The sequence below is a fragment of the Mixophyes fleayi genome, chromosome 5 (assembly GCF_038048845.1).
Source record: "Mixophyes fleayi isolate aMixFle1 chromosome 5, aMixFle1.hap1, whole genome shotgun sequence".
In the NCBI taxonomy this organism is placed as follows: Eukaryota; Metazoa; Chordata; class Amphibia; order Anura; family Limnodynastidae; genus Mixophyes; species Mixophyes fleayi.
This window is the reverse complement of record NC_134406.1, coordinates 235,307,271-235,451,449: the sequence shown is the minus strand read 5'-3', so window position 1 is coordinate 235,451,449 and position 144,179 is coordinate 235,307,271. Positions and strand designations below refer to the sequence as shown.

At 39.9% G+C, this 144,179-nt stretch overlaps 1 protein-coding gene across 3 annotated transcripts; it reads right to left on the bottom strand.

Annotated features, from left to right (window-relative positions):
- Window positions 1–77,348: 77,348 nt before the first annotated feature.
- Window positions 77,349–137,239, bottom strand: CRISPLD1 (cysteine rich secretory protein LCCL domain containing 1). Of its 3 annotated transcripts, XM_075213677.1 has the most exons (15): window positions 137,103–137,239; window positions 136,269–136,598; window positions 105,148–105,266; window positions 104,924–105,056; window positions 101,747–101,862; window positions 101,383–101,483; window positions 98,052–98,231; window positions 97,134–97,194; window positions 95,973–96,039; window positions 95,274–95,404; window positions 94,301–94,344; window positions 93,908–93,980; window positions 85,935–86,010; window positions 80,842–80,975; window positions 77,349–78,570 (listed from the first exon to the last, which is right to left on the bottom strand). In XM_075213677.1, the coding sequence occupies exons 2-15, from the start codon at window positions 136,524–136,526 to the stop codon at window positions 78,519–78,521; spliced, it is 1,545 nt and encodes a 514-aa protein (XP_075069778.1). In that variant the 5' UTR covers window positions 136,527–136,598; window positions 137,103–137,239; the 3' UTR covers window positions 77,349–78,518. The 3 variants fall into 3 exon arrangements, with proteins under 3 accessions (XP_075069778.1, XP_075069780.1, XP_075069779.1); XM_075213679.1 differs by lacking the exons at window positions 136,269–136,598; window positions 137,103–137,239 and adding an exon at window positions 124,509–124,576; XM_075213678.1 differs by lacking the exons at window positions 77,349–78,570; window positions 80,842–80,975 and adding an exon at window positions 83,422–83,500.
- Window positions 137,240–144,179: the final 6,940 nt, after the last annotated feature.

Below are 144,179 nucleotides of genomic sequence, written 5' to 3'. Positions count from 1 at the left end.
CAGGACCAATGGAAACAAACAAATAAACACATTCAAGAGTAAGCAACACACAAGACATTCAAGCACTACACACAAGATTTATGTCCTCCACAACCACTCCACCAACCTCACACAAAGGTCCGATAAAGTGGCTGAGCAGATAAAGCACCATCCCAGCAAATCAACAGTCCTGGGCCCAAGCCCCAGAAAAACAAAAACAAATCCCAGGTCCCCAACTAGATACCTAACCCCCATAAACATCAGGGATCAAATACAACACATCCAATGACCCTATCTACAGGAGACTAGCCACCACATTGCACAAACAGCCACAATCCAAATCTGTGCATTTCACCTAAACCATCTGGCTCCAATGCATTCAAACGATGGATCCAACAAGTTCCACGAAGACAAAGGCGCCAAAGTTTGCACCCCCCCAATGGCAGGAGGGACAGACTCCAAGCCAAACACTCTCAAAGTTTGCATTATTTATTTTAATTAATGTTTAAAACATTTTTGTTTTCATATTAAAATTCTTTCACTTTGGGAATGTGCAAGTGATTACTTTGCCACCGATACACAAATACAATCTGGTTCCATGGGACACACCCAGTGGGGGGGCCAGGACATACCCGGTGGGTGGGGCAGGACACACCCAGTGGGTTGGGCAGGACACACCCAGTGTCTTTGTGATGTCATCGATGTTCTGCATTATAATGTCATACCTGCCAGGCTATAAATTGCTGTCTCCTTGCCCAGGGTTACTATTACCTGGGACAACCACATAAGGAAATGGCTGGCATTTTCACAGAGAAATGGGAAAACAGACAATATTATTATGGAGATATATTTGGCGAGGAGACATCGGAAGAGCTTGGTGGCCCCATTTCAAGATGAGAAGAAGACAGCAGACTGGAAAAACTGATAAAGAAATGCTCAGCATTATATTGTTAGAAAATATATTTTTTATTATATTATATTATTTTTTTATTTTATTTATATTATATTTATTTTTTACATTTACATTTTATTTATATATTTTTAGAAAGTATATTTTTTATTATATTATTTTTTTATTTTATATTAAATTTATTTTATATTACATTTATTTTTTACATTTATATATTTTAAGTATATTTTTTATTATATTATATTTATTTATTTTTTTATTAAATTATTTTTTTATTTTATTTATATTATATTTATTTTTTACATTTATATTATATTTATATATTTTAACAAAGTATATTTTGTCTATTTAACTCTGCATAGCCTCTTAGTGTCCAGAGGGAAGGGCAGTCCTCGCAGCCATGGTTCCCCAGAGGTTTCCTCCACAGGGGGTTTTTCCTCTCCTGAGTGCTGAAGGACGACTCTTTGTGAGTCCATAGGCTTCCACTTATAGGTCAAGTTTCTGAGAGCCACAGGGCAGTTTTATAATGCAGAGTACACAAAAATTATATTTTATTATTATATTATTTATATTACTATATTTTTCTAATAAAAAACCAAAACTAAAACATTGGGTGTCCTCAAGTTTTTGAAATTGTATTTAACTGTGTGTTTAGATTATACAGTAAATGTGCTGTATACAGTATATATTGAGATGTGACATATAGCAGGTGATAGGATCATGGTAAAGGATCATGACTACATTGTTACCAGCTATGTTCAGGGCCTGACTGAGGGTTCTGGATGCCCGTAGAGTGCCCCCATCCCCCACAACAAATGTATAGGCATATAGGAATACACCTAAATATTAATATGCAGGAGTATTCTCCAGTATTCAAATTTAGAAAATATATACGAGAAGGGGTATAACTAGATGCGGGTACACCTGTTAGTGCATCGGCAAAGTTAATACTCCAAGCTTATACCCTAATGGCGCTACTGATTGGAATAAATAAATAAATAACCACAACCTGCAGTCACAAAGGGCAGTGGGAATGCCCAATTAAGAAGGAAAAAACAATGAGAAATAGGTGTCTGCGCCAAAAGCCACCACAACAAATGTAAAGAGATTAAAAAAAAGTCGCACTCCCATGTGTAGAATATACAACTGCATCCAACACTCCAAAACACAGACGCACAAACACTCAATGCAAAAACATCACAACAGTACAAAAGAACATATATAGAAATGAAAACAAAAGTATAACTAATAAAAGATATACAAATATCCAATAGCATCAAACAATATGTTGTCATCTAGAAGAAAGTTCAGACGTGCACACTTGCCAACAGAGTCCCGTTGCAGAACCTGCAAGTACAGAGCAGATGGAACAAGACACTACCTCCAACCATAGAGTTCAGCTGTCTACAGAAAAAGAGCACTCACCATAGTTGCACGCAGCCGGCCACTCACAGCCACCGACGACTGGCAAAGCGCAGATGATCCGCGCCGATGCACCGAAGCGCAGATGGATCACCTGAGCAACCGGACAGAAGGGCCCCACAGACACGACGGCCGACCGAGCAGCCCTCCACCGAAACAAAGTCTGCAGATGCCCGCAACCGCCGCGACGTAAAGCAACGCAAAGATGCACAAGACCACACATCCAGAATCAGATAAACAAGCAGGCAAAAACATACTAATAGGTTAATTGGCTGCTATCAAATTGACCCTAGTCTTTCGCTGTCTCTCTGTCTGTCTGTGTGTGTGTATATGTTAGGGAATTTAGACTGTAAGCTCCAATGGGGCAGGGACTGATGTGAATGAGTTCTCTGTACAGCGCTGCGGAATTTGTGGCGCTATATAAATAAATGGTGGTGATGATGATGATGAAAAACCCCACTGGCATCCGGCTCACAAGCAACCCCTGACCTGGATCGCCAAGAACTGCATCCCCGTCCGCAGAGCACCCAGCACCCAGCCCACAAGCAATCCTCAACCAGGGTCACCAGAGGTGGCACGACGACAACAAAGAAGACAGTTCGAAACACAGGCAATCCTCATCATCATCAACATTTATTTATATAGCGCCAGCAAATTCCGTAGCGCTTTACAATTGGGAACAAACACTGATAAGACAATACTGGGTAATACATACAGACAGAGAGGTAAGAGAACCCTGCTCGCAAGCTTACAATCTATAGGACAATGGGAGTTAGAAACACAAGGGCATGTGCTACATCATATTGCACAATGGACCAGCTAGAACGCAAAGGTAAAAGTATTGAGTGGGGGGTGTGTGTTGCAGTGTTGGTCAGAGGGTTGTTGTCTTGTGTTAGCTGTGTAGAGGATGGTAATAGGGTAATCTAGGGAAATTAAGATGGTGGCTGAGGAATATCATAACCTTGTCTGAAGAGGTGGGTTTTCAGTGAACGCTTGAAGGTTTGAAGACTAGAGGAAAGTCTTATTGTGCGTGGGAGGGAATTCCACAAATTGGGGGCAATCACAGACACCTCAATATTCTGCAAGTAGAAACCGTATGTGCTGAGAAACCCCAACGTGCCTCCGTGCCACAGAGCACCCCCACCAGAAGGGACATCTGGTCTGGTGAACCAGAGAACGATCCACCCAAATTGAAACCAATCGGAAGCTGATCAAACAATCAAAACATCATATGTATAATAGAACACCCACATCGCACCAAACAACCAGAGAATGAGACTACAAAAAATTACAACAATACAACAGTCTGTAAACAGGACCAATGGAAACAAACAAATAAACACATTCAAGAGTAAGCAACACACAAGACATTCAAGCACTACACACAAGATTTACGTCCTCCACAACCACTCCACCAACCTCACACAAAGGTCCGATAAAGTGGCTGAGCAGATAAAGCACCATCCCAGCAAATCAACAGTCCTGGGCCCAAGCCCCAGAAAAACAAAAACAAATCCCAGGTCCCCAACTAGATACCTAACCCCCATAAACATCAGGGATCAAATACAACACATCCAATGACCCTATCTACAGGAGACTAGCCACCACATTGCACAAACAGCCACAATCCAAATCTGTGCATTTCACCTAAACCATCTGGCTCCAATGCATTCAAACGATGGATCCAACAAGTTCCACGAAGACAAAGGCGCCAAAGTTTGCACCCCCCCAATGGCAGGAGGGACAGACTCCAAGCCAAACACTCTCAAAGTTTGCATTATTTATTTTAATTAATGTTTAAAACATTTTTGTTTTCATATTAAAATTCTTTCACTTTGGGAATGTGCAAGTGATTACTTTGCCACCGATACACAAATACAATCTGGTTCCATGGGACACACCCAGTGGGGGGGCCAGGACATACCCGGTGGGTGGGGCAGGACACACCCAGTGGGTTGGGCAGGACACACCCAGTGTCTTTGTGATGTCATCGATGTTCTGCATTATAATGTCATACCTGCCAGGCTATAAATTGCTGTCTCCTTGCCCAGGGTTACTATTACCTGGGACAACCACATAAGGAAATGGCTGGCATTTTCACAGAGAAATGGGAAAACAGACAATATTATTATGGAGATATATTTGGCGAGGAGACATCGGAAGAGCTTGGTGGCCCCATTTCAAGATGAGAAGAAGACAGCAGACTGGAAAAACTGATAAAGAAATGCTCAGCATTATATTGTTAGAAAATATATTTTTTATTATATTATATTATTTTTTTATTTTATTTATATTATATTTATTTTTTACATTTACATTTTATTTATATATTTTTAGAAAGTATATTTTTTATTATATTATTTTTTTATTTTATATTAAATTTATTTTATATTACATTTATTTTTTACATTTATATATTTTAAGTATATTTTTTATTATATTATATTTATTTATTTTTTTATTAAATTATTTTTTTATTTTATTTATATTATATTTATTTTTTACATTTATATTATATTTATATATTTTAACAAAGTATATTTTGTCTATTTAACTCTGCATAGCCTCTTAGTGTCCAGAGGGAAGGGCAGTCCTCGCAGCCATGGTTCCCCAGAGGTTTCCTCCACAGGGGGTTTTTCCTCTCCTGAGTGCTGAAGGACGACTCTTTGTGAGTCCATAGGCTTCCACTTATAGGTCAAGTTTCTGAGAGCCACAGGGCAGTTTTATAATGCAGAGTACACAAAAATTATATTTTATTATTATATTATTTATATTACTATATTTTTCTAATAAAAAACCAAAACTAAAACATTGGGTGTCCTCAAGTTTTTGAAATTGTATTTAACTGTGTGTTTAGATTATACAGTAAATGTGCTGTATACAGTATATATTGAGATGTGACATATAGCAGGTGATAGGATCATGGTAAAGGATCATGACTACATTGTTACCAGCTATGTTCAGGGCCTGACTGAGGGTTCTGGATGCCCGTAGAGTGCCCCCATCCCCCACAACAAATGTATAGGCATATAGGAATACACCTAAATATTAATATGCAGGAGTATTCTCCAGTATTCAAATTTAGAAAATATATACGAGAAGGGGTATAACTAGATGCGGGTACACCTGTTAGTGCATCGGCAAAGTTAATACTCCAAGCTTATACCCTAATGGCGCTACTGATTGGAATAAATAAATAAATAACCACAACCTGCAGTCACAAAGGGCAGTGGGAATGCCCAATTAAGAAGGAAAAAACAATGAGAAATAGGTGTCTGCGCCAAAAGCCACCACAACAAATGTAAAGAGATTAAAAAAAAGTCGCACTCCCATGTGTAGAATATACAACTGCATCCAACACTCCAAAACACAGACGCACAAACACTCAATGCAAAAACATCACAACAGTACAAAAGAACATATATAGAAATGAAAACAAAAGTATAACTAATAAAAGATATACAAATATCCAATAGCATCAAACAATATGTTGTCATCTAGAAGAAAGTTCAGACGTGCACACTTGCCAACAGAGTCCCGTTGCAGAACCTGCAAGTACAGAGCAGATGGAACAAGACACTACCTCCAACCATAGAGTTCAGCTGTCTACAGAAAAAGAGCACTCACCATAGTTGCACGCAGCCGGCCACTCACAGCCACCGACGACTGGCAAAGCGCAGATGATCCGCGCCGATGCACCGAAGCGCAGATGGATCACCTGAGCAACCGGACAGAAGGGCCCCACAGACACGACGGCCGACCGAGCAGCCCTCCACCGAAACAAAGTCTGCAGATGCCCGCAACCGCCGCGACGTAAAGCAACGCAAAGATGCACAAGACCACACATCCAGAATCAGATAAACAAGCAGGCAAAAACATACTAATAGGTTAATTGGCTGCTATCAAATTGACCCTAGTCTTTCGCTGTCTCTCTGTCTGTCTGTGTGTGTGTATATGTTAGGGAATTTAGACTGTAAGCTCCAATGGGGCAGGGACTGATGTGAATGAGTTCTCTGTACAGCGCTGCGGAATTTGTGGCGCTATATAAATAAATGGTGGTGATGATGATGATGAAAAACCCCACTGGCATCCGGCTCACAAGCAACCCCTGACCTGGATCGCCAAGAACTGCATCCCCGTCCGCAGAGCACCCAGCACCCAGCCCACAAGCAATCCTCAACCAGGGTCACCAGAGGTGGCACGACGACAACAAAGAAGACAGTTCGAAACACAGGCAATCCTCATCATCATCAACATTTATTTATATAGCGCCAGCAAATTCCGTAGCGCTTTACAATTGGGAACAAACACTGATAAGACAATACTGGGTAATACATACAGACAGAGAGGTAAGAGAACCCTGCTCGCAAGCTTACAATCTATAGGACAATGGGAGTTAGAAACACAAGGGCATGTGCTACATCATATTGCACAATGGACCAGCTAGAACGCAAAGGTAAAAGTATTGAGTGGGGGGTGTGTGTTGCAGTGTTGGTCAGAGGGTTGTTGTCTTGTGTTAGCTGTGTAGAGGATGGTAATAGGGTAATCTAGGGAAATTAAGATGGTGGCTGAGGAATATCATAACCTTGTCTGAAGAGGTGGGTTTTCAGTGAACGCTTGAAGGTTTGAAGACTAGAGGAAAGTCTTATTGTGCGTGGGAGGGAATTCCACAAATTGGGGGCAATCACAGACACCTCAATATTCTGCAAGTAGAAACCGTATGTGCTGAGAAACCCCAACGTGCCTCCGTGCCACAGAGCACCCCCACCAGAAGGGACATCTGGTCTGGTGAACCAGAGAACGATCCACCCAAATTGAAACCAATCGGAAGCTGATCAAACAATCAAAACATCATATGTATAATAGAACACCCACATCGCACCAAACAACCAGAGAATGAGACTACAAAAATTACAACAATACAACAGTCTGTAAACAGGACCAATGGAAACAAACAAATAAACACATTCAAGAGTAAGCAACACACAAGACATTCAAGCACTACACACAAGATTTATGTCCTCCACAACCACTCCACCAACCTCACACAAAGGTCCGATAAAGTGGCTGAGCAGATAAAGCACCATCCCAGCAAATCAACAGTCCTGGGCCCAAGCCCCAGAAAAACAAAAACAAATCCCAGGTCCCCAACTAGATACCTAACCCCCATAAACATCAGGGATCAAATACAACACATCCAATGACCCTATCTACAGGAGACTAGCCACCACATTGCACAAACAGCCACAATCCAAATCTGTGCATTTCACCTAAACCATCTGGCTCCAATGCATTCAAACGATGGATCCAACAAGTTCCACGAAGACAAAGGCGCCAAAGTTTGCACCCCCCCAATGGCAGGAGGGACAGACTCCAAGCCAAACACTCTCAAAGTTTGCATTATTTATTTTAATTAATGTTTAAAACATTTTTGTTTTCATATTAAAATTCTTTCACTTTGGGAATGTGCAAGTGATTACTTTGCCACCGATACACAAATACAATCTGGTTCCATGGGACACACCCAGTGGGGGGGCCAGGACATACCCGGTGGGTGGGGCAGGACACACCCAGTGGGTTGGGCAGGACACACCCAGTGTCTTTGTGATGTCATCGATGTTCTGCATTATAATGTCATACCTGCCAGGCTATAAATTGCTGTCTCCTTGCCCAGGGTTACTATTACCTGGGACAACCACATAAGGAAATGGCTGGCATTTTCACAGAGAAATGGGAAAACAGACAATATTATTATGGAGATATATTTGGCGAGGAGACATCGGAAGAGCTTGGTGGCCCCATTTCAAGATGAGAAGAAGACAGCAGACTGGAAAAACTGATAAAGAAATGCTCAGCATTATATTGTTAGAAAATATATTTTTTATTATATTATATTATTTTTTTATTTTATTTATATTATATTTATTTTTTACATTTACATTTTATTTATATATTTTTAGAAAGTATATTTTTTATTATATTATTTTTTTATTTTATATTAAATTTATTTTATATTACATTTATTTTTTACATTTATATATTTTAAGTATATTTTTTATTATATTATATTTATTTATTTTTTTATTAAATTATTTTTTTATTTTATTTATATTATATTTATTTTTTACATTTATATTATATTTATATATTTTAACAAAGTATATTTTGTCTATTTAACTCTGCATAGCCTCTTAGTGTCCAGAGGGAAGGGCAGTCCTCGCAGCCATGGTTCCCCAGAGGTTTCCTCCACAGGGGGTTTTTCCTCTCCTGAGTGCTGAAGGACGACTCTTTGTGAGTCCATAGGCTTCCACTTATAGGTCAAGTTTCTGAGAGCCACAGGGCAGTTTTATAATGCAGAGTACACAAAAATTATATTTTATTATTATATTATTTATATTACTATATTTTTCTAATAAAAAACCAAAACTAAAACATTGGGTGTCCTCAAGTTTTTGAAATTGTATTTAACTGTGTGTTTAGATTATACAGTAAATGTGCTGTATACAGTATATATTGAGATGTGACATATAGCAGGTGATAGGATCATGGTAAAGGATCATGACTACATTGTTACCAGCTATGTTCAGGGCCTGACTGAGGGTTCTGGATGCCCGTAGAGTGCCCCCATCCCCCACAACAAATGTATAGGCATATAGGAATACACCTAAATATTAATATGCAGGAGTATTCTCCAGTATTCAAATTTAGAAAATATATACGAGAAGGGGTATAACTAGATGCGGGTACACCTGTTAGTGCATCGGCAAAGTTAATACTCCAAGCTTATACCCTAATGGCGCTACTGATTGGAATAAATAAATAAATAACCACAACCTGCAGTCACAAAGGGCAGTGGGAATGCCCAATTAAGAAGGAAAAAACAATGAGAAATAGGTGTCTGCGCCAAAAGCCACCACAACAAATGTAAAGAGATTAAAAAAAAGTCGCACTCCCATGTGTAGAATATACAACTGCATCCAACACTCCAAAACACAGACGCACAAACACTCAATGCAAAAACATCACAACAGTACAAAAGAACATATATAGAAATGAAAACAAAAGTATAACTAATAAAAGATATACAAATATCCAATAGCATCAAACAATATGTTGTCATCTAGAAGAAAGTTCAGACGTGCACACTTGCCAACAGAGTCCCGTTGCAGAACCTGCAAGTACAGAGCAGATGGAACAAGACACTACCTCCAACCATAGAGTTCAGCTGTCTACAGAAAAAGAGCACTCACCATAGTTGCACGCAGCCGGCCACTCACAGCCACCGACGACTGGCAAAGCGCAGATGATCCGCGCCGATGCACCGAAGCGCAGATGGATCACCTGAGCAACCGGACAGAAGGGCCCCACAGACACGACGGCCGACCGAGCAGCCCTCCACCGAAACAAAGTCTGCAGATGCCCGCAACCGCCGCGACGTAAAGCAACGCAAAGATGCACAAGACCACACATCCAGAATCAGATAAACAAGCAGGCAAAAACATACTAATAGGTTAATTGGCTGCTATCAAATTGACCCTAGTCTTTCGCTGTCTCTCTGTCTGTCTGTGTGTGTGTATATGTTAGGGAATTTAGACTGTAAGCTCCAATGGGGCAGGGACTGATGTGAATGAGTTCTCTGTACAGCGCTGCGGAATTTGTGGCGCTATATAAATAAATGGTGGTGATGATGATGATGAAAAACCCCACTGGCATCCGGCTCACAAGCAACCCCTGACCTGGATCGCCAAGAACTGCATCCCCGTCCGCAGAGCACCCAGCACCCAGCCCACAAGCAATCCTCAACCAGGGTCACCAGAGGTGGCACGACGACAACAAAGAAGACAGTTCGAAACACAGGCAATCCTCATCATCATCAACATTTATTTATATAGCGCCAGCAAATTCCGTAGCGCTTTACAATTGGGAACAAACACTGATAAGACAATACTGGGTAATACATACAGACAGAGAGGTAAGAGAACCCTGCTCGCAAGCTTACAATCTATAGGACAATGGGAGTTAGAAACACAAGGGCATGTGCTACATCATATTGCACAATGGACCAGCTAGAACGCAAAGGTAAAAGTATTGAGTGGGGGGTGTGTGTTGCAGTGTTGGTCAGAGGGTTGTTGTCTTGTGTTAGCTGTGTAGAGGATGGTAATAGGGTAATCTAGGGAAATTAAGATGGTGGCTGAGGAATATCATAACCTTGTCTGAAGAGGTGGGTTTTCAGTGAACGCTTGAAGGTTTGAAGACTAGAGGAAAGTCTTATTGTGCGTGGGAGGGAATTCCACAAATTGGGGGCAATCACAGACACCTCAATATTCTGCAAGTAGAAACCGTATGTGCTGAGAAACCCCAACGTGCCTCCGTGCCACAGAGCACCCCCACCAGAAGGGACATCTGGTCTGGTGAACCAGAGAACGATCCACCCAAATTGAAACCAATCGGAAGCTGATCAAACAATCAAAACATCATATGTATAATAGAACACCCACATCGCACCAAACAACCAGAGAATGAGACTACAAAAAATTACAACAATACAACAGTCTGTAAACAGGACCAATGGAAACAAACAAATAAACACATTCAAGAGTAAGCAACACACAAGACATTCAAGCACTACACACAAGATTTACGTCCTCCACAACCACTCCACCAACCTCACACAAAGGTCCGATAAAGTGGCTGAGCAGATAAAGCACCATCCCAGCAAATCAACAGTCCTGGGCCCAAGCCCCAGAAAAACAAAAACAAATCCCAGGTCCCCAACTAGATACCTAACCCCCATAAACATCAGGGATCAAATACAACACATCCAATGACCCTATCTACAGGAGACTAGCCACCACATTGCACAAACAGCCACAATCCAAATCTGTGCATTTCACCTAAACCATCTGGCTCCAATGCATTCAAACGATGGATCCAACAAGTTCCACGAAGACAAAGGCGCCAAAGTTTGCACCCCCCCAATGGCAGGAGGGACAGACTCCAAGCCAAACACTCTCAAAGTTTGCATTATTTATTTTAATTAATGTTTAAAACATTTTTGTTTTCATATTAAAATTCTTTCACTTTGGGAATGTGCAAGTGATTACTTTGCCACCGATACACAAATACAATCTGGTTCCATGGGACACACCCAGTGGGGGGGCCAGGACATACCCGGTGGGTGGGGCAGGACACACCCAGTGGGTTGGGCAGGACACACCCAGTGTCTTTGTGATGTCATCGATGTTCTGCATTATAATGTCATACCTGCCAGGCTATAAATTGCTGTCTCCTTGCCCAGGGTTACTATTACCTGGGACAACCACATAAGGAAATGGCTGGCATTTTCACAGAGAAATGGGAAAACAGACAATATTATTATGGAGATATATTTGGCGAGGAGACATCGGAAGAGCTTGGTGGCCCCATTTCAAGATGAGAAGAAGACAGCAGACTGGAAAAACTGATAAAGAAATGCTCAGCATTATATTGTTAGAAAATATATTTTTTATTATATTATATTATTTTTTTATTTTATTTATATTATATTTATTTTTTACATTTACATTTTATTTATATATTTTTAGAAAGTATATTTTTTATTATATTATTTTTTTATTTTATATTAAATTTATTTTATATTACATTTATTTTTTACATTTATATATTTTAAGTATATTTTTTATTATATTATATTTATTTATTTTTTTATTAAATTATTTTTTTATTTTATTTATATTATATTTATTTTTTACATTTATATTATATTTATATATTTTAACAAAGTATATTTTGTCTATTTAACTCTGCATAGCCTCTTAGTGTCCAGAGGGAAGGGCAGTCCTCGCAGCCATGGTTCCCCAGAGGTTTCCTCCACAGGGGGTTTTTCCTCTCCTGAGTGCTGAAGGACGACTCTTTGTGAGTCCATAGGCTTCCACTTATAGGTCAAGTTTCTGAGAGCCACAGGGCAGTTTTATAATGCAGAGTACACAAAAATTATATTTTATTATTATATTATTTATATTACTATATTTTTCTAATAAAAAACCAAAACTAAAACATTGGGTGTCCTCAAGTTTTTGAAATTGTATTTAACTGTGTGTTTAGATTATACAGTAAATGTGCTGTATACAGTATATATTGAGATGTGACATATAGCAGGTGATAGGATCATGGTAAAGGATCATGACTACATTGTTACCAGCTATGTTCAGGGCCTGACTGAGGGTTCTGGATGCCCGTAGAGTGCCCCCATCCCCCACAACAAATGTATAGGCATATAGGAATACACCTAAATATTAATATGCAGGAGTATTCTCCAGTATTCAAATTTAGAAAATATATACGAGAAGGGGTATAACTAGATGCGGGTACACCTGTTAGTGCATCGGCAAAGTTAATACTCCAAGCTTATACCCTAATGGCGCTACTGATTGGAATAAATAAATAAATAACCACAACCTGCAGTCACAAAGGGCAGTGGGAATGCCCAATTAAGAAGGAAAAAACAATGAGAAATAGGTGTCTGCGCCAAAAGCCACCACAACAAATGTAAAGAGATTAAAAAAAAGTCGCACTCCCATGTGTAGAATATACAACTGCATCCAACACTCCAAAACACAGACGCACAAACACTCAATGCAAAAACATCACAACAGTACAAAAGAACATATATAGAAATGAAAACAAAAGTATAACTAATAAAAGATATACAAATATCCAATAGCATCAAACAATATGTTGTCATCTAGAAGAAAGTTCAGACGTGCACACTTGCCAACAGAGTCCCGTTGCAGAACCTGCAAGTACAGAGCAGATGGAACAAGACACTACCTCCAACCATAGAGTTCAGCTGTCTACAGAAAAAGAGCACTCACCATAGTTGCACGCAGCCGGCCACTCACAGCCACCGACGACTGGCAAAGCGCAGATGATCCGCGCCGATGCACCGAAGCGCAGATGGATCACCTGAGCAACCGGACAGAAGGGCCCCACAGACACGACGGCCGACCGAGCAGCCCTCCACCGAAACAAAGTCTGCAGATGCCCGCAACCGCCGCGACGTAAAGCAACGCAAAGATGCACAAGACCACACATCCAGAATCAGATAAACAAGCAGGCAAAAACATACTAATAGGTTAATTGGCTGCTATCAAATTGACCCTAGTCTTTCGCTGTCTCTCTGTCTGTCTGTGTGTGTGTATATGTTAGGGAATTTAGACTGTAAGCTCCAATGGGGCAGGGACTGATGTGAATGAGTTCTCTGTACAGCGCTGCGGAATTTGTGGCGCTATATAAATAAATGGTGGTGATGATGATGATGAAAAACCCCACTGGCATCCGGCTCACAAGCAACCCCTGACCTGGATCGCCAAGAACTGCATCCCCGTCCGCAGAGCACCCAGCACCCAGCCCACAAGCAATCCTCAACCAGGGTCACCAGAGGTGGCACGACGACAACAAAGAAGACAGTTCGAAACACAGGCAATCCTCATCATCATCAACATTTATTTATATAGCGCCAGCAAATTCCGTAGCGCTTTACAATTGGGAACAAACACTGATAAGACAATACTGGGTAATACATACAGACAGAGAGGTAAGAGAACCCTGCTCGCAAGCTTACAATCTATAGGACAATGGGAGTTAGAAACACAAGGGCATGTGCTACATCATATTGCACAATGGACCAGCTAGAACGCAAAGGTAAAAGTATTGAGTGGGGGGTGTGTGTTGCAGTGTTGGTCAGAGGGTTGTTGTCTTGTGTTAGCTGTGTAGAGGATGGTAATAGGGTAATCTAGGGAAATTAAGATGGTGGCTGAGGAATATCATAACCTTGTCTGAAGAGGTGGGTTTTCAGTGAACGCTTGAAGGTTTGAAGACTAGAGGAAAGTCTTATTGTGCGTGGGAGGGAATTCCACAAATTGGGGGCAATCACAGACACCTCAATATTCTGCAAGTAGAAACCGTATGTGCTGAGAAACCCCAACGTGCCTCCGTGCCACAGAGCACCCCCACCAGAAGGGACATCTGGTCTGGTGAACCAGAGAACGATCCACCCAAATTGAAACCAATCGGAAGCTGATCAAACAATCAAAACATCATATGTATAATAGAACACCCACATCGCACCAAACAACCAGAGAATGAGACTACAAAAAATTACAACAATACAACAGTCTGTAAACAGGACCAATGGAAACAAACAAATAAACACATTCAAGAGTAAGCAACACACAAGACATTCAAGCACTACACACAAGATTTACGTCCTCCACAACCACTCCACCAACCTCACACAAAGGTCCGATAAAGTGGCTGAGCAGATAAAGCACCATCCCAGCAAATCAACAGTCCTGGGCCCAAGCCCCAGAAAAACAAAAACAAATCCCAGGTCCCCAACTAGATACCTAACCCCCATAAACATCAGGGATCAAATACAACACATCCAATGACCCTATCTACAGGAGACTAGCCACCACATTGCACAAACAGCCACAATCCAAATCTGTGCATTTCACCTAAACCATCTGGCTCCAATGCATTCAAACGATGGATCCAACAAGTTCCACGAAGACAAAGGCGCCAAAGTTTGCACCCCCCCAATGGCAGGAGGGACAGACTCCAAGCCAAACACTCTCAAAGTTTGCATTATTTATTTTAATTAATGTTTAAAACATTTTTGTTTTCATATTAAAATTCTTTCACTTTGGGAATGTGCAAGTGATTACTTTGCCACCGATACACAAATACAATCTGGTTCCATGGGACACACCCAGTGGGGGGGCCAGGACATACCCAGTGGGTGGGGCAGGACACACCCAGTGGGTTGGGCAGGACACACCCAGTGTCTTTGTGATGTCATCGATGTTCTGCATTATAATGTCATACCTGCCAGGCTATAAATTGCTGTCTCCTTGCCCAGGGTTACTATTACCTGGGACAACCACATAAGGAAATGGCTGGCATTTTCACAGAGAAATGGGAAAACAGACAATATTATTATGGAGATATATTTGGCGAGGAGACATCGGAAGAGCTTGGTGGCCCCATTTCAAGATGAGAAGAAGACAGCAGACTGGAAAAACTGATAAAGAAATGCTCAGCATTATATTGTTAGAAAATATATTTTTTATTATATTATATTATTTTTTTATTTTATTTATATTATATTTATTTTTTACATTTACATTTTATTTATATATTTTTAGAAAGTATATTTTTTATTATATTATTTTTTTATTTTATATTAAATTTATTTTATATTACATTTATTTTTTACATTTATATATTTTAAGTATATTTTTTATTATATTATATTTATTTATTTTTTTATTAAATTATTTTTTTATTTTATTTATATTATATTTATTTTTTACATTTATATTATATTTATATATTTTAACAAAGTATATTTTGTCTATTTAACTCTGCATAGCCTCTTAGTGTCCAGAGGGAAGGGCAGTCCTCGCAGCCATGGTTCCCCAGAGGTTTCCTCCACAGGGGGTTTTTCCTCTCCTGAGTGCTGAAGGACGACTCTTTGTGAGTCCATAGGCTTCCACTTATAGGTCAAGTTTCTGAGAGCCACAGGGCAGTTTTATAATGCAGAGTACACAAAAATTATATTTTATTATTATATTATTTATATTACTATATTTTTCTAATAAAAAACCAAAACTAAAACATTGGGTGTCCTCAAGTTTTTGAAATTGTATTTAACTGTGTGTTTAGATTATACAGTAAATGTGCTGTATACAGTATATATTGAGATGTGACATATAGCAGGTGATAGGATCATGGTAAAGGATCATGACTACATTGTTACCAGCTATGTTCAGGGCCTGACTGAGGGTTCTGGATGCCCGTAGAGTGCCCCCATCCCCCACAACAAATGTATAGGCATATAGGAATACACCTAAATATTAATATGCAGGAGTATTCTCCAGTATTCAAATTTAGAAAATATATACGAGAAGGGGTATAACTAGATGCGGGTACACCTGTTAGTGCATCGGCAAAGTTAATACTCCAAGCTTATACCCTAATGGCGCTACTGATTGGAATAAATAAATAAATAACCACAACCTGCAGTCACAAAGGGCAGTGGGAATGCCCAATTAAGAAGGAAAAAACAATGAGAAATAGGTGTCTGCGCCAAAAGCCACCACAACAAATGTAAAGAGATTAAAAAAAAGTCGCACTCCCATGTGTAGAATATACAACTGCATCCAACACTCCAAAACACAGACGCACAAACACTCAATGCAAAAACATCACAACAGTACAAAAGAACATATATAGAAATGAAAACAAAAGTATAACTAATAAAAGATATACAAATATCCAATAGCATCAAACAATATGTTGTCATCTAGAAGAAAGTTCAGACGTGCACACTTGCCAACAGAGTCCCGTTGCAGAACCTGCAAGTACAGAGCAGATGGAACAAGACACTACCTCCAACCATAGAGTTCAGCTGTCTACAGAAAAAGAGCACTCACCATAGTTGCACGCAGCCGGCCACTCACAGCCACCGACGACTGGCAAAGCGCAGATGATCCGCGCCGATGCACCGAAGCGCAGATGGATCACCTGAGCAACCGGACAGAAGGGCCCCACAGACACGACGGCCGACCGAGCAGCCCTCCACCGAAACAAAGTCTGCAGATGCCCGCAACCGCCGCGACGTAAAGCAACGCAAAGATGCACAAGACCACACATCCAGAATCAGATAAACAAGCAGGCAAAAACATACTAATAGGAGAATTGGCTGCTATCAAATTGACCCTAGTCTTTCGCTGTCTCTCTGTCTGTCTGTGTGTGTGTATATGTTAGGGAATTTAGACTGTAAGCTCCAATGGGGCAGGGACTGATGTGAATGAGTTCTCTGTACAGCGCTGCGGAATTTGTGGCGCTATATAAATAAATGGTGGTGATGATGATGATGAAAAACCCCACTGGCATCCGGCTCACAAGCAACCCCTGACCTGGATCGCCAAGAACTGCATCCCCGTCCGCAGAGCACCCAGCACCCAGCCTACAAGCAATCCTCAACCAGGGTCACCAGAGGTGGCACGACGACAACAAAGAAGACAGTTCGAAACACAGGCAATCCTCATCATCATCAACATTTATTTATATAGCGCCAGCAAATTCCGTAGCGCTTTACAATTGGGAACAAACACTGATAAGACAATACTGGGTAATACATACAGACAGAGAGGTAAGAGAACCCTGCTCGCAAGCTTACAATCTATAGGACAATGGGAGTTAGAAACACAAGGGCATGTGCTACATCATATTGCACAATGGACCAGCTAGAACGCAAAGGTAAAAGTATTGAGTGGGGGGTGTGTGTTGCAGTGTTGGTCAGAGGGTTGTTGTCTTGTGTTAGCTGTGTAGAGGATGGTAATAGGGTAATCTAGGGAAATTAAGATGGTGGCTAAGGAATATCATAACCTTGTCTGAAGAGGTGGGTTTTCAGTGAACGCTTGAAGGTTTGAAGACTAGAGGAAAGTCTTATTGTGCGTGGGAGGGAATTCCACAAATTGGGGGCAATCACAGACACCTCAATATTCTGCAAGTAGAAACCGTATGTGCTGAGAAACCCCAACGTGCCTCCGTGCCACAGAGCACCCCCACCAGAAGGGACATCTGGTCTGGTGAACCAGAGAACGATCCACCCAAATTGAAACCAATCGGAAGCTGATCAAACAATCAAAACATCATATGTATAATAGAACACCCACATCGCACCAAACAACCAGAGAATGAGACTACAAAAAATTACAACAATACAACAGTCTGTAAACAGGACCAATGGAAACAAACAAATAAACACATTCAAGAGTAAGCAACACACAAGACATTCAAGCACTACACACAAGATTTACGTCCTCCACAACCACTCCACCAACCTCACACAAAGGTCCGATAAAGTGGCTGAGCAGATAAAGCACCATCCCAGCAAATCAACAGTCCTGGGCCCAAGCCCCAGAAAAACAAAAACAAATCCCAGGTCCCCAACTAGATACCTAACCCCCATAAACATCAGGGATCAAATACAACACATCCAATGACCCTATCTACAGGAGACTAGCCACCACATTGCACAAACAGCCACAATCCAAATCTGTGCATTTCACCTAAACCATCTGGCTCCAATGCATTCAAACGATGGATCCAACAAGTTCCACGAAGACAAAGGCGCCAAAGTTTGCACCCCCCCAATGGCAGGAGGGACAGACTCCAAGCCAAACACTCTCAAAGTTTGCATTATTTATTTTAATTAATGTTTAAAACATTTTTGTTTTCATATTAAAATTCTTTCACTTTGGGAATGTGCAAGTGATTACTTTGCCACCGATACACAAATACAATCTGGTTCCATGGGACACACCCAGTGGGGGGGCCAGGACATACCCGGTGGGTGGGGCAGGACACACCCAGTGGGTTGGGCAGGACACACCCAGTGTCTTTGTGATGTCATCGATGTTCTGCATTATAATGTCATACCTGCCAGGCTATAAATTGCTGTCTCCTTGCCCAGGGTTACTATTACCTGGGACAACCACATAAGGAAATGGCTGGCATTTTCACAGAGAAATGGGAAAACAGACAATATTATTATGGAGATATATTTGGCGAGGAGACATCGGAAGAGCTTGGTGGCCCCATTTCAAGATGAGAAGAAGACAGCAGACTGGAAAAACTGATAAAGAAATGCTCAGCATTATATTGTTAGAAAATATATTTTTTATTATATTATATTATTTTTTTATTTTATTTATATTATATTTATTTTTTACATTTACATTTTATTTATATATTTTTAGAAAGTATATTTTTTATTATATTATTTTTTTATTTTATATTAAATTTATTTTATATTACATTTATTTTTTACATTTATATATTTTAAGTATATTTTTTATTATATTATATTTATTTATTTTTTTATTAAATTATTTTTTTATTTTATTTATATTATATTTATTTTTTACATTTATATTATATTTATATATTTTAACAAAGTATATTTTGTCTATTTAACTCTGCATAGCCTCTTAGTGTCCAGAGGGAAGGGCAGTCCTCGCAGCCATGGTTCCCCAGAGGTTTCCTCCACAGGGGGTTTTTCCTCTCCTGAGTGCTGAAGGATGACTCTTTGTGAGTCCATAGGCTTCCACTTATAGGTCAAGTTTCTGAGAGCCACAGGGCAGTTTTATAATGCAGAGTACACAAAAATTATATTTTATTATTATATTATTTATATTACTATATTTTTCTAATAAAAAACCAAAACTAAAACATTGGGTGTCCTCAAGTTTTTGAAATTGTATTTAACTGTGTGTTTAGATTATACAGTAAATGTGCTGTATACAGTATATATTGAGATGTGACATATAGCAGGTGATAGGATCATGGTAAAGGATCATGACTACATTGTTACCAGCTATGTTCAGGGCCTGACTGAGGGTTCTGGATGCCCGTAGAGTGCCCCCATCCCCCACAACAAATGTATAGGCATATAGGAATACACCTAAATATTAATATGCAGGAGTATTCTCCAGTATTCAAATTTAGAAAATATATACGAGAAGGGGTATAACTAGATGCGGGTACACCTGTTAGTGCATCGGCAAAGTTAATACTCCAAGCTTATACCCTAATGGCGCTACTGATTGGAATAAATAAATAAATAACCACAACCTGCAGTCACAAAGGGCAGTGGGAATGCCCAATTAAGAAGGAAAAAACAATGAGAAATAGGTGTCTGCGCCAAAAGCCACCACAACAAATGTAAAGAGATTAAAAAAAAGTCGCACTCCCATGTGTAGAATATACAACTGCATCCAACACTCCAAAACACAGACGCACAAACACTCAATGCAAAAACATCACAACAGTACAAAAGAACATATATAGAAATGAAAACAAAAGTATAACTAATAAAAGATATACAAATATCCAATAGCATCAAACAATATGTTGTCATCTAGAAGAAAGTTCAGACGTGCACACTTGCCAACAGAGTCCCGTTGCAGAACCTGCAAGTACAGAGCAGATGGAACAAGACACTACCTCCAACCATAGAGTTCAGCTGTCTACAGAAAAAGAGCACTCACCATAGTTGCACGCAGCCGGCCACTCACAGCCACCGACGACTGGCAAAGCGCAGATGATCCGCGCCGATGCACCGAAGCGCAGATGGATCACCTGAGCAACCGGACAGAAGGGCCCCACAGACACGACGGCCGACCGAGCAGCCCTCCACCGAAACAAAGTCTGCAGATGCCCGCAACCGCCGCGACGTAAAGCAACGCAAAGATGCACAAGACCACACATCCAGAATCAGATAAACAAGCAGGCAAAAACATACTAATAGGAGAATTGGCTGCTATCAAATTGACCCTAGTCTTTCGCTGTCTCTCTGTCTGTCTGTGTGTGTGTATATGTTAGGGAATTTAGACTGTAAGCTCCAATGGGGCAGGGACTGATGTGAATGAGTTCTCTGTACAGCGCTGCGGAATTTGTGGCGCTATATAAATAAATGGTGGTGATGATGATGATGAAAAACCCCACTGGCATCCGGCTCACAAGCAACCCCTGACCTGGATCGCCAAGAACTGCATCCCCGTCCGCAGAGCACCCAGCACCCAGCCTACAAGCAATCCTCAACCAGGGTCACCAGAGGTGGCACGACGACAACAAAGAAGACAGTTCGAAACACAGGCAATCCTCATCATCATCAACATTTATTTATATAGCGCCAGCAAATTCCGTAGCGCTTTACAATTGGGAACAAACACTGATAAGACAATACTGGGTAATACATACAGACAGAGAGGTAAGAGAACCCTGCTCGCAAGCTTACAATCTATAGGACAATGGGAGTTAGAAACACAAGGGCATGTGCTACATCATATTGCACAATGGACCAGCTAGAACGCAAAGGTAAAAGTATTGAGTGGGGGGTGTGTGTTGCAGTGTTGGTCAGAGGGTTGTTGTCTTGTGTTAGCTGTGTAGAGGATGGTAATAGGGTAATCTAGGGAAATTAAGATGGTGGCTAAGGAATATCATAACCTTGTCTGAAGAGGTGGGTTTTCAGTGAACGCTTGAAGGTTTGAAGACTAGAGGAAAGTCTTATTGTGCGTGGGAGGGAATTCCACAAATTGGGGGCAATCACAGACACCTCAATATTCTGCAAGTAGAAACCGTATGTGCTGAGAAACCCCAACGTGCCTCCGTGCCACAGAGCACCCCCACCAGAAGGGACATCTGGTCTGGTGAACCAGAGAACGATCCACCCAAATTGAAACCAATCGGAAGCTGATCAAACAATCAAAACATCATATGTATAATAGAACACCCACATCGCACCAAACAACCAGAGAATGAGACTACAAAAAATTACAACAATACAACAGTCTGTAAACAGGACCAATGGAAACAAACAAATAAACACATTCAAGAGTAAGCAACACACAAGACATTCAAGCACTACACACAAGATTTACGTCCTCCACAACCACTCCACCAACCTCACACAAAGGTCCGATAAAGTGGCTGAGCAGATAAAGCACCATCCCAGCAAATCAACAGTCCTGGGCCCAAGCCCCAGAAAAACAAAAACAAATCCCAGGTCCCCAACTAGATACCTAACCCCCATAAACATCAGGGATCAAATACAACACATCCAATGACCCTATCTACAGGAGACTAGCCACCACATTGCACAAACAGCCACAATCCAAATCTGTGCATTTCACCTAAACCATCTGGCTCCAATGCATTCAAACGATGGATCCAACAAGTTCCACGAAGACAAAGGCGCCAAAGTTTGCACCCCCCCAATGGCAGGAGGGACAGACTCCAAGCCAAACACTCTCAAAGTTTGCATTATTTATTTTAATTAATGTTTAAAACATTTTTGTTTTCATATTAAAATTCTTTCACTTTGGGAATGTGCAAGTGATTACTTTGCCACCGATACACAAATACAATCTGGTTCCATGGGACACACCCAGTGGGGGGGCCAGGACATACCCGGTGGGTGGGGCAGGACACACCCAGTGGGTTGGGCAGGACACACCCAGTGTCTTTGTGATGTCATCGATGTTCTGCATTATAATGTCATACCTGCCAGGCTATAAATTGCTGTCTCCTTGCCCAGGGTTACTATTACCTGGGACAACCACATAAGGAAATGGCTGGCATTTTCACAGAGAAATGGGAAAACAGACAATATTATTATGGAGATATATTTGGCGAGGAGACATCGGAAGAGCTTGGTGGCCCCATTTCAAGATGAGAAGAAGACAGCAGACTGGAAAAACTGATAAAGAAATGCTCAGCATTATATTGTTAGAAAATATATTTTTTATTATATTATATTATTTTTTTATTTTATTTATATTATATTTATTTTTTACATTTACATTTTATTTATATATTTTTAGAAAGTATATTTTTTATTATATTATTTTTTTATTTTATATTAAATTTATTTTATATTACATTTATTTTTTACATTTATATATTTTAAGTATATTTTTTATTATATTATATTTTTTTTTTTTTTTATTAAATTATTTTTTTATTTTATTTATATTATATTTATTTTTTACATTTATATTATATTTATATATTTTAACAAAGTATATTTTGTCTATTTAACTCTGCATAGCCTCTTAGTGTCCAGAGGGAAGGGCAGTCCTCGCAGCCATGGTTCCCCAGAGGTTTCCTCCACAGGGGGTTTTTCCTCTCCTGAGTGCTGAAGGACGACTCTTTGTGAGTCCATAGGCTTCCACTTATAGGTCAAGTTTCTGAGAGCCACAGGGCAGTTTTATAATGCAGAGTACACAAAAATTATATTTTATTATTATATTATTTATATTACTATATTTTTCTAATAAAAAACCAAAACTAAAACATTGGGTGTCCTCAAGTTTTTGAAATTGTATTTAACTGTGTGTTTAGATTATACAGTAAATGTGCTGTATACAGTATATATTGAGATGTGACATATAGCAGGTGATAGGATCATGGTAAAGGATCATGACTACATTGTTACCAGCTATGTTCAGGGCCTGACTGAGGGTTCTGGATGCCCGTAGAGTGCCCCCATCCCCCACAACAAATGTATAGGCATATAGGAATACACCTAAATATTAATATGCAGGAGTATTCTCCAGTATTCAAATTTAGAAAATATATACGAGAAGGGGTATAACTAGATGCGGGTACACCTGTTAGTGCATCGGCAAAGTTAATACTCCAAGCTTATACCCTAATGGCGCTACTGATTGGAATAAATAAATAAATAACCACAACCTGCAGTCACAAAGGGCAGTGGGAATGCCCAATTAAGAAGGAAAAAACAATGAGAAATAGGTGTCTGCGCCAAAAGCCACCACAACAAATGTAAAGAGATTAAAAAAAAGTCGCACTCCCATGTGTAGAATATACAACTGCATCCAACACTCCAAAACACAGACGCACAAACACTCAATGCAAAAACATCACAACAGTACAAAAGAACATATATAGAAATGAAAACAAAAGTATAACTAATAAAAGATATACAAATATCCAATAGCATCAAACAATATGTTGTCATCTAGAAGAAAGTTCAGACGTGCACACTTGCCAACAGAGTCCCGTTGCAGAACCTGCAAGTACAGAGCAGATGGAACAAGACACTACCTCCAACCATAGAGTTCAGCTGTCTACAGAAAAAGAGCACTCACCATAGTTGCACGCAGCCGGCCACTCACAGCCACCGACGACTGGCAAAGCGCAGATGATCCGCGCCGATGCACCGAAGCGCAGATGGATCACCTGAGCAACCGGACAGAAGGGCCCCACAGACACGACGGCCGACCGAGCAGCCCTCCACCGAAACAAAGTCTGCAGATGCCCGCAACCGCCGCGACGTAAAGCAACGCAAAGATGCACAAGACCACACATCCAGAATCAGATAAACAAGCAGGCAAAAACATACTAATAGGAGAATTGGCTGCTATCAAATTGACCCTAGTCTTTCGCTGTCTCTCTGTCTGTCTGTGTGTGTGTATATGTTAGGGAATTTAGACTGTAAGCTCCAATGGGGCAGGGACTGATGTGAATGAGTTCTCTGTACAGCGCTGCGGAATTTGTGGCGCTATATAAATAAATGGTGGTGATGATGATGATGAAAAACCCCACTGGCATCCGGCTCACAAGCAACCCCTGACCTGGATCGCCAAGAACTGCATCCCCGTCCGCAGAGCACCCAGCACCCAGCCTACAAGCAATCCTCAACCAGGGTCACCAGAGGTGGCACGACGACAACAAAGAAGACAGTTCGAAACACAGGCAATCCTCATCATCATCAACAGTTATTTATATAGCGCCAGCAAATTCCGTAGCGCTTTACAATTGGGAACAAACACTGATAAGACAATACTGGGTAATACATACAGACAGAGAGGTAAGAGAACCCTGCTCGCAAGCTTACAATCTATAGGACAATGGGAGTTAGAAACACAAGGGCATGTGCTACATCATATTGCACAATGGACCAGCTAGAACGCAAAGGTAAAAGTATTGAGTGGGGGGTGTGTGTTGCAGTGTTGGTCAGAGGGTTGTTGTCTTGTGTTAGCTGTGTAGAGGATGGTAATAGGGTAATCTAGGGAAATTAAGATGGTGGCTGAGGAATATCATAACCTTGTCTGAAGAGGTGGGTTTTCAGTGAACGCTTGAAGGTTTGAAGACTAGAGGAAAGTCTTATTGTGCGTGGGAGGGAATTCCACAAATTGGGGGCAATCACAGACACCTCAATATTCTGCAAGTAGAAACCGTATGTGCTGAGAAACCCCAACGTGCCTCCGTGCCACAGAGCACCCCCACCAGAAGGGACATCTGGTCTGGTGAACCAGAGAACGATCCACCCAAATTGAAACCAAGCGGAAGCTGATCAAACAATCAAAACATCATATGTATAATAGAACACCCACATCGCACCAAACAACCAGAGAATGAGACTACAAAAAATTACAACAATACAACAGTCTGTAAACAGGACCAATGGAAACAAACAAATAAACACATTCAAGAGTAAGCAACACACAAGACATTCAAGCACTACACACAAGATTTACGTCCTCTACAACCACTCCACCAACCTCACACAAAGGTCCGATAAAGTGGCTGAGCAGATAAAGCACCATCCCAGCAAATCAACAGTCCTGGGCCCAAGCCCCAGAAAAACAAAAACAAATCCCAGGTCCCCAACTAGATACCTAACCCCCATAAACATCAGGGATCAAATACAACACATCCAATGACCCTATCTACAGGAGACTAGCCACCACATTGCACAAACAGCCACAATCCAAATCTGTGCATTTCACCTAAACCATCTGGCTCCAATGCATTCAAACGATGGATCCAACAAGTTCCACGAAGACAAAGGCGCCAAAGTTTGCACCCCCCCAATGGCAGGAGGGACAGACTCCAAGCCAAACACTCTCAAAGTTTGCATTATTTATTTTAATTAATGTTTAAAACATTTTTGTTTTCATATTAAAATTCTTTCACTTTGGGAATGTGCAAGTGATTACTTTGCCACCGATACACAAATACAATCTGGTTCCATGGGACACACCCAGTGGGGGGGCCAGGACATACCCGGTGGGTGGGGCAGGACACACCCAGTGGGTTGGGCAGGACACACCCAGTGTCTTTGTGATGTCATCGATGTTCTGCATTATAATGTCATACCTGCCAGGCTATAAATTGCTGTCTCCTTGCCCAGGGTTACTATTACCTGGGACAACCACATAAGGAAATGGCTGGCATTTTCACAGAGAAATGGGAAAACAGACAATATTATGGAGATATATTTGGCGAGGAGACATCGGAAGAGCTTGGTGGCCCCATTTCAAGATGAGAAGAAGACAGCAGACTGGAAAAACTGATAAAGAAATGCTCAGCATTATATTGTTAGAAAATATATTTTTTATTATATTATATTATTTTTTTATTTTATTTATATTATATTTATTTTTTACATTTACATTTTATTTATATATTTTTAGAAAGTATATTTTTTATTATATTATTTTTTTATTTTATATTAAATTTATTTTATATTACATTTATTTTTTACATTTATATATTTTAAGTATATTTTTTATTATATTATATTTATTTATTTTTTTATTAAATTATTTTTTTATTTTATTTATATTATATTTATTTTTTACATTGATATTATATTTATATATTTTAACAAAGTATATTTTGTCTATTTAACTCTGCATAACCTCTTAGTGTCCAGAGGGAAGGGCAGTCCTCGCAGCCATGGTTCCCCAGAGGTTTCCTCCACAGGGGGTTTTTCCTCTCCTGAGTGCTGAAGGACGACTCTTTGTGAGTCCATAGGCTTCCACTTATAGGTCAAGTTTCTGAGAGCCACAGGGCAGTTTTATAATGCAGAGTACACAAAAATTATATTTTATTATTATATTATTTATATTACTATATTTTTCTAATAAAAAACCAAAACTAAAACATTGGGTGTCCTCAAGTTTTTGAAATTGTATTTAACTGTGTGTTTAGATTATACAGTAAATGTGCTGTATACAGTATATATTGAGATGTGACATATAGCAGGTGATAGGATCATGGTAAAGGATCATGACTACATTGTTACCAGCTGTGTTCAGGTCCTGACTGAGGGTTCTGAAAGCCCGTAGAGTGCCCCCATCCCCCACAACAAATGTATAGGCATATAGGAATACACCTGAATATTAATATGCAGGAGTATTCTCCAGCATTCAAATTTAGAAAATATATACGAGAAGGGGTATAACAAGATGCGTGTACACCTGTTAGTGCATCGGCAAAGTTAATACTCCAAGCTTATACCCTAATGGCGCTACTGATTGGAATAAATAAATAAATAACCACAAGCTGCGGTCACAAAGGGCAGTGGGAATGCCCAATTAAGAAGGAAAAAACAATGAGAAATAGGTGTCTGCGCCAAAAGCCACCACAACAAATGTAAAGAGATTTAAAAAAAAGTCGCACTCCCATGTGTAGAATATACAACTGCATCCAACACTCCAAAACACAGACGCACAAACACTCAATGCAAAAACATCACAACAGTACAAAAGAACATATATAGAAATGAAAACAAAAGTATAACTAATAAAAGATATACAAATATCCAATAGCATCAAACAATATGTTGTCATCTAGAAGAAAGTTCAGACGTGCACACTTGCCAACAGAGTCCCGTTGCAGAACCTGCAAGTACAGAGCAGATGGAACAAGACACTACCTCCAACCATAGAGTTCAGCTGTCTACAGAAAAAGAGCACTCACCATAGTTGCACGCAGCCGGCCACTCACAGCCACCGACGACTGGCAAAGCGCAGATGATCCGCGCCGATGCACCGAAGCGCAGATGGATCACCTGAGCAACCGGACAGAAGGGCCCCACAGACACGACGGCCGACCGAGCAGCCCTCCACCGAAACAAAGTCTGCAGATGCCCGCAACCGCCGCGACGTAAAGCAACGCAAAGATGCACAAGACCACACATCCAGAATCAGATAAACAAGCAGGCAAAAACATACTAATAGGTTAATTGGCTGCTATCAAATTGACCCTAGTCTTTCGCTGTCTCTCTGTCTGTCTGTGTGTGTGTATATGTTAGGGAATTTAGACTGTAAGCTCCAATGGGGCAGGGACTGATGTGAATGAGTTCTCTGTACAGCGCTGCGGAATTTGTGGCGCTATATAAATAAATGGTGGTGATGATGATGATGAAAAACCCCACTGGCATCCGGCTCACAAGCAACCCCTGACCTGGATCGCCAAGAACTGCATCCCCGTCCGCAGAGCACCCAGCACCCAGCCCACAAGCAATCCTCAACCAGGGTCACCAGAGGTGGCACGACGACAACAAAGAAGACAGTTCGAAACACAGGCAATCCTCATCATCATCAACATTTATTTATATAGCGCCAGCAAATTCCGTAGCGCTTTACAATTGGGAACAAACACTGATAAGACAATACTGGGTAATACATACAGACAGAGAGGTAAGAGAACCCTGCTCGCAAGCTTACAATCTATAGGACAATGGGAGTTAGAAACACAAGGGCATGTGCTACATCATATTGCACAATGGACCAGCTAGAACGCAAAGGTAAAAGTATTGAGTGGGGGGTGTGTGTTGCAGTGTTGGTCAGAGGGTTGTTGTCTTGTGTTAGCTGTGTAGAGGATGGTAATAGGGTAATCTAGGGAAATTAAGATGGTGGCTGAGGAATATCATAACCTTGTCTGAAGAGGTGGGTTTTCAGTGAACGCTTGAAGGTTTGAAGACTAGAGGAAAGTCTTATTGTGCGTGGGAGGGAATTCCACAAATTGGGGGCAATCACAGACACCTCAATATTCTGCAAGTAGAAACCGTATGTGCTGAGAAACCCCAACGTGCCTCCGTGCCACAGAGCACCCCCACCAGAAGGGACATCTGGTCTGGTGAACCAGAGAACGATCCACCCAAATTGAAACCAATCGGAAGCTGATCAAACAATCAAAACATCATATGTATAATAGAACACCCACATCGCACCAAACAACCAGAGAATGAGACTACAAAAAATTACAACAATACAACAGTCTGTAAACAGGACCAATGGAAACAAACAAATAAACACATTCAAGAGTAAGCAACACACAAGACATTCAAGCACTACACACAAGATTTACGTCCTCCACAACCACTCCACCAACCTCACACAAAGGTCCGATAAAGTGGCTGAGCAGATAAAGCACCATCCCAGCAAATCAACAGTCCTGGGCCCAAGCCCCAGAAAAACAAAAACAAATCCCAGGTCCCCAACTAGATACCTAACCCCCATAAACATCAGGGATCAAATACAACACATCCAATGACCCTATCTACAGGAGACTAGCCACCACATTGCACAAACAGCCACAATCCAAATCTGTGCATTTCACCTAAACCATCTGGCTCCAATGCATTCAAACGATGGATCCAACAAGTTCCACGAAGACAAAGGCGCCAAAGTTTGCACCCCCCCCAATGGCAGGAGGGACAGACTCCAAGCCAAACACTCTCAAAGTTTGCATTATTTATTTTAATTAATGTTTAAAACATTTTTGTTTTCATATTAAAATTCTTTCACTTTGGGAATGTGCAAGTGATTACTTTGCCACCGATACACAAATACAATCTGGTTCCATGGGACACACCCAGTGGGGGGGCCAGGACATACCCGGTGGGTGGGGCAGGACACACCCAGTGGGTTGGGCAGGACACACCCAGTGTCTTTGTGATGTCATCGATGTTCTGCATTATAATGTCATACCTGCCAGGCTATAAATTGCTGTCTCCTTGCCCAGGGTTACTATTACCTGGGACAACCACATAAGGAAATGGCTGGCATTTTCACAGAGAAATGGGAAAACAGACAATATTATTATGGAGATATATTTGGCGAGGAGACATCGGAAGAGCTTGGTGGCCCCATTTCAAGATGAGAAGAAGACAGCAGACTGGAAAAACTGATAAAGAAATGCTCAGCATTATATTGTTAGAAAATATATTTTTTATTATATTATATTATTTTTTTATTTTATTTATATTATATTTATTTTTTACATTTACATTTTATTTATATATTTTTAGAAAGTATATTTTTTATTATATTATTTTTTTATTTTATATTAAATTTATTTTATATTACATTTATTTTTTACATTTATATATTTTAAGTATATTTTTTATTATATTATATTTATTTATTTTTTTATTAAATTATTTTTTTATTTTATTTATATTATATTTATTTTTTACATTTATATTATATTTATATATTTTAACAAAGTATATTTTGTCTATTTAACTCTGCATAGCCTCTTAGTGTCCAGAGGGAAGGGCAGTCCTCGCAGCCATGGTTCCCCAGAGGTTTCCTCCACAGGGGGTTTTTCCTCTCCTGAGTGCTGAAGGACGACTCTTTGTGAGTCCATAGGCTTCCACTTATAGGTCAAGTTTCTGAGAGCCACAGGGCAGTTTTATAATGCAGAGTACACAAAAATTATATTTTATTATTATATTATTTATATTACTATATTTTTCTAATAAAAAACCAAAACTAAAACATTGGGTGTCCTCAAGTTTTTGAAATTGTATTTAACTGTGTGTTTAGATTATACAGTAAATGTGCTGTATACAGTATATATTGAGATGTGACATATAGCAGGTGATAGGATCATGGTAAAGGATCATGACTACATTGTTACCAGCTATGTTCAGGGCCTGACTGAGGGTTCTGGATGCCTGTAGAGTGCCCCCATCCCCCACAACAAATGTATAGGCATATAGGAATACACCTAAATATTAATATGCAGGAGTATTCTCCAGTATTCAAATTTAGAAAATATATACGAGAAGGGGTATAACTAGATGCGGGTACACCTGTTAGTGCATCGGCAAAGTTAATACTCCAAGCTTATACCCTAATGGCGCTACTGATTGGAATAAATAAATAAATAACCACAACCTGCAGTCACAAAGGGCAGTGGGAATGCCCAATTAAGAAGGAAAAAACAATGAGAAATAGGTGTCTGCGCCAAAAGCCACCACAACAAATGTAAAGAGATTAAAAAAAAGTCGCACTCCCATGTGTAGAATATACAACTGCATCCAACACTCCAAAACACAGACGCACAAACACTCAATGCAAAAACATCACAACAGTACAAAAGAACATATATAGAAATGAAAACAAAAGTATAACTAATAAAAGATATACAAATATCCAATAGCATCAAACAATATGTTGTCATCTAGAAGAAAGTTCAGACGTGCACACTTGCCAACAGAGTCCCGTTGCAGAACCTGCAAGTACAGAGCAGATGGAACAAGACACTACCTCCAACCATAGAGTTCAGCTGTCTACAGAAAAAGAGCACTCACCATAGTTGCACGCAGCCGGCCACTCACAGCCACCGACGACTGGCAAAGCGCAGATGATCCGCGCCGATGCACCGAAGCGCAGATGGATCACCTGAGCAACCGGACAGAAGGGCCCCACAGACACGACGGCCGACCGAGCAGCCCTCCACCGAAACAAAGTCTGCAGATGCCCGCAACCGCCGCGACGTAAAGCAACGCAAAGATGCACAAGACCACACATCCAGAATCAGATAAACAAGCAGGCAAAAACATACTAATAGGTTAATTGGCTGCTATCAAATTGACCCTAGTCTTTCGCTGTCTCTCTGTCTGTCTGTGTGTGTGTATATGTTAGGGAATTTAGACTGTAAGCTCCAATGGGGCAGGGACTGATGTGAATGAGTTCTCTGTACAGCGCTGCGGAATTTGTGGCGCTATATAAATAAATGGTGGTGATGATGATGATGAAAAACCCCACTGGCATCCGGCTCACAAGCAACCCCTGACCTGGATCGCCAAGAACTGCATCCCCGTCCGCAGAGCACCCAGCACCCAGCCCACAAGCAATCCTCAACCAGGGTCACCAGAGGTGGCACGACGACAACAAAGAAGACAGTTCGAAACACAGGCAATCCTCATCATCATCAACATTTATTTATATAGCGCCAGCAAATTCCGTAGCGCTTTACAATTGGGAACAAACACTGATAAGACAATACTGGGTAATACATACAGACAGAGAGGTAAGAGAACCCTGCTCGCAAGCTTACAATCTATAGGACAATGGGAGTTAGAAACACAAGGGCATGTGCTACATCATATTGCACGATGGACCAGCTAGAACGCAAAGGTAAAAGTATTGAGTGGGGGGGGTGTGTTGCAGTGTTGGTCAGAGGGTTGTTGTCTTGTGTTAGCTGTGTAGAGGATGGTAATAGGGTAATCTAGGGAAATTAAGAAGGTGGCTGAGGAATATCATAACCTTGTCTGAAGAGGTGGGTTTTCAGTGAACGCTTGAAGGTTTGAAGACTAGAGGAAAGTCTTATTGTGCGTGGGAGGGAATTCCACAAATTGGGGGCAATCACAGACACCTCAATATTCTGCAAGTAGAAACCGTATGTGCTGAGAAACCCCAACGTGCCTCCGTGCCACAGAGCATCCCCACCAGAAGGGACGTCTGGTCTGGTAAACCAGAGAACGATCCACCCAAATTGAAACCAATCGGAAGCTGATCAAACAATCAAAACATCATATGTATAATAGAACACCCACATCGCACCAAACAACCAGAGAATGAGACTAGAAAAAATTACAACAATACAACAGTCTGTAAACAGGACCAATGGAAACAAACAAATAAACACATTCAAGAGTAAGCAACACACAAGACATTCAAGCACTACACACAAGATTTACGTCCTCCGCAACCACTCCACCAACCTCACACAAGGGTCCGATAAAGTGGCTGAGCAGATAAAGCACCATCCCAGCAAATCAACAGTCCTGGGCCCAAGCCCCAGAAAAACAAAAACAAATCCCAGGTCCCCAACTAGATACCTAACCCCCATAAACATCAGGGATCAAATACAACACATCCAATGACCCTATCTACAGGAGACTAGCCACCACATTGCACAAACAGCCACAATCCAAATCTGTGCATTTCACCTAAACCATCTGGCTCCAATGCACTCAAACGATGGATCCAACAAGTTCCACGAAGACAAAGGCGCTGAAGTTTGCCACCCCCCCTAATGGCAGGAGGGACAGACTCCAAGCCAAACACTCTCAAAGTTTGCATTATTTATTTTAATTAATGTTTAAAACATTTTTCTTTTCATATTAAAATTCTTTCACTTTGGTAATGTGCAAGTGATTACTTTGCCACCGATACACAAATACAATCTGGTTCCATGGGACACACCCAGTGGGGGGCCAGGACATACCCAGTGGGTAGGCAGGACACACCTAGTTGGGGGGGGGGGGGGGGGGGGCAGGACACACCCAGTGGGCGGGGCAGGACACACCCAGTGGGTTGGGCAGGACACACCCAGTGTCTTTGTGATGTCATCGATGTTCTGCATTATAATGTCATACCTGCCAGGCTATAAATTGCTGTCTCTTTGCCCAGGGTTACTATTACCTGGGGCAACCACATAAGGAAATGGCTGGCATTTTCACAGAGAAATGGGAAAACAGACAATATTATTATGGAGATATATTTGGCGAGGAGACATCGGAAGAGCTTGGTGGCCCCATTTCAAGATGAGAAGAAGACAGCAGACTGGAAAAACTGATAAAGAAATGCTCAGCATTATATTGTTAGAAAATATATTTTTTATTATATTATATTATTTTTTTATTTTATTTATATTATATTTATTTTTTACATTTACATTTTATTTATATATTTTTAGAAAGTATATTTTTTATTATATTATTTTTTTATTTTATATTAAATTTATTTTATATTACATTTATTTTTTACATTTATATATTTTAAGTATATTTTTTATTATATTATATTTATTTATTTTTTTATTAAATTATTTTTTTATTTTATTTATATTATATTTATTTTTTACATTTATATTATATTTATATATTTTAACAAATTATATTTTGTCTATTTAACTCTGCATAGCCTCTTAGTGTCCAGAGGGAAGGGCAGTCCTCGCAGCCATGGTTCCCCAGAGGTTTCCTCCACAGGGGGTTTTTCCTCTCCTGAGTGCTGAAGGACGACTCTTTGTGAGTCCATAGGCTTCCACTTATAGGTCAAGTTTCTGAGAGCCACAGGGCAGTTTTATAATGCAGAGTACACAAAAATTATATTTTATTATTATATTATTTATATTACTATATTTTTCTAATAAAAAAATAAAAATAAAACATTGGGTGTCCTCAAGTTTTTGAAATTGTATTTAACTATGTGTTTAGTTTATACAGTAAATGTGCTGTATACAGTATATATTGAGATGTGACATATAGCAGGTAATAGGATCATGGTAAAGGATCATGACTACATTGTTACCAGCTGTGTTCAGGTCCTGACTGAGGGTTCTGGATGCCCATAGAGTGCCCCCATCCCCCACAACAAATGTATAGGCATATAGGAATACACCTGAATATTAATATGCAGGAGTATTCTCCAGCATTCAAATTTAGAAAATATATACGAGAAGGGGTATAACAAGATGCGGGTACACCTGTTAGTGCATCGGCAAAGTTAATACTCCAAGCTTATACCCTAATGGCGCTACTGATTGGAATAAATAAATAAATAACCACAAACTGCGGTCACAAAGGGCAGTGGGAATGCCCAATTAAGAAGGAAAAAACAATGAGAAATAGGTGTCTGCGCCAAAAGCCACCACAACAAATGTAAAGAGATTTAAAAAAAAGTCGCACTCCCATGTGTAGAATATACAACTGTATCCAACACTCCAAAACACAGACGCACAAACACTCAATGCAAAAACATCACAACAGTACAAAAGAACATATATAGAAATGAAAACAAAAGTATAACTAATAAAAGATATACAAATATATCCAATAGCATCAAACAATATGTTGTCATCTAGAAGAAAGTTCAGGCGTGCAAACTGCCAACAGAGTCCCGTTGCAGAACCTGCAAGTACAGAGCAGATGGAACAAGACACTACCTCCAACCATAGAGTTTAGCTGTGTACAGAAAAAGAGCACTCACCATAGTTGCACGCAGCCGGCCACTCACAGCCACCGACGACTGGCAAAGCGCAGATGATCCGCGCCGATGCACCGAAGCGCAGATGGACCACCTGAGCAACCGGACAGAAAGGCCCCACAGACACGACGGCCGACCGAGCAGCCCTCCACCGAAACAAAGTCTGCAGATGCCCGCAACCGCCGCGACGTAAAGCAACGCAAAGATGCACAAGACCACACATCCAGAATCAGATAAACAAGCAGGCAAAAACATACTAATAGGTTAATTGGCTGCTATCAAATTGACCCTAGTCTTTCGCTGTCTCTCTGTCTGTCTGTGTGTGTGTATATGTTAGGGAATTTAGACTGTAAGCTCCAATGGGGCAGGGACTGATGTGAATGAGTTCTCTGTACAGCGCTGCGGAATTTGTAGCGCTATATAAATAAATGGTGGTGATGATGATGATGAAAAACCCCACTGGCATCCGGCTCACAAGCAACCCCTGACCTGGATCGCCAAGAACTGCATCCCCGTCCGCAGAGCACCCAGCACCCAGCCCACAAGCAATCCTCAACCAGGGTCACCAGAGGTGGCACGACGACAACAAAGAAGACAGTTCGAAACACAGGCAATCCTCATCATCATCAACATTTATTTATATAGCGCCAGCAAATTCCGTAGCGCTTTACAATTGGGAACAAACACTGATAAGACAATACTGGGTAATACATACAGACAGAGAGGTAAGAGAACCCTGCTCGCAAGCTTACAATCTATAGGACAATGGGAGTTAGAAACACAAGGGCATGTGCTACATCATATTGCACAATGGACCAGCTAGAACGCAAAGGTAAAAGTATTGAGTGGGGGGTGTGTGTTGCAGTGTTGGTCAGAGGGTTGTTGTCTTGTGTTAGCTGTGTAGAGGATGGTAATAGGGTAATCTAGGGAAATTAAGATGGTGGCTGAGGAATATCATAACCTTGTCTGAAGAGGTGGGTTTTCAGTGAACGCTTGAAGGTTTGAAGACTAGAGGAAAGTCTTATTGTGCGTGGGAGGGAATTCCACAAATTGGGGGCAATCACAGACACCTCAATATTCTGCAAGTAGAAACCGTATGTGCTGAGAAACCCCAACGTGCCTCCGTGCCACAGAGCACCCCCACCAGAAGGGACATCTGGTCTGGTGAACCAGAGAACGATCCACCCAAATTGAAACCAATCGGAAGCTGATCAAACAATCAAAACATCATATGTATAATAGAACACCCACATCACACCAAACAACCAGAGAATGAGACTACAAAAAATTACAACAATACAACAGTCTGTAAACAGGACCAATGGAAACAAACAAATAAACACATTCAAGAGTAAGCAACACACAAGACATTCAAGCACTACACACAAGATTTACGTCCTCCACAACCACTCCACCAACCTCACACAAAGGTCCGATAAAGTGGCTGAGCAGATAAAGCACCATCCCAGCAAATCAACAGTCCTGGGCCCAAGCCCCAGAAAAACAAAAACAAATCCCAGGTCCCCAACTAGATACCTAACCCCCATAAACATCAGGGATCAAATACAACACATCCAATGACCCTATCTACAGGAGACTAGCCACCACATTGCACAAACAGCCACAATCCAAATCTGTGCATTTCACCTAAACCATCTGGCTCCAATGCATTCAAACGATGGATCCAACAAGTTCCACGAAGACAAAGGCGCCAAAGTTTGCACCCCCCCAATGGCAGGAGGGACAGACTCCAAGCCAAACACTCTCAAAGTTTGCATTATTTATTTTAATTAATGTTTAAAACATTTTTGTTTTCATATTAAAATTCTTTCACTTTGGGAATGTGCAAGTGATTACTTTGCCACCGATACAATCTGGTTCCATGGGACACACCCAGTGGGGGGGCCAGGACATACCCGGTGGGTGGGGCAGGACACACCCAGTGGGTTGGGCAGGACACACCCAGTGTCTTTGTGATGTCATCGATGTTCTGCATTATAATGTCATACCTGCCAGGCTATAAATTGCTGTCTCCTTGCCCAGGGTTACTATTACCTGGGACAACCACATAAGGAAATGGCTGGCATTTTCACAGAGAAATGGGAAAACAGACAATATTATTATGGAGATATATTTGGCGAGGAGACATCGGAAGAGCTTGGTGGCCCCATTTCAAGATGAGAAGAAGACAGCAGACTGGAAAAACTGATAAAGAAATGCTCAGCATTATATTGTTAGAAAATATATTTTTTATTATATTATATTATTTTTTTATTTTATTTATATTATATTTATTTTTTACATTTACATTTTATTTATATATTTTTAGAAAGTATATTTTTTATTATATTATTTTTTTATTTTATATTAAATTTATTTTATATTACATTTATTTTTTACATTTATATATTTTAAGTATATTTTTTATTATATTATATTTATTTATTTTTTTATTAAATTATTTTTTTATTTTATTTATATTATATTTATTTTTTACATTTATATTATATTTATATATTTTAACAAAGTATATTTTGTCTATTTAACTCTGCATAGCCTCTTAGTGTCCAGAGGGAAGGGCAGTCCTCGCAGCCATGGTTCCCCAGAGGTTTCCTCCACAGGGGGTTTTTCCTCTCCTGAGTGCTGAAGGACGACTCTTTGTGAGTCCATAGGCTTCCACTTATAGGTCAAGTTTCTGAGAGCCACAGGGCAGTTTTATAATGCAGAGTACACAAAAATTATATTTTATTATTATATTATTTATATTACTATATTTTTCTAATAAAAAACCAAAACTAAAACATTGGGTGTCCTCAAGTTTTTGAAATTGTATTTAACTGTGTGTTTAGATTATACAGTAAATGTGCTGTATACAGTATATATTGAGATGTGACATATAGCAGGTGATAGGATCATGGTAAAGGATCATGACTACATTGTTACCAGCTATGTTCAGGGCCTGACTGAGGGTTCTGGATGCCCGTAGAGTGCCCCCATCCCCCACAACAAATGTATAGGCATATAGGAATACACCTAAATATTAATATGCAGGAGTATTCTCCAGTATTCAAATTTAGAAAATATATACGAGAAGGGGTATAACTAGATGCGGGTACACCTGTTAGTGCATCGGCAAAGTTAATACTCCAAGCTTATACCCTAATGGCGCTACTGATTGGAATAAATAAATAAATAACCACAACCTGCAGTCACAAAGGGCAGTGGGAATGCCCAATTAAGAAGGAAAAAACAATGAGAAATAGGTGTCTGCGCCAAAAGCCACCACAACAAATGTAAAGAGATTAAAAAAAAGTCGCACTCCCATGTGTAGAATATACAACTGCATCCAACACTCCAAAACACAGACGCACAAACACTCAATGCAAAAACATCACAACAGTACAAAAGAACATATATAGAAATGAAAACAAAAGTATAACTAATAAAAGATATACAAATATCCAATAGCATCAAACAATATGTTGTCATCTAGAAGAAAGTTCAGACGTGCACACTTGCCAACAGAGTCCCGTTGCAGAACCTGCAAGTACAGAGCAGATGGAACAAGACACTACCTCCAACCATAGAGTTCAGCTGTCTACAGAAAAAGAGCACTCACCATAGTTGCACGCAGCCGGCCACTCACAGCCACCGACGACTGGCAAAGCGCAGATGATCCGCGCCGATGCACCGAAGCGCAGATGGATCACCTGAGCAACCGGACAGAAGGGCCCCACAGACACGACGGCCGACCGAGCAGCCCTCCACTGAAACAAAGTCTGCAGATGCCCGCAACCGCCGCGACGTAAAGCAACGCAAAGATGCACAAGACCACACATCCAGAATCAGATAAACAAGCAGGCAAAAACATACTAATAGGTTAATTGGCTGCTATCAAATTGACCCTAGTCTTTCGCTGTCTCTCTGTCTGTCTGTGTGTGTGTATATGTTAGGGAATTTAGACTGTAAGCTCCAATGGGGCAGGGACTGATGTGAATGAGTTCTCTGTACAGCGCTGCGGAATTTGTGGCGCTATATAAATAAATGGTGGTGATGATGATGATGAAAAACCCCACTGGCATCCGGCTCACAAGCAACCCCTGACCTGGATCGCCAAGAACTGCATCCCCGTCCGCAGAGCACCCAGCACCCAGCCCACAAGCAATCCTCAACCAGGGTCACCAGAGGTGGCACGACGACAACAAAGAAGACAGTTCAAAACACAGGCAATCCTCATCATCATCAACATTTATTTATATAGCGCCAGCAAATTCCGTAGCGCTTTACAATTGGGAACAAACACTGATAAGACAATACTGGGTAATACATACAGACAGAGAGGTAAGAGAACCCTGCTCGCAAGCTTACAATCTATAGGACAATGGGAGTTAGAAACACAAGGGCATGTGCTACATCATATTGCACAATGGACCAGCTAGAACGCAAAGGTAAAAGTATTGAGTGGGGGGTGTGTGTTGCAGTGTTGGTCAGAGGGTTGTTGTCTTGTGTTAGCTGTGTAGAGGATGGTAATAGGGTAATCTAGGGAAATTAAGATGGTGGCTGAGGAATATCATAACCTTGTCTGAAGAGGTGGGTTTTCAGTGAACGCTTGAAGGTTTGAAGACTAGAGGAAAGTCTTATTGTGCGTGGGAGGGAATTCCACAAATTGGGGGCAATCACAGACACCTCAATATTCTGCAAGTAGAAACCGTATGTGCTGAGAAACCCCAACGCGCCTCCGTGCCACAGAGCACCCCCACCAGAAGGGACATCTGGTCTGGTGAACCAGAGAACGATCCACCCAAATTGAAACCAATCGGAAGCTGATCAAACAATCAAAACATCATATGTATAATAGAACACCCACATCGCACCAAACAACCAGAGAATGAGACTACAAAAAATTACAACAATACAACAGTCTGTAAACAGGACCAATGGAAACAAACAAATAAACACATTCAAGAGTAAGCAACACACAAGACATTCAAGCACTACACACAAGATTTACGTCCTCCACAACCACTCCACCAACCTCACACAAAGGTCCGATAAAGTGGCTGAGCAGATAAAGCACCATCCCAGCAAATCAACAGTCCTGGGCCCAAGCCCCAGAAAAATAAAAACAAATCCCAGGTCCCCAACTAGATACCTAACCCCCATAAACATCAGGGATCAAATACAACACATCCAATGACCCTATCTACAGGAGACTAGCCACCACATTGCACAAACAGCCACAATCCAAATCTGTGCATTTCACCTAAACCATCTGGCTCCAATGCATTCAAACGATGGATCCAACAAGTTCCACGAAGACAAAGGCGCCAAAGTTTGCACCCCCCCAATGGCAGGAGGGACAGACTCCAAGCCAAACACTCTCAAAGTTTGCATTATTTATTTTAATTAATGTTTAAAACATTTTTGTTTTCATATTAAAATTCTTTCACTTTGGGAATGTGCAAGTGATTACTTTGCCACCGATACACAAATACAATCTGGTTCCATGGGACACACCCAGTGGGGGGGCCAGGACATACCCGGTGGGTGGGGCAGGACACACCCAGTGGGTTGGGCAGGACACACCCAGTGTCTTTGTGATGTCATCGATGTTCTGCATTATAATGTCATACCTGCCAGGCTATAAATTGCTGTCTCCTTGCCCAGGGTTACTATTACCTGGGACAACCACATAAGGAAATGGCTGGCATTTTCACAGAGAAATGGGAAAACAGACAATATTATTATGGAGATATATTTGGCGAGGAGACATCGGAAGAGCTTGGTGGCCCCATTTCAAGATGAGAAGAAGACAGCAGACTGGAAAAACTGATAAAGAAATGCTCAGCATTATATTGTTAGAAAATATATTTTTTATTATATTATATTATTTTTTTATTTTATTTATATTATATTTATTTTTTACATTTACATTTTATTTATATATTTTTAGAAAGTATATTTTTTATTATATTATTTTTTTATTTTATATTAAATTTATTTTATATTACATTTATTTTTTACATTTATATATTTTAAGTATATTTTTTATTATATTATATTTATTTATTTTTTTATTAAATTATTTTTTTATTTTATTTATATTATATTTATTTTTTATATTTATATTATATTTATATATTTTAACAAAGTATATTTTGTCTATTTAACTCTGCATAGCCTCTTAGTGTCCAGAGGGAAGGGCAGTCCTCGCAGCCATGGTTCCCCAGAGGTTTCCTCCACAGGGGGTTTTTCCTCTCCTGAGTGCTGAAGGACGACTCTTTGTGAGTCCATAGGCTTCCACTTATAGGTCAAGTTTCTGAGAGCCACAGGGCAGTTTTATAATGCAGAGTACACAAAAATTATATTTTATTATTATATTATTTATATTACTATATTTTTCTAATAAAAAACCAAAACTAAAACATTGGGTGTCCTCAAGTTTTTGAAATTGTATTTAACTGTGTGTTTAGATTATACAGTAAATGTGCTGTATACAGTATATATTGAGATGTGACATATAGCAGGTGATAGGATCATGGTAAAGGATCATGACTACATTGTTACCAGCTATGTTCAGGGCCTGACTGAGGGTTCTGGATGCCCGTAGAGTGCCCCCATCCCCCACAACAAATGTATAGGCATATAGGAATACACCTAAATATTAATATGCAGGAGTATTCTCCAGTATTCAAATTTAGAAAATATATACGAGAAGGGGTATAACTAGATGCGGGTACACCTGTTAGTGCATCGGCAAAGTTAATACTCCAAGCTTATACCCTAATGGCGCTACTGATTGGAATAAATAAATAAATAACCACAACCTGCAGTCACAAAGGGCAGTGGGAATGCCCAATTAAGAAGGAAAAAACAATGAGAAATAGGTGTCTGCGCCAAAAGCCACCACAACAAATGTAAAGAGATTAAAAAAAAGTCGCACTCCCATGTGTAGAATATACAACTGCATCCAACACTCCAAAACACAGACGCACAAACACTCAATGCAAAAACATCACAACAGTACAAAAGAACATATATAGAAATGAAAACAAAAGTATAACTAATAAAAGATATACAAATATCCAATAGCATCAAACAATATGTTGTCATCTAGAAGAAAGTTCAGACGTGCACACTTGCCAACAGAGTCCCGTTGCAGAACCTGCAAGTACAGAGCAGATGGAACAAGACACTACCTCCAACCATAGAGTTCAGCTGTCTACAGAAAAAGAGCACTCACCATAGTTGCACGCAGCCGGCCACTCACAGCCACCGACGACTGGCAAAGCGCAGATGATCCGCGCCGATGCACCGAAGCGCAGATGGATCACCTGAGCAACCGGACAGAAGGGCCCCACAGACACGACGGCCGACCGAGCAGCCCTCCACCGAAACAAAGTCTGCAGATGCCCGCAACCGCCGCGACGTAAAGCAACGCAAAGATGCACAAGACCACACATCCAGAATCAGATAAACAAGCAGGCAAAAACATACTAATAGGTTAATTGGCTGCTATCAAATTGACCCTAGTCTTTCGCTGTCTCTCTGTCTGTCTGTGTGTGTGTATATGTTAGGGAATTTAGACTGTAAGCTCCAATGGGGCAGGGACTGATGTGAATGAGTTCTCTGTACAGCGCTGCGGAATTTGTGGCGCTATATAAATAAATGGTGGTGATGATGATGATGAAAAACCCCACTGGCATCCGGCTCAAAAGCAACCCCTGACCTGGATCACCAAGAACTGCATCCCCGTCCGCAGAGCACCCAGCACCCAGCCCACAGGCAATCCTCAACCAGGGTCACCAGAGGTGGCACGACGACAACAAAGAAGACAGTTCGAAACACAGGCAATCCTCATCATCATCAACATTTATTTATATAGCGCCAGCAAATTCCGTAGCGCTTTACAATTGGGAACAAACACTGATAAGACAATACTGGGTAATACATACAGACAGAGAGGTAAGAGAACCCTGCTCGCAAGCTTACAATCTATAGGACAATGGGAGTTAGAAACACAAGGGCATGTGCTACATCATATTACACAATGGACCAGCTAGAACGCAAAGGTAAAAGTATTGAGTGGGGGGTGTGTGTTGCAGTGTTGGTCAGAGGGTTGTTGTCTTGTGTTAGCTGTGTAGAGGATGGTAATAGGGTAATCTAGGGAAATTAAGATGGTGGCTGAGGAATATCATAACCTTGTCTGAAGAGGTGGGTTTTCAGTGAACGCTTGAAGGTTTGAAGACTAGAGGAAAGTCTTATTGTGCGTGGGAGGGAATTCCACAAATTGGGGGCAATCACAGACACCTCAATATTCTGCAAGTAGAAACCGTATGTGCTGAGAAACCCCAACGTGCCTCCGTGCCACAGAGCACCCCCACCAGAAGGGACGTCTGGTCTGGTGAACCAGAGAACGATCCACCCAAATTGAAACCAATCGGAAGCTGATCAAACAATCAAAACATCATATGTATAATAGAACACCCACATCGCACCAAACAACCAGAGAATGAGACTACAAAAAATTACAACAATACAACAGTCTGTAAACAGGACCAATGGAAACAAACAAATAAACACATTCAAGAGTAAGCAACACACAAGACATTCAAGCACTACACACAAGATTTACGTCCTCCACAACCACTCCACCAACCTCACACAAAGGTCCGATAAAGTGGCTGAGCAGATAAAGCACCATCCCAGCAAATCAACAGTCCTGGGCCCAAGCCCCAGAAAAACAAAAACAAATCCCAGGTCCCCAACTAGATACCTAACCCCCATAAACATCAGGGATCATATACAACACATCCAATGACCCTATCTACAGGAGACTAGCCACCACATTGCACAAACAGCCACAATCCAAATCTGTGCATTTCACCTAAACCATCTGGCTCCAATGCATTCAAACGATGGATCCAACAAGTTCCACGAAGACAAAGGCGCCAAAGTTTGCACCCCCCCAATGGCAGGAGGGACAGACTCCAAGCCAAACACTCTCAAAGTTTGCATTATTTATTTTAATTAATGTTTAAAACATTTTTGTTTTCATATTAAAATTCTTTCACTTTGGGAATGTGCAAGTGATTACTTTGCCACCGATACACAAATACAATCTGGTTCCATGGGACACACCCAGTGGGGGGGCCAGGACATACCCGGTGGGTGGGGCAGGACACACCCAGTGGGTTGGGCAGGACACACCCAGTGTCTTTGTGATGTCATCGATGTTCTGCATTATAATGTCATACCTGCCAGGCTATAAATTGCTGTCTCCTTGCCCAGGGTTACTATTACCTGGGACAACCACATAAGGAAATGGCTGGCATTTTCACAGAGAAATGGGAAAACAGACAATATTATTATGGAGATATATTTGGCGAGGAGACATCGGAAGAGCTTGGTGGCCCCATTTCAAGATGAGAAGAAGACAGCAGACTGGAAAAACTGATAAAGAAATGCTCAGCATTATATTGTTAGAAAATATATTTTTTATTATATTATATTATTTTTTTATTTTATTTATATTATATTTATTTTTTACATTTACATTTTATTTATATATTTTTAGAAAGTATATTTTTTATTATATTATTTTTTTATTTTATATTAAATTTATTTTATATTACATTTATTTTTTACATTTATATATTTTAAGTATATTTTTTATTATATTATATTTATTTATTTTTTTATTAAATTATTTTTTTATTTTATTTATATTATATTTATTTTTTACATTTATATTATATTTATATATTTTAACAAAGTATATTTTGTCTATTTAACTCTGCATAGCCTCTTAGTGTCCAGAGGGAAGGGCAGTCCTCGCAGCCATGGTTCCCCAGAGGTTTCCTCCACAGGGGGTTTTTCCTCTCCTGAGTGCTGAAGGACGACTCTTTGTGAGTCCATAGGCTTCCACTTATAGGTCAAGTTTCTGAGAGCCACAGGGCAGTTTTATAATGCAGAGTACACAAAAATTATATTTTATTATTATATTATTTATATTACTATATTTTTCTAATAAAAAACCAAAACTAAAACATTGGGTGTCCTCAAGTTTTTGAAATTGTATTTAACTGTGTGTTTAGATTATACAGTAAATGTGCTGTATACAGTATATATTGAGATGTGACATATAGCAGGTGATAGGATCATGGTAAAGGATCATGACTACATTGTTACCAGCTATGTTCAGGGCCTGACTGAGGGTTCTGGATGCCCGTAGAGTGCCCCCATCCCCCACAACAAATGTATAGGCATATAGGAATACACCTAAATATTAATATGCAGGAGTATTCTCCAGTATTCAAATTTAGAAAATATATACGAGAAGGGGTATAACTAGATGCGGGTACACCTGTTAGTGCATCGGCAAAGTTAATACTCCAAGCTTATACCCTAATGGCGCTACTGATTGGAATAAATAAATAAATAACCACAACCTGCAGTCACAAAGAGCAGTGGGAATGCCCAATTAAGAAGGAAAAAACAATGAGAAATAGGTGTCTGCGCCAAAAGCCACCACAACAAATGTAAAGAGATTAAAAAAAAGTCGCACTCCCATGTGTAGAATATACAACTGCATCCAACACTCCAAAACACAGACGCACAAACACTCAATGCAAAAACATCACAACAGTACAAAAGAACATATATAGAAATGAAAACAAAAGTATAACTAATAAAAGATATACAAATATCCAATAGCATCAAACAATATGTTGTCATCTAGAAGAAAGTTCAGACGTGCACACTTGCCAACAGAGTCCCGTTGCAGAACCTGCAAGTACAGAGCAGATGGAACAAGACACTACCTCCAACCATAGAGTTCAGCTGTCTACAGAAAAAGAGCACTCACCATAGTTGCACGCAGCCGGCCACTCACAGCCACCGACGACTGGCAAAGCGCAGATGATCCGCGCCGATGCACCGAAGCGCAGATGGATCACCTGAGCAACCGGACAGAAGGGCCCCACAGACACGACGGCCGACCGAGCAGCCCTCCACCGAAACAAAGTCTGCAGATGCCCGCAACCGCCGCGACGTAAAGCAACGCAAAGATGCACAAGACCACACATCCAGAATCAGATAAACAAGCAGGCAAAAACATACTAATAGGTTAATTGGCTGCTATCAAATTGACCCTAGTCTTTCGCTGTCTCTCTGTCTGTCTGTGTGTGTGTATATGTTAGGGAATTTAGACTGTAAGCTCCAATGGGGCAGGGACTGATGTGAATGAGTTCTCTGTACAGCGCTGCGGAATTTGTGGCGCTATATAAATAAATGGTGGTGATGATGATGATGAAAAACCCCACTGGCATCCGGCTCACAAGCAACCCCTGACCTGGATCGCCAAGAACTGCATCCCCGTCCGCAGAGCACCCAGCACCCAGCCCACAAGCAATCCTCAACCAGGGTCACCAGAGGTGGCACGACGACAACAAAGAAGACAGTTCGAAACACAGGCAATCCTCATCATCATCAACATTTATTTATATAGCGCCAGCAAATTCCGTAGCGCTTTACAATTGGGAACAAACACTGATAAGACAATACTGGGTAATACATACAGACAGAGAGGTAAGAGAACCCTGCTCGCAAGCTTACAATCTATAGGACAATGGGAGTTAGAAACACAAGGGCATGTGCTACATCATATTACACAATGGACCAGCTAGAACGCAAAGGTAAAAGTATTGAGTGGGGGGTGTGTGTTGCAGTGTTGGTCAGAGGGTTGTTGTCTTGTGTTAGCTGTGTAGAGGATGGTAATAGGGTAATCTAGGGAAATTAAGATGGTGGCTGAGGAATATCATAACCTTGTCTGAAGAGGTGGGTTTTCAGTGAACGCTTGAAGGTTTGAAGACTAGAGGAAAGTCTTATTGTGCGTGGGAGGGAATTCCACAAATTGGGGGCAATCACAGACACCTCAATATTCTGCAAGTAGAAACCGTATGTGCTGAGAAACCCCAACGTGCCTCCGTGCCACAGAGCACCCCCACCAGAAGGGACGTCTGGTCTGGTGAACCAGAGAACGATCCACCCAAATTGAAACCAATCGGAAGCTGATCAAACAATCAAAACATCATATGTATAATAGAACACCCACATCGCACCAAACAACCAGAGAATGAGACTACAAAAAATTACAACAATACAACAGTCTGTAAACAGGACCAATGGAAACAAACAAATAAACACATTCAAGAGTAAGCAACACACAAGACATTCAAGCACTACACACAAGATTTACGTCCTCCACAACCACTCCACCAACCTCACACAAAGGTCCGATAAAGTGGCTGAGCAGATAAAGCACCATCCCAGCAAATCAACAGTCCTGGGCCCAAGCCCCAGAAAAACAAAAACAAATCCCAGGTCCCCAACTAGATACCTAACCCCCATAAACATCAGGGATCATATACAACACATCCAATGACCCTATCTACAGGAGACTAGCCACCACATTGCACAAACAGCCACAATCCAAATCTGTGCATTTCACCTAAACCATCTGGCTCCAATGCATTCAAACGATGGATCCAACAAGTTCCACGAAGACAAAGGCGCCAAAGTTTGCACCCCCCCAATGGCAGGAGGGACAGACTCCAAGCCAAACACTCTCAAAGTTTGCATTATTTATTTTAATTAATGTTTAAAACATTTTTGTTTTCATATTAAAATTCTTTCACTTTGGGAATGTGCAAGTGATTACTTTGCCACCGATACACAAATACAATCTGGTTCCATGGGACACACCCAGTGGGGGGGCCAGGACATACCCGGTGGGTGGGGCAGGACACACCCAGTGGGTTGGGCAGGACACACCCAGTGTCTTTGTGATGTCATCGATGTTCTGCATTATAATGTCATACCTGCCAGGCTATAAATTGCTGTCTCCTTGCCCAGGGTTACTATTACCTGGGACAACCACATAAGGAAATGGCTGGCATTTTCACAGAGAAATGGGAAAACAGACAATATTATTATGGAGATATATTTGGCGAGGAGACATCGGAAGAGCTTGGTGGCCCCATTTCAAGATGAGAAGAAGACAGCAGACTGGAAAAACTGATAAAGAAATGCTCAGCATTATATTGTTAGAAAATATATTTTTTATTATATTATATTATTTTTTTATTTTATTTATATTATATTTATTTTTTACATTTACATTTTATTTATATATTTTTAGAAAGTATATTTTTTATTATATTATTTTTTTATTTTATATTAAATTTATTTTATATTACATTTATTTTTTACATTTATATATTTTAAGTATATTTTTTATTATATTATATTTATTTATTTTTTTATTAAATTATTTTTTTATTTTATTTATATTATATTTATTTTTTACATTTATATTATATTTATATATTTTAACAAAGTATATTTTGTCTATTTAACTCTGCATAGCCTCTTAGTGTCCAGAGGGAAGGGCAGTCCTCGCAGCCATGGTTCCCCAGAGGTTTCCTCCACAGGGGGTTTTTCCTCTCCTGAGTGCTGAAGGACGACTCTTTGTGAGTCCATAGGCTTCCACTTATAGGTCAAGTTTCTGAGAGCCACAGGGCAGTTTTATAATGCAGAGTACACAAAAATTATATTTTATTATTATATTATTTATATTACTATATTTTTCTAATAAAAAACCAAAACTAAAACATTGGGTGTCCTCAAGTTTTTGAAATTGTATTTAACTGTGTGTTTAGATTATACAGTAAATGTGCTGTATACAGTATATATTGAGATGTGACATATAGCAGGTGATAGGATCATGGTAAAGGATCATGACTACATTGTTACCAGCTATGTTCAGGGCCTGACTGAGGGTTCTGGATGCCCGTAGAGTGCCCCCATCCCCCACAACAAATGTATAGGCATATAGGAATACACCTAAATATTAATATGCAGGAGTATTCTCCAGTATTCAAATTTAGAAAATATATACGAGAAGGGGTATAACTAGATGCGGGTACACCTGTTAGTGCATCGGCAAAGTTAATACTCCAAGCTTATACCCTAATGGCGCTACTGATTGGAATAAATAAATAAATAACCACAACCTGCAGTCACAAAGAGCAGTGGGAATGCCCAATTAAGAAGGAAAAAACAATGAGAAATAGGTGTCTGCGCCAAAAGCCACCACAACAAATGTAAAGAGATTAAAAAAAAGTCGCACTCCCATGTGTAGAATATACAACTGCATCCAACACTCCAAAACACAGACGCACAAACACTCAATGCAAAAACATCACAACAGTACAAAAGAACATATATAGAAATGAAAACAAAAGTATAACTAATAAAAGATATACAAATATCCAATAGCATCAAACAATATGTTGTCATCTAGAAGAAAGTTCAGACGTGCACACTTGCCAACAGAGTCCCGTTGCAGAACCTGCAAGTACAGAGCAGATGGAACAAGACACTACCTCCAACCATAGAGTTCAGCTGTCTACAGAAAAAGAGCACTCACCATAGTTGCACGCAGCCGGCCACTCACAGCCACCGACGACTGGCAAAGCGCAGATGATCCGCGCCGATGCACCGAAGCGCAGATGGATCACCTGAGCAACCGGACAGAAGGGCCCCACAGACACGACGGCCGACCGAGCAGCCCTCCACCGAAACAAAGTCTGCAGATGCCCGCAACCGCCGCGACGTAAAGCAACGCAAAGATGCACAAGACCACACATCCAGAATCAGATAAACAAGCAGGCAAAAACATACTAATAGGTTAATTGGCTGCTATCAAATTGACCCTAGTCTTTCGCTGTCTCTCTGTCTGTCTGTGTGTGTGTATATGTTAGGGAATTTAGACTGTAAGCTCCAATGGGGCAGGGACTGATGTGAATGAGTTCTCTGTACAGCGCTGCGGAATTTGTGGCGCTATATAAATAAATGGTGGTGATGATGATGATGAAAAACCCCACTGGCATCCGGCTCACAAGCAACCCCTGACCTGGATCGCCAAGAACTGCATCCCCGTCCGCAGAGCACCCAGCACCCAGCCCACAAGCAATCCTCAACCAGGGTCACCAGAGGTGGCACGACGACAACAAAGAAGACAGTTCGAAACACAGGCAATCCTCATCATCATCAACATTTATTTATATAGCGCCAGCAAATTCCGTAGCGCTTTACAATTGGGAACAAACACTGATAAGACAATACTGGGTAATACATACAGACAGAGAGGTAAGAGAACCCTGCTCGCAAGCTTACAATCTATAGGACAATGGGAGTTAGAAACACAAGGGCATGTGCTACATCATATTGCACAATGGACCAGCTAGAACGCAAAGGTAAAAGTATTGAGTGGGGGGTGTGTGTTGCAGTGTTGGTCAGAGGGTTGTTGTCTTGTGTTAGCTGTGTAGAGGATGGTAATAGGGTAATCTAGGGAAATTAAGATGGTGGCTGAGGAATATCATAACCTTGTCTGAAGAGGTGGGTTTTCAGTGAACGCTTGAAGGTTTGAAGACTAGAGGAAAGTCTTATTGTGCGTGGGAGGGAATTCCACAAATTGGGGGCAATCACAGACACCTCAATATTCTGCAAGTAGAAACCGTATGTGCTGAGAAACCCCAACGTGCCTCCGTGCCACAGAGCACCCCCACCAGAAGGGACGTCTGGTCTGGTGAACCAGAGAACGATCCACCCAAATTGAAACCAATCGGAAGCTGATCAAACAATCAAAACATCATATGTATAATAGAACACCCACATCGCACCAAACAACCAGAGAATGAGACTACAAAAAATTACAACAATACAACAGTCTGTAAACAGGACCAATGGAAACGAACAAATAAACACATTCAAGAGTAAGCAACACACAAGACATTCAAGCACTACACACAAGATTTACGTCCTCCGCAACCACTCCACCAACCTCACACAAGGGTCCGATAAAGTGGCTGAGCAGATAAAGTACCATCCCAGCAAATCAACAGTCCTGGGCCCAAGCCCCAGAAAAACAAAAACAAATCCCAGGTCCCCAACTAGATACCTAACCCCCATAAACATCAGGGATCAAATACAACACATCCAATGACCCTATCTACAGGAGACTAGCCACCACATTGCACAAACAGCCACAATCCAAATCTGTGCATTTCACCTAAACCATCTGGCTCCAATGCACTCAAACGATGGATCCAACAAGTTCCACGAAGACAAAGGCGCTGAAGTTTGCCACCCCCCCTAATGGCAGGAGGGACAGACTCCAAGCCAAACACTCTCAAAGTTTGCATTATTTATTTTAATTAATGTTTAAAACATTTTTCTTTTCATATTAAAATTCTTTCACTTTGGTAATGTGCAAGTGATTACTTTGCCACCGATACACAAATACAATCTGGTTCCATGGGACACACCCAGTGGGGGGCCAGGACATACCCAGTGGGTAGGCAGGACACACCTAGTTGGGGGGGGGGGGCTGGACACACCCAGTGGGCGGGGCAGGACACACCCAGTGGGTTGGGCAGGACACACCCAGTGTCTTTGTGATGTCATCGATGTTCTGCATTATAATGTCATACCTGCCAGGCTATAAATTGCTGTCTCTTTGCCCAGGGTTACTATTACCTGGGGCAACCACATAAGGAAATGGCTGGCATTTTCACAGAGAAATGGGAAAACAGACAATATTATTATGGAGATATATTTGGCGAGGAGACATCGGAAGAGCTTGGTGGCCCCATTTCAAGATGAGAAGAAGACAGCAGACTGGAAAAACTGATAAAGAAATGCTCAGCATTCTATTGTTAGAAAATATATTTTTTATTATATTATATTATTTTTTTATTTTATTTATATTATATTTATTTTTTACATTTACATTTTATTTATATATTTTTAGAAAGTATATTTTTTATTATATTATTTTTTTATTTTATATTAAATTTATTTTATATTACATTTATTTTTTACATTTATATATTTTAAGTATATTTTTTATTATATTATATTTATTTATTTTTTTATTAAATTATTTTTTTATTTTATTTATATTATATTTATTTTTTACATTTATATTATATTTATATATTTTAACAAAGTATATTTTGTCTATTTAACTCTGCATAGCCTCTTAGTGTCCAGAGGGAAGGGCAGTCCTCGCAGCCATGGTTCCCCAGAGGTTTCCTCCACAGGGGGTTTTTCCTCTCCTGAGTGCTGAAGGACGACTCTTTGTGAGTCCATAGGCTTCCACTTATAGGTCAAGTTTCTGAGAGCCACAGGGCAGTTTTATAATGCAGAGTACACAAAAATTATATTTTATTATTATATTATTTATATTACTATATTTTTCTAATAAAAAAATAAAAATAAAACATTGGGTGTCCTCAAGTTTTTGAAATTGTATTTAACTGTGTGTTTAGTTTATACAGTAAATGTGCTGTATACAGTATATATTGAGATGTGACATATAGCAGGTGATAGGATCATGGTAAAGGATCATGACTACATTGTTACCAGCTGTGTTCAGGTCCTGACTGAGGGTTCTGGATGCCCATAGAGTGCCCCCATCCCCCACAACAAATGTATAGGCATATAGGAATACACCTGAATATTAATATGCAGGAGTATTCTCCAGCATTCAAATTTAGAAAATATATACGAGAAGGGGTATAACTAGATGCGGGTACACCTGTTAGTGCATCGGCAAAGTTAATACTCCAAGCTTATACCCTAATGGCGCTACTGATTGGAATAAATAAATAAATAACCACAAGCTGCGGTCACAAAGGGCAGTGGGAATGCCCAATTAAGAAGGAAAAAACAATGAGAAATAGGTGTCTGCGCCAAAAGCCACCACAACAAATGTAAAGAGATTTAAAAAAAAGTCGCACTCCCATGTGTAGAATATACAACTGCATCCAACACTCCAAAACACAGACGCACAAACACTCAATGCAAAAACATCACAACAGTACAAAAGAACATATATAGAAATGAAAACAAAAGTATAACTAATAAAAGATATACAAATATTTCCAATAGCATCAAACAATATGTTGTCATCTAGAAGAAAGTTTAGACGTGCAAACCTGCCAACAGAGTCCCGTTGCAGAACCTGCAAGTACAGAGCAGATGGAACAAGACACTACCTCCAACCATAGAGTTTAGCTGTGTACAGAAAAAGAGCACTCACCATAGTTGCACGCAGCCGGCCACTCACAGCCACCGACGACTGGCAAAGCGCAGATGATCCGCGCCGATGCACCGAAGCGCAGATGGACCACCTGAGCAACCGGACAGAAAGGCCCCACAGACACGACGGCCGACCGAGCAGCCCTCCACCGAAACAAAGTCTGCAGATGCCCGCAACCGCCGCAACGTACAGCAACGCAAAGATGCACAAGACCACACATCCAGAATCAGATAAACAAGCAGGCAAAAACATACTAATAGGTTAATTGGCTGCTATCAAATTGACCCTAGTCTTTCGCTGTCTCTCTGTCTGTCTGTGTGTGTGTATATGTTAGGGAATTTAGACTGTAAGCTCCAATGGGGCAGGGACTGATGTGAATGAGTTCTCTGTACAGTGCTGCGGAATTTGTGGCGCTATATAAATAAATGGTGGTGATGATGATGATGATGATGAAAAACCCCACTGGCATCCGGCTCACAAGCAACCCCTGACCTGGATCGCCAAGAACTGCATCCCCGTCCGCAGAGCACCCAGCACCCAGCCCACAAGCAATCCTCAACCAGGGTCACCAGAGGTGGCACGACGACAGCAACGAAGACAGTTCGAAACACAGGCAATCCTCATCATCATCAACATTTATTTATATAGCGCCAGCAAATTCCGTAGCGCTTTACAATTGGGAACAAACACTGATAAGACAATACTGGGTAATACATACAGACAGAGAGGTAAGAGAACCCTGCTCGCAAGCTTACAATCTATAGGACAATGGGAGTTAGAAACACAAGGGCATGTGCTACATCATATTGCACAATGGACCAGCTAGAACGCAAAGGTAAAAGTATTGAGTGGGGGGTGTGTGTTGCAGTGTTGGTCAGAGGGTTGTTGTCTTGTGTTAGCTGTGTAGAGGATGGTAATAGGGTAATCTAGGGAAATTAAGATGGTGGCTGAGGAATATCATAACCTTGTCTGAAGAGGTGGGTTTTCAGTGAACGCTTGAAGGTTTGAAGACTAGAGGAAAGTCTTATTGTGCGTGGGAGGGAATTCCACAAATTGGGGGCAATCACAGACACCTCAATATTCTGCAAGTAGAAACCGTATGTGCTGAGAAACCCCAACGTGCCTCCGTGCCACAGAGCACCCCCACCAGAAGGGACGTCTGGTCTGGTGAACCAGAGAACGATCCACCCAAATTGAAACCAATCGGAAGCTGATCAAACAATCAAAACATCATATGTATAATAGAACACCCACATCGCACCAAACAACCAGAGAATGAGACTACAAAAAATTACAACAATACAACAGTCTGTAAACAGGACCAATGGAAATAAACAAATAAACACATTCAAGAGTAAGCAACACACAAGACATTCAAGCACTACACACAAGATTTACGTCCTCCACAACCACTCCACCAACCTCACACAAAGGTCCGATAAAGTGGCTGAGCAGATAAAGCACCATCCCAGCAAATCAACAGTCCTGGGCCCAAGCCCCAGAAAAACAAAAACAAATCCCAGGTCCCCAACTAGATACCTAACCCCCATAAACATCAGGGATCAAATACAACACATCCAATGACCCTATCTACAGGAGACTAGCCACCACATTGCACAAACAGCCACAATCCAAATCTGTGCATTTCACCTAAACCATCTGGCTCCAATGCACTCAAACGATGGATCCAACAAGTTCCACAAAGACAAAGGCGCCAAAGTTTGCACCCCCCCCAATGGCAGGAGGGACAGACTCTAAGCCAAACACTCTCAAAGTTTGCATTATTTATTTTAATTAATGTTTAAAACATTTTTGTTTTCATATTAAAATTCTTTCACTTTGGGAATGTGCAAGTGATTACTTTGCCACCGATACACAAATACAATCTGGTTCCATGGGACACACCCAGTGGGGGGGCCAGGAGATACCCGGTGGGTGGGGCAGGACACACCCAGTGGGTTGGGCAGGACACACCCAGTGTCTTTGTGATGTCATCGATGTTCTGCATTATAATGTCATACCTGCCAGACTATAAATTGCTGTCTCCTTGCCCAGGGTTACTATTACCTGGGACAACCACATAAGGAAATGGCTGGCATTTTCACAGAGAAATGGGAAAACAGACAATATTATTATGGAGATATATTTGGCGAGGAGACATCGGAAGAGCTTGGTGGCCCCATTTCAAGATGAGAAGAAGACAGCAGACTGGAAAAACTGATAAAGAAATGCTCAGCATTATATTGTTAGAAAATATATTTTTTATTATATTATATTATTTTTTTATTTTATTTATATTATATTTATTTTTTACATTTACATTTTATTTATATATTTTTAGAAAGTATATTTTTTATTATATTATTTTTTTATTTTATATTAAATTTATTTTATATTACATTTATTTTTTACATTTATATATTTTAAGTATATTTTTTATTATATTATATTATATTTATTTATTTTTTTATTAAATTATTTTTTTATTTTATTTATATTATATTTATTTTTTACATTTATATTATATTTATATATTTTAACAAAGTATATTTTGTCTATTTAACTCTGCATAGCCTCTTAGTGTCCAGAGGGAAGGGCAGTCCTCGCAGCCATGGTTCCCCAGAGGTTTCCTCCACAGGGGGTTTTTCCTCTCCTGAGTGCTGAAGGACGACTCTTTGTGAGTCCATAGGCTTCCACTTATAGGTCAAGTTTCTGAGAGCCACAGGGCAGTTTTATAATGCAGAGTACACAAAAATTATATTTTATTATTATATTATTTATATTACTATATTTTTCTAATAAAAAAATAAAAATAAAACATTGGGTGTCCTCAAGTTTTTGAAATTGTATTTAACTGTGTGTTTAGTTTATACAGTAAATGTGCTGTATACAGTATATATTGAGATGTGACATATAGCAGGTGATAGGATCATGGTAAAGGATCATGACTACATTGTTACCAGCTGTGTTCAGGTCCTGACTGAGGGTTCTGGATGCCCATAGAGTGCCCCCATCCCCCACAACAAATGTATAGGCATATAGGAACACACCTGAATATTAATATGCAGGAGTATTCTCCAGCATTCAAATTTAGAAAATATATACGAGAAGGGGTATAACTAGATGCGGGTACACCTGTTAGTGCATCGGCAAAGTTAATACTCCAAGCTTATACCCTAATGGCGCTACTGATTGGAATAAATAAATAAATAACCACAAGCTGCGGTCCCAAAGGGCAGTGGGAATGCCCAATTAAGAAGGAAAAAACAATGAGAAATAGGTGTCTGCGCCAAAAGCCACCACAACAAATGTAAAGAGATTAAAAAAAAAGTCGCACTCCCATGTGTAGAATATACAACTGCATCCAACACTCCAAAACACAGACGCACAAACACTCAATGCAAAAACATCACAACAGTACAAAAGAACATATATAGAAATGAAAACAAAAGTATAACTAATAAAAGATATACAAATATATCCAATAGCATCAAACAATATGTTGTCACCTAGAAGAAAGTTCAGACGTGCACACTTGCCAACAGAGTTCCGTTGCAGAACCTGCAAGTACAGAGCAGATGGAACAAGACACTACCTCCAACCATAGAGTTCAGCTGTGTACAGAAAAAGAGCACTCGCCATAGTTGCACGCAGCCGGCCACTCACAGCCACCGACGACTGGCAAAGCGCAGATGATCCGCGCCGATGCACCGAAGCGCAGATGGACCACCTGAGCAACCGGACAGAAGGGCCCCACAGACACGACGGCCGACCGAGCAGCCCTCCACCGAAACAAAGTCTGCAGATGCCCGCAACCGCCGCGACGTAAAGCAACGCAAAGATGCACAAGACCACACATCCAGAATCAGATAAACAAGCAGGCAAAAACATACTAATAGGTTAATTGGCTGCTATCAAATTGACCCTAGTCTTTCGCTGTCTCTCTGTCTGTCTGTGTGTGTGTATATGTTAGGGAATTTAGACTGTAAGCTCCAATGGGGCAGGGACTGATGTGAATGAGTTCTCTGTACAGCGCTGCGGAATTTGTGGCGCTATATAAATAAATGGTGGTGATGATGATGATGAAAAACCCCACTGGCATCCGGCTCACAAGCAACCCCTGACCTGGATCGCCAAGAGCTGCATCCCCGTCCGCAGAGCACCCAGCACCCAGCCCACAAGCAATCCTCAACCAGGGTCACCAGAGGTGGCACGACGACAGCAACGAAGACAGTTCGAAACACAGGCAATCCTCATCATCATCAACATTTATTTATATAGCGCCAGCAAATTCCGTAGCGCTTTACAATTGGGAACAAACACTGATAAGACAATACTGGGTAATACATACAGACAGAGAGGTAAGAGAACCCTGCTCGCAAGCTTACAATCTATAGGACAATGGGAGTTAGAAACACAAGGGCATGTGCTACATCATATTGCACAATGGACCAGCTAGAACGCAAAGGTAAAAGTATTGAGTGGGGGGTGTGTGTTGCAGTGTTGGTCAGAGGGTTGTTGTCTTGTGTTAGCTGTGTAGAGGATGGTAATAGGGTAATCTAGGGAAATTAAGATGGTGGCTGAGGAATATCATAACCTTGTCTGAAGAGGTGGGTTTTCAGTGAACGCTTGAAGGTTTGAAGACTAGAGGAAAGTCTTATTGTGCAAGGAAGGGATTTCCACAACGTGGGTGCAGCCCAGAAAAAATCCTGCAACCGAGAATGGGAGGATGTGATGAGAGTGGAGGAGAGACATAGATCTTGTGCAGAACGGAGTTGTCGAGTGGGGAGATATTTCAAGACCAGTGAGGAAATGTATGTCGGTGCAATTTTGTTGATGGCCTTGTATGTTAGTAGAATAATTTTATATTGGATTCGTTGAAATACAGGCAGCCAATGTAAAGACTGACAGAGTGGCTCAGCAGAGGAAAAACGGTTAGTAAGGAAAATCAATCTAGCCGCTGCATGCAAAATAGATTGTAGGGGTTCAAGTCTGACTTTGGGAAGACCAGTAAGGAGGGAATTGCAATAGTCGATGCGGGAGATGATGAGTGCATGAATTAATGTTTTTGCGGTGTCTTGTGTCAGATATGTGCGTATTCTGGAAATGTGTAGGTGTATGTAACATGATTTAGATATAGAGTTGATGTGGGGGATAAATGACAGTTGTGAATCAAGGATTACACCTAGGCAACGAGCGGGGTGGGATTTATGGTCATGTTATCAACAGAAATTGAAATGTCAGGCAGGAAGCTTCTGTTTTTGGGTGGGAATATTATTAATTCAGTTTTTGAAAGATTGAGTTTGAGTTGGCGAGAAGACATCCAAGATGAAATGGCAGAAAGATAGTCAGTAACGCGAGACAACACAGATGAAATATATTTCCATATATGATGCCTATAAATTTAAAATGACACTTATACAACTGTGATACAAAAAGCTCTATCAATAGCTGATAGGTGATATAAAGCAATATAAAGTTAATTTGAATAGAGCAGAAACCAAAGAATCACAAAAAATGTAAATATTTGGAGTTACAAACCTTAAAGGGAACACACCAATGCTAGGCATGCTAAGTATTTAGTTTTTACCATATTGATGTACTAGGAATATTGTATTTTGTTATCCAAACATTGCAAATATTGAGTCTTGCAGCACAATAAGTATATTAATTTTTTGGGCATTCTATGGGGGGTGTTCAATTGACCGCAAGGTTTTTTTTTCCCGCAGTGTTAAAAAAAAAAAAAATATCACACGCAGGTTTTTAACTGCTATAACAACCGTTTTTAGTTAACGCAGCGTTAAAACTCATGCAATTCAATTGAAAAAGAGGGAACGCTGCCCCCGTGCGTTAATCATTGGTGTTTGCGAGTTTTTAGTGGAGTGAAGGGGAGTTTTAACGCGGTCATGTACAACACAAAAAATAGGATTGGCATACATTTTCATACATTACACAACCTGTTTGATAATATCTACATTACAGTACTTTCTTTAGCATATTTTTTTATTTCCCTATTTTTTACTATAGAATCATTTATACCATGTCAAAACACATTAGTACAAACATATTTGTACCGAAAACATACATAAATATATTTAATTAGTGATTTTGTTTATTTTTTTTTATGGTTTTTCTTCCCCATTATTTTTTGACAAGAAAATTATCTTTTTATTGTTATGCATTACTGATAAACATAGTTTTCATTGTTTTTTTATTTTTAGCACACCCCAAAGAGGTGCAAGATAAAATAGCATATTGGCCTGTTTAACGCACCACAATTGAATAGCTTTGTGCTACATGAAAAAACAGTCAGTATTTTCCTTATGTGCAAAATAATAAACTAATTTGCATCCTTTGCATTGCAACATGGTTTTGTCAAGAATACTTGAGTAAAAAAACTTGCTCAATTTTTTGCTTAACTTTCCTTAATGAATCAGGTCCATAATTATTAAGAAAAACACATTGAAAAATAAAAAAAATAAAAACAATTCCTTAATTTTTCTTTTTCACAAAATACATTTCGAGATGTTCTCTATGTGTATTGTATATAATTGACATTTTACAGTTGTTTCTAATTGCAAATACATGTTGTGGTAGGCATACACGTCCGTCATTACTATCAATCGGCACTTACACCTGCCCTGTAGCTGGTGCCAATGATACCACTGAAAAATACAAACCTTAGAGATACCCAAAGCATGAATCAGACTCTGGTGCGTGCGCTCAGCCTAGACACACCCCTACTGTGCATTGCCCACGTTAGTCCTCATAGGCAAACCGAGGGGGGGGGGGGTCCTAGTGCCTGGAAACCCCCCTCCAAGCCTGGGGCACTGTATAATTGAGGTGGCTGGACCCTGCTCCCGCTTCACACAGCTCTAACACCCCCTAACAGTAGTGCATGCAGCATTGCCCATGTATATTATGGGGGTAGGAAGAGTTGGAGAGCAGCCAAGCACTGTCTAAAATTATAGTCACGCCCCCATGAATGCTGGCCATGGTCACTGGTGGCGTGGTGTGGAAACCCCCTTCTACAAATCCTGCATTTGCCCCTGGTCCTCCCCTTCCCCTCCCCGTTCAACCATTCAGATCGTAAGCAGTCGTATGTGTCATTTATGTGCAAACATGAATTGCGTTCTTTGGCATAAGTCTCGGTTTTGCATATGCACTGAGTGAAAATACGCCACGTAAATGGAATTACGTTCTTTAATGAATCAGGCCCACAGAGCCTGATTTATTGTTTGATGTAAGCCCATTTTAGTAAGTTTGCATGTTCGCATGAAATCTAATTTTTACGTTTAAACCTAAATTGGACCTAAAATTTGTACTGAATATATTGTCACATTTATGAAAACCTACAGGCAACAGCTAATTGTGCGTAGAATATTATGTTGTCCATTACAACCAATGAGATGTCAGCTTTCATTTTATATATTGTGCTAGAAAAATGACACAGAGAAACTGATTGGTTGCTATGAGCAACACTTTTTCCACACAGTTACCTATAGGACATTTTAACTCAGTTGTATGTATATGTACATCTCTCCATCTCTATATTCATAAACACAGCACAATCATCAAATGAGCTACACAATTTACACACAATGTTACAAATTAAGTAAGGTACAATTGAAAACTACACTCTAGTTCTGATTACTGAATTCTTCACAAAATGTAGCTGGCCCTGTACTTATTGATGTTGGCACATTTAGTTTCCTGTCATAATTTTAAACAGATGGCTTGATGTATTTGCACTGTAGACCACACAATTAACATTAGAAAAGAATTTCCAGAATGTATAACTCTCCAGTGTATCAGTGGTCAGCATATTTGCAAACTATTTTTAATGCTTAGGTAGCAATTTTTCTATACTGCATATTACACTAAGATTTTTTTCATCAGGTGCATTTTTCTTGACTCAATAAACAAAAAAATTCTTAGCTGGCTTATTGTTATATTCACATAAAAAGTATTCAGCTATGTGGTCTCATTCCTAAAACACAACATACAGTAAATATTATACATTTAATTTTTATTGCTAACTCTTTTGATGCTGGAAATCTGCATGTACAGATGTAGCCAGGGTTATCCCAGAGTCATATATCAGACTAGCCCCAAAAAATCCATTCCTTTAGGCGTAACATTGCCTGCATCTGCAAGTAGTGTGGCTATACTTGCCTACTTTTAGGCAGTACAGTCCGGGAGAGGGGTGTGACTAGAGGGCGGGAGGGGGTGGGGCACTGTCACTTGCATCATTTTGGCCTCGCCCCAGCACCGGAAATTACTTTTTGTTGCGGGGCCAAAAGGACGAGATTGACCGCGAATTGCGTTATTTTGGCCAGAGAATTGCGGGATGAGTCTGGGAGGCCGACCCGGATTTTGGGAGTCTCCCGGACATTCCGGGAGAGTTGGCAAGTATGAGTGTGGCTTAAGATAACATTACTACCATTTGGTGCATCCATAGCTTGTTTTGAAGGAAAGAAACATTTTGTAAAGTGAGAGAAAAAGTGAGAGAGAGAGAGATGGGGGACAGAGAGGGAGAGCAAGAAGATAAGAGGAGAGGGGAGAGCACTGCATGGTATAAAATTGATGTAAGGACACAGAGAAATATTTAAAATAATTTGTGATACTGAATTGTCAGGCACAGGTGGTTGCCACAGTAGGGTTAGAACACCATCAATGAGAAGAGATGGCAAAAACGTCCTCACAAAACAACAGCCTTTAATCTAGCTTATTTTATATACTCTAAGTGTGAGAAAGCATTTAACTTATGTGCAAAATAGAAAACTAATTTGCACCCCTTGTATTGGATAATTTTGTCCAGGAGACTACTTACTCGATTTTTTTTACTTAACTTTCCTTAATGAATCAGGCCTTGAGTCATTAAGCAGAGCAAAGCAAAAAAAAAAGGAGTAACTTTGTACCTTGGCAAAACCATGTTGCATTGGAGGGGGAGGTAAATTTAAAATGTGGGGACATATTTATAGTTTGGGTAAGGCATGTCCTAGATAGATCAAATTTAAAATAAATAAATAAAGCTATCAACTATTTGTGTGCTACATGAAAAAAACAGCCAGTATTTTCCTTACATGCAAAATAATAAACTAATTTGCACCCCTTGTATTGTAACATGGTTTGTCCCAGAGCAAAGTTACTTCTTTTTTTTCTTGCTCTCCTTAATGACTAAGGCACCTAGATGCACCAGTTTGTGACGTTGTCTCCTGAGAGTGGAGAGCAGGCATGCATCTAGAATGCACTGCGAGAACCTAGTACGCGCATGTGTGCATAACAAAATTATTTGTGCTGCGCTTCATAAAATGATCTCTATTGTCTTTAACTGAGAAGAAATCAGTTGAGAAAGCTTTGGAATAAACTGTAAAACAGGTGATCCAGAATTATGCTGTGTGACATCGTAAGGAGTTAGAACAAGAGTGACCGCAATACAGGATCGCAGGGGTCAAGTGTATTCAAATGTATTCACAACATTTGGTTGAGATGTAGTTTTGTTGACTTACACTTTTTTAAAATCCTGTCCACTCACATGTTTCTGCACACAAAAGCAGATGCACTGTGCAACAGGGGAAATATTTGAGGTCATTTATGGACTTTAAACATTGCAAATATAGCACATTTTACTATAAAAAGTCACCTGGTTATTCCATGGCCTATCTGCAAGCAATCCACCTGCAAACCCAGGGACAAATACCCTTATATTTCACAGCAAAAAGATGGTTTATTCCTTACAACAAGCTGAAGAGTAGCATCTCACGCAATTGGAGATAATAAAGGTCATCTACAAATATGCGAATGCGCATAGTTTTCCGCAGAAATGTGTATATTTGTTTATCTGGCGCGTACATAAATGCACAGCAGTCACATTGCTGTTTTAGAAAGTGTCCTAGAAAAATCAACCTGTACCTACTTTTGTAGAATTTCAGGTCTGACTAGAAATGTTCATAGTGGAAATTTGACTTTCAAAAACATTCTACTTCTACTTTAGGACCACTTCCATTGGCAAACACAGGGGGCCTGATTCATTAAGGATAGTAAGGCAAAAAAATTAGTACGTTTTCTACTGGACAAAACCATGTTACAGTGCATGTTAGTTTATAGTTTATTATTTTGCATTTATTTATTATTTTGCATACTGTTTTTTCATCTAGCACACAAATATTGGATAGTTTTATTTGTACGCTGAAATTTAAAGTTGATTTAGGACATGCCTTTCCCCAACTATAAATCTGTCCCCACGTTTTAAATTTAGCTCCCCCTCTAATGCAACGTGGTTTTTCCAAGATGCAGAGTTACTAATTTTTTTGCTTTACTTTCCTTAATGAATCAAGCCCAGGATTTAAATTTAGGGTTTCCAAATATTTGCTTGGGGAAGCCTAATTAACAAGTATCACAGCAGTACTCTTAACGCTGCAATACATGTTCTGTTATCGGCAATTAATCTATTTTTTAATCTTTTCTTTTTTCCACATTAGTAGAACTGAAAGCGCACATCTGCAAAGACAAGTGCTGACAGAAAAAAATCCTACTTATTTCCGGAGTAAGGGGCCTGATAAATAGGTCCCAGTATTTCTAACTTTGCTTACATCCAGTGACCTCTCAGCAAGCATGCTGTTTGCTCCCTGCCGTCCATTGTGTGGGGGAATAAGGACAGTGGGCTCCAGTGATGCCCAGTTACACTCAGGCTCTGTCACATGATTTTGATGAAATCATACATAAGCCCCTTCTTTCTCACTGAACTGATTAGGGAGAAAGCTACACATATAAAATTGGAGATAAAAAGAGACAATAGCAAAAGGGAAACAGAGATAGGACGTAATAGACAGAGGCAGACAAAGGGTTATGGGGGCAAGAAACATAAAACTATGGGGGGTGTTAGGAGTCAGGGTGGGCTTTCAATGCTTGGGCTAATCTCAATAAACCTGTCAGGATTCACTAAGATGAGTGGGATCCTTCTGTTCTGCCTGGGATTGATGGTACTTCACCCAGAGGCACGGAATCTAAAAAGTGGAAGGTTTTCACCAGAGGTTCCCACAAGGGAATTTGGGCTTGGCAGCATCCACCCTGCAGGTCGCGGCCCTCTAGGGGAGTTCCCAGTGAGCAGTGATAGAGAACCGAGTACAGAGAAGAATATAGGCACTAGATAGCCACAAATGAGTAGGGGTACTGAGTGATGCTCAGCGATAGTCCACAGAGACATAATAGATGATTTGCAGCAGCACACTTGGAGAGATGACAGCGATAATCTGCAGTAGTGACCACTAACGAGTGGAGCAGGTAATAGGTGATTTGCAGCAGCACACTTAGAGAGATGGTAGCGATGATCTGCAGTAGTTACCACTAACGAGTGGAGCAGGTAATAGGTGTTTTGCAGCAATGCACGTAGAGAGATGACAGCGATGAACTGCAGGAGTTACCACTAACGAGTGGAGCAGGTAGTAGGTGATTGCAGCAGCACGCTTGGAGAGATGACAGCGATGATCTGCAGGAGTTACCACTAATGAGTGAGCAGGTAATAGGTGATACTCAGCAGAGTGCATGAGCTGCTTAAAGGCCAGGAGTCTGACGAGAAGAACCAGCACTAAGAGGAGCTGGGAGGAGCCTTATAAAAACGAGAGGTAACCAATGGATGAATTGGACAGGTGAACACAGGTGAGATGATTACCTGCACATGTGCAGAGTCGATTGTCGGCCTGACAGCCGGGAATGAAGCAGAGAATGAGGAATGAATGATGTTCAGGTTACAGGGTGGTAGCCGTGGGTGAGCGGCCTGTGACAGTACCTCCCCCTTTAAAGGTGTTCACCCAACACCTAGGACCAGGTTTCTTGGGAAATTTAGAATGATATTTCTTCAATAATAATGGTGCTTTAACATCAGAGGAAAGCACCCAAGAACGCTCCTCAGGAGCAAAGCCCTTCCAGTCCACGAGGTATTTAATCCCGCCCTTACACTTCTTAGAGTCCAGAATATGTTTGATCTCGAATTCATCAGTTTGCTGATGCTCGGGAGGGCGAGACGGGGTCACATGAGATGAGAAGCGGTTGATGATGAGAGGTCTTAATAGAGAAATGTGGAAAGCATTAGAAATGCGAAGAGCAGAGGGTAGCTGAAGCTTGAAAAGAAAGAAATCTTGTATGGACCAATGTACCGGGGAACAAATTTCATACATGGTACTTTCAGCCGGATGTTCTTGGTAGAAAGCCATACTTGGTCTCCAACTTTCAGGGGAGGAACAGCCCTGCGCTTCTTTTCAGCAAAAAATTATAGCGAGTAGAGGATTTCTTTAACGCCCTTCGCACCTGAGACCATGTAGAAAGAAAGTCCTTACGTAGAAAGTTAACTGCAGGGACCTGGGTGGGTAGTAGGGCTGAGAATTCCGGAATGAGAGAGTGTCCTCCATATGCAATAAAGAACCGAGTGGCATTGGTGGATTCATGCAAGGCGTTATTGTGTACAAATTTGGCCCATGGCAACATATCAACCCAACTGTCCTGGTTAACGAAGGAGAAGATCCTGAGGAATGTTTCCAGATCTTGATTAACCCTCTCGGTTTTTCCGTTGGTTTGAGGATGGTAGGAGGAGGAACATGTTAGGAGGATGCCCAGGAGATGACACAGAGATCTCCAAAATTTTGATAGGAATTGGACTCCATGGTCAGAGACGATCTCCATGGGGCAGCCATGCAAGCGAAAAAATTTCTTTAACGAAGTGTTGTGCCAGTACTGCTGAAGAGGGTAAGCCAACCAAGGAGACGAAAAATGTGCCATCTTAGAAAATCGGTCCACAATCACCCAGATGGTGTTACAATTTTTGCTAGTGGGTAAGTCTGTGATGAAATCCATGGATATATGAGTCAATGGAAGAGGATGGAGAAGACCCAGTGGAGGCTGACGAGGAGATTTGTGTTGGGCACAAACTCTTTAACTTTGGACTGGTATTTAGCCCACCAGTACTGGCGAGAAATCAATTCACAGGTCTTACGAGTCCCTAGATGTCTGACTGGCATGTATGGGGCATGTGAGGGGGAATGTGGGGGAAGCAGCAATGTCGGGTTAAGTGTCTAAACACTTAACCTGCGGAGTCCTGACATTGCCGCTTTAAAAGTGCAATGGGACAGGGACTGATGTGAAAGATAAATATTATCTGATCAGTCCTGTGGAATTTGTGGCGCTATATAAACAAATGGTGATGATGATGATAATATTATGAAATAAATTATACTACTTATACTGGTGGTAATCGTTTTCACGATTACCACCATTCCGACACAGAGGACACCTACAATAAAAATCTGAGTGTGTAAAAAAACGATTTGCATTTAACCTCCAAAATGACGCTCTACATCTCCGATCGCAGCACCAGGCTCCCCGCAAGTTATTCTGATACACACATGTGCGGCACCAAACTTTGATGTCATCGCGACCTGAATAAATCTTAATTTAAAGCGGCAATGTCGGGTTAAGTGTTTAAACACTTAACCTGAGGGGTCACGCCATTGTCAAATTAAATTAAGATTTATCCAGGTCGCGATGACATGAAAGTTTGGTGCCGGACATGTGTGTATCGGAATAACTTGCGGGGAGCCTGGTGCTGCAATCAGAGATGTAGAGCGCCATTTTGGAGGTAAGTCTGGTTAAATGCAAATCGTTTTTTTTACACATTCGAATTTTTATTGTAGGTGTCCTCTGTGTTGGAAGTTTCTGCATCGTTAAACCGTACCCCACCCACTTATACTACTATAATTATTAATAAAAATATGTGTTTTATTTTTTTTATTTCTTTTTACATTTAATACATAAATCAGGATGTTCTTAATGCATACTGTACATACGGGTTGGGTAGAAATTTCCAACGGTAGAAGTACTGAAGGAAAAAATAACAACATGAAAATACCAACAGCCTAAATCCCGTCATGTAAATTTCAATAGCAAGGATAAAATTTGCCGACACTGTGAAAATGCAGACATTGAAAATGCCGGCATTAAAACGCCAATGCAAGCGGGTCTGGCGGGCTGACAGTAAACAGTGCTAAAAATAAATGCATAGAGTTAAAATAAAAGCATTACTCCACTCCGCAGTCGGTGAATGTGGGGTAATATATGGTTAATGAGAACCCTAATCCTACTAGCCTAGTGCTGGTCGTAGGAAAATTGGTGGGACAAACAGCATTAGGTCCCCCTAGTTTCCTCCAACCAGCCCTAGGCTAAGCCAGTCGTGCTGGTGGCAAAATAGCAACTGAACACGCAGCAAGGAGTCCCCCTGCCATGTTGGATGTAATTCTCAAAGGGTAATTTACAAGTGTAAGGATCTGAGTATAATTGTTTTTGGGGTTCTTTCCAATTATGGGGGGAATTTAGTTCCTAGTGATGATTCAACAGAGATAGGTCTCTGTGGAATGTTAGGGTAGTAAAACATTACTGCGCTTTGCTTGTATTTGTATCTCTAGGATCACATGACGTGAGGCTCCGACAGGCGTTTGCATTGAATTGAAGTCTCTCATTATCACATTATGCACCCATTTTTCTATGCTATGAAAATGGATTAGTATGTATAGATGATGGCAGCTGAGTGTATCCAAAATGTTGGATCTTCTAAGAACTGGGCAGATAATAACATTCCTTGCTGCATGGTCAACAATAATGTACTTTGTACTGAGCCCAAAGGCAAAAAAAGTTATTTTATGTTGTGGGACAAGGAGCTAGCATGCCTAATGGGAAAAAGAATCGGCCTGAGCTCAGAACTCAGAAATTCAATTAGCGTCTTCCTAACTCTTTGTAACAAACTAATTTTTGCTGACCTCCTTTACAATTACAGAGTTGCCATCAGCACCATCATTAATACAAAGCCACATGCCACCTAATGATATCATCATGGCATCATGCCATTGTTAATATATCGTGTGTGATGATGAGGTCACAACTGAAGTGTTAATTAACATGAGGACCAAACAGCCACAGTGGTCTGGAAGCAGCAGTGGAACATATTACTGCTGAGTTTTAACAGGTGTCTGTGTAAATGTGCTTGTCTCAGTTTGTGGGCTTGGAAATATGTTTAATCAATTAGACACGTGGGCTATTTGAAGTTTGGGGATACTTGAAATTATGTACTACAAAAAAGCTGGACTTTTGCGTCCATTAGGTCTAGTAGCCCCTAATTAGAGTATTAGGGGCTACTAGACACTATGAGCTATAATTTGGGTTCAGACTGTTGTACTTTTAAAGGTAAATTACGCTATTGTGCATTTACAGCTAGAGGATATTTGCATGCATACTATACATTTGAAGCTATTGCCTTTTAAGACTATACAATAAGCTGGATATTTGGGAATGCTACTTATTTAATATCACAATAAGTTGAATATTTGGAAAATTGCACACTTTTGTCTACATAATAAGCTGGACATTTGGGCTAGAACACATTTAAGGTTATATAATCTTAGAGCTCTGCTCTCTCACTGAATAAACAGACTTTGACCCAGCCATTGAGCCCCCATCGCCTTTTTGTCACCTTCAACTCCCTCCTTTACCATGCAATTCACCACAAAAATTGTCACCATCTGTCAAGACTGCCAGGCTCTGCCCACTCTTCCCAATCCACCATCTGTCCCATATTTCTTCTGTCATCTTCTCACTCTACATGTCCCCTTAATCCCATCACTTCTCTCCTTCCGCTAGTCTCCAAACTACTCAAAAAAACTTGTTTATAAGCACCTCACAAGCTTTATCTCCTCTCACCCACATTTGACCCTCTGCAATCAGGTTTCCATGCACTACCCCAGTGGTTCCCAAACTTTTGCAGTTCGCGGCACCCTTAGAGTCTCCATAATTTTTTTAAGGCACCCCTCCAAAATAATTACTAGTGACTACCCAAAAACTAGTCTGCTCTCATAAAAGTTACCAATGTGATCTTATTTCTTATTCCAAGGTTTCCTTCTGTATGCTCATCCTCATGGACCTCTCTGCCACTTAACCACCTGCATACTCTTCACTCCATTGGCCTTCATAGCTCTGTTATATTCTGCTTCATTTCCTACCAATCCAACCGGCTTTTATATCTATCATGAGCTCCTCCTCCTATCACTTTGCAGGGTCCATCCTCAGGCCTCTGCTTTTCTCACGGTAAACCTCCTACTTGGTGAACTATTTAACTTCTTTGGTTTCCAGTACTACCTCTATGTTAATAACACCCAATTCACTTATTTTTTGTGTGTCCATCTTTGTCTCTCCCATCACCTCATAAATGTCCCGACACAATCCAAATCTCAACATGTCTAAAACTGAGCTCATCATCTTCCTCTCTTTAAAAGTCTCTGACTCTTTCTCATCAAATATCTTTCACCTTGGGCAACATCCCACTCTCTTTGTCTCTCATATCCCCTGCCTCACTCTATCCTTCAGTCCCCACAATCAGCCTGTTGTTTTCCCTTGAAAACATCCATCCTTTAGCCTGACACTACCAAATCACTTATCTATTTTCATTATTTACCACCTTGACTACAGCAACCTCCTCCTGTCTGGCCTCTCATCCATCTTTACCCACTTCAATCCATTTTCAACATTTTGGCAAAGCTCATTGTTTTCTCCTGCCACTACATCTCTCCTCACCCTCAGCTACTGAGTCACTTCTCCTCATCCCTTCTTAGACCTCATTTCACTTTAATCTTCCCCTCACGCTCTCAATTTTGCCAATTACTGGCATCTTGTCTCCCCACTGATAACCACATTCGACTCCCATCTACAAGACTTCTCCCTAACCAATATAGTACACTTCCATACCCAAGCAGACTCTCCATCAGACTTCAAAGTTTTTTTTAAAAAAAACTAAACCCCACCTATTAATCAAACCTACCATTTATCCACATAATTCTACTCTTGCTGGCCCAGCCTGCCACTGCCAACATCTCACTTCATATTGACCCCTCTCATTTTAGCCTCAACCCTCCTCCTTAGATTCTAAACTCCAATGAGCAGGGCTTCTCTCTTTCTGTCCACCTCCACCTCATCTACCTGTGCGTCTATTAAGGCTGACGGCAAATATCATAAACTCGTAGAACAGGTAGCAGAGGTCTTCACCTATAGCAGCCGCCTTTCCCATAGAGCTGAACGTGCGCACAGGTACTCGGATGCCCCTAGGTCTTAAACTCAAAATAGTACAAGTTTATAATCTTACCGTGGTGCAGACGAGGGCCAGGAGGTAGAAACAGCGGAGTCCAAAACAGGCCGCAGCGGTAGTGAGGTTCAGGCAGAGGTCAGGGCTGGCGGCAAACAGCCTATCATCATCATAATTTATTTATATAGCGCCAACAAATTCCGTAGCGCTTTACAATTGGGAACAAACATTAATAAAACAATACAGACAGAGAGGTAAGAGAACCCAGCTCGCAAGCTTACAATCTATAGGACAGAGTTTGAAACACAAGGGTATGTGCTACATCATATTGCACATTGGACCAGCTAGAATGTAAAGGTAAAAGTATTGAGTGGCCTGTGTGATCAGTCACACAGCAATGTTGGTCAGAGGGTTGTATCCAGGTAACAGGCAGAGATCAGGGTCACGAACAATCCAACAGAGTCCAGTAAGCGAGCCGAGGCCCATACAGGAAAGAATCAATCCAAACAACAAGAGCAGAGGAGCAGAGCAAGAAGCAGGTCAGCAGCCAGAAACTGAAGCTTAACCGGCATGAAGGCTAAGCCCTCCCTGCCTTATAAACCTGAAATGGCCAATGGGAGCTGGAGGCATGACAAGCAGCATTTCCCAGCTGGGGGTAAACTAATCAATAGAAGATGCGCACGGGCCCGGCTGTCCAGCTAGCCGGATCGCGGCGGTAATGTACCGAGAGCCCCGGCCACTGCCATGACGATGGTTGGGACGAAAACCGTGACATCCCGGTCGTCATGATGACAGCCGGGATGCATCTGAGAGGCCAGAGTTAGACGAGGTGGTGCCGAGCCACCACAGCTCATAACAGTGTCCTTGTAGTATGTTTCTTGCATGTTCTCTATTACACTTCATGTTTACTCTCTCTGTAACTTGCCTGTTCAGTCTTATGTACTATGCTGAAATTCCTGGTGTTATTGCATTTACGCATTTGCCTTTGCTTATTGAGTATTGGGTATTATGCTTATTGGACAGCTATGTTTTATGTACTATAATCTGTTTTCTCCACTGTATGGCACTGATAATCGTTTTGGCACCATATAGATTGTAATATATAATAAGAATTTTAAAGTTTGGCTATTACCTATTTGGGACCAGAGTATATAATGCTGTTGGACATTAGAGACTATACTGGATATTAGAATTTCAAGGCTATGCAATAAGTTTGGCATTTGAAGCTATAGGACTTATGAGGTTATGTAATAGTTGTACATTGAGAGCTACTGAACATTTATAGCCATGCAAACAGTTAATTATTGGGGCTGCTGCACGACTTAATAAGATGGACATTGGCACTAATACACATTTAGAATAGAGCACATAATAAGATGGGACATTGTGATTATTGCACATTTGGAACTATATAAAAATAAATAAATATTGGGGCCACTGAACATTTGATGCTTACATAAGATGGATGTTTTGATTTTTGGATCTACACACGAAGTTGGACATTTTGGTCTATTGTGGCAATTATGTAGTATATCTAATGACTGATTGTTATTTTCTGTTGAATTTATGTATAACACTCTGAATATTTTATGTAACCTTTCAAAATGTATTTTGTTAACTGACCTGAGTCTGACCTAGGCAAGTGTCAATGGTCTTGTAAAAGTAGCCAGGCCGACAGATAAAATCTCTGAGTAGTTTGTGTATGCACAGTAGTCAGCCAGGGAAAACGAGCAGAGGTGAAAACTCAGGTCATGTGAAAATGCCAGGTCTCGGACATCCATAAATTACTTCGAATGCCCATTTTGGGCATCGATCTCACTTAAGTGAAAAATGAAATTCCTAAGGTGGGGGGGTGAAGAGCAAGCAAGAAATGGTTTGAAAATCCCTTGTACCAATTGTACAATGTCCATTTCTTTGAGGAGGGTCTACCACGACTGAAATGTGCCATTCTTCTCAATGTGTACTCCTCACAAGCCAATTCCTGAACTTATAAGTAGGGATTCTGGTTTTATTTCCTATTTTATTTTCTGAAACTCATTTGTGCAACCTATTGTATGACTGTTTATTACCTTTTTGTAAATAAGCCTTGGAAACATTTTTCAGATTAAACATATTTTATCTAGCATACTCTCCGTGATTCCTTGTGAACTTACGAAGCCCAGGGAGGGAGGCTCATGCTACATTTGTATGTGATTTAAGTGTGAAACATTAATAAGTGGTTCTGGTGAACGTAAGGACACCATAATAAATCCTTTGTGGTGGCAGAAAAGGTGTATTTATTGTTAATTAACTAAGGTAACACCCGGTCACAGCCAGCTTTTCAGATTGCTGTATCTGGGACAGGCTGGGCATTTGTGACATCTATACATTAAACTTTTTTTGGCTTTGGAGCCAGTGTGTTGCTACATAGTCCATCAGCATTGCTGTCAAATTGTAATCAGTGAAACAAACAAAAAAAAAAGTAGTTATAATGCCTTCTAAAAGATGGTGCTGCAAGCATTGAAATTTATTTGTCACACTAACATGAATCATTTATGTTTTATTTCTATTCCTTGTTCTTTAATTCACTAGCTTGGAGAATCACATTTTTGTGCAAGGATTGAAAGAATGCTTACTCAGCAACAATGAACAAAACCTGCACAATACAGGTCTTTGTGCAGCAAGCTCAACAAGATAGGTTATGTGTAAAAAATGCCAGCTTTAGTTCAGTACTTTGCACAGCATGCTACACAAAAAAATATTTAAGATGTTCTGCCACTACCCTGTAAATACTTGCTCCAAAAAGTAATGATCTGCTAAGTAAAAAATAAATAACAGATGCGCTGAAATGTCCATTTTGCTTTGGTTTATTTTCATTCATTTTATGATTTACCCAATATTTCAACTGGTGTGTTTATACAAAATTTAATTTCATACAACACTGCATTGTACTGTGTAGACAAGTGAAAGATGTCAAATAGTTAAAGAATGCTGCAGGGATGAATTAAAGTTTTATGTTGTAGCTGTAAAGATTTCAACTGTGGTATAATAAGGTAGACTAGTTTGCACTGTAGCATTATGTGGGCATGTTTTTTGTACAGTACGTCTTCAAACAATGTATTTTATTCATATATTGTAATGAAGAGTGAACAGTGCTATATACATCTCCTCAATTACCAGAACAGCTCTCTTAATGAAAAAAATATTCAGATACATATAAGCCTATTTCAGCCAAACCTTCACTAAATGGTTATATTTATAAAATTATGCCACAATAGAAGTATGTGAAACAAATATTTTTCCTAATCAATAAATAATAAACTATTGTTGTGCCAAATGAAGGCTGTCAGTTTTCCATGGAGTAGGTTAGATTCATTTAACAAATAGTTGGACAGTCCTGTTCAAACATATGTTTCACCATCCATCTTTGGGTTATGAGTCTGTATAGAATAGATTTGTATAATGTTAGCCACAGCAGAGATTAAATAGTGATCAAACATCCAGGGCCGGACTCATTAAGGAATGTAAAACTCAATATTTGCCATATTTTGCTTAAAATTTATCTGTGCCGGCTCAGAAATGGACTACACGCTGCTAAACGCAAGTGCATGCAAATCATCTTCAGATGCAAAGGACAAATTGCAAATGCATTTTATATACAGTAAGTATTAATAACATCCTGATAAATGAAAAAAATTGGATTTTTTTTAAATTTATTATTACATATTAACAGGTGTTAATGTATTTAATATTTTTTTTTTTCATCTGTGTGTTCTGATTGGACTTTATATATACATATGCATTGTGCATATCATGCAGTGTGTTGTATCTGTGTGTGTTGTAACTACAAATATTTCTTGAGATCCTCTTCTTGTTGAATACGAGCTCATCTGCTTGCAATTTTAATCCCTTTGAAAAATTAATTGATCCTTAATGAATCAGAGCCCCAGTGTATAACTAGGGTGAACTATGCCAGCACTTAATAGATGGGTTAACACCCCCAATAGGTATATATCTGGCAAATCTAGGTGTTCTGTTAACCGGTGGAAGCAGAGCGAGCCCAAGACTAGCGAGTGTTTTTATATGTAGGCAAAGCTGTTGTAGTATATAGGAGACATCGGAGTTGGGATACAGTATATCCAGTACAGTATAAATGGCAACTATTTACAAATGAATGCATGAAATTATGAAGTTCTGTCATCTATGTCTTCCAACCAAGATAACATCCTGTCTGGGAGGCTCCAGAATTTCAGGGAGTCCTCCCAGAAGAGCAGACACTCTCCCGGATCCAGTCACACAATGCCTCAAAATGGCGGCAGTCGCCATGCCCCCTCCCACATCTGAACCCAGCGGGGAAAAAGGAAAAATTAGAAAGTATGTTTTTTATATATATATTAATGTTGCACTTTTAACTAACCTCTATGATAAATCTTAAAGTGTAGCAGTTGTCTACACACGGTTGTGTCAGCCATTTTGTGCACTAACTTCATTATAATGCAGCCTGTCACTTCCCAAGGAACTTGTGCCTCATGCTCCTAGTGAATGGATAGGCTGAATACTGGTTCAACATACAAAATGGCTGCCTCCACTGTGTGTAGGTACTTTAAAGAACAATAAAACACTGCAAAATAATCTGTTGTATGGCTGTGTCCCATCTTTTCTGTCCTGAAAGTAAATCAGAAGCGCAATAAAAACTTTTTCTGAGGTTATTTTCTGTTTAATATTTGTATTATAATGTTTTTATATTGCTTTGTCAATTCTTCTGTTTGTTGCATTGAATGTTTTCACACATAAGCATGCACCTACACACCAATTAATGCATGGAGTAAATTGAAATAATAAAACACATTACAACTTATAACACATATTTATTACAGTATCTATAATAAAATACAACACAGAAGCATGTATAATTACAAGAATGTGCCCAAGAAAGAGTTGGCAAATATAGTATTCTCTACTCTTACAGTACATCGAAAGATTTACAATAACAAATCCATCAACGACATTTTCTAGGCTTAAAAAAACATTTATTTTTTTTCTCTTTTATAAGTGACAGTTTTGTACCAACATGTGGTAAAATGTTTGCTAACTATCATTTTCCAATGAAAAGTAAATAAACTGTATACTAAAAATGAATGCATATTAATTGCATTATAAACTACTATGCTGTACACTTCCTGGCCTGCAGGAATATTTGCCAGGCTATAAAAACAAAGTTTCAACTTTTTATAGAGTAATTTCATTCACCATAAAAAATATATAACACAGACACAATCCTACTCAAATATGAACAATATTTACACAATATAAATCCCTAAATCTAATTTCTGAACAATATAATAATCATCTTTAATATGAAATAGCAGCAATAAATGATCCACTGCAAGTTGTTTATTTTGAACATTACGTTACCTAATTTAAGATAAATGTTGTTATATTAATTCATTTGAAACCAATATAAAGTAGTAGTAGGGCCTGAGTCATTAAGGAAAGGCAAAAAAAGGAGTAGATTTGATCCTGGACAAACCTTGTTACAATGCAAGGAGTGCAAAGTATTTTATTATTTTGCACATAAGTTAAATACAGGTTGTTTTTTTAAAGTAACACACAAATACTTGATAGCTTATTTGTACACTGAAATTTAAAGTTGATCTAGGACATGCCCTGCCCCAACTGTAAATCTGTCCCCATATTTTAAATTTACCTCCCCCTCCAATGCAACACAGTTTTTCCCAGGTGCAAAGTTACTCCTTTTCTTTGCTTTGCTCTCCTTAATGACTCAGGCCCCTAGAGTTCATCCATTTAAATGTGGCTGCAGCATGGGGTTTTTTTTTGGCAGCAGATACTAAAAGGCATTTACAAAGGTGCAAAAATGCTGCCCAGGGCGCAAATGCAGTTTCTATGCCAACTGTTTATGAATGCGCCTGGTTTTACAGGGAAGTCCATGGCTTAGGGGGCACACCTGTGCACCATGTGCCCACATTCGAACATTAGAATTCCTTTTGTGGGACAAAATATTTAAATGAGATTCCAAGAGTGAAGAGAGTGGATTTTTTGGTGTGTTCCTGTGTAAGCAAACACATCGAAAGGCACAATTCTACCAATGTCATAAAAACATTAAAATGAACAATAGTGACACATTTAAATAAGACATCCCTGATGTCTTTGCACTCCTATGATTTACTTATGACTTGGTGGATTGGAAAAGCTGTGCTTATTGAAAGTGATGGTCCTAAAATGCTGGTAGGCAGGCAACAGAGTTGCTCTCTCTCTTTCAGGAAAAGGTTGCGTATACTAGGTGGACAAATTGGTGCATTTGTGCAGAACGCATTTTTTTCCCAGAGAGAATGTACAAACCAGATTAAAAGGAGATATATAAATATATTTGTGGAGATTAAGGTATTCACACTGGCAAACTGCACGTCACCAGCAATAAGTAGGGCACTACAGTATCCTAATCTTAATTGGACGAAAGTTATATGTATCTGAAACAGTCAGCAGCCTATAATACTGGCTATACTCCAAATAGTACCATTGCTCATACTGTATCTGTGCTGCTCAAACTGGAATCTACTGTCAAATTAAGTCCACAAGTAACTAGATCACCTCCAAGTGTCATTGTCCCCACCACACACACTGAATGAACCTGTAGAAAATGGCATTTGTCACCTACAGCTCCAAAAGTTTCTGTATTTCTATTAATAGAATTACTTGCCCATTGTTATTAATTAAAGTATCCTACAACTGAATATCATGTCATTTACTAAGTACGTAACGTCTGCAGTGTAGAGCGGAAACTAGCTCTATGCAGGGGCGGACCCAGACATTTGCCCTACCCGGGGCGATTTTAGGGGGGGGGGATTTAGGCCCCGCCCCCTTTCTGTGTTCTAAGGCTGCCGGCGGCTGTACAATATGTGCAGGTCCGTTCAGCAGTGAAAGTGTACTGTCCCGCTGCTCTGATTGTGTTTAAAACACAATCAGAGCAGCCGGGCAGCACACTGTCACTGCTGAACGGACCTGCACAGTGTGCAGCTGTCGGCAGCAAGCCCCTGCTAGGGGGGACGATCGCCCCGATCGCCCCCCCCCCCTGGATCCGCCACTGTTACCCATTATACTCTATAGGAGGGGCTACATTTCCACATGATGTCACGGATCCAAATGGTGATGTGTGAGGTGGGGGTGGGAAGAAGTTTCTTGAGATGGAGGACGGGAGGGACTGGGGGGCTTGGAGGGAGTGATGACGTTCCCAACAAAATACAGTCAGGAGCACAGATGCAACTCGTTTAGTGGAGCAGTGCAGAGATGAGATTTCCTTTCAGACTAATGAAATGAGATGATGTAGTAACATGGGTAAGGGTTGTTACTTGAGAAGCAGAGGGCTTCACAAAAGGACTCTGGACTGCTCACAAATCCCATCGTGTAATACAGAAAGTCGCCATATCCCCTCACAATCATGATTCATTTAAGCCACTAATGAGGATAAACCGAACGGTAATTTAGAAGATGAATGAATAGGTTTACTTAATTAAAATGGCTTATGAGATAAGCGTGCATCTTGATGTGTGCTGGGAGGATCACTTAGGTGTACTGGTGCAAAGCCCAGACATTGTGCCGTACACTTTAGGTGCGCTTCATATAGTCCTCCTAGATTTTTGTTAGCGGAGTCATCAAATTTTAAAGGCATACATTGGCCTAATGCTATCTATGTCACTGATTTGATGAGGTGTAATATATTTAAGTATAGGTCATACAGCTTCTATATGTGTCTGTGTTGGGGTTTAGCAGCTGCCATTTGCCTTAAACAGAAAAGCAATAACACTGCCTCCTGCTGGGGCTAAGATGGCACTGCATGCCATCTAAGAGCATAGATATAAATGTCAAAACTTTCGGAGTTATAGACCAAAATATTTAATATTCATTTTGTTTTATTTTTCGCCTGTCAATGACAAAAAAAATATTTTGACTGATAAATTATCGTATCTACTGCATATTATAATATAAAGAAATTTCGTTTTTGACTATGCCAGTGAAACCATATAGCTTGAATGCTGAACAAGGTCAGATACAGCAGACATTAATAAAATTCTAAATAGATTATGCTTCTTTAAAAGGTTCTCCGTATTTCATACGGCCAAATTTAACTAGAATCCAAAATGCATTTTATATTAAAATGGGTATTATATTCTGTACAATAAGAATACATCTTTATACAAACTCTTTATTCTTCGATTTCTGAAACAAGTACTTGTCTTTTGGGTGATTTCAGATGACAGCAAAGATTCTAAATGCCTTGCTACCCATTGGGTTATGTAAGCTGCAAAACAAATAAAACACAGCATTATTAATATATTTAGTAAATTATTATTATTCACACCATCAAGTCCAAACTTTTATATTAAGATTTTAAATGTTTTGGTGCTTCCTACCCAGTACCCTAATTATATAGCAGGATCTAAGGACAGTGACAGTTGTACTTGACAGGTGGATGTCAGCGTGAATACAGAGAGGGAGAAACTGGGACTCCACAGTAAGATTCATGCGAGAACCAGGGAGTAGAGGGAGGCAGAAGGAGAGACAGAGAGAAGTAAAGAGAGCAAGTGAGTGAGTGTGTGTAGAGAGAGAGACAGTGTGAAGGAAAGAGTGAAGGAGGGAGAAAGAGAAGGAGGATGAGAGAGCAAAGGTAAGAATGAGAGTGATTGAGAGAGTGGCGAGAGAGCAAGTGGGGAATGGCGAGAGAGCAAAGGAGAGATAGTGTAAAGCGAAAGAGTGAAAGAGGGAGAGTGTAAAGCGAAAGAGTGAAGGAGAGAGTGTGAAGAGAAAGAGCAAAGGAGAGAGTGTGAAGCGAAAGAGTGAAAGAGGGAGAGTGTAAAGTGAAAGAGTGAAGGAGAGAGTGTGAAGAGAAAGAGCAAAGGAGAGAGAGTGTGAAGCGAAAGAGTGAAAGAGGGAGAGTGTAAAGCAAAAGAGTGAAGGAGAGAGTGTGAAGAGAAAGAGCAAAGGAGAGAGAGTGTGAAGCGAAAGAGTGAAAGAGGGAGAGTGTAAAGCAAAACAGTGAAGGAGAGTGTGAAGCGAAACAGTGAAGAAGAGAGCTACTTAGCCCCAGGACTAGATAAATGGTATTTATTCTAATAAAAGTCACATCATGTGTTGACAGTGCTGACACAAAGGCTGCCCAGCCATCCACTCAGTACTTTCATCATTTCCATCACTTGAAAGTGGAAAATGCTAAGGTGTTGGAGAACTTTAAATAAAAATCCTCTACTTTCTCAGTAGAACGTACTACTGATCAAGTGTCGGGGAGTAGGTGAGTAACTCACAGATAGGGTTCTGGATGGCAGACATCCTATAATGCAGGTTGTTACACTACAATTTTTTTTTTGGAAGGGGGGGGGAGGAGTGTAATATTTTTCTGTGTATTGCATTCCTCATTCCTGCTTCATGTAGTGAGTCTAGTATGAAAATGAGAGAAATCAATCAGATTCATCATTCTTGTAGTGTAAAAAATCTGACAGCTGTCATGCTTTGGTTAGTGAATGGAATAGTTATTTTGTTTATCTTTATAACACTTACTTAATAATGTTTTAACATTTAAACACACAACCAACTAATTTAATCTTTATATTTAAATACTTAAGTGGGGGTGGCAGGTTGACTGTAATGGCAGATTGCAGGCATAAAGAACTAGAGGTAGATTTACTAAAGCTTCTAAAAAGGGAATGTGGAGGTGTTGCCCATAGCAACCTAACAGATTCTAGCTATCTTGATTGCTAGAATTTGTCTTGTTGCTATGGGCAACACCTCCACTTTCCCTTTTTAGAAGCTTTTGTAAATTTACCCCCAATCTTTTGAACACATGCTCAGAGATATGATATACAACTAATAGAGCAAAATGCAACAACAACAAATCAGTAGTAACATTTGTTCCTTATGGCCTAATTCTGCATAAATTCTCACTGTATTCTTCACAGCTGTTTCTACATATCTGGTATTATGGTTTAAGTGATCTGCTTACAATACTTAGAGGACTCCTTGTGTAGGTGAAGACTGAGCCACAGCAAACTTTAGATTAGATTTCTTTTTTTACTTGTTGCGTGCCTATGGTACAATAGTCTTCAGATGCTTAGCAGAAAGCATCGTATCAAATATTACATTACACCCAGCAGGAGGAATAAACCACAGAGCTGGTCTATAAGCAGCTTGTTAGGGTATGATTTATGGGATTACAGGAGACAAGCAGTTATGGTACCACAGCTTCTCCAGGGTTTACTTAATACAATCAGTTACACAATTGAAGAAATAACAATGGTTTGTCTATTCAGATCTCTATAAACATACAAAATGTGTTTGTGTGAATTGTAAAAACCTGATAAACTTTATTAACAGCCCCCAGAGCTGATCACAACTTTGCTTTAAATCTACTGTCACGCAATTTAACATCTGAAATTTGCAGCACTGCTTATAATGAAATCTGCAAGCCTTTTTAGTTGTAAAAAAAAATGCAATAATGAAATAAACATAACACAGAATGGTCAACCTCTACAAACAGAAACATATTAAATATGCTACAGGCTTTCCTGTATTGTTTTACCTCTCTGAAGTGATTCCATTTTGAGTCGATCCAAAATAGTGTTTCTTTTTATCTACCGGCATCACATCCACATAGCCGCCTTGATGATTATGGACTACACCAGCATGAAGGGCTGCCTTGCAAACACTAGATATCTGTGACAAACAAAGTCAAATACGTTTTAAAAGTTCAAATTTTACACAATATGATTTTGCGTGAGTTACAAGTGTGCGTATGTATGAGAGAAGCATGTCTGCATGAATCTGGTGAACCATGTGACCAGGGCCATTTTATTCTGACTTAAACTTAAATGATGCTTGATAAAGTTATCGTGGATAAAGTGGAAATATTTTTTCTATGCACACATGATTTCCTGTAAGTATATCGAAGGACGGAGCTTAGAGGCTGGCGCATACTAGTGATATTTTACCGCATAGTGAATTAATTTCTTATGGAGATCCCTAATATCTATTAATGCATCCCCAGTACACACTCTGGCAATGGATGCACCTTGAATGAAGAATATATTTTTGTACGTTGAGTGCTTTAGGATGTACAGAGGACAGCCCATAGAGGTCGCTATAAAAGGTGTTCCAGCAGCAATCACCATGCAGCTAAATGGAGGTAAACCACTAGCTGTGTCTAGTGAGAGCCAGCTCTGAAGTTACAGTTCCAGAATGTCATTTTGCCCTCATTTTACATAAATTGGTCAATAAATTAAAACAGATTGCATTGAAGGTTTAGTGGCCTATCAACAATTACTAACACATACAAGGACAGCATTCATAGTATGTTTCTTTTTAAAGTACTTTTTATTACTTCACATGTGTTAAACTTACAAGGGGTCATTTACAAAGGTGCAAAATTGCTGCCTAAGGCTGGGTACACACTACACGGTTTTCGTCCAATAATCGGCTAAATCAGCCGACATGCGACCGCTCGTTCAAAAGTCAGGTCAGTGTGTGCAGTGACACGATGGTTGAAAGTCTGCCCAAATGGACGATTGTCGCCTCACTTGGTTGGTCGTACTGTTTAATATTTTCGTTCCAATCTCGTTTCCGCTGTGTAGTGTGTATAAACTTCTGACCGATCCACAACAGTGAGTACGAAATTACAGTCATTGCTCACGACAACATGGCTGTAAAAAGTCGCTAAAGGGACGCCCACTCTTCCCTTTATCGTCCTAAACAAGGCTAGTGTGTATGCAGCCCATGGACCGATCGGCATAAAAAGTTGGTGGAAAATTCTGTAGTGTGTACCTAGCTTTACATGTCGTTTTTGTGATATTCCGTTGCACCTGTTTGCATTGGTTTTTGTATGTAAAATTTAAGTACTTTAGCAGAGAAAAATCTGCTTTCCCTTGCTAAACAGGGAGCACCTCTCTAAATATGCCTTCTCCGTTTTAATTAAATTAAAATAATCTTGTCCCGCGAAAAACAAAAGTTATTATTGCACGCTTATGCATAATACACCTAGCATGCAGGCAGCAAATAACAGCTCTATCCTCTCATGAAATGTCACACAGTTGTGCAGCACCACACACGCCAATCATTTTCCTGCGCAAAATCTAGGTGTGTTGCTTAAAATCCGATGCATATGCATGTGATGTTAAATACTTTTGTGTCAAAAAAGACAAAAGTATTATAGGAGTGATACCTTTATTGGCTAACCCCAAAAAAATGATTGCATTTGCTAGCTTTCAGAGCACAGAGACCCCTTCATCAGTCAAGTTTACAAATGAATGACTGAGAAAAAAAGCATATCCACAAAGACAGGTACAAATATGCATTACGCAAGGTTCATGTGTTGCACTTTCTTAAATGACTCTTAGGGGTAAATGTATCAAGCTGAGAGTTTGAAAAGTCGAGATGTTGCCTACAGCAACCAATCAGATTCTAGCTATCATTTTGTAGAATGTACTAAATAAATGATAGCTAGAATCTGATTGGTCTTTCAAACCCGCTGGAAAACTCTCAGCTTGATACATTTACCCCTAAGAATGTATAACTTTGGTATTTTTCTGCATAGTCTACATACTGTTACATGAGCTTTACAGGTCTAGACGGATGCCGTAGCTCACATTCAGTTACATGGCAGAGGTCGGCAAGTCTCAGAGTGCAGGTCAGGAAGTTATAACTTTCTGCTAGGTCTTCACATGCACTTGCCTGAACAGTTATGCTGGACTACACATTGCAGACTCTGAGATCATATATCCTTAGACTGCACTTTTGCTTGGACAACCTGTTATTACAGCACAACAGGTGCTTCAGACAGTAATCTCTTGTAAAGATGTCAAAGATATTCTAAGACCACTGCACTTACTTGTCAAAACAGACATTTAGAAACTGTGCCAGGAAGGTGCTCACTAGTAACTAGTTGCTTTTGCATATTTTAAATATGTCTACTATATTTTTTTTATGCCCGACTACAGGAGAGTTTCCCGGACAAAACATTGGTTCAGTGTAATGTTTTCACAAGCCTTCTTCTTTTGAAATATCCTATATTATTTGAACATGCGTAAATCTTACGGAAATAAGGTCAGCTCACAGATGTGGGAAAACAACGCAGGTAAACGCTCTCATATTCTGCTACAAGCCAAGTCCTCTGTGGTTAATGTTCATGCTGCATATTAATATAACTAGGTCAAGTTTTGCTCTCTCTGGGAAACTAGCACTGTGCTCTATGAAGAAATCAAGAAATTATTTTTGTAGTACTAGATTTATATTTTGCATAAACAGTGGAAAGAACAGATTTACTGAGTAGTTGCCCATTTTTAAATACTATTCCCATGGATATTTTGCTGTGAGACAGGTGCTTCTGTGCGTATAACATACAGTGTCCTTGAGGTAGGAGAACATTCTTAGAACAGGTACAGTGCAATAAAGCAATATTAAAATTAGAACATTGTGAGGGCTCATGAAAATAAGACTTGACCTGTATTTGAAAATAGGGACAACTGGCAGCTATGGTAATGTTCAATATGTCATATGCATTGTGATTGCAGACACCCAATTACAGCTGGTGGATCTGTGGGGAGATTGACTGGGATGGTATACAGGAATAAATCAGTTAAATCACAATATATGCTTGAATATTTTGCCCCGGCACTTGGCATATAAGATTATACGGCTTTAATTTAATAGACAATTTAAAAGTAAAGTTTAGACTTGAGCTATTGCTAGATTGATGAGCATGGGAACATGGAAAATTAAATCAACATAGGTGGATCAAATATAAACACATCATTTTACATGGCCATTTATGTTTTTTTTTAATGAAAACAGATGTTAAATCATGTACAAGCACAAAACTTAATCAGCCAGGAGCTCTTTGCTGGTAGTCCATCCTTTATGTTAGGTCTCTATATTGGCCCATTCAGCAAATTCTAACTTACAGCCAATTAAAGAAAACCATATTTCAAATCTTAGATACTACTTGACGGGTAGTGAGAAGGGGCTGTACCATAAAATGAGGGAGGAATGCAGCATTAGTAGCACTTCCAATAGGGCTCATTGAACCCTATGAAGAATGTGCAGGCAATACATAAGTAGAAGGCATGTTAGGCAATGGAACGTTTTATGGGAAGGAAGGTGGAGAGATACAGAATACTCGGAGGCATGAGTACCTGAAAGTTGCACAGCTTCTTGCCACTGTCTGACATTGAGCAGACTGTGTGAATGCACAAAAATCACTCTTTGCCATTAGAATAATTACAACATTAGAGCCCACCACTGCTGTCAAAGTCAGCATTCCTGTGTTGTTCAAGTTACAGCTGTGGTCTGTTTTTCATGCTTTGTGCTGCCAATGTCTATGAGAACAACAGTCGAGCCTGCAGTTCCTTAAAAACTAGGAGATTAGGCAAGTATAAGAAGCCGAGCCTTGCTGTGTCTGTCATCAGTGATGGTAAAAGTGCAACTTACCATGACAACTCCCCCCCCCCCCCCCCACTCCCCCGCCTCCCAACAGTACCCAGGTACCCAGGTACCCCGTGAACATCTCATTAACACTGACCAATAAAGACTTCAGGGACCCCAGCAGATCAGAATGGTGCATAAGCCATCTAAAGGTGACTAAACCTTTAGATTTACCTCATTACAATGAATTCCACCCACTACTTATCTTCATCTGACATTACCATTTACCTGATACAGAGATTACTGGCATACAGTCTTAAACCCAAGTGATCTGATGATTGCAGACATAAATAGCACTTAACTTTAATTTTATTAAACCAAAATACTTATTTAATCACTTATAGCTAAAATAAACATATTTACAAATGCTACTGATTAAACAAACCATTACACTGTTATTACAACTTGTACAGTTAAATGTTCTTATCTATACACTTCTGGCTATGTGCAGGGTTTCATGCAGAATTATTCTTAGCTTATAGCAAGGTGACGTGATTGTAAAAGTAAACCACATTTTAGTATGTACATATAGGTGCATAAGCCGTGCTATTTCTCTGATCAATAATATGAATTGCCTGCATATTTTTCATAGGGTTCAATGAGCCCTATTAGAAGTGTTACTAATGCTGCATTCACCAAGTGGTGAACTCCGGTAAAACAGGACGGTGCCCTAAGTGTCAGTCTATGCTAGAATTTATTTACTTGGTTTTGAATAGGTCCATAGATTGACACCATGGGCTGAATGAATAACAACAGTGTGGGAGGTCTGTGTATCAGCGGATTGGGCAATTGCATGGTGGGAAAAAAGAATGAGTAAGTGCTGTTTGGGAATTATAAACTAGGCAACCAATGGAGCTTGAAGATTGCTTCAGTAAAGCGAGATTTCTGTATGAAGCCTTGGCTTAATTATATTTGAGAGTTGATTATAGTTAAATCCCAGCCCAGTGACTGCTCAGCATTACAAACATATTATGTAATATAATAGACTTTCTGAACCGAAGCTTCTCCTGAGTGCATTGCATATTTATAGGAGTTTCATGTCCTTATGTTTTTCTATGATTGTAGACCTTTAACAGGTAGTTATAGATTGTGTACCACTTGGTTAGAATAAACATTAACATGAGAATGTATCCATCACATGTGATGAGTTTGCTGATGCTCCATATATTATGTGTATAAATTGAAATTCAAAGTACTCACGTCAGAATAAATCCGTGTTCCAAAAACTCGAGCATAATGTGGACTTGCTTGTGCACAGTTACGTGGACAGTAAAACCTATGGGAAAAAAAATAGAGTAGTAGACTAAAATGTTATTATAGAAATGTCTGATATATACAGACACAGAGGCGGAACTAGCGATCTGTGGGCCCTGATGAAGAGGGGCGGGGAGGAGAGGACCTGGGCCCCAACCCTCTGCATGTTTCACGCAGCAGGCCTATTATCTCCATGGGTCTCCGTGTGCACCTGCTGCACAATGGTAGTTCCTCCACTGTATAGATAACATTGTCAATGTTTAATGAAACAGGTACCAACCATCCTTCTATACACGCATTCTAGTTCTAAAAAATACATTCAAACTGATTTCAATTACTGACATGGCTAAATCGAAATGACATTCATTGTAGTGTATAGAAACTCCACTGTTTAATTACAGGGTATGGTACACATTTCAGAATATTGTGAAATACATTCAGAGATACATTGCATGATTATAAATAGGGCTCTCTATTTTCACCAAATCAAAAATCACCATAACCCAAAGCATTTGTTTCTCAAAATTATATGGCACTCATCAGCTTTTCAAAGCTATTCATGGAGGTAAATGTATCAAGCTGCGAGTTTCCAGCGGGTTTGAAAAGTGGAGATGTTGCCTATAGCAACCAGTTAGATTTTAGCTATCATTTTGTACTACTTCTGCGATAAATAGAATGCTAGGACACCAACTGAGGAGTCTTAATTAATGTTGTATTACTTTGCAGGCTCACTTTCCATAACTAGCTGACTACACCATATAAGTGTCTACAAGGCGAGACTATTATTTTATTTTTATATTTACCCTTCACCCACAGCATTAAAAAGTAGTTTTTGGGGAAGTGGTGTACTCCATTAAATGCCAGAAAGAGAACCTTTTGGTTATGGATTACAGAAATTTGCAGCACAGAGGCCCAGTGGTTAGCATTGCTTCCACACATCATCCGGGTCATAGGTTTGATTCCGACCAGAGCCCTATCTGTGTGGAGTTTGTATGTTCTACCCGTGTTTGTGTGGGTTTCCTCCAGGTGATCTGGTTTCCCATCACACTACAAAGACATACATGGTAAATTAACTGGCTTCTGACTAAATTAACCTATATGTACCCGTGTGGTAGGGAATATAGTATGTAAGCTCCATTGGGGTACAGAGTGGTGTGACTGATAAATATTTTCTGTAGAGCGCGGCAAAATATGTAGACGCTATGTTAATAAGTTAATAAGATAAATATTTAGGATACACTCTTCATTGTTTTGTGTAATACATATTCACCCTGACTGCATGTAATAAATCCAAACTAATATATAAAGAACCATCACACAATTTATGCAGAGAAAAAACTGAAAAAGGCCATGTTAAGTGACATTGTCCAAATCCAATAGGGACCGTGCATTAGCCAATGCTTATATACAGGGGGATAACAAAATTAATAAAAAAAAAAAAAGATACAAGCAGGTAACACATAGTTGCCAACCTTTAATAATCAGCCTCCGGGAGTCTAAGTGTATAGGTGGGCATAAGGGGGCGGGGCTCCACAAATCGCGTCATTTTGGCCCTGCCCCGTGTGACGTAATGACGCAAACGCATCATTTTAGCACGGGGGCGAGCCAAAATGATGTGATTCCTGGAAAATCGCATCATGGAGGCTTCAAATCTGCCCACTTCACTAGGAAGTGGGCAGATGCGGGCGAATTGTCAGCTCCCTACCCGGAATTCGGGAGTCTCCTGTGCATTTCGGGAGAGTTGGCAAGTATGAGAATACATATGCATATATTTGGGCTGAAGTGTGTAAAATGTGAGACAATAGCTCTAACAGATGTATAGAGGTGTGACATTTTTTATTTTTGCCTTTATTACTTATAACTGTACTCCTTGCCTATCTTGATTCACTTGCAGTTAAATAAACTGTCTAGAAGAATGTCTCAGACAGTATCTGTAGTTTAAAAATGTTCTGTCTTCCTAAGAGAGAGCTCTCACGTGATTTGTAGAGCTGTCCCTCCCCACTACAAAGTCATCTATCGATGTCAGTAGGTTTGAAATTCATAATGTGGAAAACTACTTGGGGTTTGGGTTTCAAGACCACTTTTGTCACACAGATGAATTTTGGGGGAGACATCGATGCAGCGTGAAAACGAGTTCACATCCTGGAAAACAGAACATTATAGAGCATATACTCTGGACAAGAGTGTATATAACCAAAAAAAAAAAAAAAAAAAACCCCAAGATAGGGAGGTTTGCTTGGTTTTAAAAATAAACTGCCTCTTGGGTTTATTAAATGTGGATTTTTCTTTTGTGTCTGGATAAAATATTTATCTCTCTTTTAATGTTAAGATGCAAATAATATAACACAATTTCCACTTTCCTTTAATTTTTCTAAATTTATATTTTAACCATTTTTTGTTGTAGATGTATTTATTTTATAACAGTCTTTCACTATCCCTTCTCTTAGGCCATTAACCTAAAGAAATGCAGACATGTTCACACTGTTTAACGTTTAAATGAGGTGAATCGTAGCCATTACCTACAGCAGAATATAATTGCCTTGGGAGTGCAACTCTTCAATGTAAACTGCTTAAATTGCATGTGTGTATTTTAAGTCAATTTTGCTTTGTACGGCAACATGTCAATTTTCTTAAGGGAAATTCAGAATATGAACCGCAGATGTAGTTTATAGTTCCTATGTTTTGCAGCAGCAGATGCCAGCTAACAGAACTGCAGGGTATATCAGGTTACTTCATTTGAAACTTAATTTAAGGCTGAACTGGAAACAAAATATATAAAATAGCCAAAGGCAAAATAACATGCGCGTAGGAGGGGATTTCAGCAGACATACAAACGTAGCAAATGCTGGTGGATTCTGCTACCGTCACTTAGCCCCTGCAGGATAATTTCTCCTTGCTTGAAATTAACTTTAAACAGCAAACCAGAAGCTCCTTATACACTCATACATGCACACTGTGTCATCCCCCTTGGACTACTGCAATACACCCTAGCTTGGTCTCCCCGAAACAGAGTTGCACAAAATGCAGCAGCCAGGCTGTGAGCTAACCAGCCCCGTTCCTGCCACATAACATCTGCCCTCCAATCCCTTCACTTGCTGTCTGTAAGATGGTGAATCTGTTTCAAGATTGGCTTATTGACATCCAAAGCCCTACATCAGTGCTCTTCAACCAGTGTACCACGGCACACCGGTGTGCCACGGGATGTTACTAAGTGTGCCACGGCACACCAGTGTGCCACTGGATGTTACTAAGTGTGCCACGGCACACCGGTGTGCCACTGGATGTTACTAAGTGTGCCACGGCACACCGGTGTGCCACTAGATGTTACTAAGTGTGCCACGGCACACCAGTGTGCCACAGGATGTTACTAAGTGTGCCACAGGATGTTACTAAGTGTGCCACGGCACACCGGTGCGCCACTACATGTTACTAAGTGTGCCACGGGATGTTACTAAGTGTGCCACGGCACACCGGTGTGCCACTAGATGTTACTAAGTGTGCCACAGCGCAATGCCTCCAACAGGAGAACAAGCACAAGCTTTATGGCGGTACATGTGTCATACTATAGTTAACTGGAAGACCTTGTCTTAAGGAAATAATTTCACCATTTGTTAAATATGTTTTCTTTGTAAAATATTTTAGTGAAATAAAGAGTTCATCATTATTGTTATTATTATGTTACGGGGGTGACACTTATGAATGTATCGCGTACGTGTGACGTTCCCGCAAGCAGTAATTCCTTTTTTTTTATATATATTTTTGCTTTTGGTGTGTCATGGAATTCTAGGAAGGGCTTAGGTGTGCCGAGGGTGAGAAAAGGTTGCAGAGCATTGCCCTATATAATCAGGGTTCTATTCTTGAGCAGCTTCTGATTCCCTATACTTCGACTAGCTCACTTCAAGCCACAGATGACTACAGGACTACAAACTGTACATAGGATCTCCTATACTTCATAAATGACCTGTGCTTTGCATCTCCTACTATTTGGATCTCGTTGCCTCACACAGTCCAAGAGACATCTTTAAAATCAGACTTATTTGCTTACGCAAGCATTCCATTAATTCACCTCTACTTTCAAAATACCCAATCCTTAGCACTCTTTTCTGTATTGCGTTAATATTTTACATGTTTATTTTGCATCATTGTGTTTTATTCTGCAAATGTAAAGCGCTTTGCGTTCTACTGGGAGAAAAGCACCAAATAAAAAAAATGTTTATTATTGTTTTTGCTACGTCTTACTTGCAATACCGTGGTTAACTGGATGGCTTGCGGTTGAATCATTGTAAATATAGAAATATAGAAAGCTCCAGATAGAACCACAGTTTACGCTGAATGACAGATTCTGGTGATAATAAACTAAGCAAAGAATTTTAAAATGAATGACAGCAGCACTTGTGGTCTGAGCAAAAGTAAATGTCAGACAATTGCAGAAAATAAGACACGCATCTGCAGCTAGGCCTGGACACTAATATAGTAATCTGATTCACAAAGCACAGCACATGTGCTGCATAGTTTTAATTTAACAGTCATGCGTAGTACGATTTTGTCACAGTGCTTTCTGGTGGCAGCAAAATGTATTGCAGGGAATTTCAATATTTTTGAGAGACACACCTGATGCAATTGATGTGTTGTTTTAAAATAGTTGAACTCAATAAATGTTGACATGTATATTATTCAGTGAAATAGTACACAAAAAGTGCATCCAACATGCAGAACAATCATTGGTGCTGTGCAGTTAGTCAGAGGATAACTTTTCCAAACATGGGTCATGAGTTCAATTCCCAACAATGGCCTTATCTGTGTGGAGTTTGTATGTTCTCCCCGTGTTTGCGTGGGTTTCCTCCGGGTGCTCCGGTTTCCTCCCACACTCCAAAAATATACTGGTAGGTTAATTGACTGCTATCAAAATTGACCCTAGTCTGTCTCTATCTTTCTCTCTCTCTGTCTGTGTGTATGTTAGGGAATTTAGACTGTAAGCTCCAATGGGGCAGGGACTGATGTGAATGAGTTCTCTATACAGAGCTGCGGAATTAGTGGCGCTATATAAATAAATGGTGATGATGATGATGATACAGTCCGAAGAAGTGAAAAATGATGTGTTACAGCATATTTTTGGCCAATGCACCATGCATTTTAAAAATACCCCAAAATATCTTTGGGCTTATTTATACACATGTAACAAAGAGCAACGATGTGCTGTACTTCATAGCATTGTTTTTTTAGCTGTAGACTGTAGTCTGACTAATGAAAGCTAATGTTAAAATGGATGCAGTGGATTGTGGTATTTCCATTTTTTTATTAGGCAAGTCCTTCTCTTGTAACACCATGTTTAAAATGTACTATGATGGTTGATGCATTTGATCTTTTATGTTTGAAATATCTAAGTAGATTTATTTCAGGTCTTGACATATGTCACCTCCTGATCTGTCAGAAAAGGTGTCATGGATCACAGCCTCTGATATATTTCTAGAAACCTGTACGTATTCTAAAACTGCAAGGGGCTTTACTAATCTTAAAAGCTTGTAATGGTTTTGACTGTTACATACAAAATCATTAAATAATATATACTATTTTTATTTACGAACATACTTTAATCCATTTTAAGGCAAATACATTGCTGACCTTTATTTCTGTAGTATCAGAATTTGATACCTGGCACATTCACTATGTTAGGCATTACAAAGGCAAAGTGTAAAGGAAGAAGCCTGGATCTTTTAAATATAATTTTTTATATAATAATTGGCAGCATGGTGGCTTAGTGGTTAGCAACTCTGCCTTACAGCACTGGGGTCATGAGTTCAATTCCCGACCACGGCCTTATCTGTGTGGAGTTTGTATGTTCTCCCTGTGTTTGCGTGGGTTTCCTCCAGGTGCTCCGGTTTCCTCCCACACTCCAAAAACATACTAGTAGGTTAATTAGCTGCTATCAAATTGACCCTAGTCTCTATCTCTATGTCTGTCTGTGTGTGTGTTAGGAAATTTAGACTGTAAGCTCCAATGGGGCAGGGACTGATGTCAATGAGTTCTCTGTACAGTGCTGCGGAATAGGTGGCGCTATATAAATAAATGGTGATGATGATGATGATATAATAAAGACAGAATTAGAACACACTGAGTTTATCCTCACATTTATATCAGTTACTGTTATGAATGCCATCATACAATACAGTAATGTATATCAAGTCAGATGCACTGTGCACAAAATCTTGCTTCTTGCCTCTGGCAATCACACACCTATAAATGAGCAATTTAAACTTTTGTGACAGTTACCTTTAAATGAATTGTAGCTCAATACAGACCTACTGCATATGTATATCCTGTGCACCACAATGGTTTATACTGTGTACCACAATGGTTTATACTGTGTTCAGCATTCAATAGTACCATCAACTTAAGTGTCTCAATCTCTTTCTATACCATTTGCACGGCTTAATACCATTTCGTGTTTCAGTTGTTAGATGGGCATTTTTAAATGTGAACAGTGTAGCAGAGGATTTTTAAAATGTAGAAGAACTGTCATGCAGGAACAAAATATAATGAATTATAGGTTCATATAAAGGTTGTAGTACTTTGCTATATACTGTAGTACAAACAGCTGCTTTTGGCAAAACCATCCAATTAAAACTGCTGAAAATGAGAAGATATAATTAAGCCATAATTACTAGAGTAGAGGGAAGGACTTATAGTCAGTGCAGTGGAGTTCACAAGACAGCAAAGTTTTCCTACAGATCGTGTATTTAGGAGCTGGGACTGAACTGTGGGAGGTTAGGGTTTACAGTAAGCAGATTTCATTTGCTCACCATTATAGAAGAGATATAATGTGGGCCGCTAATTAAGACATATTTAACTTGCAATTTATGAAAAAGAAATTGAGGACATCCAGATAAATAGACAAATGAAATATCACTAATCAACATGAACCCGAAGACAGATAAATAAAATGTATAATTGTAATATCATGCAGGTTTCAGATATTTGCTGATAACTCTCAGTAATCCAGCTAGCTTAGCAATATGGGAGATTCACATTACAGATGTGCAAAGTGTAGCTGTTGCTCTTCCACGGGTTGACTCTATGGAGTATATTTACTAAACTGAGGGTTTGGAAAAGTGAAGTTGTTGCCTATAGCAACCAATCAGATTCTAGCTGTCATTTATTTAGTACATTCTACAAAATGATAGCTAGAATCTGATTGGTTGCTATAGGCAACATCTCCACTTTTTCAAACCCGCAGTTTAGTATATCTAGCCCTATGTCCCTTCCTTCAACTTAGACTGTTCATGTCTTTCCTGGAATGCCTTGTGATGTAATTCATTAATTATCTTTCAATCTTAGCACATAAGGCCCTTCCCAAAAGTATTCCCTAACCTTACTGTAAATGACACAAAAACATAGATTTCTACTGATGTAATAGTCCACACTTATAGTTTATAAATCGGGTTACACTAAGTTTTGGAAACTTTACAGCAAAGAGGGTCACCAAATATATAAAATGGCAGCAAATTAATTATGCAATATACTCTTAAAAACCAATGTAAATATAATTTATTGATATATATTACATATATATTTATTACAGTTATAGTTATAGGAAATGTAAGCTACCTCCCCATCCCCTTTTAATTTTTGTGAAACAGACGTGTTGTACTCCCAAGTATTTTAGCCCTAGAACTTACCATTACAGAATGAATTTCGTGATCTGTGGCCAAAATAAAACCTGCACTAATGGTGCCCAGTTATATATTTTGTGGATTTCTGCAGGTTGAAAGCAGGGCCTGCTGCACATAGTATTATTCACTGTCAGAGCAGTTCCCCAGATTACTGTAGGACCACTGTGCTTGAATTCCAAACTTGATACATGTCTATAATGTTAATATTGCTGAATTACAAGATAAAAGGAAATATATACTAGAACTCACCTGGGACAATGTGAAGTGGGAGCTTGAAAAGGACACAGCTGTTCCACAGTTGTTTCACAGTTCACAGCCTGAACTGCAGAAATAAATGAGATCTGTAATTATGTATTATATTCATATTGTATAACATATAGGGGCATATTCAATTGTCCGCGGTTTCCTCTGCGGAAAAACTATTACCGGTATTACGGTAATAGTAAGCCGGATCTCAGCTCGCAGCTCCCTATGCCGCGAGCTGAAATACAGCGAGAAAAGTACCGTAATACCGGTATTTACGCGCACTATTACCGTAACGACTGTAATAATGTGGGGGGCGCATTCATTTTGGCTGTAACGCCAACAATTGAATATGCCCCATAGCTTAACATTTTTTTTTTACTGAATGAAAATACTCACATGATACTTTGGAGACTGTAAAAGAGTTAGCAGACTGGTATTTGCTGTGGAGAAAGAAAGTCAATTTACAGCCTGTTATGATATTTACATACACAGCAAACTACGTTTGTAACTGCAGCTTTGGTTAACATGACGTCGCATGGACTTAAAGGGGGGAATTCAATTAACTGCAAAGTACCTCGCGGACACTCCGGAGACACAACATGGCGGAGATTTTGACAGAAATCTCCCCTTATTTTTCCTTGCCCCCCACAGAGGTGTGAGGAAAGATTTCTACCATAGTATCACAAAAAGTGCGCAGCCGCAATGGTCTGAGGGAAACCGCGGCTATCTGAATCTGCCCCAAAGGTTCAACAACATAGGGATAGTATTAGACGGAATATTACTGTCCAACAACTAACTTTAATAATAACTTTTGTGTGGCATCCCAAGGTTGGTAATCCAGCATAACTGGTGGCTGAGAAGGAAACAGTGTTTACTAGTGTATAGGTTATATTGTCTATTATTCATAGCAGATACGTAATAGCAGACTGCACCATAGTGGTGGCACAGTGCTTAGCATTGCTGACTCACAGTCCTGGGGTCATGGGTTTGATTCTGTGTGTGAAGTCTGTATGTTCTCACCGTGGTTGTGTAGGTTTCCTCCGGGTGCTCTGGTTTCCTCCCACACTCCAAATTTATAGGTAAATTGGCGTCTGACAAAATTAACTCTAGTGTGTGTATGTATATGTGATAGGGAATATAGAGTGTAAACGCCCCTGGGACAAAGACTGATGTGAAGGATTAAATATTCTTTGTAAAGTCTCTCTCTCTCTCATATATATATATATATATATATATATATATATATATATATATATATATACACACATATATATATATAAATAAATAAATAGTACTCATGAGCCTTTCACAAAAAAAGCCCTATGATCCAGTCACGTCTACAATTGCTATTCGTATTAGAAGGACTTACCCAATTGACTGGATTCCATTTCTGTAGGATTTTATGAAATAATTTTTTCTCCCTTGCCTGGTAACATCTACCCATCCACCATCATTGTCTATGATGCCAGAATGTATAGCTGCTCTGCAAATGCTTGATTGCTGAAAGAAAGAAATGAAAATTTCCATTGAATCTAGCAATTCAGTAAACTGACAATATTTTCATAAAGATCATGGGGTATGTTTACTAAACTGTGGGTTTGATAAAAGTGGAGATGTAAATAAAACACCTCACTGTAACCATAAAGTGTACAGCTATTAGTGATAATCTATTACATACATATGCACATACACATAGCTCAGTAGACTGATTTTCTGGCAGCCTAGATCGGCGTATGATACATGGAGAGCTTTCGACCATTGATAGACAAACAGATACACTTCAGGGCCTGCACATCAATACCGCTAAAGGGCCATTACTATTAATCACAGTATTAAGTTAGAACAATACACTGAATCAAAGAAAGACACCTATCTGTAATTTATTCACAGAGATTACTCTTAATTTAATATTGAATGAAATAAAACAATATTGATGCACCACCACGCAGTGACGGTGTTGCCGTCATATTTTGGCTGTCAGGTAGATGTACACATCTCTATTTTGTGAACTATGTTTTCAGATAGATTTCTGGTTCCTAAGACAAGTTGAATAGAAAGAAATATTTACCATTTCATAATGTACGCTTCCAATTACTTTGGCGGTGCTATCCAAACAGCCAGCTGAACATTCATATCTATAAATACAAACGGTATAAATATAATACAGTAATAATATGACGGAGGCATTATTTTTTTACTGACGTCTATTGTCCTGGTTTGCTTATAAAATGCATTTTAATGATGGCATTGTTTGTGTAGGCAGAGTAGTGTAAGGTTTTTTCCTAGTTTCAGTTTCACGTGAGAAAAAATATAATATCTGTTGTATTATATCCAGGCCCGACGCTCCCATTAGGCAAGGTTAGGCAATTGCCTAGGGCGCCGGGCTCTGCAGGGCGCCTCAAAATTAAAAAACATTGACTATTGTCGTTTAAAACTGTGCTTCCGAGAAATCCACGGGGAGGGGGGAAGAGGCTATGAATCTTACCTGCATTAAGCTGCTCCTCTCTGCTCTGTCTCCTCCCCTCCGCTCACTGACTGTCGGCCGTGACATCATCATCACGGCCCGACAGTGTCTGTGAGTGGAGGGGAGAAGACAGAGCAGAGAGGAGCAGCTTAATGCAGGTAAGATAAGGAAAGACGTGGGGAGGGGAGGGAAGCGCCGATTTTGACAGGGTACCTGCGGCGGGAGCGCTGATATTTAAAGTGTGCCTGCCTGCGGGCGGGGGGGGGGGGAGGGGGGTGCCGATTTTCACATAATGCCTATGGCGCCAAGGACCCTGGCACCGGCTCTGATTATATCAAGATGAATAGTGAATATGTTAACAAACGTGTCTTGTGCTTATGACCAGTGTGTATACATATGTGGTTGCAGGTATGCCTAGGTAAACCTGGCACATATGCTACCGGAGCACAGCTGGACGCCTCTGGAGATGCCTAAAACTCAGACTATGAGTGCAAATATGCTATATTTATAGGCGGCTCTTTTGAGTGTAAATTATAACCAACATGCATCCGAATATGCCTACCGCCTAATATATCAGATAATATGTACATATGGTCTCCTCAGGAATGTAAACAACCTTCTTGATCAGAATTTAATGTTTAACATAGTGATAAAAACAATAGTAAGTATAATAAAAACAATATTATTATATTTTTTTAAAAAAACACCCTTTTCTACATAAGAATATAACTCATTTAAAATAAAACACAGGTGGGTGATTATTACCTGTTGCATGTTGTGCCTTTACATTGGTCCCTCAGTCGTATTTCACAAGACACTATTTGAGCTGTAAATGACAACACCATGATTACGTATAAAAGATATATACTATATAGTACATCATTCAAACATATTTTTTTTTTTATCACATATGCAAAAAATATGTTATCCAAAAACATTCCACTCTCCCAAAAAAGCAGAACTGTGGCAGGACACCTGCAGTGTAAACTTGTGTCAGCACTCTTTACAATTCCTGTTCCCAGGTTAACAACCTGGAATACTTTACATTCAAAGCGCACTGTTTTTAGTTTGGATGCTGAATGGACAGAGCTACGACCCCAACCAATACGTGTCAGTCTTGTCACAGTATGTTTTGCATCTCCCCCTTATTCATTGCAGAGGAAAGAAGAGGCTTGTTTAGGAGTGCTGGCAGGGGTGAATTCTTCCAAACTTTGGGCCTGATTCATTAAGGATCTTAACTTGAGAAACGTCTTATTTCAGTCTCCTGGACAAAACCATGTTACAATGCAAGGGGTGCAAACTAGTATTCTGTTTTGCACATAAGTTAAATACTGACTGTTTTTTCATGTAGCACACAAATACTTGATAGCTTATTTGTACACTGAAATTTAAAGTTGATATTTGTGTGCTACATGAAAAAACAGTCAGTATTTAACTTATGTGCAAAACAGAATACTAATTTGCACCCCTTGCATTGTAACATGGTTTTGTCCAGGAGACTGAAATAAGAAGTTTCTCAAGTTAAGATCCTTAATGAATCAGGCCCTTTGAGAGTACCTGACATAGAAATACACACCAGTTTTGGTAACTAAACGGAGTTTGATATACTATATTCCCTTTTTAAATGATAATGCTTCTAAAGCATAACCCAGCCGTATATACACTAGAATATGTTTGACATACACATTTGCTCTGTACTGACAACCTCGTTGCTACCATAGCCATCAGTCCTGGTAGAGGATGTCGGGGAGTGAGTCCTGGCTCTGCTCTGGGAGGTGGTGTCAAGTGCCTTGGAGCGTTGTCTTTCAATCTCATTTGTCTCTTCTTCTGGTTCAGGGATTGGATAGTGCAAATCTGAACCATCTGTCAAATCCAACATAAAAACCATATGAGGATATGCAGCGAAAAATATTCAACTTGTGCAAAACATTGCTAAGGATACACGTTCACTTTAAAATGTATTTTCAGAACAAGCCATGGTAGGAGATTACCCACTATACTTGTATGTTGGTAAAGGGCCCAGAAGTAGATTCTATGCACGCAAGTGACCTTGTTTGATCTCTAGGAACAAACCTAGCAAGACCAGTAATAAGCATCTATCCCTACACGGCTGCCAACTGTGTAAATCTCAACCTAATTACTAGTTGTGGTTTAAAAAGAAGACTCTGGTTCACTGGAGACTGAGGTGAGACCACCAAACTATTTCTCTAGGGGACATCAAGATGGCCATTAATCCTTGTGTCAGGAGGCATGATTCCAGTGCTGAAATGCCTTACAAAATATGGATTATTCAGTATGAATGCACAAAAATATCAAATACACAGCTCTTTCACAGCGATAGGTAAATATTATTATCCACAACTGAGTGCCAAGCTATTTAGAAAAACAATACCCTGCAGGTTATTTTTAAGATTTGGCTATTGAATAAAACGATTTACACAGTATGTGTATTCATTTTGAATAAAAATGGCTACCTTCCACAATTTCTCCCACTGTTTTAAGCAAGTGTACAGGAATATTAAATTAGTTATATTTTTAAACTAAAAACCCAGTGCGTTCAAATATTTTTTGAAGTTATGTTAGAATGTGCCGGGAAACCTATAAATGTCTGATAATTCTGAAGCACTCAGTCGCAATCAGTGTAATTAAGTAGTTGCTACAAATGTATTCAATTAGCAAATATATTTATAAAACAAAGCTACTGGAATAATCCTGCTGCGATTTAAATGTTTTACATTCTTAGGGTATTTAATGTTTTTGCCTGGATAGAGAACACATCATAATTATAATGTTTTACTGCAGCAACAAGAAAGCTTACTTCTCAGCCAATAGGTCAATTGAACCCCCTTTTCCCGGAATTTTTTTTTAAGGGTGCAAATGCCATGTCTGAGACATTCTCACTGCCTGTGTTTTCCTTCAACACGTTCTCTATTCTTGCAAGACAGGGGATAAAGGAAACCTCACAGTACTGAGCAGGGCTCGAATAGTGAAGCCAGCATGTGGCATTTGCATGTAGCACTCACTGATATGCTATGGTCCCTACCTGGTGGGGGCTCATTTTTTACTTTTAGCCCATACATCACTCAAAGGGTACTATGTAAACGCTACTTTTTCACAAACCCGACAGTTCTCATTTAACATGTATTTCTTCGCTACAGTCACATCTTATTACATTTTCTTTCTGGTTCTATTTTCTGTTTATTTTTACATTGTTTTACTTAAATGTTTAGTTATTGAAATACATATTTTTGTTAATTCTTTATCCATATATTGTTTTTATCTTTGTATTATTGTATTGTATCGGTGATAATCGTTTTTATGATTACCACTATTCCGACATGGAAGCCCTAGAATGAAAATCCAAAATTATGAAAAACCGATTGGAAAATAAACAGATTTACCTTCAACCTGGCGCTGGATATCTCTGATGGGAGCATCAAGCTGACAGCAAGTGATTCCGAATGGAAAAGCGTTCGGCACTGCAGACTGATTTCATCGCGACATCTGTCAATAAAAAGTTAAAGCGGCAATGTGGGGACCCCTAAGGTTAAGTGTTTAAACACTTAACCCGACATTGCCGCTTTAAATTTCTATTGACAGACATCGAAATGACGTATGACGAATCGTTTGCTGTCAGCATTGTTCTCCCATCGGAGATCTCCAGTGTCGGGTTGAAGGTAAGTATGTTTCTTTTCCAATCGGTTTTTCATAATTTCGTATTTCCTTTGTAGGCCTTCTCCATGTCAGAGTAGTGGACATCGGTAAAGCGTACTCAACCCTATTGTATATCTCCCAACTGTCCCAACTTAGGTAGGCTTTGGCCCAGTTAGGCCAGAAAGATGGGAGGTATGTTGCAGAGCAAAGCAGCAGTGAAAGGGTGCAGCCCGCACCTTCCGCTGGTGCACACAGCACTGAAAGGGTTTTTTTGAAGGTGTGTCGGGGCACAACCCCATGACGCTTGTCCATGCCCCCTTAATGTACACACATTGTTCTAATTCCCCATCTTCAGAAGTTGAGCGGTATGATAGTGTATTATTATATATATCTGCAGTACATGTGAAGCTTTAAGGTCACAAGCTCAGAGCACTTTAGACAGTTTACAAAACAATTCAGCTCTTTTAATATGGGAAAAGCATAGACTTGATAAAAGAATAATAATACCAATATCTAATAGATTATAAGCATGACAATAAGAATGTGAACATATATACAATATACTTGGTGGTAGACTAAAAATAGATTTGGAAATGCATTGACAAAATGAGAAGTTACGTCAAATTAACATCACGCGCGATAACTGACAAAGGAGAGGACTGAACACTGCAGACGCGAAAGAGGTACATACTGTATGTAGTTTATGTGGTTCAAGTTTATTTTATGGTCATGTGAGATATATAATGAGTAGTGGAGAAAGGCACATGGTGTATAACCCAAATATTGGCCAGTATTTACTATTCTAATACATTCCATGTATAACTTTTAATGGTTAGATAATATTACAATATATTTTTAACACTTCATTAAAAGCTGATGTCACCCTTATCATACTGCTTCGTCCTAAGTAATGAATCCTTTCCAACCCAAATACAACAATCAGACAAGACCACTGGGACAGGCACCACCTTATCACATGTCTGCTTTCTGTGACTCATTCATCATCATCATCATCATCCTCATTTATTTATATAGAGCCAACATATTCCGTAGCGCTTTACAATTGGGGACTCATTAAGTTAGAGTTGCACCTAGCAAAAGCCTCATGACTTCCATATACCACAGGACACAACACCTGGATCCTACAGATATAAATCACCATTAAAGTATACCAAGGTCATGAAGGAAAGACCCCACAAAGGTAGCAATGAGGAATCAAGTGGAGGGAACCCTATAAAGAGGAGGGCACTTCTTAGGTTGAGATGATGTCTGAAGCTGGACATCCCTGATAGAGATGGAATTACACAGCACAAGTGTTGCATTTCTCTGATGTGGATATTGATTACAGTGCATACTGTACCTTTGAAACAAAGATTTTCCCTGCAACCTCCTCCATAGCTGGGTGGGCACGCAGAGCAGGGATGGCCATGTTTGTAGGGCGCATGTCCCCACCAATTACCCCTTTGAAAAAAAAAATATTATGGTTAATATGAGCTCACTAAAAGATGTCTTTCAACTGGCAACCGTTATTCAATGTTGAAAGAAAGATTTTTTTAAACTTCAAAATAAAGCATATCATAATATTTTCAGTTTATAACAGTCCATGAGTATATGTGGGTTGAGAATAAAATGATATCTGAGGGACTGGCATGAAAAGAAAAGGTAGTGGAAAAAATCTTTATGAAATAATACAGTGCTAAAAATAAAATGTATAGTTTACTTACTTAGGAGAGTAATTGCACACTACATATATTGCCTTTGGCCATATTTGCCCCCAAATGTTCATGTTATGGCACAGGTTTATAGCACAACCAATTCTGGTGCTTGTTGCCCAAACCACCTAAATGGAAAGAAATACAGTGAAATGACCCATCATTAAATGCTACTCAAAATATGTGCCTTATAAGATTCAAAATGACTTCTTTATATTGCCACCATTGGGCAAAATTCAAAACTGGTGTTAAAACGAGGGTGACATTAAATAACCTGATCTGAATTGATGTTTGGGCAATTAACAATAAGTACTGTAAAAAGTAAAAATTTTACTTGTGCTCCCTCACTACATTTTACTGCATAGATGTTAGCGCAATCCATAGGACAATACTTATTAAAATAGCTCTTTCTAATAGCAAGATAAATACTTTAGTGATAACCACTCACAAACACTGTTTCAAGTTTACTCAAGAAATACTATTCCATTTCTGCTCTTGAGATGTATGAACGACATATACTGGTCACATGCACACCACAGCAGACATACTAGATGTGAGACTTACAATCATATACATATAAATTTCTGCCAGCCACTTAAAGATTCTGCTGTACATTTATGCAGTGCGAATAGATAGCTATTTACGCCTGGGTACACATAACACACTACAAGGACAAATATACTTATATCAGGAAACATTGCATATAGATTCATAGCTTCAGTTAAGATAATATATCGTTTCATAATTTAAGATAACATATACAGATGGCACAATAAATCAATATGTTTCCTTTACTCTGAATTATTTGCCTGTTTTATTGATGTGTACACGTACCTTTCTCATGTATGTGTGTGAGCATGCGTGTACCAGGTTCCATTACAGTTCCCAATACAACTCCCATTCTTATCCACAACGCTACAACTCTAGAATGAACTACAACTTTCATTGTTATACGCAATACTAACAACAACTCTCATTACTCAACACTAACATTACAGCCATATATGCATATACTGTATTTGCACCATATACTCCTATGTTACTATATATGTACTGCATACTCCTTTGTTACCATATATGCAACACATACTACTATGTTATTCTATATATGCACCATACATGTATCTCACAAATTATATTCACACACAACTCCATATAAATAATAGCAATGTATAAATATGCAAACCCCTTACTATCTAATATGCAAACTCGTTATTCACCATATGCACTCACCATACTGTCCCAATATGCACACACTTTACCTTCCCCATAAACAAACACCCTGCTGGCCTCATATTGTGGTGGAGAAGAAGGGAGGGAGGGGTAGAAGGGAGAGAGGGGAATGGGTACTACGTGTGGCAGCCATCAAGATGTAAGAGCGCTACGGAGGACAGTCTGGGCTTATAAAGCTCAGCTGACTTCCCAGTATCCTTAGTGCCAGCATATGTGCAATGATGTCATCACACCTGGCTATTTCCACTGTGTATGCGCCACGCACCGGCAGACGCAATGACGCTGTGCATGCGTTTTTCGTGCATGTGCAGTGCGGTTGCCACATTCGCTCCTTCACAGTGGGCAGCTCTTTAGTGTACCTATCATCATTAATAAAATGGTTTTATTGCTTGATTATATAGTTGCATTAATAATTCTACAATTAGCTTAACAACCAGGCATACACAGCCATTACACACAAAATACATCTAGACATGTCAGCTCATTAAAGTATTTAATATCAATGAAAACTTGTTTGTTCTCCCTGTTTTTGCATTTAAACTGTAAGCTCCAACGTGGCAGGGACTGAGATGAATGATTATGTTTTCTCTGTACAGTGCTACATAAAATGATGGCACTATATATATATATATATATATATATATATATATATATATATATATAAACGATAGTAAATAACCAATACCCAGTATGGCCTTTAGTGTACTTCAGTTGTGCTTGCAACATCAAAAGCAGAGGGATGTTCAACTGCATTCACACTAGTGAGGTGCACATCTCTGGAAGACACACATTCCAGATTACATAGCACCATAGGAGGCAACATTATGTCTTGGGAATTCTGGGTCCACTCCTTCACTTTGCCTATATAAAACTGTGGCCAGAGGGGTGGCCACACAACTGCAAACAAATGGACCAGCGACATACAGTGGGAAAGAGATTGTGGCAGCAGCAATCCTAGACTGGATTTATTTGGCCAACTTTGGAGGGGGAAGAAGACTCCCACTACCTCACAAGTGTGCACATAGCTCTATTGTCTTAATTAATCAAACCAGTAGTGTCAGGAGAACAGTGAAAAAGAGAAGTCAACCTTTAAACATTCATATTCTACAGGTACATGCTGTACCTGCTCTCTGCCTGAGGTCCACACCAAACTTGCACTTCAGGAGGCCACATTATCTACTGCAATACATTGGTTTTGCCATGAATAACTAATAACCACTGACTACAGAAGTCAAATAGCTTAGAGCATATCAATAGTGGTCAGCAGCAAGGAATACACCTTATCCAGGAGTATCCCAAGAAGCGTCAACAGTGCATTCTTGTTACATTCTTAGTGACTCGTGGTCCTTCTTCCTCCTTACAAGAGTGCATTGTTATAATGAAACAGTAAAGTTGGACGTGGTCAGGGAGGGATGTGCGTTGCTCTTTGAGCCATGATTTGCCCATCTTAAACATATCTTCTGCTGCAGGCAGGTATGTTGATATAATATGTTGATATGTTGATATAATACCAGCACTGGATTCAGGATCCATTTTTTTGTCCAGTGCAGGAATAGAGTAAGTGCCTTCCACATGCCTATCTTTCTGCACCGCTAGAGCAGAGCTAGAGGGAGCCCAGTGACAGTGTCTATACCCAGATTGAGGTCTGTACCCAACAGTAGTAGCGAGTTTACCTACAGCAAATATATGTAACTGCTCAAGTTAATGCATCAGCAAATTAGGTTGACCCTGCAACTGCTCAAATCCATCTGGTGCCTACACCATATCTGAGAAGGGAAAACATATATCTCTTCTTCCCTCTTTCCTAAAGTAAACATACATAAAATGTGACATTTTTGAAAACTAAGTAGACTAAATAGTTAAACAATATACAGTGAAGTTCAATAGAAATTCTGAATTTATATTACCCATTAATTTATTTATTTTTTTAAATGGAAATTAATAATAAAAACATACCTGTGTATAGTGGGTGCAAACGGGGCCAGAACACCTGAACGGACAGTAAGGGTTACATTCCTGTGGATATGGATATGTGTAATCTTTCACTTCATCATACCAGGCCTGGACATGGTAGGTTGGAGGTCTGTATCTTTATTGGAAAAGGACAAATGAATGTCTTAATTTATAAAATACTTAAGTACTGTCATTTGTAATTAATTACTATGGAATTTAGCTCTTACCTCCCCCAATGAGCACCTAAGTTCTGCCCAATTGATGGAAGCAAATTTGCAGGACCATGTTCCCATAGACAAGTTTCTGCCCAAGCTTCAGCCGATCGCTCTAGTTCCACATCCCATACCTAAAAATAAGTAAAATAAATGCTTATTAGTATCGGTTCCAGGAGACCAAAGAACATTAAAGTCATAATTATACAACATTTGAAAAGCAAATTTATTCCCCATTTATTTGTGTTTTGTGTAACCTAACATGTTTTAGTTTGTATTTTTACTCTATTTGCAGAATAAATATATGGGTGAAGTATATTATATAATCTGATCTGTATTTGTTCATTTTTATTAACTATAACTTTGTCTGTAAAAACTTGTGTATTATTTGAATCTGAAAACTACCAAGTATCCCTCAACGTGTACTGATGTGTGACACAAATGATTTTTTGTAGCTATTTTACGCTTACTTCAGATTGACTCAAGTTAACAGTTTAAACAGATTGAAGCACTGAAAAAGAGACCCTGGGGGCAATTGTGTTATCAATGCTCCCGCCATATGAAGTTCTGATATAGGCAATTTGTAAGTTCCCAGGGCAGGTGCATTAACAACATCCCTGCCTGTTATTATCAGCAAAGAGAAGAGCAGTACCAGACAACTGGGACCCACCGAGCAGGGAGAATGGCACATCACTAGTAGTACCTTAACGTAGTTGAACATACTGAACTCCACCCAAAACTTAAAATTCGGCTTGTGTTCTTAAAATTTCAGCTCTTTGCTCTGACTTCCATATCAGCGGGTGCAGTTGTGTTAAGTGAAGAGCTGATTGGAGGAAGTCTTAGGTCAGTGTATCATGTGAGCAACCGCCGAAAGACTTGAGAGTGCAGATTGTGCAGAGCAGAGCAGAAGATTGCAGATCAGAATACTGCAGAGTAGCACCATTATTAACCTCTTCCCGGGGAAAGACCTGAATCTTCCTAACTGACAAGGCGCTTTATGGTATAGTGGTAGTTATACCACTATACCGGTGAGTTAATAGTTATTAGTTGTTAATTAGTGGGAGAGGGCATTTAGTAGGGGGTTCTGAGTGACAAGTGAGGAGTTTTGGAGTACATGTGGGAGTAAGAGTAGCATGTGGAGAAATTTTGTGTCATGTACGGGTGAGTGGCATGTACGGGCCTGAGGACATGTACGGGTGAATGGCATGTATGGGTCTGTGAGCATGTACGGGTGAATGGCATGTATGGGTCTGTGGGCTTTAGGGGATACAGTGATTATTATTATTTTCTTGCATGTTATAAAAAGATATTTTTATTTTTAGCATGCTGCGATACAGAGGGCAGAGGGAGAGGAAGGAGGTGTATGCATGTGTGTAGAACTGTAAGTCACACATTTATTGTCTGCCTTTTCTTATACATCACTAACACATTTTTTAGTTTTTAGGACTGGGACTGATACCCGCACAAGCACTGGGTCTGGTCCACAGCACAAGAACTGGGACATAAACACTGACCAAGATAACGGCAGAGAAACACTCTCCAGGTATATCAGAGGTGCACTGTCTTATATATTTATTTAAATGCTGTATTAAAGATTTTGGATTTCCAGTAAAAATGTATTGTGTCTTAATTAAAGTGGGGAGCGGGGCACATATTACATGAAACATGGATTCTAAATACATGATAAATATATAATACATACATCAAGTTACTTATAAATGTCTTCATCTCCATGTGAATCACATATTTCCCCATGAATGACAAGCGTGATCCCACGTGACAATAATATAAGCCTCATAGGTTTAAGAACCGCAGGACTAAGCAACAGCATATATTATGATCAAAAAAATAAGTTTCCCATAGCTACTAGACTAGCATTAGCAACTACTGCAGTTTTTCCTTCCAATTAAACCTGGTATACCGTTGCTAATTTGCACGTACACAGGTTTAAACTCTGATTAAGTATCACCTAGCTGCATATAGTTTAAGCACTATCAAATGAAAGGTATACAGCGTTTATCTCTGACTACTGCATACTTCTCAACTGTTTTGATTTAGGCGGGACAGTCCCGATTTGAGGGCACTGATCCAGCATCACAATCGGGACAGCTTTGTACCGATCGGTGGAAAGGTTGGGGGAGGTTCTGTCCACTGCTGCTGTGCATGGCAGAGCAGTGGTGAATGGGTGTGCACACGGCAATGAAGGGGTTTGGAGGGGAGGGGAGTACAGCACAGCGGGTCCCTGATGGTGCGGCCACACCCCATTGTACCATGACCACGCCCCCATACCGCTGCCTGTACCAGGAAATACATGATAATCAGAAACTCTAGTGTAACAGCAAATACCACATATTAAATAGTGTGTCCATATCATCCATTTACAAATGTTTCTGAAGTGTAAAGTTTGACTTTGAGACTTTCCCACCTTCATTATTATGTTACTGATTTTGCTAACTGCTAAAGATCATTTTTCCTTAGAAATCATGCTGCTTTTTAACTTCAACCTCTTTTTCTCAGGCGTTAACAAATAATTAGGGCAAACTGACACTTTCCAATGGCGTTACCTGATTGGCTTTAGGAGATCAAGGGCTAGATTTACTAAACTGCGGGTTTGAAAAAGTGGAGATGTTGCCTATAGCAACCAATCAGATTCTAGCTGTCATTTATTTAGTGCATTCTACATAATAACAGCTAAAATCTGATTGGTTGTTATAGGCAACACCTCCACTTTTTCATACTCGCAGTTTAGTAAATATACCCCCAAAACTCCTGTGGATTAGGGGAAGTGAAGTCAATCACATCATGTGTAAAGTCTAGAAAAGTTGCTAACTTAAAATCACAGGCTATATTCTCTAAAGCAGTGTTTCTCAAACTGGGTTCCTCTGATCCACAAGGTTCCGCCAAAGGGTGTCAGGGGTTCTACCAATAATATACATAATGGTGAAAAAAAATATTGGTGGCCCTAAATTAGTATGCACAAATTAATATTTATGTGGCAACATTTGAAACCAACCATTCTGGTAGCACGTCATCATCAAACACATAGCGGAAGCTCATCATTAAACACAGAAGCAGATGTTAACGCCTGACAATGGACATTAAAGACAAATTAATGTTTGTATGTTATTTATAACTTACTTTTTTTTACCTACTACACAAGTATATATTTTTTAGTTTAGGTACCAGAAACATGTAGGCTGGGATTGGAGGAGGATAGGATATGGACAAGTAGGGGGTTCTTCTGCAAGTTCTGTAGCTTTTTTTAGGGTTCCAAAAAAAAATTATTTACGGTTACCTTAATTTATTTTAAATAGCCTTCCATAAAACAATTTTCTCTTGTTCTTTAACCAATATTTTTTCTTATGCAATTTCCCGCTCACTGATTTTTTTTTCCTACATCCAGGAAGAGGTTTTATATTCTGCTTTATACTTATTTTGGCCCTTGCTCCCCACACCAGACCTGCCATCTTGGCCTCTGAGAAACTTTTCTCACCTCTTCAGCAGTTTCTTTAACTTAAAAAAAGTATCTGTCCTCTGGTAATAGGAGTTTACATGATGTGAAACAAGGACACTTGTTTAGTAACATGGCAACAGACTGGTTTTCACTATTATAATAGATTCTCCCCCCATATGTAGTTATATATTCAGCCATACCCATTTTCTATTTCTAGGATGAAGTATTATATAGGTCATTAAATACTGAAATATGTACTTTTACCTACACACACACAGAAAATAGACTAAAACAAAAACTTCATGTATTTTAGGTGTATTATTCGGTGCAAATAACACATAGGGCTAGATTTACTAAACTGCGGGTTTGAAAAAGTGGAGATGTTGCCTATAGCAACCAATCAGATTCTAGCTGTCATTTATTTAGTGCATTCTACAAAATGACAGACAAAATCTGATCGGTTGCTATAGGCAACATCTCCACTTTTTCAAACCCGTAGTTTAGTAAATATACCCCATAGGGTGAGTTTCCTGCTCTTTGATATTCAGTTTGTAAACTTAATATACCAAGCGAATGTGCCAAATTGCAACTCAAATATGTTTCTCCTCACTCCCAATTTTCGATAGTTATTATAAGCACTTCTGCATTGGTGACAGACATGATCCTCAGATTGATGATGATGATGACTGCTGTCTGTACAGAATGATATGCTTACAGCATATCTTACACTAAAAAGCATATCCTACACTTTAAGCATATATTACTACGAAATACGCAATTTGCGCCATTGTCTCCGACACAATTTACGCTTATATTTTTGGCGTAATTTGCATCCACCCCTATATGAGGCCTGGGATGCGCACTGAGAATTGCCTTGGTTTTACACTCTTCTCCCAGACACGCTTCAACAAACTGCAAGTGTTCCTGGGTGTGTGAAGAGGTGGGAAATTTCAAATATGTGTCTGTGCAAAGTGTAAATGTCAGATCAAATATCCATCACCTTACAGGACACTGGCTTTGAAGATGTTATTTTTTTTATATTGGGCAAAGTGTGCTTAGAAATGCACTTTTCTGTCCTAGTGCAAATAGAAAGCAAAATTTGTGTTAAAAGCACAGGAATCCCCCCAATTGCTGCCAGCTCAAAACCAAGGCGTCTTGCAGAGTGGAATTGGCTGTGTGCCCCTCCGCAAATGTTGGTAAAAAATTCATTCTCTCATTTCAAACCTTATTTCTGCTTCACAAAAGCAGATACACCGGTGCGACTACTCCGATTCCTCTCATTGGTTGGTGCAAACGTCTAGCCCTCCACAAATATTACCATTTTGTTCAGTCAAAACATATGCTAGGTGCATGGCTTCAAAGATGGTTTTGGGATCAGGTTCGCCAGAGGCGGAACTAGTGAGCCGTTGGCGTCGATGCAGGGAGGAAACCCAGGCCCACCGTTCGCTAGTTCCCCATGTAGCGGGCCCGATGCACAGCACCTGCTGCACCAATCGTAGCTCCGTCACTGAGTCTCTCCCATTTTCTGCACCCAATGAGGCTGTTTGAAGGGTTCTTGATCATGTATGTAATTAGACTAATTAATGGCAGGTATTCACAGTAACAGCAAATATTCTGAACACTGCAGAACTCGAATATGACATAAAGTAAATGACTTTGTGTCTCTTTTAATGACACCTTGGACTGGCTAAAGCACACAGATATTAAAATAATGAACAAAAGCTATGAATAATTAATCAGGTCAACATGTTTGAAAGAGAGGACTGTATCCTTTCCAAACAAGCACTGTAGAGCACTCTGTCTGTGGAAGCCTTATTGGAAGCAAAATCAGTTTCTTTAAATGTATTCCAGCTCCAGTAATAGCCTAAGCCACAGAAATATAAAAGCCGGAGAACCGACGATTAAAAACAATGACTGAATATATTTCCTTTTATGAATGGGATCTTTTCTAAAGCCATCTGTCAGGATCTACCCCAGAGGAAGGAAATATTCTTCCGGGATTTTTACAAACTTGATTAGCATTTCATCTACCGTAGAGGAGTCTATGTGTTCTACTTAAGAAGTTATAGAGACTATTGGTGCCCCAAAAAGCACTATGGAAAACTATATAAACTTCTTTTAAAGTTTATCAAGAAAGAGTAATATTATATTGCTGTTTTATTATGACATGCTGTACTCTTGCTGTTTAACATTTTATTGGTAAAGCATATATTTTACTAATAAGCTAAATATATTAAGCCATCCTTATTGATTGTTACAATACAATAACTTATTGAATTTGCTTGAATTGCACTTTTCGCCTGAAGAACTTTGTTTAAATTAGGGGATACTTTGGGTAAGGAGAAGTACTTCAAGTAACCTTTTGAGCACAAAGGTTCACAAAAAGATTCCTTTTCTTGGATGGAATTAAATCAGCACTTAAGGAACACTTGCAAAAAATAGACAAGACCAGTGCAAATGTTGTTTTGTGATGCAGTAACACAATCCTGGTGTGGTTGTCTTATTTTAGGGGGCTAGAGAAGCACATATTTTTTTTCATTTACTTCTATTTTTAAAACGCAGTCATCCTTTGCAAGTTATGCGCAACCATTATGAGGAGGCGGGTGGGTTAATGTACAAATAATATACTTTTTTTTTCTTTATACAAAAGCCTCATTAGTGAACAATCCATTTAAAATTAATGTTGATTAGACCAGAATTTACAACAAATTTTTCAATATACAGCCACATTTTCACCAGATGATGCATTTTCCTTGACTCTTCTTCTACAGCTAATATATCTTCACCCAGACCATAGGCAAACCGAGGGGGGGGGGGTTCCTAGTGCCTGGAAACCCCCCTCCAAGCCTGGGGTACTGTATAATTGAGGTGGCTGGACCCTGCTCCCGCTTCACACGGCTGTGCTTGAAAAGGGAGAGCTGCGTGCACCTAACAGTAGTGCACACAGCATTGCCCGTGTATATTATGGGGATAGAAAGAGTTGGAGAGCAGCCAAGCACTGTCTAAAATAATAGCCACGCCCCCATGCATGGTGGTCACGCCCACTGGCGGCGTGGTGTGGAAACCCCCCTCTGCAAATCCTGCGTTTACCCCTGCAGACACAGCCTTCCAAGATAAAATTCCTCAGGACACCAATTCCCTAGTGATAATTAGTTTTAAAAATGTGTTGATATTAACTATATTATTGCTGCAGGATTCAAAATAAGGAAATGGAACAAATATAGAATACGTGTTGAATTTAGAGAACATACAGTCAAATGTAACTATGAAACTTATAAGGAATTGCTTTTCTAGCAAATAAAGAGACATTGCGGTGTGGTATTGCTTACTATCATTTTCAATACATAAAACCTGCTTTCACACAACAATGGTCTACTGTCCCTTTTCACGCCAAATAACAGGACTGCACTTTATACATCCGTAAATCCATTAAAGCCAGGAAGAAGTGGCTCTAGTTTCACGGCAAGGACAGATGATCGGCTTTAGGGGGTTGAAAGCCGGATTGTTGTCTGACAATCTGAGCATAACCTCGTTAAGACAAGCATTCTGTTCCTGGATTCCAACAATAGACACTACACATCAAAAGTACTATGCTTATTAATAGAAAAATGTAAAAATGCACATGGTATTATTAAAGAAATAATGATTACATCTGTAAATTGTATAACATTAATTTTAAGTGATGCCAATACCCTTATTCCAACGTCTGGCAGCTTTTTTGACACACATTCCTCTATACATTCAAGTACACACGTGTACATATAAAACTATCTGTTTCACTAAGCTAAATACTAATCTACTAGAAATTCATGTTCTATACACTACAGGATACATCCAATACATATGTTGAATATAAAGTCCCAAGAGAACATACAAGAAAAAAATATTCAGTTATTATCACCTGTTAATAATATGGGGCCTGATTCATTAAGGATCTTAACTTCTTATTTCAGTCTCCAGGACAAAACCATGTTACAATGCAAGGGGTGCAAATTAGTATTCTGTTTTGCACATAAGTTAAATACTGACTGTTTTGTCATGTAGCACACAAATATCAACTTTAAATTTCAGTGTACAAATAAGCTATCAAGTATTTGTGTGCTACATGAAAAAACAGTCAGTATTTAACTTATGAGCAAACCAGAATACTAATTTGCACCCCTTGCATTGTAACATGGTTTTGTCCAGGAGACTGAAATAAGAAGTTTCTTAAGTTAAGATCCTTAATGAATCAGGCCCATAGTCATTAATGACAAAAGATTAAAAACATAATAAAAAGTTGTTTTTTACATCCCACCCATAAAATACATTTATCAGGATGTTATTAATGTCTACTGTACATAAAATGCATACGTGACCGTCATCACTAGTAATCGGCACTTACACCAGATCTGTAGCTGGTGCAAGGGATAAGACTGACAAACACCTACCGCTGAAATGCCCAAAGCTTGAATCGGGCGCTGCTGTATGCGCTCCAGCTTTGCACGCCCTTACTTTACTTTGACTTCATGCATATGGCCATTCCCCTTCCCGTTTTGCCCATGAAATTGTAGGCTGTAGTCCATTGCGCTCGGAATGTAGTGGGCTATTGCTGCATTCTCTAGCATATGGTTTATTTCTGGGCAAGTGCAGAGCGATTTTACGCAAAATACAGCACGTATCGGCATTTACATGCCTTAATGCAGTGTTTCTCAACTCCAGTCCTCAGGACACCCTAGCAGTACATGTGTATTCATTATTGACTGACACAATGTAGAAGGTGGGATAACTTTTTCACTGGTCACCTGGAAATCTTGCACTGTTAGTGGGTCCTGAGGACTGGAGTTGAGAAACACTGCCTTAATGAATCAGGCCTGGAGTATTTAACTAAATATGACCATCCTGCTCTCTTTCTTTTTAGCAGGCTGACATGTTAGGAGAGAGGTTTTTTTTTCTATTTTATATGATGCAATTTGCTCCACAGAATGCACTCTGCTGATACAAAGGAACAGATAAGTGATGTCACAGCAGCTTCAATGTCTGAAATTTCATTGGTATACCACCACATTAAATTGTTTAGTAGAGCTCCTCACAGTAACTGAAAGAAGTTTTATGTCAGTAACAACTGCATTCATGTACTGAAGAACTTCTAACTGATTTCAAAAATCATGAAAAAGTGTGGTAGATCAAGCAATGAATTTGGGGTGTTCTTAAAGAATAATGCACCCCTAATGAAAATTACTATGGATATTACATGCCACTTCGGACTTCTGTAACTGGTATAAAAACAATAACTGGGATGTTCATGTTTGTAACGTACATCCAAACACTTCCTAAACGCTGAATACCAGCTAGGAAAGCTATGCACTGTGAAATTACTAAATATTAATAGATAACTATTAGGCTGCTTTATTTGGTTAACATTGATTTTAGTACCATCATTTGACAGCCTTCCAGCACTCTGGCTGTTTGAGTACAAACCTTAATGTAAAATACAGTTACATCTAAAAATGTGCCTTACAACATTAATGTCTTTTTTAGGGGGCTTTTGCTGGATACCAGATGGCCATATAGAACAAATAGAGTAAAATGAGGTCCTCATCTATAGCAAGCCACATACCCGTAGTGTCGTATATACTCACAGGTACTCAGATGCCCCCAGGACTTAAGCTCAGTGTAGTAAGGACTTATCTGAGTGACAGCTAGTAAAGTGATATGGAAACTAGTAAATACTATGGAATAACCAGGAAGGCCAATAGTCAGGGCAAAGTAGCGAGCAAGTAGATCCAAAAAGACAAGCCAATGGTCAGGGCTTGCAGCAAGCAAGAAGATCCAAAAAGACAAGCCAAAGGTCAGGGCTGGCAGCGTGCATGAAGATCCAATAAAACAACCTAAAATCCAGGGCGGGCAGCAAGCAAGAAGATCCAATAAGACAAGCCAAAGGTCAGGGCAGGCAGCGAGCAAGAAGATCCAATAAGACAAGCCAAAGGTCAGGGCTGGCAGCGAGCAAGAAAATCCAATAAGACAAGCCAAAGATCAGGGCTGGCAGCCAGCAAGAGGATCCAATAGGACAAGCCAAAGGTCAGGGAAGCTAAAAGCCAGGGCAGGCAGCATGCAAGAAGATCCAATAAGACAAGTCAAGGGTCAAGACAGGCAGCAGACAGTGAATTCCAAAACCCAGGCAAAAGTTAAGCAACAGGAGGAATAGGAACTGAGGCAAAAGCAGCAGACTTCACGAACAAGCATACAGTAAATGACCAACAGGGATGCAGGGCACTCTCTGCCATTTCAAGTACTGATGCCCAATCAGATTGCTCCATTAGGAGCGAGCACCCGTAAGCAACCATCCAGGATGTATAAGACAGCAGCTCCCCCTGCAGTGTGAGCAGTCATGAGTACCCGGAATTTGTCCTGCCCTGGCTAAGATAAACTCTAAATATATAGGTACTGCACGTGTAGAAACTGCTCTCTCCAGAGGAGGGCATTGTTTGCAGACATGCATACAGTACATGCGAGTCCCCATATCTGCATCACCTGCCAATGTAAGCAGTTTTCACTTTCCCAACCAGAAAAGTTAATTCAAATTAAACATGACTTGTCAAAAGAATATTATGTCTTGTCAAAGTTTTGCTTTTTTTTTTGCAAATTGGCCTTGTTATGGAATTCTTCAGTTTTCCTGAACGAGATCATTTTTTCTCCTACTCTATTTCACAGTTGCACAACTCACAGTTATCTGTGTTCATCAGAAATCTCAGTGCCTCAATTCCAGGAACAACAGGACACACGGGAGCCCAATATATACAAGCTGTGGACAAAAAGAAGGACAGCTTTCAAAGCGCGGAGTGGTAGTTTGCAATGTATATTAGGAAACCACCCTGCTATGCTGTCAGCAATTTGTTGCCTACGAATGCTACTTATGAAAGAAGACAACAGAGGAATACATTTTCGGCTCTCGCTAACATTTCCAAGGCCAGTTACTGAATACAGGGTTCTTCTTATACAGTAGATCAGCAACAATTTTTGCAATAACAACTCAGACTTTGGGTGCACCGGCAGTGACTGGGTTAGTGAAATAAATAGGAACCGTGATGTACAGTATTTAGAACCTAAAAGGGAGTATTGGGCAACTTATGAAATGAGGTCAGTAAGCTAAATAGCGTTCCAATGTTCAGGTCAATAACTGTGTTCATTAACTATTTGTCTCAGCTGTTACTGGACATTCAGGAAACTTATCACATGGTTTAAATAGTTTAAATTTATTTCCAAAAAGTTCCTGGTTCTTATAATATATGCCGCTGACTCTCATTCGTCACTGACTGCATGGTATAACTCCTGCCAGTGAACAAGCCGTGTCTGACTTTGTCTCTTACTTAAACTGGCTTCCGATGACGTGTTTACCACCTGCCTTTGTGCCTGGCTTGTCTTCTAACTTCTGACCTGCTGGCCATCTCTGTGTGTGCTCTGCGACCATACACATTCCAATCGGGACTTCATAAAAGAATTTTCCTAGCACTACACTAGCTTATAACGCATGTGCCGCACTGCATGCTGTTCTCTGATGTCTCACTGAAGAATTAAAAAAAACATTGGCACTCTGATCCTGTTTGTATGATGCAGCACAGAAATTACAGTGGACCTGCAAATATAATATATTTATAGGAAATCTAAAATACCTGAATGTATCATAAAAGGTACATGACATTTATATATCACTGACACATCACTAATGATCCTATCGTACTATCGTTAATTATGATATTGTGACAAAAAGTACTGTATACACAAAGCGATGAACACGTTCTTCAGTTTATTTAAAGACCACCTGTCACATCCAGGCATTCTGTCACATACAGGCATTTACATATTAAAACAGATATATGAACAGACAACGTATAATTAAAAGCTGGTGTAGAGATGGGCAATATATCAGTAATATTGTAATACACAGTATAAAGAACTGATAGTAAGACAAAATTGCTGTTTCTTGTATTACATCAGTAAAACTGAACAAACCAGAGCCTTGTTTTTTCCCTTAGTGTTTTCATTGACTCTTCATCATCATCATCATCATCATCTATTTATACAAAGCCGCTAATTCCGCAGCGCTGTACAGAGAATTCACTCACATAAGTACATGCCCCATTGGAGCTTACAGTCTAAATTGCCTATCACACACACACACACACACACACACACACACACAGACTAGGGTCAATTTGATAGAAGCCAATTAACCTACCAGTATGTTCTTGGAGTGTGGGAGAAAACCGGACCACCTGGAGGAAACCCACGCAAACACGGGAAGAACATACAAATTTAACACAGATAAGGCCATATTCGGGAATTGTACTCATGACTCCAGTGCTGTGAGGCAGAAGTGCTAACTACTAAGCCACCGTGCTGCCCTTGATGCAATAACACCACAAGTGTTGCAGTCTCTAATGGAGGGAATAGAATTGCAGGGGGAAGTGGCTGGGAGAGAAAGGGGAAAGGAGGAACTGCAGAGGAAGAGAAAGATGGTGGGATAGGATCATGTGAGTGTAACAGATTACTGGATTACTACTACTAATCTTGATTAGTGCTGGCTTACCTGAGGTGCGGAGTCTAACGATCTCCCCAGTGTTCACCAAGAACCTTTGCAAGGCGGGGTGGGCTTCGCTGCAAGGAGTCGCAGTCCTCAGGTTCGCCCCAAGATGTAGTGCAGCGGAGTAGGAGCAGAAAATGTGAAGTCAATCAGGCCGGGTCGGTACACAGGAAAGAGAAGCAGGCAGAATCAGGAGGCAAGCTTGGAATCAATCAGGCCGGGCGGTACACGGGTCACAAGAATAGAGGAGTGGTCAGCAAGCCGGGTCGGTACACAGGGGTTGGAGAGGCAGAATAGTGGGACAGGCAGGGTCAGAACACAGGCAAACAACAGGAGACTGGAAGACACAGCAATCCACGAAGAACAGGAGCCAGGAACACTCAGCGAGTGTCAGAGTGATCTTTAAATAATGACGGGGATTCAAAATCCCTGCCTCTAGGCTGCTGTCACGTGACCGCCGAACACGGAAGTGCGGCTTCCAGACGGCGGCGATAAGGAAAGTCCGTAACAGTGAGGTTCCCAAGTCTGAGATAGAGATCTATAGAGATAAGACTATTTCTATCTTTGATAGAACAGTGTCGACAATGACGATAGCTTGGTATGCAGCTGATCAAAGAAAAAACATGGAATTAGAGTGTGTGTGCTGATGTATAGTCTACGATTTCTACGGAATTCCTTATTCATGCAATATGTTAAGAGATGTGAAGACTAGAGACTGCTTGTAGAAACTGTACATAAATAAATAAATACACATACTTTATCCGTGCAAGAAGATGACCTTGTATTTACTGTGTTCATCCCCTATGTCTGTGCAACAGTCACCTGCTCCACCTGTGTTTCACTTTTTTTCACAACTCTGAGCTACAGCTGGATGTTTGACCTTCCTGAGGCTATCACCATGTAGGTGTCAGAGAGGACACACTACCACACAATGTCATACAATGGTACAACAGCATTTAGTCATAGCCTCTAAGATGTGGATAATTGATTATGCAGATGAAAAGTTACGTCTATACAGCAATTTGCCTTTGCAATGGAGTATAGAATAGTGAAGTTCTGATTATACAGGATGTTGCCTCTGTTGTGGCTTCTAACAAGTAAAAAAAAAAACTCCAATTGACCATCCATGGTCTTTGCTTGTTTACTGATAACTAGTGTCATGGCTCGAAATTTTAGGGATTAGGACATAATTATGCTTTTGATAACAATTTGACATTTTAACATTTAGGAGAGAGTGTGATGACATAGCCAGTAATTATAATAATTTCTAGATAGGTTAACAGTTGGGGCTAATCTTTTAACTGTATAGTTTCTTCTATATCACATTTTAAATTGCCAGCGTCACGATAGACTTCTCCTGGGCAACTATAAACATTCATGAGTATGAATTGGAAACATCCCATGTACTGGCAAGAGCAGACTCACTGTGCACCTGACAAGCTTTCTGTGACATCGAGTTGCCAGCTTTCAGTACACAGCCTTTACATGATCCAAGGAGGTTATGGTCAGAGAAACAAACAGCTATTTTTAGTAATCCCTAAGCATTTGTGACACGGAACAAAAGAGGAACAGTTTTAGCAAGATGAGACTCTGACCAAATTCGTGGACTACTAAACAAGGCTCTCGGGCAGTGGTTCCAAAAACTGGATCCCGCGGCTCCCTAGGGTGCCGTAGCAGTCCCAAAGGGGTGCCGCAGCTAGGGCCGGTGGTAAGCAAGGCGGGTGCAACTTGGTAATTATTTTGGCTTGGGGGAGAATTAAAAAAATTATGGAAACCCTAAGGGTGCCTCGAACTGAGAAAGTTTTGGATTCACTGCTCTAGGGCCTAAAGGCTTATTAGAAAGTGGGCACGGCCTTGAATAGATTTTGTACTATAGTAATTTTAAATATTGGAGGAACAATGACAGGTACACTTAAAGGACTGCAATAGTTGGTAACGTTCTCCAATATAGCAAATTAGACAAGGTCGGTATCCACTGCTCAGTTTTATTATTAAATGGTGTTATCTCAACATTTTTAAAATTATATCTCAGCTGTCCAAATTACTTTTGGCCTACCCTGGAGTTCTCTGTGATCCATGCTATGATAAGGGTAACAAATATGTCATATTTGTTTTAATATCAAAGAGTTCAAAGTAGTTCCATTGTAGGAAGTAGTTTTCAGCTAAAACAGCTGTGTTTTTACTGGTCTGACCTTCAAGTTCATGTACATAGTCTTGTTCCCTCAACCATGCAGACACCAAGACATGTAAATGGGAAAAGGAAAAAAAAGAAGGCTAGAGAAGACAGGACAAGGCAACTTTACATTTAACATTTAATCTTATTCTTTATGTGTGGTCAAAGTGAATCCCTTGTTTCTGGCTAAACCTTGTTTTTATTCTACATATACATTTTAGCCTACATATACAATTTTGGAAACTTTACTATACCCCTCTCTTAATTTATATGCTGAATATCCTTCAGTATATCCCCTTGTTTTGTTGAGATTATGTAAAATGCAAAATAATTGCATTTGTATGTCAAGAAGAGATGTTCTGTGGATGTGAATGTCTTCAATAGACATTGAGGATTTGAACTTTGAAACAAGGTACTGGTCTTAATTGTAATTATCAGCATCACCCACATGGCCCCTGGAGTGTATCATATTGTCCATCACTGCTTTAAATCAAGAGAGATACTTTATGCGCCCTATTCTATAGTCTCAGTAGCCAGGAAAAAAATGCAGAGTACTATATGGAAGCCTATAGGATTTAGCTAAACATTGGGAGGTTTCTGAGAAAAAAAATGATAGCTCAAAAATCCAAAAATATACCAAATCAAGGACAGCTATTTCACAAAGTATAGTTCTGCTTATACTGCTAAGCCAGACCAAAGATCCTGGATAAGCATATTCCCCGTCCCAATACTTATCAGAAAGTAAATAGAAATTTTCAGCACATGTGTACTTGATATAGGAGAAGTCACACCACACCATAACAAAATGGCACAAGATGTGATCACATTAGAATACGATACACTCTTCCTAGGTCCCATTAAAAGCAGACAACCAGCATGGACGACCAAGCTGTTTTGTGGATTGAGGATTTTAAAATTAACAGATGTGACTGTCATATCATAGCAGAATCCGCTGCAAGAATCACAAGAGCTGCCCAGACAAAATTCAAGCCTTGAGAGCCTTGGATGTAAATTAAATTGCATTGGTAAATTCCTCATTGAAGCAATATACACAGGACAGAATTTAAAGATTCCAGTGTATGGGCCTGATTTATCAAGGCTCCCATACTGAGCCCAACGTGCGTAAATTGTGCGTTGTAAACATCTGAAGATATCTGCGCTGATATATTTGGGTATAGGTCTGCTCTGACACTTACAGGATGCTGCGGGATACATCCAATGCCTATGTGGAATATACAGTCGCAAAAGAATGCACAGGAAAAAAAAATATTGAATTAATGTCACCTGTTAATAATAGTATTAATGACAACATAGTTTTAAAAAAAAGTGTTTTTTTATATTCATTTTTTTCTTCCATGAAATACATTTATTAGGACACTGTTAATGTCTATTGTACATAAAATAATATTTTACAGTTGCACCTGATTGCAAACACATGTTATAGCATGCATACGAGGCTGTCATCACTAGTGATCAGGACTTAGACTAGCCCTGTACTGGATGAAGAGATACAACAGAAAAACAAGTAACTTTGCGTTGCCCAAAGCTTGATTTGGACGTGACTACGTGCGCACGAGTTTGGCAACTCTTACTGTACATTGACTACGTTCCCTCCCAGAAATCGTAGGCTGTAGTGAGTGTGCTTTGAGTACAAAGATGCATTGAACATTGCCGCGTTTAGTTGCATATGGCCCAGAACTGGGCATACGTAGGGTGATTTTGTGCACAATACGCACAAAAGGTCTTGATGAATCAGGCCTTATGTGTTAAATGATGGATACTCTGACAAATTGCTAAGTTGTGGTTTTCCTGCCAAAATGGGCCTGGTACAAAGAGTTGATGAAATTGACAAGGCATTTGGGTATACAGGATTCCTAAAATGTGAGACCTTAGAAATTGTTTTGTAACCTGAAGCAGTTACTCTATAACAGGGGTCAGGGAACTTTTTTACCTTTTACCCCCAAATATATTTAGATACGCCGTCGTTACCCCCTTGATTTGAAAGGAATGAAATCATATATTATTAATTATTGGAATTCAAAATTTTATTGAATCTATTGAAAATTTCTTTGAAAGCTTCAACTTCAAAACTTCAGGTTTTGGAGAAATTATGTTGCTTCATTTTTGATACGAGAGCATCAATATTGGGGCATTTTGATGTCAGAGCAATCTTCAGCATCCAATCAATTTTTCTCTGCTTTGTTTTTATGTTCGTTAAGAGTGGAAAATCCTTGTTCACAAAGGTAGGTTGTTGCAAAAGGCAGCAACGTTTTGACTGCCTCCTCATGTGCAATTTTGAATGCCTTTGTAGCTGTTGACTTCCAAAAATATGACAGATCTGCTTTGTTTTCAAATGCAATACATGCTTCATTATTTAATCGAAGCTCAAGAAGTGCCTCTGCCAACCCTTGAGGCTCTTCTGGTACAACAGCAATTTCACATTTCAATGGGTCTACAATCCAACTGACAGCATGTGAATCGGCAGCATTACCCCCAGGAATTTAATTTTTACCTCATTTGGGGTAATTTACCCCTGTTCCCTGACCACTGCTCTATAGTATACCCGTATCACGCAGCAATCATATTCTTTTATTCTAGAGAGCAGAAGTAGAGTTAGAGGACAAAACAATATAACCTTGTTCAGGAAAATACAGATGCAACTCCCCCGAGAATGCGAATGGACCCAGTTACACACAAAAACAGAAATATCTATATGTAAGGGAAACGTTCATACTATCAACACTGCAAGACTTCCTAAAGTGCTAGAAACAACTGTACATTTTACAAACCGATTGCATCAAGTGGATTCTGGCAAATCCCTCTAACAGAGCAAAAAGCCAAACTCACTACATTTATTACACCCTTTGAAATCACCAGTATTCCAGAAATATTTCAAAGGAAAATTACTGAGCTACTTTCAAAAGAAAAGAAAGTTATTTTTGTGTATGACATTTTCAGTAAGACACTGGAAGATCACAATGCCACACTTGCAAAAATTCTCAACATAATTCAGGACTCAGGTTTCACATTAAGCAAGGAAAGTGTGGTTTCCAGACAGAGGAAATAAACTGTTGGGGACAGATAATTAGAACCAGGGCCACTTTAACAACATTATGGGCCCCCGGGCAAAGCAGTGCTGCAGCAGGGCCCCTACCTCTACATATGTGTATCATATATATATATATATATATATATATATATATAGATAGATAGATAGATATATAGATATATTTGCAGGATTTTTTTTTTGCAGGATTATTTATTTTACTTAAGAGCCCTGTCTATGGAGCCCCCTTGCCTGTGGGTCCCCCGGGCACCTGCCCATCATGCCCAATGGAAGAGATGGCCCTGATTAGAACAAGGGATGATAAAACCTTGCCCTGAAAAGGTGGAAGTGATTAGAAGTTTAAAAACACCAAACAAGTGCTACTGAAATTAGACGGTTCTTAGAAATAGTTAACTATTTTAGATAATATTTAAAATGTATAGCAAAAAAATTTTTTTTTATTATTATTATTATACCGTGTTAGCCAGATAAATCTATGTGATGTTAAATCATCATCATCATTTATTTATATAGCGCCACTGATTCCGCAGCGCTGTACAGAGAACTCATTCACATCAGTCCCTGCCCCATTGGAGCTTACACTCTAAATTCCCTAGCACATACACACACACACAGACAGAGAGAGACTCGGGTCAATTTTGATAGCAGCCAATTAACCTACTAGTATGTTTTTGGAGTGTGGGAGGAAACCGAAGCACCCAGAGGAAACCCACGCAAACACTGGGAGAACATACAAACTCCACACAGATAAGGCCATGGTCGGGAATTGAACTCATGACCCCAGCGCTGTGAGGCAGAAGTGCTAACTACTTTTGGTTAGCCAATAAAGGTATCACTCCTATAATACTTATGTCTTTTTTGACACAAAAGTATTTAACATCACTTAGATGATATTTGAAAGGCTACTGCAGTAGTCAACTTATTGTGGCAACTATTGAGAACCAATATTTCATTTGTTTGGGGGTCGAATCAAGAGATTGCTTTTAGAAAAATAAAAGAATACTTATTACTTTACTAATTCTACAGTTTTATAATCCAAAAAGCCTGATGGTGATTAGTGTCGATAAGCAGATATGGTCCTGGAGGAGTATTGCTTTATGAGTTTTGTAGAACTCTGTGAACACTTCAAGAACACTTATTAAATCAAAACACTGTGCACATATTGAGAATGAGTGTCTGGCAATCGCATGGAATAGTGTTTTTTTTAGGTTTTTTGTTTTATATTTTAGATCTAAGAAAAGAATAACAAACAATGGTGGGACAGAACATGAAGGTAAGAAGATCCTTAAAAACCTGGATCCATGTTTTTGCTCTATTTAACTACAGGTTAATACCACTAATAATGACAAGCTACTACTCCCCAGCACACCTTACGGGTCCACAAATCAGGACATATTTCAGGATGAAAATTTAGCTACAACTGTCCAAACCTAAAGAGGTTGAAAACATTGGTCACAAAGGTAAATAAGAGATATGAGTACGTCAAACAAACAAACAAATCCTATAAAGTCCAAACTGAGAGAAGAGGAGAGCTTGTCAGGAATCAGAAATATCTTCTATTTACTTCAGAGAAAGAACAAATTAGCCCTATTCTTCTGAACTGAAAGAGGATGCGCTAAGGTGACCTGTGAATGGCTGAATTATCCATAAACCCAAGCGCTAGAGTCAAGTTCAATACATTGATTGTTATAGTATAACCCATTAGAAGGAATGAAGGTGATTATAAATGAGTTAATTGCAAATGAATTAACACTAGATGGCACTATTACATATACGCTCACATAGTTTCTATTTACTGTACTATAGGGAATGTTATATATTTTATATATATATATATATATATATATATATATATATATATATATATATGTTACACTGTTTTGTGTTAATAAACATGCCTGCCTAACTACGACTTGGTCAGAGCTTCCATTTCACACAACATTAGCTCTACAACTGTTAACTATAACTAACTGATAACGTTTTTTTTTGTAGGTGACTCTTGGAATTTACAATGGAACCATCACTGCTGCACAAACGAAAACAGCCAACATTAGACACTATAATGATATCCTGAAGCCACAGAAAAGGTGCCATCCTTCCAATATCAACACATACTTACCAGGGGGCCCGCTGTCTTCCAGTCTCCGTTGGTCTCCACTGCGTCTCCGCTGGTCTGTGCTGCTGTCTGTTGTTGTCTTCAGCCTGGCTGTCAGCGTGACAGCCAGGCAGCAGAATGCGATCGCAGGGGTGGAGGAATCATTCCCCTGCGATCATGTGATCTACCTGTGACAGCCAGGCAGCTGCCAATCATGATCGCAGGGGAATCATTGCTCCGCCCCTGCAATCATGTGATGTTCCCTTCTCACTGATTGTGTGGTGTGACCTGACGTCACACCACTGTTCCCGCCGCCGCAGAAGAAGAGGGAGCTGGGGAGGGAGCGCTCATTGGGGGGGGCGGCCCGCGTCATTTGTACTGGGCCCCATGATATCTGACAGCGGCCATGCACACATGCATACATACACGCACACACACAATGTAAACATTGGGAAAGTAACCAGCAAATCACACGTTTTAAAGCTTTTAAAGCATAAATGAAATGAACTACTGTAAGGGAAAACTAACCAATCACAGTTGTCAACTGTCATTACTTTCTAGGTACAGTCCTAGGTTTTAGAGATTTGCCCCTGAAAATGTTTGTCACTGGAAATGCTGCTTTTTACCCATATTCATCAACTGCACAATGATGGCTCACACTGTGATCGACACTTACACCTACCTGTAGCTTGTGCAAGTGATACGACATAAAAACACGAACCTTTGAGATGGCCAAAGCTTGAATGAGATGCTGCTATGTGCGCAAAAGCTTAGCGCGCCCTTACTGTACACTGACTACCTGCATACATCAGGCCCCTCACTGCTCCTCCCATTAAATTGAAGGCTATAGTAAGGCTCCTTTGCACTCACAGGAATTGGTGTTGTTGCTGTGTTCACCGGCGTATGGTCTAGGTCTGGGCATGCACAGAGCGTTTTTATGCAAAATACAGAACAAATCGCCATTTACATTCCTTAATGAACTGGACCCACAATGAGGCCCAATTATCCCAAAAACAAATCATTTACATATAACAAAAACTAGGCACTAACCTGAGCCTGTGTGGCGTGTGGGTGTGAAATGGGATGATCAAAAGCAAACCACCTGGTTTGTCTAAAAATGACTAAACACCTTCAAAATGATTCTACCTTCTGCCACCACCAAGATGTGTTTCAAGAGCTGACACTCTTACTGGGCGCGTGTGGTTACTACACAATTCTGCCTATGGTTGGGGTTATAAATACATTATCTTACATGCTGTCCCTTGATTGGGGCTGAGTTACAAGGTGTCCCTATCCTGATACTGATGCTTTGTATCAGGATAGGGACACTAGCAGATTGATAAGAAAAACAAATGTCCAGAAGAGATTTCCGTATAGTCAATCGACCACTTCTTTACTTGCACACAGAGGGCCTAATTCATCTTAAGTCCCGTTGTGTTCAGTATCTTGCGTGAAATTGCTCTGCGCATGCTCAGAAAAGGACTTTACAACACTGAACACAAGTGTATGAAATTCATCTGTGAATGCAAATGACACTTCCCATTGAGCACGACTCGAAGGGAGGAACAGGGGTGGGAAGGGGCGTATGCACGTAGGCAATGTACAGTGCGGACGAGCCTAGGTCGTGTGCACGGATATTCGTCCGATTCAAGCTCTGGTCATCTCTGAGGTACGTGATTTTCAGTCGCATCAATTGTACCAGCTACATGGCAGGTGTAAGTGCTGATTGACAGTGATGACGGATGCGTATGTGTGATAGTGTATTTGCAAGTAGAAATGCATTTTATGTACAGTTAAGAACATCCTGACATATCTATTTCAATTAGAAACAAATGATTACCTTTAATTTTTTTAAAAATATATTTTTATTAAAGATTATAGTATTAATTGTTAGTATATTTCATTTTTTTCCCATGCGTTCTGAAGGTACTTTATATTGCACATATGCATTGTGCGTATCGTGCAGTGTGTTGTGTCTGTTTGCATACAGCGAGTACCGTACAGCCAGAGGATACTTATACCCGTATTCACATGGAAATGTTTCTTGTTATCCGCTTGTACTTGAATACAGGCTGACACATGCAATTTACCCCAGATTTTAAATATACGCAAATAGCCTTAACTTTGCGTTCCAAGATTACTTAGGCCCAGTGAGTTCACAAACTACAGCAATTAATATTTTATTATTTCCTTAACTCCTAATTCAATCATTATCATGACAGAGGTTTTTTTTTGTATGATAGAAGAAAAAGTTTTCAGTGAACTATTTAATAGGGTGGTAAACTGGTAGATAGTCTAGGGAGTTTGAGAGGAAAGCTCCAGAATTTAATAGGCTTGCCCCCTAAGATGGGAATTTTCAGGGAATACTTTAAGGTTTGACAGCTAGAAGAAAGTCTTGTTGTTTATTTTATTGGATTTGGGAAACAAAAGATAGTTCTGAGTCAAGGAAGACACCTACGTATTGAGCTTGAGGGGTAGCGTGTATTTGCATGTCAATAGAAAGAAATATCAGGTAGGGAGCTTTTGGTGACTGGTGGGAATATTATTAGCTGTTTTTGAAAGATTGCATTTAAGTTGGCGATAGGACATCCAAGATGAAATTGCAGAAATACATTCAGTAATATGGACCAACACAGATGGTGAGAAATCCTGAGAAATAGATCATTTTCAGTATCATCCTCCTAGAGGTAATACTAAAATCCAAAGGAGCTTATTAGTTTTCCAAGAGACATGGCATATATAGGGAAGAGGTGAAAGGCCTAGCACTGAGCCTTGTGGTAATCCAATTGGTAAAGTTGATCCAGAAAAAGGAACAATGGAGGAGCGGTTTGAAAAGTAGGAATAGAACCGGAATAGGACAGTGTCCTTTAGGCCCTGGAAGTTCAGCATATGTACTTTATGAGAAGAGAGTGGTCAAGAACGTTAAATGAATGGCCTTTACATTTATTAGTGATCAAATAATTTACAACCTTAGTCAGCAGTCGGTTGGGAATGAAAGCTGGACTGAAGAGGGTCCAATAGGTTGTGTGAAGTTTTTTTTCAGAATAGGAGGGGGAAGGAGAGAGATACTACAGATGTTAGTTGAGACAGCAATTCACTGATTAGGGAAAGGATATGGTTAAGTGGACAAGTAGTAGAGTGGAATCAAATAAAAAGAGGGTGTCCAAGGTTGAGAGGAATTGATCAGGTTTTTGTTCAGGGGAGAGGATACCATTTCATATCGGATCTTTTATCCTTGAAGTAGAAAGCAAGCTCTTAGGCAGTGATGGTGAAGGATTTAGGGCTGGAGGGTTTGGGTTGGAGAGTTTAGGGTGGAAGGAGTGGGAATAGATTTCAATGTATTAAAGAGGCATTCTATGACAACAAATAGCAAAGTAATCCTATTCACTCATGTAACTTGGTGAGCGTTCACCATGTTTGAGCAGACAAAACATTTCCACACCAGAAACTCAATTTCAAATACTGTTTTCACCCTACCTGATAACGTAGCATTAAAGAATACTGTCCGTTTACACCCTGTGGGGAAAATGGTGGTACTACATTGCTAGGACCAAAATACCATTGTAGATCACATATTTTGTTAAATAAATATGCAATAAATCTAGTTCCACTTTAATTGATGCATTTTTGTATCAGAGACAGGTTTTCAATTTGCTAACCCATTAAAAAAAATGGGAAAGAACATTGCATCCTGTTGCCAAACTTGTTTAAATTGATGGTTGCAACAGTAAAAAATGCAAACAGAGGAAATAGTTTGCTCTTAAACTCAATTCATGGAAATACCACCATAATATTTTTTACTTCAATTTATTAAAAAGTCAAGACCAGTATGAAAAAAAAATAGAGATAGAATTACATGACTCCAATGCTAAAGGTCCTTTAAACCATTTTTCAAGGAAACAGAGTTCCATGCACACTCACATATTTATCCTCTTTTAGCCAAATTTAAACAAGTTAGCAGCAGTAGGATTTTATTCCACAATATTGCTATAAACAGCTTTAAAAAGCCGAACATATGTCTTGCATATGCGACTACTTGAAAATCTAACCAAATAAGAAATATGACAAAGAAATGGATTTTAGCTAGTAAATGTGGCACGGCTAATTACCTTTTTTTCCCCCCTCTCTCCCACTCTTAACAGTTTGGAGTGGGAATTGAAATGCTCTAAAAACTTCTAAGAAGAAGGAGGTTCTTGTCACGAACATGTCAATTGGAAGCGATCCAAAAGTAATCAGGACGATTTCCTTATATACTAGAAGCGAAAAGGGAAGAGAGTGTTTCATATTATTTCCTTTCTGGTCAGCTTTTTCCCCCAAACATTAACTACACATTTCTACTATGGAGCCCAGGAGTACAGAACACTACTTCTGTGCAGACTTTGCACTTGCATACTTTAAATTTATTTACTATTTTTATATAGCACACAATATTATGCAGTGGTGTATACAGAATGGTTCAGGCACGGTTTACCTGCCCAGGCAAGATTACTATCTAGTTTTGGCATCTGAGACACAGGGAGCGGAAGTGAGTTATTTAAAATCCCATGGAGCAGACACTGGAATTTGAATAGGGATCTTCAGCATGGCTCGAAGTGTCATCATTTTATACTTAGCACCTTTAACCACCGAACTACTGCTTCCCAGAGCCGGATTTAGACCTCACGGTGTCCTAGGCAAGATACTGGTTTGGGGGATCCCCTCCCTGAAACAATCCATAGTACAAAATTTTATTTTTAACATAGCATTTACCACTATAGTTGAGTAGAAGGTTAAGCTGTGTGCTGCCGCTGGGCGGCAGCACGCCATCAAAGCGGGCATGGCTTACATCGTTGGGGGCGTACCTAGACCAACTCTTAAATGCATAATTTATCCTGCACTCCACATGTCTGGTATTGTTGTATATTGCAGAGTATGTCACCTGAAATCACTGTGGTCAGGATGGCTTTGTTATACAGCTTCCATATCATATAAAGTAAGTCAGACTGTTTCGTGAGCATTTCTAGATGACAATCCAGTGGACAGATTGTGTTAATACAATGTGTGCTAACTACTCTTCCTTTTCATTTGCTTAAGATTTGTACAAACAAATCAATAGCTTTAAGGAAAGTTTATGTTTAGTTCATTCAGCCTCTTAGGAATATTTTCAGTGCGTTCTTTAAATACTTTTTGACCTTTAAACCAAAGGGAAAGGCAATATTGAAAAAAAAATGGTGAAACTTAAATGAATGACTGGAAATTTTCAGAAGTTCAAAAAGTAATCCTTATACAGTGATTGAAGCTCAGCATTACACTCATTGTGCTTCTGGTTCCGTTAGTTTAATTACCTTGTTTTATTCTGTTCTGTTCTCTTACTCTCTTCTGTTTTCTTCGGTTCAGTCTTCTTTCTTCTTCGTCACCCGGCTACTCTCTGCTCCTCAGTCCTCACTGACTATGCCGTCGGGTGTGATGACGTCGCCGCCCTGCCCACCCTGCCCACTGCCGGTCATTGGAGGGGTTTGGAGCTGCTGGTTTGAAAGAGAGGAGATATTGCCGATAACAACCAATCAGACTCTAGTTATCATTTATTACATTCTACAAAATGACAACTAGAATCTGATTGGTTGCTATAGGCAACATCTCCACTTTTTCAAACCCGCAGTTTAGTAAATATACCCATTGGTCAGAGGCGGAACTAGCGACCTGCGGGCCCGGCTGCAGGGAGGCGGGAACCGGTTCCCCCCCCGACCCTCTGCATCTGCCTCATTATCTCCATGGGACCCGGTGCATGGCACCTGCCGCACCAATGGTAATTCCGCCATTGCCATCAGTCTCAAATCTGCACCTTTGCATCTACCTCGTATGTACTTGTTTAGTTTTGCGTGTTTTATTTTTATGTAGGATTTGTTATAATGATGTCCAATGCTGCATAGTTTTGTGGCACCTTACAACTAACCGATGATAATGATGAAGTTATTTAATACTAGCCGACGTGCTAGCATTAGTTTACTACTACAAGTGGTCTTTATCTTTTCTGATTTGCAGTGATGACTTATGTCACACTTCACTTGTCCCCAGAGATACCACAGATTTTTCACTGCAACTATCTTTGTCCTGCTCCTGTGCCACAGGGACTCATGTAGAGCTGCACACATTTTACATAAATAAAGCAGATGTAAAGTTTGTCTGAAAAAAAGTGTCATGCCGAGTAAGACGTACCTCAAGGTGTGTCAAGGTCTGCAACAGGTCGCATAAGTGCCAGGAGTAAATTAAACATACATACATGCATCCACCTCTGCATATGAGGCTAGTGCAAGATATGGCTGCATGAAGGTTCAGAGCAGAATGCATGCTGTAGAGTGTAAGACGCATTGCTCAATGAATATAACTCATAGAAGCTAGCTCAAAGTTGATGCCTTATTGTCCCTTATGAAGTGCTCCGCAACATTTACTCACCCTCGGTACACCTAAGCCCTTCCAAGACTTCTGCGGCACACCAAGAAAATTTTTGCAAAAGAAACAGGAATTACCGCTGGTAGGAACGTCACACGTTAGCGATACATTCATAAGTGTCACCCCCGTAACATAACAATAATAATGAACTCTTTATTTCACTAAAATATTTTACAAAGAAAACATATGGAACAAATGGTGAAATTATTTCCTTAAGGCAATGTCTTCCAGTTAACCATAGAATGATGCATGTATCGCCAGAAATCTTGTGATTTTTGTCCTGTTGGAGGCATTGCGATGCGGCACACTTAGCAACATCTCCTGGCACACCGGTGTGCCGCGGCACACTTAGCAACATCTCGTGGCACACCGGTGTGCCGTGGCACACTTAGCAGCATCTCCTGGCACACCGGTGTGCCGCGGCGCACTTAGCAACATCTCCTGCCACACCGGTGTGCTGTGGCACACTTAGCAACATCTCGTGGCACACCGGTGTGCCGCGGCACACTTAGCAGCATCTCCTGGCACAGCGGTGTGCTGCGGCACATTTAGCAACATCTCCTGGCACACCGATGTGCTGCGGCACACCGGCTGAGGAGCACTGCCTTATGTTTTTAATCTTTCCATACACAATGTTGTGTACAAGTAGGGTAATGTTACGTCAGCAGTGTGTATGATTGGGTACTGATTCTTACAATGCCACTTTTCACAGGTCAAACAAGCAATTAAGGCCATCTGTCTGCTAAACTCTAGATGTGTTGATGCTATTACAACTGAGTCATCACCTATCAACACACAATGAGCAAACAATTGTGTGGAGATTTCTGGTGTACTATATGTCAAATCTCCAAACATTACATTTACACTCTTTTGTAATGTGAACATGTCACTAATTCACTAAAAATAATATCTATACAAAAAAATGCAAAAAAAATTTTGTAACAAATTTTAACAAGAATATAAACAGAACAATGTGCCCAGCTCTATAACATAAAACTTCAAATATATATATATTTCTCCAGCAGCTTTGTAAGGTCTTGGAGAATGTTGCTCCAGGTTTCCTGTGTTGCCCTAAGGTGTTGTACTATCGACCTTAGGTCAACACGTTGTCTAGCAGTCCATAGGATATAGCTTTGAGAAAAAATATGTTTCTTATTGTGAGTGCGTGCATGGTGAGTAATAAAATGTGTCGACAGGAGTACCCACAAGAAGACCCATGTTTAAGAACAATTCTCGGGCAGGCTGTGGCATTTAAACAATGCTCAATTGGGCCTAATGTGTCCAATAAAACATTCCCTGCACCATTGCACCACCACCAACCTGCACGTTGACACAAGGCAGGGTGGACACATGGATTTGTGTTGTTTTACAGCAAATTCGTACACTACAACCTGCAGGTCACAGCAGGAATCGAGATTCGTCGGACTAGGCAACGTTTCTCCAATCTTCAACTTTCCAGTTGGGTGAGTCTGTGCCCACTGTAGCCTCAGTTTCCTGTTGAACCCAGTGTGGTCTTCTGCTACGGTAGCCTGTCCACCTCCATGTTGGAAATGGTGTGAGTTCAGAAATGTTTTTCTATATATCACTATTGCAACAAATGGTTATATGAGTTACCGTATTTCCCCATGTATAAGACACACCTTTTTTCAAAAAATTTGGGGGTCTAAAAACTGGGTGCATCTTATACAATGGCAGCGCAAGTCCGAACCGTTAACTGGACGGGCAAACAAAGAGGGATGCAGCATGACATTGCTGACAGCGACTCAGCCTCCTGCATCTTCGCTCTAGTCTCTTCTCCTCTCTCAGAGCTGTCAATCAGCGGGTATCACGTGACCCGGAGTTCTCGAGTTCCACTGAGCACGTTTAGCATTTCACTGACATCACATAGGCACGACCCAAGCTGTGTAGGACTGGGAGCTTTTTAGGCTGAAGTCCCTCTTGTCAACAACACTGTGCAGCCTTCCTGTCATTCAGATTCCGTTGTCCAGACGCTAAATCTACAGGCAGGGGTTGAGGAAAGTACAGCTGTCTGGAACCCTCTTTGTGCACTAGAAATGCTGGTGGGCTGTTAACAATATAAAATATTGTATGGGACGATATACAATAAGCTGCCTTACTGATCTTTCTAGCACAATGAAAGCACTTGCAGTAACTGCTGCTTACATGGGTTGATGAATAAAACTTGAGTTCAATAACTTTATGTAATACATTTTTTTCAAATCAGCTTGAACCTGACTGGCCATTCTCCTCTGGCCTCTCTCATTAACAAGGTGTTTTTTGCACACAGAACCGCTGCTCACTGGATGCTTTTTGCTTAACATTCTCTGTAAACTCTAGTGGCCTGGGAATGTTATATCCTCTAAACATAACAAACTGTGGATGTGTGCAAATTGCTGACTTTAACCCAGCTAAGGGAGCAGTTTAAAATATCCCATAATACCAAGCCATTCTGGAAGGGACAAAATACCTCTGAGTCAGTAAGGGTCATTCATTTACAAAAGTGAAAAACTTCGGACCCTAGGCGCAAATGCCGCTTTGTGAAGTCACATACCTATTTTTGCTCAAATGCACTTTTTTAATGGAAGTGCATGGATTTACACAGATGGCAGCCTCTGTAGGGGTGCAACATGTTTCATCTTCAGGACATGTGTGGATTAGGATGTTCCTTGTGGAGTGCGGACAAGTCACATACATAGTTACATACCCACATTTAATAAAAAGAGATTTTGATTTCCGGAATGTGGACATTTAAATGACATTCAAAGAGCGGAACAGGCATTTTGGGTTAGGAGAGATCTCTTCTTACAGCGGACGCACAACATTTTCCCATCGTAATAATTATGAATTTTTTACACATCCTTGATGGAAACCAAACATCAGCCTATAGGTTCAACGGGATGCGACTTGAATGTTGTAATAAAGCCGGTCCTGTTGTTCCTTCACTCTCATGAATAATATAAAACATAAATCAGAATTAGCCGAGTACCATGTTAAGAGAAAAACTGTAACATTTAAATCGATAAAGGGTGTGGTCTTAATATGATCGCAGGATTTTACCGTTTCCACCATGAACATTACTCAACAGACCACAAGCCTGTGAAAGGTCAAGTAGCGAGCATTTATGGGGGCAGGTCCGCCATCCGGAATGAAGGCATGCTGCAGGTGTGTTCTGTGATATGCACATGGCAGACAAACTGGCACATTTGCACCAATACATGTAGACATATGTTGTAAATATTAAATGACCTTTAATGTTTAGGATTTATCAAAAGATACAGGTTGAGGTTACTGATGCTTAGAAGGTTTCCAATCTATTAAATCTAAAGGCTCAATTTCTTTTCACAAAATAAATTAAATGTCAGATCATTATGATCAATAAAGGAAAAAAAAATTACTTCTAAAGTTTTAATTGGTTCTCTAGATCTGTTATTATAGCCAAATACAACTAGGTTATAATTCAGGAGCACAAATAATTCTAAAAATCACAAGCTCTCTCTGCCCATTGTAAATAGTATTGAATATAAATTATTGATCTTTTTCTTTTAAGGTGTATATTTTTAATTGTCCCCCTCTGCCTAAGACATCAGTCATTCGCTTCCTATCCCTGCTCACAACATAAGACTATATATTTGAGGAAGTTCATCCTACTCAAGTCACTAACATGAACTGATTGTATCGATTGCTCTATTAGCAGCTTCAGTTTATGCAAAAATATAATAAAATGAAATTAGACGATGCCAAGTGGAATTATGTAGCAGTAAAACACTCTAAGGGCTAGATTTACTAAGCTGCGGGTTTGAAAAAGTGGAGATGTTGCCTATAGCAACCAATCAGATTCGAGCTGTAAATAAATGAAAGCTAGAATCTGATTGGTTGCTATAGGCAACATCCCCACTTTTTCAAACCCGCAGCTTAGTAAATCTAGTCCTAAGAACCTGTTGTGATTTTCAGGATGCCCAGTGTTGGTACACATTTAAAGGTTCTCACTAGCCTGTTTGAGGAATGCTGTGTGACTGTGTTTGGCCACAGGAAATTTAAAAAGTAAGTGTGTGTGTAAGCCACAAAGAGCCTCATATTTTTGTGAATCCTAGTGAATTGTAGGCTGCATACTGCATCTCATGCCTCAGTGATCTCACTAGTTCCTAGTGATGATAGTTTCTATTCTCATGAATATTGGGTACAGCCTACAACATGGCTGCTTCTGCTGAGAATAGGAGACAGGTACACTATGGGCTAGATTTACTAAGCTGCGGGTTTGAAAAAGTGGGGATGTTGCCTATAGCAACCAATCAGATTCTAGCTTTCATTTATTTAGTACATTCTACAAAATGACAGCTAGAATCTGATTTGTTGCTATAGGCAACATCCCCACTTTTTCAAACCCGCAGCTTAGTAAATATAGCCCTATGTTTGTCAGCATTACTGTGCAGAAATAGTGCTGTATATAGTATTGTTCCTCTATATAGCATGTGCCATATAGTTACATAACGAATTACAATATCTCAATCTTAGTAAAATATCTACAGTATGTACAACAATATTCAAATAATATAGGACACCATTGAAGGGATTACCTCAAGGGCAATCTTCAATGGTTCTTGTGTGCAGAGAAAGAGCCCTAGCAGATTTATCAGTAGAAAGTCATTTAATACACATTAAGAAACAGGATGGAATTGATCAACTATCCCCTATTTTTAAGGGCTATCCTAAAATGACATTTTGGGTGGAACATCATAAAGTAAACCCAATCCAGAAGATTTGATGCTTACATCTCCCAATGTCTCTGCTACACTCTTCTCACTTTTTCACACCACTGACAAGAAACGGCTAGAGGGAGAGCGCAAGAAGCGCCTAGTGTGTGCCGGATGTCAGAGACCTGGCGGATCACGCGATCACTGGACCATGTTATGTGATCAGGTTAAAAGTAAGAAATTCCATACAAAACTGAATTTACACTTTGGGTGGAGCTATCCTTCAAAGAACCTTATTAAAAAAGAAAAAACTCTACCAACACAAAGATAACTGCAAGATGATGATGAAGCAGTGACTGCTATTGAACTCTTATCTATCAAGAGATCTCAAAAATTACACTCTAAATGGCAGCTTCTCAAACATATAATCAAGTACCCCCAACAGGTCAAGTATTTTTTAGAATTTCCCAGTGTGAAAAAATCAGAATAATTATTTTTTAAGACCATTAGAGAAATTTACCTGTGAGAATAAAGCTGCTGAACTCCAATCTGTGCTACTTCATCAAGACGTCCAACAGTTGTGTTCAGAATTAAAATAAAAACTGAAATGCACCTTCAGTTGTACCTTAGAGCAATTACTTAAAATATAAAAGAAATACCTTACCATATACTCCATATTTGAAGCGGGAGGATACACTTGACCTCTCAATGTATTATGCAGATCCAGGATGAGTTTCATGTCACTCTCTGTTATGGCCCTTTTAGATCTCTGTTTGCCAACCCACCATTCTCCATCTTCATCCATATACTTTTCCAGGAGGCTGTCTAACTGTGTGGCATTAGGAGTAAACATTGTAGCAACTGTTTGCGCTATGAATAGCAAGACAGCCACTCTGAGCCACTCTCGTGCTGCACAATTCATGGTGAGAGGTCTGGGAACTCTTTGGGGGTGAACTCCAAGCCAAATCTGGCTGTATTTACTTCCAAGATTTTCCTGTGTGAAGACAGGCAGCATGAAATGACTATATACGAGACAACTGGAGTGTCTGATTTCAGCAAAGGAATCCAGTCTACTATAATAGTATCTAAAACTGATTTTGAAGACTATTTAGCTCAACTCAACTTTCTCTACTTGTCTAGGAAGCAAAGAAAATAGGACTGTACAATCCTGCTACACAATGCTGAATGCATAGATTTAATATACAGAACACAGACAAGAGCAGTAGTTTATATACAACTAACTAGAATTAAAGACATTTCTTTCACATACATTCTATACATAACTTACAGAAAACCCATCTCCACCTCTAATGTAATCCGTACATAAAGTAAAGAAAATATATAACATTTTATGTATAAACGGGAAATCTACATAGTGACACTAGCTTTTTGGATGCTTTTGGTAGTGACCTGCAGAGTACAGTAAAAATCCCAGACCTGCACATATATAAGAAAAAAAGAAAATGAAGCAGAGACTTGCATGGCACTGATTACTTACTGATGCAGAGAGGGGACTGTGCAGAGTGGCTCAGAGTTGGGGGGGCTCGCTGTGCTTTGTTGGGTAATAGCGCTGGAAGCGGCGACTGTCACTTAGTGATCGCACCGGCACAGAGAGCGCGGCTTTCAAAGCAGAACTCAAGATGCAGCGATGGTGGGGGGAGGAGTTATCAGACGCTGGGACTGGGTAAAGGGACTACCCCCCTCTCCAGTCTCGATTGTCATGTGCTCTATGCACTAGTTTTCAGGTGGGTGGTCGAGTATGCTGGAGGCAGAGGATGAGAATTTAGAAAATCGTCTTGAAGCTTTATGGTGTTGTATTTGTTTGACTACAGGTGTAAACGTTTTAGTATGGGATGGTTGAGCTCTCTTTACAGTAAAATTAATATTTATTAGTAACTACAAAACATAATAGAAATAATTATTTGATATCTGAACAATATACATACATAATAACATTTGTAGGTTTGCATGTGAATGAATGCAAATAATCAATGTTGCTTATGTATTGCATATTGTATGTCATAAGTGTCCTGATTTGAGCTCTGGATTTCATTTCTTTTGCCACTTAATTATATGGGCACTGCTTTGGACTGCTCATTCATGCACAGATCATCCTCCCTGGCAGTAGTCTGGTTCCAGTGCCACTGCCAGCATAGCTCATCCTCTGTGGCAGTAATCCTTTCCTGGCACCTGCACCTGCATTTGGTCCTGGTACCTGCAGAAACATGCTTCCCTACTAGCACTTAGGCGATACAGTCCCAATTTTAGTAGTGTATTCTCTATTCCTTCCTGCTGCTATCTATTTTACCATTTATTTATTTATTTATTTTATTTGTATCACTACATTGATTGTCTTGAGTAAACAGGTCCAATCTCTTACTGTTATGTAAAGAACTGGTTTCTACAATATTACAAACTGGTGGATATGATTGTCTTTGCATATAATAGTCACTAATGGGTGCAAACTTAGGCACTATTATATATAATATCCTATAGATCAGTTGGCAAAAGCTTCTGTAATTGTATGCAAGCGTTGATTGTAGGCGTTACAAATGGGGGATAATTAGCACCAAACAGTTGCGGGTTACTGACTCTTGATGTGCTCAGTGAATAAGCCGTACTATCATCATCATCAACATTTATTTATATAGCACCAGCAAATTTCGTAGCGCTTTACAATTGGGAACAAACATTAATAAGAAAATACTGGGTAATACATACAGACAGAGAGGTAAGAGAACCCTGCTTGCAAGCTTACAATCTTATTATCCCCAGGAATCATGCAATTATTATATAAGTAAAACAGAAAGTAACAGGTGCACTCCTATAGTGTTAATGTGTTGCAAACAATAATAAAAATTGTAAATGTACTTAAACCAAATGTTGGTCGTTCAACAGGCTTATGCCTGAGAATGAATAAGAAGCTATTAGTATCTGCCGGCTGTTTCTTCACTGGGAGCTCTAGCTCCATGATTCCAAAACAAACAGAGAGCTGGCCACAGATTTCAAGTTGTTCATCTGTATTGAATGGTCCTATTTAAAGATAAAACCCTTTAAAATACAGCGTTAAGCTAGCTGCTTTTGGAGTTGACCAGCTCCTTTGTCAAAATCTTGGTGATGAAAATGATATTTAAATCAGATAAGCAGCTACGACCGGATCATAAGTGTACATGTGATGCCCCGAAAACAGGGACTTACCCACCCCCATGTTGCTGAGTCCACAGAAGTCAGTTTATGACTGATCAGTGTCCCAACTACACTATTAGGAAGCAGCTATCACAGTGATCGGCGACCTGATACACTTTAGGTGCTGCATGGGCAGCCCTCTAAACTCCACAAGAGCTGTACATTACCCCTAATCTCAGTAAAACAATAGATTTAATTAAAGAAATAAACACCTATTTGTAATAACATATTAGCAGACATTTTAAACAAATGATACAGACTAAAACAAATCTGATAATAAAGCAGAAGGAGCTGGGGTCAAAGGTAAAGTCTCGGAGGGCCGTCTGTAGCCCAGCACTGAATGATCGTTTCTGTCAGTCTGGAGAATCCAGAGGCGTTTAGGAGTCTCTCTTCCTTCTTTCCAATAGAGGCCGCCAGTGCAAGTATACCTGCTTTGTGTAAGCTGATGGACCACGATAGGGGAGAGAAGAGAGAAGTTGTCGGTCATCTTGGGAAAAGAGGAGAGTGACACAAACGGCACAGCCAAGGGATAGGAGTCGGCGATAGGAAAAAAGAGCCAAAGGAAAAAGGAGAGAGAAGCTAAGTAGCTTTTCATTTGTAAAAAGTGCTGTCCAGCTGAAGTGAACCCTGACGCAAACAGTTTACACAGAGACTATCCTGAACTGTGCTTACAGATAAGTAAGGCAGCGTGTGTTAAAAGACAGAGATGTTTATTTTACCGTTCTCATACTTTATACAATAGGAATTGCAGGGGCACACGTGTATAGTTACTGTCTTGATGTATCAGGAAACCTGAGTACACTCAATTCAGGGGCAAACGCAGGATTTGTAGAGAGGGGTTTCCATGCCACACTGCCTGTGGGTGTGGCCAGCATGCTTCGGGGCGTTGCTATAATTTTAGACAGTGCTTGGCTGCTCTCCAACTCTTCTCCAACCCCATCATATACACTGGCAATGCTGCGTGCACCACTGTTAGGGGCACACAGCTCTCCCTTTTCGAGCAGAGCTATGTAAAGTGGGACATACCTCCCAACTGTCCCTACAGTCAGGACAAAGTCCAGATTGAGTGTGTCAGAACAGTTGACAGACTGTCCTGCTCTCTCCTTCCTGTTCTTGCTGCTTTCAATACTTGTTGGGGAGAGATGGCTGTGAACAGTGCATACAAAAACGATCGGCACACAAGCTGCAAAGTGGCTGGTCCTGGGGCAGGGTCCAGCCACCTCAAGCATACAGTACCCTAGGCTGGGAGGGGCGGGTTCCAGGTGCTAGTAAACCCCCCCTCGGTTTGCCTATGCAATTGTTTGTAGTTGCCATTGTCTGTAAAGTAACTGATTGTGCCATCTTGTATTCTATTTATGTGAGTCAATTCATGACCTGTGATTTTATTTCGGAAACCTATTTTCAAAGGTCGCAGTCTGACAAGTAAAAATGACTTGGATTAAATCACCACTTTTGCATCAGTCCTGCTTGGGATTGACCTGGCCTCTCTGTGGCGGTAAGTCTCAGAAGAGACCTGCACGGAGCCAGGGCAGAAGCCAGCTACGAGGTTAGAGCCGGAGACTGCAGGGCCAATACATTGCTGCATTCCAAATCCCCAACTACATTCCCTAGTACCACATACACCTTATATGGAGAATTAAGAAGACAAAATATTTAACTTTGCATATTGCATTGCAGTGGGCACAAGACGCGCCCAAATTAATGTATTTAGTACAAATGATAAATCTTGAACAGCAGCTCCGCTGATGGTTTCACACACGTTACTGTTGTCCTAAGAGTGGGCCACCACCTAGATCATCCATCCAACAGTGGTCCTGTGATCAGAAACAGATTGTAATGAATAGTGCAGACTGAGACTGTACAGAGTAACAGACTGGCTACAATCTACCAGCTAACAGCTACGTACAACCGTGTTACGGATATAGGTAGAAGCACTCCACTGTAGTGAGTAGCTGTGTACAACCGTGTTACGGATATAGGTAGAAGCACTCCACTGTAGTGAGCAGCTGTGTACAACCGTGTTACGGATATAGGTAGAAGCACTCCAGTGTAGTGAGCAGCTGTGTACAACCGTGTTACGGATATAGGTAGAAGCACTCCAGTGTAGTGAGCAGCTGTGTACAACCGTGTTACGGATATAGGTAGAAGCACTCCAGTGTAGTGAGCAGCTGTGTACAACAGTGTTACGGATATAGGTAGAAGCACTCCAGTGTAGTGAGCAGCTGTGTACAATCGTGTTACGGAGATAGGTATTATTATTATTATTATTATTATCATTTATTTGTTAGGCGCCACAAGGTTTCCGCAGCGCCACACATAGTACAAACAGTAGACTATGCAGGGTATAACAGTACAGAACAATAAACAAAAGTACCAATACTTCAGAAACTCCAGGCAGGCAGATGCAATAGACACGGAGCAGAAGAACGGGTAAGGAGACAGGAGGGAAGAGGGCCCTGTTCAAGCGAGCTTACATCCTAAGGGAGGGTTAAACAGACCAGGCACAAGAGGAGCCAGTTGAGGGAATGGGAGAGAGGGGAGAATGAGTGGAGGAGATGGGGGTTAAGTGGATGGTTGGTAGGCTTTGAGAAAGAGGTGAGTTTTGAGTGCACGTTTGAAGGAGCACAGAGTAGGAGAGAGGAGGATGGAGCGAGGGAGGTCATTCCAGTGAAAGGGGGGCTGCACGGGAAAAGTCCTTGATTCTGGAATGGGAAGAGGTGATCAGAGTGGAGGAGAGGCGGCGGTCATTGGCCGAGCGCAGGGAGCGGGTGGGAGTGTGAATGGAGAGGAGGTTAGAGATATAAGGGGCAGTAGAGTGGGAGAGAGCCTTGTAAGTGGTGGTGAGGAGTTTGAAAATAATTCTGTAGGGGAAGGGGAGCCAATGTAGGGCAAGGCAAAGAGGGGAGGCAGAGGAGGAGCGGCGTGAGAGGTAGATGAGTCTTGCGGCCGCATTGAGTATAGAGCGGAGGGGGGAGAGACGGGAGGTAGAAGCACTCCAGTGTAGTGAGCAGCTGTGTACAACCGTGTTACGGATATAGGTAGAAGCACTCCAGTGTAGTGAGTAGCTGTGTACAACCGTGTTACGGATATAGGTAGAAGCACTCCAGTGTAGTGAGTAGCTGTGTACAACCGTGTTACGGATATACGTAGAACCACTCCACTGTAGTGAGCAGCTGTGTACAACAGTGTTACGGATATACGTAGAACCACTCCACTGTAGTGAGCAGCTGTGTACAACAGTGTTACGGATATACGTAGAACCACTCCACTGTAGTGAGCAGCTGTGTACAACAGTGTTGTCGAAATAGACTTATCAATGCTCAATTTGTCATATCTTGGCGTGGGTAAGATATGACAGCAATTGACCCCACTGCGTTCCAAGGTGAGGTAACAGTGAGTTAAGGAGCACAATCACTGGACAACAAGAAAAATCTATCTGATCGAGTGAATCCCAGTTTGAACCTTTTCCTGCTAATCTTAGAACAAATAAGACTACATGAAAACATGAATTCTCATTGATAGATATTCAACAATGCAGGCTAATACTGTTGGTTTAATTGTGTGTGGGCATTTTCAAGGTACACATTGTGTTTTGATATGAGTAGACCAATATTTGAATTACACAGTACACAGTGGTATCTAACATTGCCGACCAGACGCATCCCTTCATGACAGAAGTGCTCCATTCACATATGTAAATGTTCAACGTTTTTCTTTTTTAGCAAATTAATGCTCCATGTCACAAGGAAAGGAAAGATTTACAATGGTTCCAGGACAATGAAATTAAATTAAATTTAATGCAGTTTGCCTCCACAACTAACTTGGTAACACCCCCAAGTTAAGCTTTGCAATGATCCTTGAGCCACACTTTAAACACTTTTCTAAATCCAAGGCCAAATAAATAATATTTAGCGAGCTACTGTAAAGCTGGGTACACACTACACAGTTTTCATCCAATAATCGGCTAAATCAGCCGACATACGACTGCTCGTTCAAAAGTCGGGTCAATGTGTGCAGTGACACGATGGTCGAAAGTCTGCCCAAATGGATGATTGTCGCCTCATTTGGTTGGTCGTACCGTTTAATATTTTCGTTCCAATCTCGTTTCCGCTGTGTAGTGTGTATAAACTTCCGACCGATCCACAACAGTGAGTATGAAATTACAGTCATTGCTCACGACAACATGGCTGTAAAAAGTCGCTAAAGGGACGTCCGCTCTTCCCTTTATCGTCCTGAACAAGGCTAGTGTGTATGCAGTCCATGGACCGAGCGATCGGAACATTGATCGCATGTAAAATCGTTCGGCATAAAAAGTTGGTTAAAATTTCTGTAGTGTGCACCCAGCTTTAGTTACATATATTGGCCACTCAATATACAGAAAAAAGTAGTAACAGATAAATGGATTCAGTTTACCCTGAATCATTGTAATGTGGGCTGGACAAATCCTCAGTGTGATGGTGACTAAAATAAATGCAACAGGAGAAGTAACCATCTTCTGCTTTCTATTAGAGATGTTCACTGACCTCCGGGTTCTGGTTTTGGTTTTGGATCTGGATTAACTTTTTGTTTTTGTTTTTGTTTTGGATCTATATTTTTTAGAGAAATTTACAAAATATGCTAAAATCACATAATTTAACTCTTTTTTTGTTCCTACATTATTATTAATCTCAATAACACTAATTTCAAGTCATTTGCAGTCAATTTTGACCACCTCACAGGTCACAATATTATTTTCATACACTTTTGGACAAATACTGCAGCGACCTGGCTGGATGCTAAGCGACAGAGCAATGACTCAATCACACGACAGTTCCTAGCACATCTAGGACACATTGGCACACAGCAGCGTTAGTAAAGAAAAGTGTTGCAAGATGGAACTGTCCTTGGCTCATGAAACCAGTTATGGTTCATTTGATCGCTTCACCCGTTTCTTGGATAACTGGGGTAATTCTACAACTAATACATGGCAACCAGCATGCCCTATTATTTGTATTTCAGTAATGAGAATTAGCAATGGAGCTCTCCTCTTTGTGTTACCTATATAACACAGTACAATGTGACTGCAGATTTAGAAGACCAAGCCTGCCAGACCTAGTATTTGTATTTCAGCAATGACAATTAGCAATGTAGCTCTCCTCTTTGTGTGTTACCTATATAAAACAGTACAATGTGACTGCAGTTTTACACCAAGCCTGCCAGCCCTAGTATTTGTATTGCAGCAATGACAATTAGCAATGGAGCTCTCCTAAATGTCACTGTAGACTTTAAAGAACACTGCTACCCCTCCTCTTTCTATTCTACCTATGACGCTGCCCAACAGCTCTACAGACTGTGCTACCCCTTCTGTGTCCCTCTGTGAAATGGCGCTGGATCGCCTTGGAGGGCGGTA

What these genes read in the sequence shown, in the direction of transcription:
- CRISPLD1 (XM_075213677.1), bottom strand. Translation starts at nt 136,526, where the DNA reads ATGAATTGTGCAGCACGAGAGTGGCTCAGAGTGGCTGTCTTGCTATTC. An exon ending in AAAGGCACAACATGCAACAG is followed by an intron (nt 96,040 to 97,133) that starts GTAATAATCACC and finishes TTGTATTTATAG; the next exon opens with ATATGAATGTTCAGCTGGCT. An exon ending in CCCACTTCACATTGTCCCAG is followed by an intron (nt 86,011 to 93,907) that starts GTGAGTTCTAGT and finishes TTTTTCCCATAG; the next exon opens with GTTTTACTGTCCACGTAACT.